This window comes from Mytilus galloprovincialis, chromosome 7 (assembly GCF_965363235.1).
Source record: "Mytilus galloprovincialis chromosome 7, xbMytGall1.hap1.1, whole genome shotgun sequence".
In the NCBI taxonomy this organism is placed as follows: domain Eukaryota; kingdom Metazoa; phylum Mollusca; class Bivalvia; order Mytilida; family Mytilidae; genus Mytilus; species Mytilus galloprovincialis.
In genome coordinates, this window is record NC_134844.1 from 21,823,771 (window position 1) to 21,967,949 (window position 144,179).

General features: G+C 31.6%; 5 protein-coding genes across 7 annotated transcripts; 4 read left to right on the forward strand and 1 right to left on the reverse strand.

The window, feature by feature from the left end:
• Positions 1 to 221: 221 nt before the first annotated feature.
• On the forward strand, positions 222 to 28,196 carry LOC143082544 (FAD synthase-like). The gene is made up of 13 exons (XM_076258262.1): positions 222 to 438; positions 3,282 to 3,376; positions 4,453 to 4,576; positions 4,861 to 4,973; positions 8,463 to 8,603; positions 10,703 to 10,851; positions 12,163 to 12,251; positions 19,520 to 19,664; positions 21,255 to 21,335; positions 21,923 to 22,021; positions 24,257 to 24,378; positions 26,733 to 26,874; positions 28,008 to 28,196. The coding sequence occupies exons 1-13, from the start codon at positions 330 to 332 to the stop codon at positions 28,144 to 28,146; spliced, it is 1,548 nt and encodes a 515-aa protein (XP_076114377.1). The 5' UTR covers positions 222 to 329; the 3' UTR covers positions 28,147 to 28,196.
• Positions 28,197 to 36,550: 8,354 nt separating this feature from the next.
• LOC143082547 (low molecular weight phosphotyrosine protein phosphatase-like) lies at positions 36,551 to 53,401 on the reverse strand. Its single transcript, XM_076258264.1, has 6 exons — positions 53,288 to 53,401; positions 50,298 to 50,371; positions 48,838 to 48,954; positions 44,428 to 44,489; positions 38,644 to 38,743; positions 36,551 to 36,674 (listed from the first exon to the last, which is right to left on the reverse strand). The coding sequence occupies exons 1-6, from the start codon at positions 53,322 to 53,324 to the stop codon at positions 36,588 to 36,590; spliced, it is 477 nt and encodes a 158-aa protein (XP_076114379.1). The 5' UTR covers positions 53,325 to 53,401; the 3' UTR covers positions 36,551 to 36,587.
• On the forward strand, positions 53,394 to 68,732 carry LOC143082545 (transmembrane protein 237A-like). Its single transcript, XM_076258263.1, has 5 exons — positions 53,394 to 53,718; positions 63,603 to 63,873; positions 64,272 to 64,590; positions 65,103 to 65,277; positions 68,168 to 68,732. Exons 1-5 carry the CDS (start codon positions 53,428 to 53,430, stop codon positions 68,342 to 68,344), a joined length of 1,233 nt encoding a protein of 410 aa, XP_076114378.1. The 5' UTR covers positions 53,394 to 53,427; the 3' UTR covers positions 68,345 to 68,732.
• Positions 68,733 to 76,980: 8,248 nt separating this feature from the next.
• LOC143082548 (heat shock 70 kDa protein 12A-like) lies at positions 76,981 to 88,027 on the forward strand. Of its 3 annotated transcripts, none has more exons than XM_076258265.1 (9): positions 76,981 to 77,085; positions 77,961 to 77,992; positions 80,361 to 80,513; positions 80,964 to 81,002; positions 82,398 to 82,472; positions 84,197 to 84,484; positions 84,947 to 85,180; positions 85,653 to 85,812; positions 86,946 to 88,027. In XM_076258265.1, the coding sequence occupies exons 2-9, from the start codon at positions 77,969 to 77,971 to the stop codon at positions 87,998 to 88,000; spliced, it is 2,028 nt and encodes a 675-aa protein (XP_076114380.1). In that variant the 5' UTR covers positions 76,981 to 77,085; positions 77,961 to 77,968; the 3' UTR covers positions 88,001 to 88,027. The 3 variants fall into 3 exon arrangements, with proteins under 3 accessions (XP_076114380.1, XP_076114382.1, XP_076114381.1); XM_076258266.1 differs by lacking the exon at positions 76,981 to 77,085 and adding an exon at positions 77,475 to 77,578; XM_076258267.1 differs by lacking the exon at positions 82,398 to 82,472.
• A 34,821-nt stretch (positions 88,028 to 122,848) lies between these two features.
• On the forward strand, positions 122,849 to 127,743 carry LOC143082549 (uncharacterized). The gene is made up of 2 exons (XM_076258269.1): positions 122,849 to 122,925; positions 123,736 to 127,743. Exons 1-2 carry the CDS (start codon positions 122,910 to 122,912, stop codon positions 125,850 to 125,852), a joined length of 2,133 nt encoding a protein of 710 aa, XP_076114384.1. The 5' UTR covers positions 122,849 to 122,909; the 3' UTR covers positions 125,853 to 127,743.
• Positions 127,744 to 144,179: the final 16,436 nt, after the last annotated feature.

Here is a 144,179-nt window from a genome sequence, read left to right on the forward strand (position 1 = left end):
CCTTTAACCGGGGTTTAGTGGTTATATTCACTGATCAAAGTTGTTTTGGTTATTGGACGATTCACTCAAGATTGTAGTAATTTTGCAAAATGTATTAATATTGATTGAGGGCATGTATATGGACCTTATGTCATTTGAATGATTGAAAAACAAACTTCACCCTTTTGCAATAACAATTTGCAAAGTTGATCAAACAGCCTTATAGTCATTTATAACACATCTTTATCAGTTACAAATTGAAGGGCGATAACTCTAACTTTTCCTCGAAACAAGACTTTGAGAAAGGTTCTGTTCATGTGTTTATATGATGAAACATGAAAATGTGACAGATGAATAGGTTTTCACGAATATCAGCGTGTAAGAGACTGAAAATTACAGTTAACCACATTGTAGGTCGAAGAATGGCAACCAATAATGAATGCTCAGCTGGAATAATAGGTGAGAAAATCTGATATGATAAAAGTTCAACAGTTCAAATACATGACTTATGTAAAAAGAAAAGATGAGAAAACTGTGTGGTATTTGTAAACATGTATATGGTATAAAATTAACAAATGTATACTTTTCAGGGCTAAAAAGTTGTTGTAAAAAAATTCAAGAGAGAAGAAAACAGTAAAAAAAAACCTGGCAAAGATGTGGACACTAATTAAAAAGACTATGACCTAATTAACATGCTAAAGAAAACCGAAAAAATACAAACAGCTGTCACAAAATGCTTTATAAAATATTTAATTGAACTCCAAATATTTGAAAAAAAACCATGCTGAAAATTCAGGAAGAATCACAGTGTCATCTTAGAAGGGTATTTAAAGAACAATTTCTTAAAGATGCTTGATTGGATCGTATCTGATCGATTGTGCTGTCAGATCAGGGCCGTAACTAGCCTCTTTTAATAGTGAGGCAAAATACATTCGCCGAGCTTAGCGAGTCGAAAAAATTTTGGCGAGGGGTTTGGGGGCCCCTCAAGGCCCCCAAAGGCTCTAAGAAAAATAACGCAAAATCGTGCATTCTGAGCGTTTCCTGGACTCTTTCTTACATTGAAACGCAATTCTTTTTCAGCTATTTTTTTTGACAATATTCTGGTCTCAAAGCAAAAACATATATTCATTGTAATATAAGAATTTTAGATTTTAGGGACAACATTAATAGACCGATATGTAGGACAAAGCAAAAATCGTAATTCTCATAATCATTAAAACCGGATCTGTCTGTATGTCTGTCTGTTCTTGTCTTGTATTGTGCTTAGACTTTGGTGATTTTTTTATGACTAGATTTAAATATAGTGACAGTGCAGTTTTATACTTTAAGTACTAGTACTGCTTAAGACGACACTAAGGACCATCTTGACCATGTTTTACGGTATTAATGATTCTTTTATTGTTGAAGACCCTCCAGCAACTATCAAGATGAAGAACAGGAATAAAAACTTTGACCATTGATCATTTGTATATTTCTATGCATTGACTTTGTGTGCGATTATGTCCCGTGCACGTTTACTCCATATTCCTATATTTTCTGTTAAAGGGTCTGAACACGACTTAATGCAAGTTTAACCCTTCAATGTAAAAGGTCATATGACAATACATTGATGTTTTTTTTCAAATGATTTGATAACGATAAATTGGTGGTCTTACTTTAATCTAAACCATGTCCGCTATCTAGTTTTATCTACACAAAAAGGGTCAGTTTTGTATTCTTTGATATCAAGTTCAATTCTCCATGCAAAAACAACAATTTTTTTTCTGTGTCCAGTAGCATCGTATATTCTTAAAATATTTTCTCGCACAATGTCTGGACATCGATGGACATGCAACATTACAAAACCATGGTGAGTATGGTCTCTAGGAAACGATGATAGTCTGTCGGAAGGGGACGATAAATGGCTGACCCGTGTTAAGAGAGAGCCATATCTCTTGTACGTCAAAGACAACCTTGTAGATTTCGAAAAAGAGCAGGCTAATGCCGCTACAAGGCAGCACTCGCACCCGCAAAGTGGAAAGGGATTAATATAAGTTGCAAAACTTGTTTCCCAATCCACTATAAATAAATATGTTTAAACTAACATTGCAAAACCACACGTTTACAAATGAAAATCAACACTCAGACTGTAGTCATAAAGTAGGACAATAAATGAACAAAAAACAAACCCGGGACACAGAAGTACAAACAATAGACCATCTGACAACTCTGAAAACTAAAAGTAAAATAGAAACATGGATCACGAAAAACATGCAGGGGCGACATAAGAGAGTGAAGAGAACTTGCTTCTTGTAAGACACTTTCCGTGAAAACAATTTGATATGAAGAAAATCTTTTGTTTCATTTTTTTTTTTGAAATTTCCAACATGAGGCATTTGCCTCATTTGCCTCAATGTAGTTACGGCCCTGCAGATAGGATGGCTTATAAAATTAAAGAACAAAGTAATTAACTCCCCCTTTTTCATTCATTCACTATCATGACTATGCACTACAAATATATGATGTAAACAGTAAATATATTATATTAAACATATTCTCATTAATTAACAAAAATAAAAAACTTTTTCCTGATATTTGATCTGAAAAGATATAAGAAGATGTGGTATGACTATGAGTGCCAATGAGACAACTCTCGATCCAAGTAACAATTTGTAAAAGTAAACCATTATAGGTCAAAGTACGGTCTTCAACCATGTCAACACGAAGCATTGGCTCACACCCAACAGCAAGTTATAAAGGGCCTAAAAAAATCACTGAAAATTACTAGTGTAAAACCATTCAAACAGGAAAACCAGTGGCCTAATCGATATAGATATAAAAACGAGAAACAAAAAACACTTATTTTTCTTCAATCAGTGTAATAGAATAACTAACATACATGTACATTAAAAAAGGCTAAATTTGTTTTCTTGTTGCTTAATAAGTCTTGTCTCTATAAAACTTTTCTTCTTGTCTCTTCTTCATACTTCTTGTCACTAATTAATAAAATATTTGATCCACTAACATTCATAAAAAAAAAATAGCTCTAGGTAATCTACTTTTTCTGAAGTCTGCTTTACTTCTCAAGACCAATCATTTCACCAAATCACATAATTACATGCAGGTCATTTTTAAATATCTGAGATCTGAACTCTGACCCTAAACTCATTAATCTAATTCAATGAACCATATAAATTAGATCAGAGGGACAAATGAAAATGTGCATTTTGGATGATAAAATTCATTATGTATGAACTATGCACAATTAAGCTGGGTTATTACACATTTATTAATCTATAAACATTAAAGCTTTTTAATTTCAGTTATTGGTGATGAAATTCTCAAAGGACAAACAGAAGACACAAATTCCCACTTTATCTGCAAACATTTGTTCTCTCTTGGTGTCAAAGTGAAAAAGGTATACTTTATATAAAATGTATAGTTTGTTATAACCTCTGATGGAACAGTAAGTTCTCAGTGTTCTCCCTAGTGCCTTAAGGCACCATGGTCATGATGGTACCCTGATTCTATATTGTTTTACCATGGTGCTATCTTGGATGATTTAATAATAGAAAGTATAGGGGCATGGTGCTGTATTTTTGGGAAAAGCAGTGCTTTTATGTAATTGTTAATTTCAATGGTGCTATTAGAAAATTCTTGGGAGAACACAGACACTCTGGTATATTCACTCCTACTGAAAAAATTATCAATACACTCATAAAAAATAAACCAAATAAAAGATTTTGAAAGAAAGGTGAGGAAATAAAGTATTTTTCCTGTGGTTTTGTCACTGGCAATAACAATATGTACAAGTGCTTTTACTGAATTGATTTTTACTTTGTAGCTTTTTTTATTTCATTAATCAAGATATGTAAGTCATGTAAGTGAGAAGGTTAGGCACTCACAAGCTATTTTAACCCTGCAACATATTGATAACTTTGATGGATGATGGGAGATATGTGGTAGTTGCAGTTTTATTTGATTCACGTCTCATCTACACTCGTGCTGAAATAAAACATAACATATACATGAAGAGTTACTTGCCTATGGCTAAATTATTGATGTCACTGTCACATACACCCCGCATTTACTTATTCAATATGCATGTACCGTTAATGTATGTTAAATACACAAATTGGACAATTTTACTTTAATTTCAGGGAGTTTCTTATTTTCTATTTGTATTATAAACATTTGTTTCTATAATAATTTTCATGTATTACAGGGTAGCATTCCTCAATTTGATAATTATACACAATATATGTATAAATTTATGTAGCACATCTTGACTTGTACTTGTGTACTTGCTTATTATGAACTGCTTATATGATAAATGTAGAGAATGCTACTATGTTATAAAAATAAGAAGATTTGGTATGATTGCCAATGATTTTCCCCACCAGAAACCATATGGCATGCATAGAATGTTAAGAATAGAAATACTGTATATGAATGTTATTATTCTCAATTGCTATTGTTTTTTTTCTACTTCAGATATCTGTGATAGGAGATGACTTGGATACCATTGCTCGTGAAGTCTCGTTGTTTTCTAAGTCATTCACACATGTGATAACAACTGGTGGTATAGGACCAACACATGATGACAAAACTTTTGAAGGTGAAAATATTTCTAAAATGAGTTTCATCTGTATATAGTTGTACTTTAATTAACTATGAAGAATCCAAGTTAGGGGATATAATCATCTTGAATTGAATGAAGACATTTTTCATGAAGGAATTCTTTATCATATTTATCTTTAGGGGATATTTTCTTTAAACTATATTCAAGAATTTGATATCACCAAAATTTTTTTTTGTTACCTTGATAATATCCTCCAGTTTGCATATAGCTTTTTTCACTGTTGAAGCAAATATAGTATAGTTTTTCTGTATTTGTTGTAGGTATAGCTAAAGCCTTTGATGATGTTTTAGAACCAAACCCTGTGTTAGTGGAGTTGTGTAAAGAATACTTTGGGCCTGCATCATTGGATTCACCTAAAATGAAACTTGCAATGGTAACTTGGATAATATAATCAACTGCTTTTTTAAGCTGAAAAAATATGGAATATTGTGATTGATTTTTATGTCCTTGTCATCAAACGGAGGAGGCATTAAGTCTTGATGTACGTCAACCAAATGTTATGAAACTTATATACTTTGAATGCTTATTACCACAAAATACAGATCAAGTTCAAATTTTGGTGGCATCATTTTTATACGACTGCAAAATTTTTTTTTGTTGTATATTGGTATCACGTCGTTTTCGTCGTCATCAGCATCATCTGAAGACGGTTGATTTCCAGATAATAACTTAGTATAAGTAAATAGAAATCAATCAAATTTTAACACAAGGTTTATAACCACTAAAGAAAGGTTGGGATTGATTTTGGGGTTTTTGGTCCCAACAGTTAAGAAAAAAAGGGGCACAAATAAGCATTTTTCTTGGTTTTCGCACAATAACTTTAGTATAATTAAATAGAAATCTATGAAATTTAAACACAAGGTTTATGACCACAAAAGGAAGGTTGGTATTCATGTTTGGAGTTTTGGTCCCAACAGTTTAGGAATTAGGGGCCAAAAGGGTCCAAAATTTAACTTTGTTTGATTTCAGCAAAATTTGATATATTTGGGTTCTTTGATATGCCAAATCTAACCGTGTATTTAGAATTTAGATTTTTTTTTTTGGTCCCGTTTTCAAGTTGGTCTACATTAACTGATTAAGGTTCAAAGGGTCCAAAATTAAACTTAGTTTGATTTTAACAAAAAATGAATTCTTGGGGTTCTTTGACCATGTATTTAGATTTTGGATATTGGACCATAATAGGTAAATGTCCGATTTAATTTTTTTAAGTTCTTAGACCACATTCATTCTGTGTCAACTATTTAATCACAATCCAAATTCAGAGCTGTATCAAGCTTGAATGTTGTGTCCATACTTGCCCCAACTGTTCATGGTTCGACCTTTGTGGTCATATCAATCTGTGCCCTGCAGAGCATCTGGTTACCTTTGTAGAGTTATACCCTTTCTAACCTTATATGAAAGAGCAGGCATTATCTGTGTCCCATGGACACATTTTCAATCTAGTTACCAGTAAAAGCACTTTTACTCGACATAGCTAAATATATAAATGTTTTTTTCTGAACATTTTTATACGACCACAAAAATTTTAATTTTTTGGTCGTATATTGCTATCACGTTGGCGTCGTCGTCGTCGTCGTCGTCGTCCGAATACTTTTAGTTTTCGCACTCTAACTTTAGTAAAAGTGAATAGAAATCAATGAAATTTTAACACAAGGTTTATGACCACAAAAGGAAGGTTGGGATTGATTTTGGGAGTTTTGGTCCCAACATTTTAGGAATTAGGGGCCAAAAAGGGCCCAAATAAGCATTTTCTTGGTTTTCGCACTATAACTTTAGTTTAAGTGAATAGAAATCTATGAAATTTTGACACAAGGTTTATGACCACAAAAGGAAGGTTGGGATTGATTTTGGGAGTTTTGGTTCCAACAGTTTAGGAATTAAGGGCCAAAAAAGGGCCCAAATAAGCATTATTTTTGGTTTTCGCACAATAACTTTAGTATAAGTAAATAGAAATCAATGAAATTTTAACACAAGGTTTATGACCACAAAAGGAAGGTTGGGATTGATTTTTGGAGTTGAGGTCACAACAGTTTATGAATTAGGGGCCAAAAAGGGGCCCAAATAAGCATTATTTTTGGTTTTTGCACCATAACTTTAGTATAAGTAAATAGAAATCTATGAAATTTAAACACAAGGTTTATGACCATAAAAGGAAGGTTGGGTTTGATTTTGGGAGTTTTGGTCCTAACAGTTTAGGAATAAGGGGCCCAAAGGGTCCAAAATTGAACTTTGTGTGATTTCATCAAAAATTGAATAATTGGGGTTCTTTGATATGCCGAATCTAACTATGTATGTAGATTCTTAATTTTTGGTCCCGTTTTCAAATTGGTCTACATTAAGGTCCAAAGGGTCAAAAATTAAACTTAGTTTGATTTTAACAAAAATTGAATCCTTGGGGTTCTTTGATATGCTGAATTTAAAAATGTACTTAGATTTTTAATTATTGGCCTAGTTTTCAAGTTGGTCCAAATGGGGGTCCAAAATTAAACTTTGTTTGATTTCATCAAAAATTGAATAAATGGGTTCTTTGATATGCCAAATCTAACTGTGTATGTAGATTCTTAATTTTTGGTCCAGTTTTCAAATTGGTCTACATTAAGGTCCAAAGGGTCCAAAATTAAACTAAGTTTGATTTTAACAAAAATTAAATTCTTGGGCTTATTTGATATGCTTTATCTAAATATGTACTTTGATTTTTGATTATGGGCCCAGTTTTCAAGTTGGTCCAAATCAGGATTCCATATCAAGTATTGTGCAATAGCAAGAAATTTTCAATTGCACAGTATTGCACAATAGCAAGAAATATCTAATTGCACAATATTGTGCAATAGCAATTAATTTTCAATTGGAGTTATCTTTCTTTGTATAGAATAGTAGTTGATAATATATGTTGGAAATTTGCCAGACATGACTATGATGTCATTTTCTATTTTTATTTGCCAATAACTTTATGTAAATAACTTCATTGGAAATTTGCCAATATAAAATGTTGCTGATGAAGCTTTTTTTCCTTATCTTATCTAAAATGTTTTTAGATAATGTATGTTGGACATTTGCCAGACATGACTATGATGTCATTTTCTATTTTTATTTGCCAATAACTTTATGTAAATAACTTCATTGGAAATTTGCCAATATAAAATGTTGCTGATGAAGTTTTTTTTATTGTTTTATACAATAAACAATGTATATTCACTTTTACTACCAACCAATCTTTACCATTCAGTGATAACAAGCACTTTATTTTACATTTTAATATTTTATGATGTATTTAAAAGAGTAGTTATTGTTGCAAACTCCATTAGAAATTTGAATTGATATCAGTTTTGGAAAAAGGGAAACGGGGATGTGAAAAAAAAAGGGGGGGGGGTTTAAATTTTTCTCATTTCAGATTTCATAAATAAAAAGAAAATTTCTTCAAACATTTTTTTGAGAGGATTAATATTCAACAGCATAGTAAATTGCTCAAAGGCAAAAAAAAAACTTTTAAGTTCATTAGACCACATTCATTCTGTGTCAGAAACCTATGCTGTGTCAACTATTTAATTTTAGATTTAAAAAGTTTGAAGAAGAAATCTTTAATTGATTTGTAAAATCTTGACATTTGTTTTGTGTAAAAAAAACCCATGTAATGTCAAAAATTTGATCACAATCCAAATTCAGAGCTGTATCACGCTTGAATGTTTTGTCCATACTTGCCCCAACTGTTCAGGGTTCGACCTCTGCGGTCGTATAAAGCTGCGCCCTGTGGAGCACCGGTTTTAGCATGTTCCATAATCATTTCCATATCCTTGTTTAACGTACATAATATTAATCAAACATAACTGAATTGGAAAGAATTTATGAGAAAAATATATTTTAGGTACCAAAGTCAGCAACTACAGTGTATGGTTATCACCCAGAGACAGGACAGAAAAACAAATTCCCATTAGTTACTATTAAAAATGTTTATATCTTCCCTGGAGTACCACAGTTATTAGAAAGATCATTTATCACATTAGAGGTAGGTAAACAATGTTTTATTTTGTCTTTAAAAAATGTCTTAGTTTTTATACGACTGCAAAATTTGAAAATTTTTTGGTCGTATATTGGTATGACGTTGGAGTCATTGTTGTCGTTGTCTGATAAGTAAATAGAAATCTATGAAATTTAAACACAAGGTTTATGACCATAAAAGGAAGGTTGGGATTGAGTTTGGGAGTTTTGATCCCAACAGTTTAGGAATTAGGGGCTAAAAAGGGCCCAAATAAGCATTTTTCTTGGTTTTCGTACAATAACTTTAGGTGTCAGACCACCAATTACTCCCTCCAATTTAGAACGTATGTAAAAGTAGCTCTACTCTAACACAAAATAGTGCTTTTGATGTCCTTGTTTACTTAAACTAACCAACAAATTTGCTGAAATGAAACTTTTGGTGAAAGAGAAATATATCTAGATCATTTTGAGCCAAAATTTACTTGTCTATGAGTTTGCATTAAAAATTGAGGATTAATGCGCTCCATAGTATACTAATTTTAGATTTCCAGAAAACCAGGTTTTTTTTTGGAGTACCTCTGTTTAAAGGTCATTTATTTTGTTAGAAGGCTTTAAAGGTATGGTGAAAATTGGCATGTAGAAAGCTGATACATGTACAATTAAGGATATACCTGGTTTCTATGAAGTTAAACTTAAGGTAAAATATTTAGAAAGCTGTGAAAATTGCAAAATTTAGTTGAACAGATAGGGATTTTTAATTGGTGGTCTGACACCTTTAGTACATGTAGAAATCTATGAAATTTTAACACAAGGTTTATGACCACAAGAGGAAGGTTGGGATTGATTTTGGGAGTTTTGGTCCCAACAGTTAAGGAATTAGGGGCCAAAAGGGTCCAAAATTAAACTTTGTTTGATTTCATCAAAAAATGAATTATTGGGGTTCTTTGTTATGCTGAATCTAAACGTGTACTTAGATTTTAGATTATGGGCCCAGTTTTCAAGTTGGTCCAAATAGGGGTCCAAAATTAAACTTTGTTTGATTTCAACAAAAAATGAATATATGGAGTTCCTCAATATGCTGAATCTAACCATGTTTTTAGATTTTTAATATTTGGGCCCAGTTATCAAATTGGTCCACATTGAGGTCTTAAGGGTCTTAAATTGGACATTATTTGATTTCATCAAAAATTGAATTCTTGGGGTTCTATGATATGCTGAATCTAACCATGTATTTAGATTTTGGATATTGGACCATAATAGGTAAATGTTCAATTTAAAAATTATAAGTTTTTAAGTTTAAGTTCTTAGACCACATTCATTCTGTGTCAGAAACCTATGTTGCTTCAACTATTTAATCACAATCCAAATTCAGAGCTGTATCAAGCTTGAATGTTGTGTCAATACTTGCCCCAACTGTTCAGGGTTTGACCTCTGCAGTCGTAAAAAGCTGCGCCCTGCGGAGCATCTGGTTACTTTTTGTTCTAAATTTAATGATCCTCTTAACAATGCCTTTTTTATTCTCTATTTCATGAGTGATAATGAATTATTGACCTTGTTGCATAAAGAGCAAATTTGGCTTATAAACAGGCAGAAAAAAGGCAACCTGTTTTATTGTGATAATCTTCTCCTGTATTATCAAGTCAGAACCATTAAGCTATGAAAACATGCAACACATGTACACTAAGTGTAAATATTTGTTTTCCAAAATTTATAGATGGTGAGCCTAAGGTCTTTTTCAGCTGCAATCTCAATAGAGAGTATCTGTTTTTGACAATCATCTCCTGTAATTTTCTACCAAGAGTTTATAAAATATATGTATATAAATTAAGAATGTGCACCTCACTTAGTGTTCTCTTTTGGCCCAATTCTTCACATTTATCAAAGGTTATGAAACTTCTATTCTTCAAAACGTTAAGACAAAGTCATGTGTTGTTATCCAGAAAAGGCTAAATTTTGGTGACTTTTCATTGTTTTTGACTAACATCCTGAAAACTTTTAGAGATAACTCCATAGAGACACAATAAAAACATATTTAAAGCTCTGTCTAGCCGTCTACAATTTTATTGACACTACATATTTTCATCAGCTGTTTCTACTGAAATTATATTTGATTGGTTTCTGTTTCAGTATTTGTTTAAAAACCCTTCAAAAGATTTTTACACTAGAGAGATATATGTTGACAAAGATGAGGTATCAATAGCTGACATCCTGAACACTGTAGACAGTAAACACAATAATACAGTTATCCTAGGGTCTTACCCTGATTTCAATAATAGGTATGTTACTGTTGAGTATATGTCATAGATCAATTGTACTGTTTTAAATTATAAATCTTGGAAATGAAGTTTTGATATAGAGAAGTATATGCATACCCCACACTCCAATAATATGTCTGTCTGTTAGACCCCGTTCACACTAGGACATTTTTATCGATTTAAACTAGACCGGTTCACTTTAGATTGGTTAAAGGGCTAATGTGAACACATTGAATCGATCTTCAATCGGTCTAAACTAAAACACCAAAAGAGGTAGTTTAGTTTGAATCGATCTAAAGTAAACCGATCTTACTTTAGATGTGAACGCAGAGATCGGTTTAAACTAGTACGATTGAAGCGAAAATAATGTATGCGCATGTATAGCGGCAAAACTATCTCAGAGGTTTGTTGTTTAACCCATATTTCTCTGTTAAAAGACCTTTAAAACAAACTGTAAACATGTTGTCTTTGCCATAGCATAGATTTGTGAAATCTGTGTCTTCTTTTTTATGTTGATTTTTTTCTTTGCAGGAACCGCAGTATTTCCGGCATCGTGTTGTAACTTCTTTGCTTCAGTTATTTTTTTCAAAATTAAAGAAAACTGCAATAACACCAGTATCAAAATTTTAAATTGTGATTCAAGAGAAACAATAACTTTATCCAATTTTTTTCCCCAAGTGTGTGTATCAGTGTATCAGCAGATGAATTTGATAAATCAGTTCTATTTATACACAGTGTTTACAGTTTTACGGGCAAAAGGTTACATCGATTGCGTTTTTAATTGTAGTGTGAACGCAGTGGTTCATATTAGACCGATAGAGATCGATATGATTAAAGATAATGTGAACGCTAACTGGTTTTATTTAGATCTATTCAAATTAGATCGATATAAAAAAATGCTAGTGTGAACAGGGTCTTAGGCCAATGAAATTTTCAGCACAATTTTCTCAGAAACTACACAAAAAAGTCATCAAGACTTACTGAAATTTGAAATCAAGCTTCTTGTGAGCATGTCTTACTGTGTCTGATGCATTTTCATTGTAATTCCTCTTTCTGTTGTTTGAACTCTGATATATTCTGACACATATGGCAATATATGAAATTTTTGTCCCAATTTTCTCAGGAACAACATATTATTTTTTCTTAAAATTTGTGCCAAAAATAATCAAAATTTCTGTTATATTTGACATAATAATTAAAGTGTTTTAAGACAGGTTAAATTAATTCAATAAAACAATGAATAATGACAAAGTTTGTGTTAGTTAGGTTCCTTGTTATTGGGTATAAAAACCATAAATACGTAGAACTAAATGTTCTTTTGTTTTGTTATAGTTACTACAAAGTAAAGTTAGTACTTGAGTCTGAGACGAAGAAAGATTTAGATGATGCTTGTCAAACTTTGACTGAGAGTCTTCCTAAAGGTAAGTGTAAATAACTTTGTAGAGATTTATTGTGAGTTCTGTCTTAATCAAGCACTTTCAGAACTGGATAATTCATTGTTATATAGTGGTACTGTAAATTCAGAAATTATGGCGATGTGTTTATAATTGTGACAGGGTTATAATCACAATCATTTAGACTTGAAATTTTGAAATCTTTTATATAAATTAAACAGGATTGTTCTCAATATTGCAAAAATTAAAATCACAGTATATTCATTGTATTGGTTATTACAAGTGTAATGTCTAGTCAGGTTTTCTAGTTAATACAGAGATCTGTTTATATTCCATACATAACTTGACTGTTGATGCTAACTACAGCATTGGCATAAAGTTGACCATCTTATGAAAGAACCAATACTTTCAATATTTTTATGACCTCACATGGTTTAAATTCTCTAAATATTGTTTGCCTCAAGCAAATGTTATGAAAACTATATATACAATGCTTATTTTCACAAAACACAGATTAAGTTTGAATTTTGGTGGCGTCACTTTTACCATTTTAGAATTAAGCCCTTTTACAAATGGAAGAATTCCTTTCTCTTAAATAAATTTGCCTCAACCAGATGTTATGAAACTTGATATACAATGCTTATTACCACAAAACACAGATCAAGTTTGTATTTGGCAATTTTACCAATCTAGAGTTATGCCTCTTTATCAGTTGAAATATTGCTGAATTTTATGTTTTTCGTTCTCTAATTTGAGTTAGCCTCCACCAAATGTTATGAAACTAAAATACAATGCTTATTTATTACCACAAAATACAGATAAAGTTTTAGAGTTATGCCCCCTAATAGTACACCTTATCGCTAATCCCGGCTGACCCGGCCGCTTGAACTTTTGACGCATACAACAATCACTTTTCCATTGTAGCGTCAGATATTTTGTTTTATGACGTCAAAATTTTATTGGAACCTGTGTGATATCCAGTAATGGCGGACATATAGCGATAAGGTGTATGGTGTATGCAAGCAGGGGCATAATCCTTTATCCATGGACACATTCCCCATTAATTTCTTTGTTGATAACCTTTTGGACTAAGAGATACAAGTAATTATTATAGTTACTTAACTAAAAGTTGTTGTATCAGTTATGAGTGCATAAAGAAGTTACTCCATTACAAATTCATGATGTTTATGGTCTACTGTGTTAAACGCTTATGATAGAATCTCTTATTATGAGTTACAGAATAATATTATTTGGTATATATCGGTTCCTTGCAAGATCTACATATATGTCAGGTAAGGTTCACTTGACCTTGAACTCATTTCATGGATCAGTGATAAAGGTAAAAGTTATAGGGTCTAGTCCATATCTGTATGGAATTATTGTTAAATAAATGTACATGCCAGACTGGTAGGTTTTATCTAACGTTGACCCCCAAATTCATAGTTTATTGAACATATGATATGGTCCGGGATTTTTGGCTTATATCTCTGAAATCAAAGCATTTAGAGCAAATCTGACGAATGTGAACTTGTTCATTAGGTCAAGATCTATCTGCCCTGAAATTTCAGACCAATCAGGCAACCTGTTGTTGGGTTGCTATCACTGACTGGTAATTTTAAGAAAATTTCGCTGTTTTTGGTCATTATCTTCAATAATATTATAGATAGAGATAAACTGTAAACAGCAATAATGTACAGCAAAGTAAGATCTACAAATAAGAAACATGATCAAAATGGTCAATTGACCCCTTGAGGTGTTATTGCCCTTTTTAGTCGATTTTAAACAATTTCCATTAAATTTTGTTAATTTTTGTAAATTTTTACAAAATATTTCGTCTGAAACTACTGGGCCAAGTTCATTATAGCTATAGATAATTGTAAACAGCAAGAATGTTCAGTAAAGTAAGATCTTGACAAACACATCATCATCACCAAAAGAAAATTTTGTCATGAATCCATCTGTGTCCTTTGTTTGATATGCACATAGATCAAGGTGAGCGACACAGGCTCTTTACAGCCTTTAGTTTATTACTGTAAACATTACAAAGGTTTCTATTAATGTGGATATTTGTGGGACAGCATGAATATAGAAGATTTGTCTTGCAACATTTTGCATCACTTTCAAAGAAGTAAAAGTTGATACAATTATTTTTAAAGTTAAATAAAAGTCTAAATCACCTATTAAGTTAATGAAAAAAGCTTGTATGTTACTTTCTATTTTCATCAAATAATTGACATAATGAATGCAATTACATATTTTCATCAATCTAAGTGCAGTGATTCCGCATGTTACGATGTATGCTGATATATGTATTAAGTGACTTTAAGTGGGTCAAGGATACCATATATAGTATTACAGAAAAAGTTCCATAAAAATCATATTTGGTTGTCATAAAAAATACCTTTGTACAGAGAAACATAATTTTAAATGTCAACATTAAATGATAAAACTGTTGAAATTAATTCCCATAACCATTGCTTATAGATTTTTTTTATGTTTTTAAGCTTTTTTCTAGTCTTAAATAGAACAGAAAAGTAATTGACAGTTAACAAGTACTTTGTTTGACAAATGACATCTGTATTATTCAATGACATGTAAAAGTTGCATTTGTAATCAAATGTCAGTAGGTGAACGAACAATCAATATGATTTATTTACAGTTGTAGATTTAGTACTAACATGCACTTGTACAACATGCTGGTACTGAGAAAAATAAAAAAAGTATGTGTAAAGATTGGGTAATTAAATCTAACTTTACTGTACATGCTTTGCTGTTATATCAAATAGCTATTGATTTTATTACAGCACTGTAAAGTTGAAAAATGTAATTGATAGTACATCTGAAAATTTACTAAAATGATTTCTGGTTGTATAATTCTTTATGCTAGAGGTTTTCACCAAAATTTAGAATTAGAAGAAGTCCCTTATTTGTTTCTATACCCCAGAATATTTGATCGATTGATTATTAGCTCACCTTGTCCAAAGGGCCAAGTGAGCTTTTCTCGTCGCTTGGCGTCCTGCGTCAGTCAGCGTCGTCGGCGTCCGTCGTCATTGACTTTTACAAAAATCTTTTCCTCTGAAACTCCTGGGCCAAATTACACCAACCTTGGCCACAATCATCATTGGGGTATGTAGTTTAAAAATTGAGTCTGGTGACCCGGCTAACCAGCCAAGATGGTCGCCATGGCTAAAAATAGAACACAGAGATAAAATGTAGATTTTGGCTTATATCTCTGAAACCAAAGAATTTAGAGCAAATCTGACATGGGGGTAAAATTGTTCATCAGGTCAAGATCTATCTGCCCTGAAATTTTCAGATGAACCGGAGAACCCGTTGTGGGGTTGCTGCCCATAAATTGGTAATTTTAAAGAAATCTTGCCGTTTTTGGTTATTATCTTGAATATTATTATTATAGATAGAGATAAACTGTAAACAGCATTAATGTTCAGCAAAGTAAGATCTACAAATAAATCAACATGACCAAAATGTTCAGTTGACCCCTTAAGGAGAAATTGTCCTTTATAGTCAATTTTTAATAATTTTTTGTAAATTTTTGTAATCTTTTACAAAAATCTTCTCCTGAAACTACAAGGACAAATTTAACCAAACTTGTCCACAATCATGATTAGTGTATATGATTTAAAAATGTGTCTGATGACCCCACCCGCGAACCAAGATGGGGGACATGGCTAAAAATAGTACATAGGGTAAAATGCAGTTTTTGGCTCATATCTCTGAAACCAAAGCATTTAGAGCATCATATCCCCTTTCAAATACATTGATCAGTAAAACAAAAGGGGGTCCAACCCCCAGACTCCCCCCCTTTATTTGCATAATTCATTCAAATTTTTCCAACTAACCACATTTTTTTTAGAAATAAAACTGCCCATAAAGTGGTAATTTTAAGGCTCTTTAATTTAGCTAATAATTCCATTATGAAGAAGAAAAGGTGGACAAGGGTAAACAAAAATGGGAATGAGGGGAAGGAACTCTGGAAAGTGGGAAAGTAAATAGGGATATGCTGGACGATTTTCTTCTAGGAGTCAAAGGTAGTGAAGTAGGAGTAGGGGAAGAGAATTAGGAGGTAGGTGGTGGGAGTTGGGGGTAAGGGAGTGAAAATCATATGGCCCCCCTGTCCATCCCTTGACGAAATCAACTTTGTAGCACATATTATTGACAATGAGTAGAAAAGAGAAACTGGAGTCTCTAATGTACTTTTCAAATACTAAAGATTTGATTTAGCATGTTTAGTGTGGCCTTCAAACACAGTTAATGACAGATTGTTGAAATTGATGTAAAAATAATAATGTATTCATTACACATGATATACTTGAATCAAGAGTTGAGCGTTCAGTAGTTCACCTTCTATTTCCAGATTTATTTTATACATGTTTTTGATATAACCCATATATAAAGGGTTTTCTACATTCTAAAGTTATCTTTGTCCTAATTAAGACATCAGTCGGTGATTTAAGTACAGATTAAAGGATTGACTGGTGATAGTGATGTCAGGTAATATTACAGGTAAGATGTCTCACCTGTTCTGTAATTATTGATAATTATTTATCATCCGTATGGTGTATTGATACATTGTAATTATTTACTATCCATCCTTTTTTTTTGCTATATGTATGAATAATATAATGTTTTTAGTCAGTGTCAGGAGGTTATAACATGTATAATCAGTATTTTATTTTATTATGGATAAATTGTGACCATATCATATAAAGTCAATATGACTTATATAATGTTTGGTAATTCTCAAGATGTGTTTGATATTCATATTTAAAATAGAATAATAATGCTCCTGTAGATGTTTTAACTAAATACTTTAATTCATGCTTGAAAACACTTTATAATATACATGCATTCAGTTATTTTCAAAGGATCACTTTACTGTATTCACTTTGTTAGTTTGTTAGATACATTGAATGTAGGACACATAGGATAGGTTTCAGTCTTATTTTATCATTGTCCAAATTAACACATCAGGTTGTATTGAAAGAATAGGTAGATTAAGAAGGTAAACAAAATATATATCAAAGGGAGCATGTGATCTTTTCTTCCCAGTTGGGGTCTGTTGATTCTTCCTCTATTGCTTATAACTAAAATTTCTCCTCTGAAATTAGTCTGCCGGATACTCAATTGGAACCAAACTTGATCACAATTATCTTCGGGGTATTTTGATCCAGTCTTCCTGAACCATCATAGTCATTAAGGCTAAAAATAGAACATAGGTTGGAAATGTGGAATGCAAGTATCCTTATTATTTTGTAAACTTTTAAAAATAGAGAAAACCTGACAATACATAAATGTTCAGCATATCAAGGTCTAATATTGAAAGAAATCAATCTGTTATATTTCAGGTAATAAAAGAGATAAATGCATCGTTTTTATTCCCCACCTATGATAGTAGAGGGGCATTATGTTTTCTGGTCTATGCATCCGTTTGTTCCGCCGTTGTCCGTCTGTACGTTCAGGTTAAACTTTTTGGTCAAAGTAGTTTTTGATGAAATCTGAGACACAGCCCATTTACTGTTCACTGTTCACTTTAAAGGAGTTATCGCCCTTGCATGAAGATTTTGACTCATAGTTGTGTTTTATGCAGAAACTGCGGTAGATAGAAAGAATCTGTGAATATTAAAAGTGATCTGCAGGACAAGACAAGATCTACAAAATCAAATGGCCTAATCATCAGTGGACCCCTTGTACTATATTTGCATTAATTTAAAAAAAAACTTGAACTTGAACTGTGCTATTTAAGGAGCAACTGTAAATAATCAAATAATCATCAAAATTGTGTTTTCAAATAAGTGGACATGACTAAATTCATCAGATAGGAGTAATTGCTCTTGCATGATCATGATGATTGATGATAAGTCAATAAAAGTCACATAATGTTTGGAGGACATTTAAGAAGAAATAAATGTGATTTATTATTAATTTTTTAAAAAGCCTTGAAACTGGAAACTGATTTGTTTCTTGCCAAATAAATAAATATATATAGCACTTCAAGAAAATATTAATTTTGACACAAATTGTTATAACTAAAAATTAGTCCTTAATCTTCAGTGCTTATTACATGTATCTTAAAAATTCCAGAATGAATATGGTAACCTACATTGTTACCTTTATCAAGGCATGTGATCATAGTAAAAGGGTTGAAAATGTTTTTTAATTATTTTATTAAAGTAATATTTTTCATAAAATATTTTCTGCAACAACCCTTCACATAAAACTTAATTGTCATGATATCAGAGATCAGATAAAGCATTTAAGAATTTGGTCCTATTATCATATGTTTATATCAAAAACAGTTTAATACTGGGATTATTGTGAATTTGTGTTTATAAGGTTTGTCCTAAGTTGATTTGTCAGAAAGAAAGTACACAATTCAAGATGATTTTTGTCAGTTTCCTAAAGTTTATTATCATTAAATTACTCATATATACATTACTGTAAATTCAGAAATTATTGTGAAAAATGTGACAGGGTTATAATCGCAATAAGTAAAACTCGCATTTTGAAATTTTATAAATGAATTAAAATCGCATCTTAGTCTAAAATGACAAAATCGCAATAATAAATGCAGGCAATAATTTCTGAATTTTCAGTAAAATAAATGTAGCCAGTGTAAGCTTGAGTGCATACATGTATTGCTTTCATTTGACCAGGATGTTTATTTTACACCTGATGACCCCAGATAGTTAAAGTAGATGTAATAAGTCAATTTACATCCTCAATTATTATCAATGTATTCAAACAAAACATACTTTACATTTCTAAATAATCTGTAAATCAGTGGGTTCATTCAATAGAATGTACAGACTTCTTGGTAAGATACAAATTATAGACATTATAAGGCACATATTTTATCATTTGTCATGTCAGGTATTTTGCATACAAACATTTCTAAATTTACATTTTTTAGACTTTATATGATCAGGATTTCATATCCATGTACAGAAAGAAAGGGAATTTTGATTTTTCTAAGAAACACTAACCTAAATAATTTAGTCCTTCCATATGATCAACTCTCCCCCTCACTTGATGTAGTAGCAGTAGAATATATTCTGGTTGTCAGGAGCCTGGGCCATAATACTGAAGGGTCAATCATTAACAATAAATTTGATATTTTCTGAATTGTTTATCCACAGAAATTTTAAGGTAAAATAATTGATGAAAATGTCTTGAACAAACTAACTATGTACTTCTTTAAATGGCACATGGCTTTGTCTTATATATGATGATTCTGTATGTGAAGCCTAATTCTTGATCTTTAATTCTAATTTCAGATTGTATTGTGGAGTATGATAAATCACCAATTCATCATGCTGTAGACAAAGTGTATGGGATAGTTAACTCATGTGAGAGATGTGAATATACCAAAAATGTGAGAGAGGCTGTGAAAATCTTAGAGGAATGTTTAGACAAATATGGGTAGGTATTATCCAATAGAACAAACAGTTTTGGTGGTATAGTTTTAACTTATATATGTGTCTGAATTCTAATTATACACATAATGTAAGGTTGATCATGTATTTTAACCCTCTCCATATTTATACCCCACGCTACGGGTTGCGGAGGGTATAATGTTTTTGACCCGTCCGTCCATCCGTCAGTCCGTCCGTCCGTCAGTCCGTCCGTCTGTCAGTCCTGTTTCTTGTCATCACAACTCCTCTCAAACCACACAACAGAATTTCACGAAACCTTTTCAGATAATAAGGACATACTATGTAGTTGTGCATATCGACGGGAAATTGCGATTTCATTTTTTTTCTAGGAGTTACGCCCCTTTGAACTTATTTACTTTAATGTACTACTGCAACAGTTTGTCATTGCAACTCCTCTCAAACCACACAACAGAATTTCACGAAACCTTTTCAGATAATAAGGACATACTATGTAGTTGTGCATATCGACAGGAAATTGCGATTCAATTTTTTTTCTAGGAGTTACGCCTCTTTGAACTTATTTGCTTCAATATACCTCTGCAAAACAGTTTGTCATCGCAACTCCTCTGAAACAACACAACAGAATTTCATTAAACTTTGTAGATAATAAGGACATACTATGTAGATGTGCATATCGACAGGAAATTATGATTCAATTATACAATTTTTTTTTTCTTACAGTTATTTTATTTCTCCAGTGACAATGTGGGGTATGTGAGCTCGCTCACTAAGGTTCTTTAATTTAAAAAGCTTAGTGTTTGTTTTTAAATTCAGGGTAAATGTACTTGATACAATGTTATTAAATGTGTCTACATAAACTTCCTACCACAATCAGGTTTAGATCAAATCTGAAACAGTTTGTTTGATATTAAACACATTCACAAACAAATCTAACAGAGTATTAATGTGAAAGATTAAATTTTTGAGAACAATTATGGCAGATAGGAAATAAGGACAACCACTGGGTCCTTTCTCAAATTCTGCAATAAATATAACAAAATCTAACAAAATGGTTTATAATGAATTTTTTTATACGACTGCAAAATTTTTGTTTTGTTCGTATAATGCTATGATGTTGTCGTCAGCTTTGTCTGCGTCAACATGGACATCGGTCAAAGACACATTTGATTTTCTGATAATAACTTGATCTAGTTAAAGTGGATCTCTATGAATTTTAACAAGAAGGTTCAATACCACAAAAGGAAGTTTAGAATTGATTTTGGGGGTTGTGGTACCTACAGTCTAGGAATAAATGACCCAAAAGGGGCCATAAACAAGCGTTTTTGTAGTTTCTGGACAATAACTTGTGTGTAGCGGTAAGTTTATGGATCTCTCTAATATTGTACTACAAGATTACATATCACAAAGAGAAGGTGAGGATTGAGCTTGGGGGTGTTTGCCTCAAACATGCAGGACCACTTGGTCACCGAGGACCCTTTATACTAAAGGCACTAACAAATCAAATTTTTCTTTTATAAAGTGCCCCTTGAAGATTGATTTGCCCACAAAGTATATATAAATTATGATTCATTCCAATTTAGTTGAATACTATTAAGAATTTGTATTTTGATTTCAGGTTAGATGATCTCTGTGTAGGATTTAATGGTGGGAAAGATTGTACTGTTTTACTTCATTTGTTTTATTCTGTTGCCAAAAAGTAAGTATAGTAAGAGCTGCTATACTGAATTTACATGAGCTGCTAACATCATGGTAACTGATTTTGATGATCAAATTAATCATTAACATAGATAGAGAAGTCAAATTTTAAAAGGCATGTAAAACAGATATTTCTACCAAACTTTGGTAAAGTTTACAATGATTCTTAAAATTCCACATGGTCGATGAACCAACTCCCATCAATTTTGACTGCCAAAACCTGTTATAAAAGATAACAAACTACCATCAATTATGGCTGCGGCTTTGAGTTGAAAGAGACATTAAAAAAAGAAAACTGAAAAAAAACATGATAAAAGTTGGCAACATAGATAATCTTTCTATACTTTTCTCTGAATTTGTCATATTTTCATTATATAGACTCATAACAAGTTGAAAGAAAGATCTATATTTTATATCTATATTGAATATTCAGATTAGTGTAAGTATTTATACTTCGCCTTAGAATTTTGGCCAGTTGATACTTAGTTTTCCATCATATTGAGTAGAATAATTGCAATTATTTCAGAACTGGTTTGTATTTTCCATCACTTTAAGATAAAAGTTTTCAAATTTCATTTTTTTTTCCAGAAAATTTCCAGTTCATAAAGATAAATACAAAGCTCTGTACATCAAGAGTAAATCTGTTTTCCCTGAGGTTGAGAAATTTATACAGATATCTAGAGATAAGTATGTCATTTTCACTTTTACAATTATAACCTTTTTTCTTTTGGATATTTGCTAGATATTTCATAGAAAAGAGTTGTGTGCCACGCATCCTGTAAACTAATTTTTACGAGGAAAATATTTTAAACAGTTTTGGTTGGACTGATATTTTACATAAACAGTGCTTCTATACCTTTTTTAAGACTTACTTACATTTTATTTTATTTAAGAAAGTGAAATGAAATAGATTATTTATAAATACATTTTTACTTTGTTTGAAAAGAAAAAAAAATTGTAAACTTTGCATTAAGGATGTCTGCTGGTCATGTTTTTGAATTCTTGTCATATTTTCGATTTTCTCAGGTTTTATCCATACAAATGTATTAAAAAAATTTTTACACGAGACCCCACTTTTGTCTTCATAAATCTGTTCAATAGATCATTTATGACCATTTGAATTTTTTGTCATGAAATCCTTGTTATTTTTTCTTGGTTTAAAGGGTAAAAAACAATTCCAATGTTAACAAATAGTAAAGTCTGAAGAAAACCCCTTTCCCGCCATCTTCTAAATGTCTCGTATTTTGAAAACTACACACGAGACTATCAATTTTATTACTTTATTTTGTTTAAATTTCAAAGTTGTTTTCATTTTAAGCAACCACATGAAATCCTTGTTATTTTAAATTAGAGCAGCAGACATCCTTAATAAGGAGCTAAATTTTATTAATTTGTGCATCAATATTTAGTAACTAGTTTTGTGGATCTTGATTTTCATGTTGGGCATTAAACATGTTAAAGTGTGGGAATTTTGAATATGGTCTGGGATATAATGGCAATATACAAGTTGTGCAGTTTAACAATAAATAATTTAATTTAGAGCACTGTATATACAGTTTTTATACGCCCGTCAAAATTTTGACGGGACGTATTATGGTATACAAATGTCCTGTGTCCGTCCGTCCGTCTGTCCGTCTGTCCGTCTGTCCGTCTGTCTGTCCGGCGTAAACATGTCGCACCGTAACTTGAGAACGACTTATCCAAATTTCATGAAACTTTACATAGTTGTTTCTTATGATGGTCAAATGATCTGTATACTTTTTGGTGAAAATAAGATTTAAACTTTTTAAGTTACGACACTTTGTAACTAAAACAGGGGTGTGTTTTTTTTCACATGTCGCACCGTATCTCAAAAACGATTCTTGATTATGGCTTAAAACTTTAAACACTTCTTAGTTATATTAATCTTAATATCTGTATACTTTTTGGTGATGATTTAAAATTTTATTTTTGAGTTATTAAGTATTTTGTAAAAAAGGGGGAGGTTTTTTTTACATGTCGCACCATATCTCATAAACGATTTATGATTATGTCTTAAAACTTTACACATGTCTTTGTTATATTAATCTAAAGATCTGTATACTTTTTGGTGATGATTCAAAATTTCATTTTTGAGTTATTGAGTATTTTGTAAAAAAAGGGGGAGGTTTTTTTTTACATGTTGTGCCATATCTCAAAAACAATTTATGATTATTGCTTAAAACTTTACACACTTCTTTGTTATATTAATCTAAAGATCTGCATACTTTTTGTTGATGATTCAAAACTTTATTTTGGAGTTATTGAGTATTTTGTTAAACAGGGGAGGGTTTTTTTACGTGTCGCACCGTATCTCAAAAATAATTTATTATTATTGCTTAAAACTTTACACACTTCTTTGTTATATTAATCTAAAGATCTGTATACTTTTTGGTTTTGATTCAAAATTTTATTGTAGTGATATTTAGTTTTTTGTAAAAAAAAATACAGGGTTGGGGGTTTCACATGTCCCGCCGTGTCTCAAAAACAATATATGGTTATTGCTTAAAACTTTCTCAGAAACTATTTATGATTATTGCATTAAACTTCCACACAAGACGTCGGGCGTATCATGCGCTCATGGCGCAGCTGTTTATTATGTGTTGATATGCGACTTTCATAAAATCTGGATGATTCAGAGCCTGTCATAGTATATAGACATTTGTCTTTTGTATAAGAAATGTTGTTCACTAAGTCTTTTAGCAGTTTTTATTGTTTTGTTTCCATCAAACTGATGTATGGCTCATATCTCCATTAATTCAATTAGAGATATCATTTCATGAATATTGTAACATTATACAATTATAGGTTGACAATTTCAATTTTTCCATTGAGTGTATTTTTCATCAGAAGTTAAGATAAGATCTATGCATTTCCTAACATGTGTTTTGTTTTAAATTTTAGTTATAGTTTAGAAATGTTGAATTATCATGGACGAATTAAAGACAGTCTGACAGAATTAAAAAAAGGTCATCCAGGTATAAAAGCTGTTATAATGGGAACAAGAAAAACAGATCCTTATTCTTGTGAGTATTTTCTGTAAATAAACATTGTCTATAAGGAATTGCCTTTTAATGCAGAAATTATTATTTGACATAAGTTAATATTGTGCAGGTACATAAGTCGCAAAACACTAGAAAATAGTTGGCATTGCATTATAATAGCATATTAGCAAGTATAGTTTTATACTTTATTTAAATATGAGGCAGGCATTACCTGTAAATGGTGACGAAGTCAGTATGAATTATTTTTTTGTAACTTAAATATTTGTTAAAAAAAAAGAAACGGAAGTACCGTAATGTTTCCGATTTTGGTTCTATTGTTAGGGATTTTAGTTGTGACGGTACTTAAGTTATGAGTTCATATGCAGTGTAAACTAAGAAGCGCTATCATCAGAAAACGTTTTTTCATATCAAGGAATTATTAAAAATGAAATTGGTATTGCGTTCCTTCCTATTTTATACTAGACTGATAAATATATATATTTTACTCAAAGTTTCATACAAGCAGGCAGAAGCAGAAGCAGAACGAGACCAGAAAAAGGAAGTACATTGTATATATTGCGCAGATGCGGGAATTCAAAACATGACATCAAAAAAATTGAACGATTTTGAGGTCATTAGTACAATGAAAATTTCAGGAAAATTTACCCGATATTTTTAGCTCACCTGGCCCAAAGGGCCAAGTGAGCTTTTCTCATCAATTGGCGTCCGGCGTCAGTCGTCGTCGTCGTCCGTCGTTAGCTTTTACAAAAATCTTCTCCTCTGAAACTACAGTGCCAATTTTTACCAAACTTGGCCACAATCATTATTAGGGTATTTAGTTTAAAAATTGTGTCCGGTGACCCGGCTAACCAACCAAGATGGCCGCCATGGCTAAAAATAGAACATAGGGGTGAAATGCAGTTTTTGGCTTATAACTCAAAAACCAAAGCATTTAGAGCAAATCTGACATGTGGTAAAATAATTTATTAGGGTAAGATCTATCTGCCCTGAAATTTTGAGATGAATCGGACAACCTGTTGATAGGTTGCTGCCCCTGAATTGGTAATTTTAAGGAAATTTTGCTGTTTTTGGTTATTATCTTGAATATTATTATAGATAGAGATAAACTGTAAACAGCAAAAATGTTCAGCAAAGTAAGATCTACAAGTAAGTCAGAATGTCCAAAATGGTCTGTTGACCCCTTTATGAGTTATTGTCCCTTATAGTCAATTGTTAACCATTTTTTCGGAAATCTTAGTTATCTTTTACAAAAATCTTCTCCTCTGAAACTACTGGGTCAAATTAAACCAGACTTGGCCACAATCATCATTGGGGTATATAGTTTAAAAATTGTGTCTGGTGACCCGGCCAACCAACCAAGATGGCCGCCATGGCTAAAAATAGAACATAGGGGTAAAATGCAGTTTTTGGCTTATCACTCAAAAACCAAAGCATTTAGAGAAAATCTGACATGTGGTAAAATGTTTATCAGGTCAAGATCTATCTGCAACAACAAAAGAGAGTTTTTAACGACCTCAGCTGGCTTTACAACCCATGCACAATTAACTGAATTTTGCAGAAATCATTAATAGGATAGATTGCCCTTATATGATAATTTTTTATTACCTTTTTGGTTTTTTTGGCAAAAGGGGGGTGGGGGGGGGGGGGTGTGCGCAACAACAAAACAACTTCACAACTTTCTCATTACTTTGCATTTCTCGTTAGATAAATTTTACAAATATTCTCCCCTGAAACATCTTTCAAATTTAAACAAACTTGGTTTAAATCACCACTAGGATATCCAGGGACCACTGTGTATAATGACCCTGCCTGCCCACATGGCTGAAAAAAAACATAGCTTTCAAACGCACTTTTTATTATTATATCTCTGAAACTAAACGACAGTACAACAGTTGCATTTATCATGCATCAATTGTAAATAAAAATATCAGGTGAGCCACACAGGGTCCTTGGACCCTCTAGTTTTATTTTTTTATTTATTGATTTTTCTACTGTTATTGGGGACTTTGTCCCCATATTATTATAACATTTCATAATTTGAATAAGTTGTACATTTAATGATTGGTCATATTGTGTAAAACAGATATAAATACGTTAACTTCTTCCTCACCATATATACAATAATGACTTTTTGATTATGTTCAAAAACTGAGTATTTTTATAAAGTCTTTATGTTTCACTTTCCATGAAATGATGATTGATTATGTTTTTCTTAGTCCAGTGGCAAATAGTTCATCCATATTCATCCATATTCAGGATGAATACAACTATTCTATTACTTTTAAAGAAAAGCCTGGCATTAAAGAATTGACTTTATTATCAATTCATTGATATTAGTCACTGTTTTTTCAGTTGTCTTTTTATATTTGTTACAGGTCATTTAGAGTCGTTTTCAATGACAGATGCTGATTGGCCACAGTTTATGAGAGTTAATCCTTTACTTAACTGGTCATACAAACATATATGGCAGTTCCTTAGATCTCTAAACATTCCTTATTGTAGTTTATATGATAGAGGGTACGTATAAATTAGAAAAGGTGTTAATATTATATTATGATTACAGAAGAACTAGACAAGGAAGTAAATGCTACATTAATGAATGAGTTAAAGGGAGATAATTTGAAATGTCATCATTGTCATGAACTTGATCTCTTGTAGAGTCTTGTATCTAATTAGCATTACTGCTAATTTCCTGATGCATGTAGAGCAAGACTTTGGTTAGCTTGCATGCTTTGTATATTGTACAATTGTTATTAGGATAACTTCCAATCAAATTTAAATATAATATATTCAACTATGCCTCAATATAGTGTTTGAAGATGTAATCTTAATTATAAAGCTGAAGTGAATGCTTATACAAACAAAGCAGCAAGCCGACCAATGTTTTAGTCTACAAGCATTAAGATATTAGCTCTAAAAGGCTATATCTTATTTCTTTTCATATAAATACTTCTTAAATTTCCTGATCTTATCATTTATATACTTTTAAAAGATATTTTAAGGACAAATTATTATTATCCTGTTGTAAACATATTCTTTGTAAAAGAGAGGCAAAAACTACCAGAGGGACAGTCAAACTCAAATTCCAATTCTTTATTAACTCTATAAACTTATAGATTGAAAATAAACTGACAACGGCATGGCTAAAAATGAAAAAGACGAAACAGACAAATAATAGTACACATGACACAACATACACAAATAAAGACTAAGTAACACGAACCCCACCAAAAACTTGGGGTGATCTCAGGTGCCATAGTAAAAGGGAATTCAGAGAAAATACTGTGGACTTGTTATTTTGAAATTATTGCTCCCAAGGTTGATCGCTGGTACCTAAAGTGAGTTCTAGCTGTTATCAGATATGGTCTTATGTGTCTTTTTGTAGTGGTTTATCCCAATGATCCTGTATGTAAAATACAAATTTAAAATGATTGATTACAAATGTGTGTCTGTGCACCTAGCTGGCAGATTTTATTTTTTGGGCAACTGGTTGGTCTTAGTTTTAAAGTTCATTGCCTTTTAAAATATATCAAATATTCTAGCAAGTGAGACAAATCAGTGTGTCAGTCTTGAGTCAATTTCAATTTTCAAGCCTATGATTTGGTATATCAATAGGAGTATATAATTATTTGTTTGTGTATGTTTTTCAGATATACCTCTTTAGGCAGTATGAATAATACACATCCAAACCCACATCTACAATACATAGACGATAGAGGGATTCTGTCTTATCATCCTGCACATACCTTAGTCAATGAAAATAGCGAACGACATGGAAGAAATACTTGATATATTGTTAATGGATACTCACAGTTTTTAATAAATTATTTATAACCAGATGTTTTTTTGCCTTGAAGCTGTTGACTGCAGCAAAAGGTATATGACATTCTTTAACGCATAATCCTCTGAGAAAATTATCTTTGCCTAAAAGATCATATATTCCAGGATCGTCTAAATTTGCAGGAAGATATTTCTTATGAAAAAATCATCATTTCAACAGAAATAAAATTGAGAATGGAAATAAGGAATTTGTCAAAAAGACAACAACCCAACAACAGAACAGCAAAAGGTCACCAATAGGTCTTCAATGCAGGGAGAGAAACTCCCGCACCCAAAGGTGTTTTTCAGCTGGCCCCTAAACAAATATATATACTAGTTCAGTGATAATGGACGTCATGCTAAACTCCAAATTATACACAAGAAAGTTCATTTGATTTTATATCAAGTTTGAATGACCTGCATTATGTTTTCTGATTTGTTCATCTGTCAATCTGCCTTGTATCAGGTTAGAGTTTCTGGTTGAGATCTATAAAAAAAAAAGATGTGGTATGATTGCCAATGAGACAAGTCTCAACAATGGACCTAATGACACACTGTACAGCCTTCAACACTGAGGAAAGCCCATATGGACCAAATGACACATTGTACAGCCTTGAACACTGAGGAAAGCCCATATCACATAGTCAGCTATAAGTTTATAATGAAGTCAGTGTCTATTGTATGGTACACATCTTTATTATAATGTGAAATCAAAAAATATATATGTCAAATTACAATTTTGACCCAAATGTATGATTCACTGAACAAAGAAATGAGATAGTTTGAAATGTATAATTTATATGGTTAAAATTTATTGGTTAAGGTAGTTTATGATGAATTTGTGGTCCCATCGAAAGATTATATGCAAAATTATGAATTTCACCCTGATTTCATGGTTGTATGATGGAACTGGGCATGGTGATCTATGGACACATTGTTTTGTTACAATTAAAGATGATCTTAGACTGCAGGTGAAAATAAGGTGAGTTCAAAGAGGTATTTTTCCTTTATCTTTAAAAAAAAAAAAAAATAGTATTTCCAATATATGAGTTATAGAAAAGGGAAAATGGCTAAGAAGTTATTGAGACATAAATCAACCCAACAACACATATGAATAAAAGGAGATGTTGAGAATACATCAATGAAACCAAAAAGAATGCGCACATTGAAATGTCCAGCGATGTTTTATTTGTGATTGAACTTTGTTTGAAATTCTGTTGAATGAAGGTTTTACTACAAGTATCACTTAAACTTAACATTATCAATGATCAATAAATGAGTTCAAGGCCAGACAAATATGTATACTTTGCAATCATTCCATACACTAAATACAATGGTCCTATTGCTTAAAGTATTTGATAAACTGACAAAACCATTGAAAATATTACTACACATGTACCTGGAAAACTTACCAAACCACAAAAGCTTAAAATTGACCAATGAACCAAGAAAACGAGGCCATAGTCATATGAAACATGCCAGACAGACATGTGCACCCTATTACTTTCATTCTATACACCAAATATGATTGACTGAAAAAAAAACCTGACAAAATCTTTGAAAATATACAAATATCAGTAAAACATTAAAATGAGGTCAAAGGTCCTATGAAACCTGCCATACATTCATGTACACCCGACAATCTTCCATACACATAATAAATTTCTTATAGCATCTGATAAACTGACAAAAAAATGAACAATGAAAATGTACACTTTATATTTATTCCATACACAAAATATATTTGCCCTGTCCCTCATAGTATTGGAAAATAGAATAAACCACAATAAAAACTAGACATTAACCACTGAACCAAGAAAACCAGGTCAAGGTCATATGAAACTTGCCTTTCGCATATGTACAGCTTAAAATCATTATATACACCATGTATAGTTGACCTATTGCTTAAAGTCTTTAAATTACTGACTGGCCACTTTAATAAAATCATTGATTAAAATGTTGTATGCAAGATGTCAGTTTTACTCTACAAAAGACTCATCAGTTAAGCTGAAATAAGAAAAGTTAAAAAGACCAAATAAAGTTGAAGAGCATTGAGGACCCAAATCCGATAGTTATGCTAAACACAGCTAGTTTTGTTAATAGTTAATTTATTTCAACAGACATGCTTACTTAACTTTGATGACTGATCCATAAAATAAGGATGAGCCAGGTGAAACTTGTCTGACAGACACGTAGAGCTTGTAATGAATATAGTTATCCTATTATTCATCATAAGACAATTTCAAATGAAAAAAAAACTATAAAAAAGTTTTAGCCATGAAAATTAATTTTAAAGGGCAATGCCAATGGACATATGACAAGTGGAAACTTTGTGACATAAGAGATCTGCATACAAGGAATGCAGTATCCAGGTCTTCTACCTTCTGAAATATGCAGCTGTATATTAATAATCATTTAACCACATCAACACCACAACTGGACTGTAATCCCTACGTCTTGCATTATGGTCTTTTGTCACAGACAAGACAAAACCCTAAGAGAAATGTTCACAACAGTATAAATAGTAAAAATAATCATATACCATATCAGAGATGCAAGAATTTGGTCATTTGCATATGTACCTGACAGAGTTAAAACTCAATCACTATTCTCAGCTATCTTGATCAGTGGAACAACATAGAATATAGTTTAAAAACACAACACATCATTTCACAGAATACATGTTCCAAAATATAACTTATTAAAACCAATACCATATAATGCTTTTTTAAGAATCTGAACAGTTCCTAGAAGCAAAGTTGCTAATATATATGTCTGTTTGGATCTGGTGGACAGTTGTCTCATTGGCAATCATACAAAACATTTTGTAGATATCCTAAAATGTGCCAGCTCACATTACTTCTAGTGTTAGTCTCTGTAGAAATATGTGACACAATAATGAAGCACTATAATTTGATCAACACTTACATTAATTTGCTGCATGCTTTGCAGGTAAACAAGCATAGAGGGCATTTCTGTAGATTTTAACATACATGTTTGTTTGTCTAATCTAAAGATGAGAGATATTTGTATGCATGAAGTTCAAAAAGTTCTGACATGACACTCTTGATACCAATTCTTAAAACAAACCTCAGTTTTGACTTCATTATCTACTATGAACCAAAAGGATGGAGCTTGTTGCTTAATAAGCACAATAATAATGTTCAAGACTATCCTATGAATTTCTGTTTCTTAAATACTATTCAATGTTATTTGTTTTGTATCTCCTACCAAACATTGAAAAAGACAAAGTTGTGTGTAATTTTTCTATTTGAACTCAAAAGTAAACAATGCTTATGACAAAGGTTGTATCATACACTTATAGTGTTCTATATTCTCTAATTATATACATAGGAAGCTTACATCAAGGAAAATCAAGAAAATTGTGTGATATTCCAATTTCATACATTTTAGTTCACCAAACAAAGGGGTATAACTCTGACATTACTGGTATTGTTTTTTATACTATAGTTGTTGTGTGATTTGCTAACGATGACCATTAACAAAAAATAAAACAAAATAATGAAAATGAATGGTTAATTTTATTAGAAATAGCAAAAAAAGGAAGTAATGGTATACATATCTATTTGGTAGTACTGATGCAGATAGCTTCGAAAAATACATAAATGAAACCTTCACTATTTATTTTTTTACAAAATTTAAATCAATTTGGACCAAAAAAATAATAATTTGTATTAAATAAGCAATGCAATATTTGCAAGTCATAAACATTTTTTTTGCATTCATTACATAATATTCAACCTGCACCAAAATATGCATAATCCTAAGTCTTATAGACATATTACAATCAAGTGACAAAAAAAAAAGAAGAAATTTACAATATCTTTACTATGTTAAATATATTATTGGTATGGTCTTCATATGAAGCTCGGGGAGGAGGGCTACTTTAATACTTAATTGATAGGGGTGCCTCTTGGGTTCTGTTACCCCACCCTTTTCATATAATTTATATTTTGAAAATGTATACCTTTTCATATATTGCATTGGTAAAAATGTAACCTTTTCCAATATTGTTTAGGTTTAATGTGGCGTGTAATGGTCTGTAATGTAAGAGTGCAATATCAAATGGCCAAAAGAGAAACATTGGTTGATAAAAACGGCCGAGAACACCAAGAAAGATGACAGATGCAGAAGTTATGGGATCTTTATTGACCTAATCATATATTTCTGGTAGTTTTCCTGACCTCTTCACATATTTTCAAGCTTTAAAAGGTGACCTATTCCAGCGGCACGTCCTATCACCTTGTATATAGGAAGTGGACCCCCCCTCTCCCTTGAGATATGAAGACTTAAAGTTAACAACAGTAGCACCAGCTTTAAGTCTGTGTATAAAGTGAACATAAAATATTCCTTTCAAAAAATACAATTCAAAAGAAATTTGACCTTGAATTATTTCAGATCTTTTAATTCTCATCCTCATTCCACGAAGATATGAATCGTAGCTAAAATTGTCCCTAAATTTTGATAATATGTTGATAAATTATTATATTAAAGAAAAAAGTTAATATAAAAGTATATATTATTTTTCAGTCAAACATTTTTATAATGTATTCCATTAGTTATTTTAAAACAACTTTAGATTACTTATTTAATTTATTACAGCTATAGCTCCTTTTAACCTGTAAGAATATGCAACTCATTTTATAACCAGGTGCTCCGCAGGGCGCAGCTTTATACGACCGCAGAGGTCGAACCCTGAACAGTTGGGGCAAGTATGGACAAAACATTCTAGCGTGATACAGCTCTGAATTTGGATTGTGATCAAATTTTTGACATTACATGGTTTTTTTTTACACAAAACAAATGTCAAGATTTTACAAATTTTACAATTAAAGATTTCTTCTTCAAACTTTTTAAATCTAAAATTAAATAGTTGACACAGCATAGGTTTCTGACACAGAATGAATGTGGTCTAATGAACTTAAAAGTTTGTTTTTGCCTTTTAGCAATTCACTATCAGGGATCTCCATGGATGAAAATTGAACGATGGAGGAACTTTCACCATTACAAACCGTGTTTACGCTGTACAGTGTAGCGTGATCGGAAGTATTTTATCCCTTCATACAAGGAATAGTGAACATGCTAAATCATTGCTTATTTAAATAATATTTATTTGAATTTTCATTATAGAATAAGAAGTATCAATATTTTCATTTATTGCCGTTTTTAACCATTCAAATGCCAAGTCTTCATGGTCCCCCCTTAGTCGAGAATGACCAAAAGCTGTCATGAAGGTCCTCATTAAGATTTCTTGTATTTTTGGTAATTGTTATGGGGGTTAATAATCATATGATGTGGAGCTTATTTTTCATGGCCACTGTCAAATTCAGAACCCATTACCGCTATGGCTGATTTGCAGCAACACCAAAACGATTCGTACGGGTTATGTAAAAGGTTAATGAGATTTGTAAAGCAAACATTGACAAATGAAAAGGTTTTTAATGACTTTATCTGGCAAATTGATGCTGTGCAACATGCATCTTTCCATTCGTCTCAACTCGGCCGAGAGTAGCGGATTCTACCGAGGATTGCCGAATGGCATCTTTCGAGTCTGAATAGAAACCGGAAACGCGGATGTATCAATTTGATTGTAATATACGAAATGAATTCGGAATTACGATACGATATTCCTTTACAGGAAATATTTAAGTTTTTACTTTTAAACTTTTAAAGTAATTCTAAATTATCGTTACAGCAGTACTCGAGTTATTTGCAATGAAATAATATTTACTGTTTTGCGTCTTATTTTGTACTTCTTACAAAAGGGGGATGCTGATTGCGTAAGTCAAAATAAAGCACGTGTTTGACTTGTTAAACTGTTTTCTTTGTAACTGGATTATTTATTTATTTATTTAATCTAAATTGTCAAATCATTTGCTGAAACTTAGTTGATTAATTCGACAAATGGATCGTCTATCCTCAGATAGTATTCTCCTGTCTGGTTTGTTGGTCTACCTGTACAAGCTCAGGTACAAGTGATTAGCGATTTTAATCCGGATATCCCTCAGGCGTTTATGCAATTACATGCATTTGATTATAATTGTTAAAATAAAAATGGCGTCGGGCTGCAAAAAACGATGAAGTTTTGAACGATGGCGGAAGACAATTTAACGATGGCGCAAGTCATTTGACGATGGCGCAAGACATTTGAACGATGGCGGGGCGCCATCGTTAAACAGGCCATGGAGATCCCTGCACTATGCTGTTGAATATTAATTCTCTCAAAAAAATGTTTGAAGAAATTTTCTTTTTATTTATGAAATCTGAAATGAGAAAAATTTAACCCCCCCCCCCTTTTTTTCACATCCCCGTTTCCCTTTTTCCAAAACTGATATCAATTCAAATTTCTAATGGAGTTTGCAACAATAACTACTCTTTTAAATACATCATAAAATATTAAAATGTAAAATAAAGTGCTTGTTATCACTGAATGGTAAAGATTGGTTGGTAGTAAAAGTGAATATACATTGTTTATTGTATAAAACAATAAAAAAAACTTCATCAGCAACATTTTATATTGGCAAATTTCCAATGAAGTTATTTACATAAAGTTATTGGCAAATAAAAATAGAAAATGACATCATAGTCATGTCTGGCAAATGTCCAACATACATTATCTAAAAACATTTTAGATAAGATAAGGAAATAAGATGTAAAAAAACTGCTTGTTATCACTGAATGGTAAAGATTATTTTAATTTATCAGTTGGTAGTAAAAAGTGAATATACATTGTATAGTGTATATAACAAAGATTTAAGTTGATTCTGGACAAAGAAAGATAACTCCAATTAAAAAAAAATCTTGCTATTGCACAATATTTTGCAATTAGATATTTCTTGCTTACTATTCTGGACAAAGAAAGATAATTCTAATTAAAAAAAAATTTGCTATTTCACAACATTGTGCAATTAGATATTTCTTGCCATTGCGCAATACTGTGCAATTGAAAAGACTTGCTATTGCACAATACTTAATATAATAATTTTAGATCCTGATTTGGACCAACTTGAAAACTGGGCCCATAATAAAAAATCTAAGTACATTTTTGGATTCAGCATATCAAAGAACCCCAAGATTTCAATTTTTGTTAAAATCAGACTAAGTTTAATTTTGGACCCTTTGGACTTTAGTGTAGACCAATTTGAAAACAGGACCAAAAATGAAGAATCTACATACACAGTTAGATTTGGTATATCAAAGAACCCCATTTATTCAATTTTTGATGAAATCAAACAAAGTTTAATTTTGGACCCCGATTTGGACCAACTTGAAAACTGGGCCCATAATCAAGAATCTAAGTACATTTTTAGATTCAGCATATCAAAGAACCTAACTGATTCATTTTTTGTCAAAATCAAACTAAGTTTAATTTTGGACCCTTTGGACCTTAATGTAGACCAATTTGAAAACGGGACCAAAAGTTAAGAATCTACATACACAGTCATGACAGTTAGATTCGGCATATCAAAGAACCCCAATTATTCAATTTTGATGAAATCAAACAAAGTTTAATTTTGGACCCTTTGGGCCCCTTATTCTGTTGGGACCAAAACTCCCAAAATCAATACCAACCTTCCTTTTATGGTCATAAACCTTGTGTTTAAATTTCATAGATTTCTATTTACTTATACTAAGGTTATGGTGCGAAAACCAAGAAAAATGCTTATTTGGGTCCCTTTTTGGCCCCGTAATTCCTAAACTGTTGGGACCTAAACTCCCAAAATCAATACCAACCTTCCTTTTGTAGTCATTAACATTGTGTTTAAATTTCATTGATTTCTATTTACTTAAACTAAAGTTATTGTGCGAAAACCAAGAATAATGCTTATTTGGGCCCTTTTTTGGCCCCTAATTCCTAAACTGTTGAAACCAAAACTCCCAAAATCAATCCCAACCGTTTTTTTGTGGTCATAAACCTTGTGTCAAAATTTCATAGATTTCTATTAACTTAAACTAAAGTTATAGTGCGAAAACCAAGAAAATGCTTATTTGGGCCCTTTTTGGCCCCTTATTCCTAAAATGTTGGGACCAAAACTCCCAAAATCAATACCAACCTTCCTTTTGTGGTCATAAACCTTGTGTTAAAATTTCATAGATTTCCATTCACTTTTACTAAAGTTAGAGTGCGAAAACTAAAAGTATTCGGACGACGACGACGACGACGCAGACGCCAACGTGATAGCAATATACGACGAAAAATTTTTCAAATTTTGCGGTCGTATAAAAATCTGATGTATTCTGTGATCTTCTGTTTAAAGCATATAATATTTTAAAGCCTTAAAATTCTACTTCAGAAAATACCCAAGCTAGGATAAACATTCCTTCCCATAAATATACATGATCTATTTTTGTCATGTATAAAGTAACTAAGTCTATTGTATGATAGTTTGTTAGGATCCAGTTACAGCATTAAAAAATCCTTCACAGCATCGACAACACTGTTCATAAACTTTATCAAAATCCTTCATATCATTGCCCTGAAAATAGAAATAAACTTTATCAAAATCCTTTATATCATTGCCCTGAAAATAGAAATAAACTTTATCAAAATCCTTCATATCATTGCCCTGAAAATAGAAATATATAAATAAAATTCATTGTTCATAAACTAACAAGACCATGTGTTGTTTTTCTTTTTGTATGTTTGTTTATTTCCCTGAAGAGTCATGTGTTGTTTTTCTTTTTATATGTTTACCCCCCCCCCTAATTTACTAAATTCAAATGTATTCAAAGCAACAGATATACAATGAAAAGTATGTACACATACACATCAAGTCAGGAATATTACAGTTTTGTTATCCACTCCTTTGATGTTTAAGCTTTTTTTTGTCATTTTATTAGGGACTTTCTGATCTGAATTTTCAGAGGAGTTCAGTATTTTTGTTATTTTACTTTTTTTGTATAAATTCAAATTATAATAACCAAAATTGAAAACACTTCGAATGGTCTGCAATTTTATTTGCTATGGTCTACATGTTTCGCCTGCAAGGCAGGCTTCATCAGGACAATTTTTATACAGAAATTAATCCCTGAAGTACTCAAAGTGGTGCATTGAATTTGACGTCGTCATGGTGAGAGAAACAATGAAAAGTGAAAGTAGCAATACAGAGTTATAAATAGATAAGATAAATATAGAAAATTAAAGTTTGTTTACAATGTAACTTGAGTTCGTTTTACTATTATATGATAGAATGAAATTCAAAACAGTGTGGCTGTGGCCATTGATTGACACATTAAATTCATCCATTGACTGGGACAATTTAGGTGAACGTTTGTATGTAACGACCACTGCTCACTATGTACTTTTTAAAGACACTTAAACTATGGGGTCACCAAAGGTTCTCAACACCTTAATAAAGTAATTCGAAAAATTAATCAGAAATAACACGATGTTTTGATTTATATCAATTATATAAATCAAAACATAAAGGTTATTCCTGATTAATTTTTCGAATTATTTTATAATTAAAGGCGTTAAGAAACCTTTGGTGACCCCACAGTTTAAATGTCTATCGTAGGTACGTCGTGAACAGTGGTCGTTACAGACAAACATTCACGTAAATTGTTCCAGTCAATGGATGAATTTAATGTGTCAATCAATGGCCACAGCCACACTGTTTTGAATTTCATTCTACATGAAATTGTTCTAAAGGCTTGGTATCTAATTGGACGAACTTCCCATGGTTCCTACCACTTCGCAAGGCTTCTCTTCCAACCTGGCCATTGTTGGAGGTTACTACTTCCTAGCGCGTCAGCAACAATAGGAAGATTATGGTCGCCGCTATGGATAATAAAATTGTCAAAAAATGCTCCCTTGTTGTAAATTATTTGGTGACTCTATATAATTGTTGGATCGTCTGCAGTAGTTGGTCTGTTTAATGGCATGGTTGTGAATTCCTAGCAAGTTCCTTTAAGATTGGCGCCCATGGTAATTCAAATTATGTTCATACTTTGTAAGCCTTTTTTTTTAATTCTTTCTTCTCAGTTTTTATCTTTCAAATTACTTAGTAGTGTACACAGAATTGTAGCAAAAGTTGTATAACAGCTAAAAACTGTTTTACATTTTATTTTTAGCCATGGCATTGTCAGTTTATTTTCAATCCATGAGTTTGACTGTCCCTCTGGTATCTTTCGCCCCTCTTTTAGTACATATAATAGGACAGATTATTGTCAAAACTCTTCTTCTGATTCTCCTGTTTTTTTGTTGCCTTTTCATCTAATACTGTGGATTCATTTATTTTTGTGAGTATTAATTTTCGTGGATTGGGGAAAACTCACATTTTTGTGGATATTTGCTCTAGTGGTTTTGCCAATCTCGGCATGCAAAACCTATACAAAATTTGTGTTTCGTTAAACATTTGAATTCGTGGTTAACCTGTACTCAAGAAACCCACGAAAATTTTTTATCCAACGAATAATAATGAATCCACAGTACATTGTACTTACAAAATATGGATCAACAATAATAAGTTCTTTCTTTGGATCATATTCACCAAGCAGTACTGTTTTAGCATGACAGTTCTTAGGCTTTATACCATCTAAGTCACTAAAAAACAAATGTTACATATTTAGCCATGTTTAAGATGCATTTATCCTTATTATACTGTTTGAGGAGGTCAAATATATTCTTATTCTGACTTAAAGATAATAAAATGATAGCAACCTAACAACACAAGACACCCTAAAATAGTATTTGGATTCTAATGTATAAATATCACTTGATAATGAAAGCTTCATAAAACTCCATGATGTATTCATAAAATTATATATTTAATTGGTGAAATGTCATGAAATTAAAGCAACGAAAAAATTAAAAAAAATTTTAAACTTTATACTACATGTAACATAATAGTCGTAGGTAAATCTGATTACTGATTTCTAAAACAAATAGCCTAACTATAATAGTGGATTATAATAGCTATTATAATACATAGCTAAATGACCTAAATGACAAACCATGAAAAATGGAATTTTCTCTTCATCACAATGATAATGCCAGACTATAGCCAGAGACATATATTATAATATTATATATCTTTGACCAGTGACATTCTGTATTTATGTTACCTAATTTGTCTTGATGAACACCCCCCTTTTTATTTCATTTAATTACTTATCAGACAGTATCAATTTAAAGAATGATGTATAAAACTCTTTTGGGTAAATATGGCATTTATTTCAGTTATGAAGCCCTTCATTTTAAACAGAGAAAGTAATCAATATATATTTAAAGACATGTCTGTAAAAATTGAAGTTAATCTAATTTTATTTTGTAGAGTTATCTCCCATTTTTATGCCCATTCTAATTTTTATATTTTTTGAATTATTTTTACATTTTTTTTACAAAAAAAATGACTACAATCAATACTTAACACAAATGAATAATAAATTTGGTTTAAAAAGACAAATTCATTAATTTCATTACATCAATATTGCATACCTTTTCAATTTAAAGGACCTTCAGCCTTATAGATAAATAAGACATACATAATTTTTTTAAATCAACATGACAATTTGCCATGGTGTTGTCTAGTCCTTTCGACTATGGACTATTGTTTGTCTTTTTAAAACTATTTGGAAAAATGACCATGTGGACATGGTTCAAAAATATACATAATCAATGTTCCAACCCACCAGATTAATACATTTGTTGTACATAACAGCTAACATAATATATTTGAACAATAGTAAATTAAGAAATTATTGACTGCATTTATTTAAGAATTGAATGCTTCTTTTTGTAAATTTATTGGGATGTAAAAGCGTTGTCCGAAGTATATTTTGTATGAAGCGCGGAAGTCAGCCAATCAGAATAAAGTATTATAATGAAACATACATCTAATGTAATTATGAAAAATTGGACACAAATGCTGTATTTTACAATATCAGTCTCAACATTGATAACCCTTTGTCCAAACCTTCAGACAGGCAAGTGTAAATCTTAATACTCTTCAGTTCTGTTGCAGGGGGGCATCAAAACTTTTCAGAGTTGATACATTTTGGATATTTATAACTTAGCAGGAGCAACCATTGTTTTATAAGTAGTAACAGATGAGCAATGCAAATATTGACAAAACACTTACATAAAAAAATATTTTGAATTTCTAGTATGCACAACAAACACAGGCACTTGTCTCAGAAAAAAAATTTCCTATATACCTTAATATAACACAAGGTACTTAACTAAATTTTTTGAAAAATGACACCCAGTCCCGAATTCCCGTTATTTTTCGATTTCTCGGTTGTCAAACCTACTTAAACTTAATATGCCGTAAATTTAAATTGATTTATCTACACAATGGTATATGACACGACTTTCATTGTTGTCGGGATCATTAGTAGCAGGTCTCAGAAGTCGGTCAACGGGATTTTTTTCGCATTCGTCTCAAACTTTGGCAACACCCAGTCTGCATGTAATTTTATACTGGTTTCTCATTGGTCAATCGTCTGGCTAAAAATAAATGTGGGAAATTTTGGTCAATTTATAACTCTACATTAGTGTCATTGTGTACACGTGTGTTTCATAACAAAATGAATGTCAAACAGCTTATAGCATTGAATGAGGTAAAAAATGGTCATAACCTTTTGCTTCTGGGTCAAAGTGGAACGGGGAAGAGCCAATTGGTCTGTACTATAGAACAAGAACTAAAAAAAAAGGGGGGGAAACGGTCGCAGTCACAGGAACAATGGGAGTGGCTTCCTTGAATATAGGTGGGATTACTGTCCATTCCTGCTCCGGTATAGCAGATGGTCATTTTTCAAATGACAAACTATTACAAAAATTGACTATTGATGAATATTTTCAAAAATACAAGGGGTTCTGCAAGTTTAGGATTTTAAAAATGTCAATTTACCATTCAAATAAGGATTGACATATGTTTTTGTTTTGTTTTCCCTACTCAAAATGATATCAAAATGTTATTGGAAATATACATACCATGAACAAATAGCATTATTAGCTATAGGTTGCACTTTGTAAATACAGCTGTTTCTCAAAACACGCCTCTTTTGGGGAGTAATTGAATATTCATAGAAAATTGATTTTGTTTACATACTGGTTCCCAGTTATGCTCTCTGTGTTCCATATCGCAGAGACAGAACTTGGGAATGTTACCAGTAAATAAACACGTGCATAGTGTTTACATTGAAATCTGTGGTAACCTTTCATTCGAGGTAGGGGTAGTTAAGAAAATTAGTGTAAGTTTAAACTCTGAGAAGTTCAGGGCATATAAACGTTGAAAATATGCCGCACAGCCCTATATTTTGACCTTTGAAAAAAAATGTGGTGCATATGAACTTTCAATTCTAGGATAAGATTTTTTTCAAAACTTCATAGTAAAAGTGGTACAGTTTTAGCCGTAAAAGGAGTTCCTATGGGAAATTGCATTGTCAATATTTACAGAAATGCAACCTATATAGGGTGAAAAAGGGGAACATTCAGAATTTAACCAAATTTGCTTTATTTCACAGATTTTAAAGAAATTAACTCAAATAAGAAGTTTTATAAATATTTAATGAAGATTGATAGAATCCTGGGCCTTAAATATGATGACTCAGCATAAATTCACAGTTTACAGTATGCAAAGTTTACTCAAAGTCCTGGATACAAAATTAAATCATAATATTTGCATATTTGTAAGTTAAATTGTTAAGAAGCGCTTATATTAACTCTTCGCAGTCATTGAAACTCATAGATCCTTCCTGAATATTATTTATGGGGTATTTGTGTCCTTTCGATAACCCAAAAGTAAGCAGCAACACCTAAATCTGCTTTTTTGTCACCACGGCATAATAAATACAAGCTAGAAAAACAAAAATATCTCAAGAAAACTTACAATAGTGTGTTCTATCCTGAATATGTACTAAATATTCCAAATTGCTAGAAACAGCAGAATGATTTAGGAAATTTGAGGCCCCAGGGGCAAAAAACATAGAAAATTGCCTACCCCCTGTGTCATAAAACAAATAATTTAACTTGTAAATGCTATGATTTTATGATTTTAAAGTTCTTGATATAGAAAACAATAACTATGCTTGGAAGTTATGCAAAAATCAGATGTTAGCAGTCATCTCTACAACATTTTAAGTGAATTTATATCTCAGACTGGTATCTGCATACATACAACTATTGCAAATATGGCTTTGTTTGAACACTTCTAGTATATATAGTAGCTAAATTGTGTCAGATATATGGTTACAGATGATACTGTTGTGACAAGAATTCTAAATTGACCATTTGAGGCAGAAAATGTGTCCTTCAATTGACAAATAGGCATACAGTAAGATGTGGACTGGAGATAGAGGCTGGATTGGATACTTTATATAATCTTGAATGTTGTAATGATTGACTGCTAAACATTACATTTATGATATTCTGATATGCTTTCAATATGTTATCAAAACAGTTTTTAACAGGTTCTAGGCATTTTTTATCAGAAAATATACAAATAGGGTAAGCTGGCAATAATTAAAGTTTTGATTTCAAATTCTTTAAAAAATTGAAACAGGGGAGGGGGTATACAATGTATAGTAAAGAAAAATTTAGAGTATACACAGTGATTTCTTTAAGACTTTAATTCTGATAAATGAGTATTAATGTGAGAAAAACTGATTTTAGAGAGTTTTCTATTTGAATAAATGTCTGTATAGGTTGCACTTTGTAAATACAGCTGTTTCTCAAAACACGCCTCTTTTGGGGAGTAATTGAATATTCATAGAAAATTGATTTTGTTTACATACTGGTTCCCAGTTATGCTCTCTGTGTTCCATATCGCAGAGACAGAACTTGGGAATGTTACCAGTAAATAAACACGTGCATAGTGTTTACATTGAAATCTGTGGTAACCTTTCATTCGAGGTAGGGGTAGTTAAGAAAATTAGTGTAAGTTTAAACTCTGAGAAGTTCAGGGCATATAAACGTTGAAAATATGCCGCACAGCCCTATATTTTGACCTTTGAAAAAAAATGTGGTGCATATGAACTTTCAATTCTAGGATAAGATTTTTTTCAAAACTACATAGTAAAAGTGGTACAGTTTTAGCCGTAAAAGGAGTTCCTATGGGAAATTGCATTGTCAATATTTACAGAAATGCAACCTAAATACATCTTTTCATTCAGTTCCATGATACTTCAAAATTTCTCGCTTTTCAAACCTTTTGGAGTTATCTCAATATCTTATGTAAAGTCCAGAGAGAGTCTGAATGATGTCAATAAAATGGGAAAATCTGAGTTCTAAAATTAGAAACTCCTGACACATTCGACAGACCTCAAAAAACACTTACTTGGGTTTGTTTCACATAATCTGTAAAGAATTTACAATAAAGATAATAATTTATAGTCAGAGGGAAGCTGACAGTTTTTATTTTAATAATTTTTATAATAATTCAATCACTGCGGGCTGGGTGTTGCCAAAGTTTGAGACGAATGCAAAACAAATCCCGTTGACCGACTTCTGAGACCTGCTACTAATTATCCTGACAACAATGATAGTCGTGTCATATACCATTGTGTAGATAAATCAATTTAGATTTACGGCATATTAAGTTTAAGTAGGTTTGACAACCGAGAAATCGAAAAATAACGGGAATTCGGGACTGGGTGTCATTTTTCAAAAATTTAGTTAAGTACCTTGTGTTATATTAAGGTATGTAGGAAATTTTTTTTCTGAGACAAGTGCCTGTGACAACAAAGGTAGACTATTATTGTAAAATAGTGATGGCCCTGAAAAGGACCCTTAATGAACTACATGTATACATTTCATGGGCCTTGCCATTTTGAAATTCAGAAGAATGATTCAATGTTGTGAGATAATGTGTTATTCAATTGAATTATTTATCATGTATAATAATATATATGTCAGGTATAATAATAATTATAGCTCTTTCAGGAAATACTGCATACAAATAATCTTTTGGAAAATTCAAATACAAGTTTTAATTTTAGCAAAACATATCCCTTTGAAATATCCCCCCTAATCAAAACAGTAATATCCCATGTGTTGCTGTATGCCATTTAAACTCCCTAAGAATAAAATTGAGAATTGAAATTGGGAATATGTCAAAGAGACAATGCCTGTTTTCTATCATGGGAAATTCAAGATGCAGGCAAACTTTGATGCTTATCAAAGAAAGTGTGATCCAACACTAAACAGTAACTTTTTGTCTACTGATTTTTTTTCTGTTGACTTTTAGTCCTGTACATTTCTATCCTACATGCTACGAAATTAATTACCTCATATTCTGGTGGTCCATACCAAATATATAATCAAATATTTCAAAATCTTCTTGCTTTATCTACAAATAGATAATAAAATATATGATACTCCTGCAAAAAATAGAAAATTATGATTGGACTATTTAAAGAGTTAAACAATTTTTTGGTTAAAATAAATCAATGGATCGTTTCAGTTGTATAAGCAGTTCTGTAGCATGTGTGTTGTTTATTACTATTCTATATTTTATCTTTCATGAACCGGTTTGTTTAAAAAATATAAGCAAAAATGACCGTTGGTTTTCCCGTTTGAATGTGTTGAATGGTTTTACACTAGTAATTTTTGGGCCCTTTATAGCTTGTTGTTCGGTGATAGCCAAGGCTCCGTGTTGAAGGCCGTACATTGACCTATAATGGTTTACTTTTTTTTAAATTGTTATTTGGATGGAGAGTTGTCTTATTGGCACTCACACCACATCTTCCTATATCTATTAACTTTTTTTCATTGTACCTAGTGTATGTATGGGTGTATCAATAAAGTGATCAATTGGTTCAATCAACCTTAGTGTTTTCCCTATATATATATATATATATATGTATACAAGTCTAAATTGAAAACTACTTTCAAACCTATGATTGCGTTGGATAAAAACCGCAATTTTTATATGTGTGCATGTAAAACAAATTTCTTTGTAGAAGGGTCTAAATACAGCACAAAGAACATTTTCCAAAAGACCAAAAAAGTGAAGAAATATATTTTAACAAAACGCATTTGACTAACAGGTTGAACAACTGATGTTCTTTAACCCTGCTGACTACCATTGGCGATTGCCAAATAAAGTTGATCACAAGATGTAACAAAATGGATCTTAATATATAAATTTAATACTAAACAGAAAACAATTAATTTGTGGCCACGATGTTATGCCACAAACATAAGGCCAAATAAAAAAGTATGTGTGGTTCCAGTTACATGTAAAAAAAAGTTAGGGTAGGTAGGTAGGGATTTTTTTTATTTAATGTTTTTTTTTTACATTGAGTCTATGGGAGCAACATTCTGACTTTACAACAACAACAACAACAATACTTTATTTTAAGAGGGTTACACAGTTAGCTATATAGCTAATCTTCCCTGAGGCCCTCGACATGAGAAATCAAACAAAATGCAAACATATACATTGCATACATTAGTATAAAAAGTCAAGTATGATAATAATGTTCAATACAACTTGATAAAATGTGATGAAAAAAATAAACATGATGACATGATCAGTTTTTTTATATTATTGATACAGCTAGGTTGATTTCAATAAATGATCTGTTATTTTGTGTTTGAAAGAATTAACATTTGTAATATTTCTTAACGGTATTGGCAAATTATTCCACAAGAATGGTCCAGAATACATAAAAGATTTTTTGAACAATTCTGTTTTTGGTTTAGGGAGTATGAGGTTTCCTTGAACAGCATTTCTCAAGGGGCATGGATTTCCGTCTGAAACATAATGAAACTTGTTAGTAAGATATGATGGGGCATCACATTTAATGCACTTAAATGTCATCACTAACTTATGATATTTTATTCTCTGTTCAACTGTCATCCAGTTTAAGTGTTTGAATAAGGGTGCAGAAGGAGCGAATGGGTCTGTTTCTAGTTTTAATCTAGCAGCCCTCTTTTGTAATTTTAATATCCTTTTTAAACCCTCACTGCTACAACTACTCCACACTATACAACAATAATCAATTAGTGGCAAGATATAACCATTATAGAATAATTTTCTGCAGTCTAGATTTAGAAATTTTTTAATCTTTAATAGTAGATATAGTCTAGATGATATTTTTGAGCAGATCACATCAATTTGGTTTGTCCATGTGAGGCAGGGGTCAATTTTAATGCCTAAAAGACTTTCGCATGTGGAAGATTGTATCACTTGATTGTTAATAGTTAAACAACTCTCATTGTAATGTGGCATTGCTCTTTGTTTCATTCCAATAATCATATATTTTGTTTTATTTTTATTGATGAACATATTGTTATCATTGCACCATTCCTCTACACCATGTAAATCTTCTTGTACCTTTGACTGTAGAGTTTGATAACAATTACCAGAAAGATGTAAAGTTGAATCATCGGCATATAAATCAGTGCAACAATTTTTCATATAAATAGGAAGGTCGTTTATGTATAATATAAACAGAAGGGGGCCTAATATGGAGCCTTGGGGGACACCATACTTGATATAAAGTTTTTCAGAATGAGCATTACCAATTTGTACTTGTTGAGATCTTTCATTCAAATATGATTTAAAAAACGAAACAGCAGTATTATCAAATCCATAAATTTCAAGTTTTTTACAGAGAATATCATGATCTACTACATCAAAAGCTTTCTTAAAATCCAACAGGACTGCTAAGTTGATATCACCATCATTCATATCCTGTATCCATTTATCTATGATATTGATAAGGGCAGTTTGGCAAGAGTGTTCTTGTCGAAACACAGACTGTGCTGGGTGTAAAAGATCTAATCTTTTTAGGTAGTCATACAAATGTTTTGAAACATGCTTTTCTAAAAGTTTTGATAACACGGGAAGTACAGAAATTGGTCTATAATTTGTTGCCATGAATTTTTCACCAGCTTTAAAAACAGGGGTTACTCTTGCATTCTTTAGAACACTGGGTAATGTACTTGTATCTATTATTCTGTTAAAAATGTAAGTTAAAGATGACGTTATGAAAGGAGCACTCAATTTTAAAATTTTTGGTCCTATGTTATCAGATCCGGTGGATTTATTAATGTCAAGTTTGATCATCTCATTAAATAGACCATTTATTGTGACTGCTGGAATTGAAAATTTTACTTGTTCTGACTTAGTAAATTTCTTTTGTACAAATTGATTTAATTTTGCATAATCATGAGTTTTGCTCATACATCTGTCAGTTCTCAGGTTTTCAACACAAGATGTAAAAAACTTATTAAAAACATTACAAATGTCACTGACATTATTAGTTTTAACACCATCTTCATTTAAAAGTTTATATGGCTTTTCTTGTTGGGATGGGTTAAGACTGTGAATACATTTCCACAAATCTTTAGAAGCTTTTGAATCTTTTACCATCTTTGAATAAAAATTTCTTTTTGATTCATCGATTATGTGTTTTGTCCTGTTTCGCCAAAATTTGAACTCAGACCACATTCCTAATTTATGGTATTTCTCTCTCATTTTTCTGGCATATGCAATTTCATTATTGAACCATTCAGGTTGTCTGTCTCTTTTTACTCTTTTAGTAACAATTGGTGCATGTTTATCTAAAACTGCATTAAATATGTCATACCACATCTGAATACATGTATTTGGGTGACTTTCATGTTCAATTCTATCAAAAGGTGCAATAGCTAAGTCACTTTGAAAATTTGTCTCATTGAATTTTTTAAAATTTCTGTAAGAAATGGTAGTATGAATATCTTTTTTGATATAAGTGGAATGTTTTTCTTTTCTAGTTAAACAAACTGGATAATGATCACTTATTGAAAATTTAGCAACATGTGATTCTAGTATCAAATCTTTATTGGTGACATAAACATGATCAATTAGTGTACTAGAATCAGGTGTAACTCTTGTTGCCTCATATATTATCTGGTTGAGATTGTAGGTTTCTAATAAACTTAGCCATTTTTGTGGTTGTTTATTAGGTTTTAAAAAATCTATATTAAAATCACCAACTAAAATAATATCTGAATTATGATTGATGGCAGTTGTAATTTCTTTTTCAAATTCATCAATCCAATAAATTAGTGGACTAGGAGGTCAGTATACTGAACATAATAAAAATGTTTTTTTGTGAACTGGTTTAATTTCAAACCACATTGTTTCAATGTTACTTATTTCAAATTCAGTTTTTCTATTAAATGTTACTTTTTCTGAAAAATAAGCAACCAAACCACCTCCACCTCGTGATAGTCTATCTTTTCTGTTTAAAATAAACCCAGGAATTTGTATAAAATTATCCTGGGTGTTACTGTCGAAAAATGTTTCACAACAACAGTATATATCTGGAGGATTTTCAGAGAACATTAAATTGTATTTGATTTCATCCAGCTTGTGTTCAAGTCTGTTTACATTACTTTAACAGTGCTTATATAAAATGACAATAAAATCTTTAGGGTAGGCTATTTTTAAGCCGAAAAAGTAGGGACGGTAGAGTTACTGGAACCACACATATATTTTTATTTGGCCTAAGGTGTTAATACTTTTTTTTTTTATATATATATATATATATATATATATATATATATATATATATATATATATATATATATATATATATATATATATCATCATCAGACTTCAAAAGTTGAATTACCAGTATTAATTGCTTATATCCCTTATCTACCACAAAAAAAGTACTCAAGTGTTTTATTTTAATTTATACCTGTCGAACTATATGATTGTAATCTGTTATTCCAAATTTCTTCAATGTGACAACTGTACGTTCATTTGGTCCCAGTCCAAGATGCCAGTCTCCCATAGCGGCACTATCAACATCCCACTAAAATAATACATAGATAATTATTATCATTTCTGCTTTTCTCACCATTCTAGCCTGACGCTTATTCTCTGTAATTCATACTAAATTTTCAGATAAGCAATTATATGTTGGTTAGGATTTTTACCAATGCCTCCGATAGTTGAATTATCAACTACCCACTACAAATACACCAAAGCAAGAAAATGTGTACATATGACACCATGCTTTAATCACACTATCACTTTTATATGAGCTGTGTCAGATAGAAATCGACCTTAGGCAAATGAATATCAATAAAATTGAGAATGGAAATGGGGAATGTGCCAAAGAGACAACAACCCGACCATTGAAAAAAACAAATACATGTTATATATTAACTTATTTCAGGTTGGCAATTGATATAATCTCTATGCAAAGTCTGTGACTATTTGAAAATTAAGTTGTTATGAAAACCCTGCAAAATAAGCCAAAGTTCATCTTTTATTTCACACCTGAATGTGCCAAAATCAACCAAAGGCTTTATACATGTACATGTGTACATGAACTTGCATAAGGTCAATTTCTATCCGACGCAGCTCATATATTTGTTGAACTGTGAAATTTGGGTCAAAACCATCTCAAGATTCTTCTCACACTGAAAAAGTTTTTTGGAATATTCTTCCTGTTTTTCTTTTTACATGGTTAATGAATAATTTATTCACATTCACTGAAATATACTGAGCTTTTAAGAATAACTTGAAACAACAATTACATAAGGTACTATAAATGATGGTGTCATAATATATATGTTAAATGTGATGGACGATTAGAACTGGAAATAAATTTTAGCTAAAATTAATTCAAAGCACTAGTCTCCTTATTTCCATGAAAAACAGAGACAATATTTTTTTCAAAATTTAAGTGGAATATAAATTTGCTAAAAATGTGAACAAAAACACCCATTATTAGCCCTCTTAAAAGTCCATTTGCCAATTACTGATTTGATTCTGTTATTACACACTTTTTAAACAAATTACTTCCCTTTGTCAATCATTGACTGGTTCCATACTGGACAAAATTGGCTTTTGCCAATGCAAAGTATGACGAATTGAAAGTGATGTATCATTGGTTTAACTAATTTTTCATGAAAAATAATTTCTGATGTCAAAAGTATTTAGATTACCAACAAATTAATGTAATTAAAAGATTTGAAAACCTTAAAGATTACTCACATTACTCTCAGGTAAATTTGCTCGTTCTGATAGCTCTCCATTATAAATAAAAATTAATGTCCCTCATAAGGGAGACAACTAATAAAGGGATCTCTTATTACAGGGTCAATTACGGGAATTGGAAAATAGCCTATTACATGTATTATACATTACATTCTGCTCCTGTTTTTTTTCTTGAAGTAACCTCAGAAAAACAGCCTCTGCTATTGGTGATCTACATATATTTCCTGTAAAAGATGAAATATAGGGATACATTAAAAATCCTTTTACTCATCATTTTTCATACTTTTGAACATTAATCCAAAATTGTTTCTGTGTAATCTATAAATCTCAGGGTAGGTTAAAGCTGGACATATGATAGGGCACCTGTCATATGTTGAAGACTGTATGATGCCCCTAGATACCCTATTTATTCTCTTGACCCAAGAAAATGTAACTCTTATGGAAAAACTGGGTTGTTTTATTTGTGACTGTTTTGAATTAAGGAGATCAGGTATGAACACTGACACTAAGTCAAGTAAATAATTTGAGAACAAATGCATATAATGTAATTTTATTATTCTTTTATTCTCAATATATATGTGGTCTTTTGCTTGATTCTGACCAATGCTTATATTCCAAATATATATGTATATGCCAGTATTATTGTTGTTGTTACCAATTATCATGATTATGTAAATCAATTAAATCTGATTTTATGCCCTTTATGGGCCCTGTAATTTCAATGGGAAATAAAAATATTCTATTCTATTCTTTATTCTAGGGAAGCGTAATTAGGGACGTCACATAGAAAAAATGAAATTGGCAGTAAACTTTTTTTTCAAAGTCGAAATTTTGACATTTCAAATCTCAAAATTTTGACTTTAACTTGAAATTTTGACTTAAACTTGAACATGTTGAAATTTTGACTTTTTAAAATCTTAAATTTCGACTTTAATAAAACTCGGAATTTCAACTTTATAAAAAGTCAAAATTTCCACTTTGAACTCAAAACTTCGACTTTTTTAAACTCGAAATTTCAACTTATTTCAAACTCGAAATTTCAACTTATTTTGAACTAAAAATTTCAACCATTTTTATACTCAAAATTTCGACCATTTTTAAACTCAAAATTTAGACTTTTTTTAAACTCTAAATTTCGACTTTGAACTCAAAATTTCATGTTTTAAAATCTCGAAATTTTTTGACTTTTTCTAAGTACTTTTAAAACTTTAATGTTAGTATCCAAACACAGTTATTACAATTTTAGAAGGAGTAGACATGGACGCAAATTATTAAAGCATCATCCACACATTTTGGCAATTTATATTCAGAAATTGTTTTTTTTCTTAAATTAAGATATGGAGTAGCATTTTATATTGAATAGTTTCATTTAGAAAGAACATGCATGTTGACAGAAAAAAAATGTTTTCCCATATTCCATGTTTTAGTTTCCATGACACTGTCATAGGATCGTCAGATCTGAGGACATTTAGCATCACAGTTACAATTTAGGCCTGTTTGGTTTCCCAATAGCAAGTCACTGACTTTGCCTTTGTTTAAACAATGGTAAATCAAGTAGCCAAAAATGCCATGCATATTCAGGACGACCAATGAGCTGCTCAGTTTTCTGGTTTTGGAATTTTGAAATGTTGGTTCTTTTTTTCTGGAACATTGATAAAACTCTACAAGTCGGCATTCTTATAACAATACTATTAACCCTTGTCTTTATATATTAGACTGTTGAATAAAAGTATGTCGTAATATAGGTGTGTCGGAATAACGGGGTTGTCTTGATACACATATCTGAAGTCCAGACTTGAAATATGTATTTGAACGTGAAACATATTTTATTTATTCTTCAGCAAAAAACAAGATTTTCTATTTAAAATAACCTCTTTAAAATGGTTTAGTTTATAAAAAATATGCTAAATTTTTAATAAGGGGCCAGCTGAAGGACGCCTCCGGGTGAGAGAATTTCTCGTTGCATTGAAGACCTGTTGGTGACCTTCTGCTGTTGTCTGCTCTATGGTCTGGTTGTTGTCTCTTTGGCACATTCCCCATTTCCATTCTCAATTTTAATCAAGTTTATGATGTATATGGCTCTCTGTTGCTGATATAAATGACTGTGAATGTGATAAACACAAACATATATATACTAAGGAAAAGTCCAAATTTTGACTTTTTATAACCAAAATATATGGTCACTGAACGAGGGTCCTGACAGTTTATTATGTAGGTTGGTAACTTAAGGTAATTGGGAAGCAGGACAAATCGCCCCACTGGCAAAACGCCTCACACCAAATCGCCCCACTTTTTCACCAACTCACCCTACTTTAAAAAAAAGTTCGCCCCTAACAGGTTTACCAGCTCGCCCCACTTTTTAAAAAATCGCATCACTTGTGAAAAGGGTTAAATCCCGTTAATTTCCCCCTGTGAACTCGCCCCACTTATTGAAAAAAGGTAAAATCTACTTCAATGTCAATTTTCAGGTCTACCAACTAGCCCCACTTAAATGATCTTAAATGAAAACTTGTCTACACAGAATACAAAAAAAAAAAAAAAAATATATTTTACCATTTTTTTTTATAAAATTAAATGATGTTTCACATTCTTAAAATATAATTGCAAAAACGTTTTTGACAATCGTATTATTATTGGAGAATAACTTTATACTTGTAAGCTTAGTTATTTGTATAACACTTCGAAAGGAAACCTGTTCATACAATTGAAGTAGTCCAAATAATTGAAGCAGTTACTCAAAGCAGTAACAGCTTTATACCACTTCACTATGGTTTTCATCTAGGGGACAGGGACATAGATATACAACGGGATTGTATCTTTTTTTCATAAGTGGGGCGAGTTGGCACTAATAAATTCATCATGGTTTATCTATTTGTCTTGAGTGGGGCGAGTTGGCAGACCTTAATTCAGCAGGATTTTACCCTTTTTCATAAGTGGGATGAGTTGGCACTAATAAATTCATCATGGTTTATCTATTTGTCTTGAGTGGGGCGAGTTGGCAAACCTTAATTCAGAGTCGGGCGATTTGTCATAGTTGTTTCATTAATCGCGAAAGCTTTTTATCCTGTAAAAAGATGGAAATAAGTTATAACATTCTTACAAATTGTCAAAGTAAGAAGAAGTTTATAATAATAAATTACCAAGGCAAATAAACAAAACTGAATGCTTTTTTGACATTATCCTGCAACTTTTATGCTTTGTAGGAAGACTGCTGGTGGATTCCGAAACGAAAAGAGTTATCGAAAGTTACCGGAAGTTGTTTTGTTTATTGGATACAAAAATGGCCGACAATGAAAATCCTCCAAAGAAAAAGAAATTACCACCAGTTACACAGGCATCAGAAGAGTCTGATGTCCAGAAAAGACCAGTAAGAAAAAAGAAAAAGAAACCAACCGAAGCTACAGAAAATGGCGAGACCGGATCAACAGTCACTACTCCTAAAAAGAAGAAAGCACCTGTTGCAACAGAAGATGGAGACAAACCAACTCCAAGGAAAAGAAAGAAACGCAAACCACCAGAACAGACTGAAGATGGACAACCTACATCAGCAAGAAGTGCTGCTAGTCAAGAGGTTAGTGTCATAAATATCTGCTTATATTGCACTACACACTCCTCAGAGTCTGAATTGACCAGTTTTTGTGCTCGACCAGTAAAATCGAGCACACATTTTACTCGACTAGTCTCGACATTGTCTCGACTGTACTTAACTGTACTTAAGTGTACTCGACTAGGTCTCGACTTTACTTAATTAGTCTGATTCAGTACTTGATGATCTTTGTGTAGTCTGAAATGGTCTTGACCAAGGCTCGACCTGTCTCGACCTGTCTTGACTAGTCTCGACCTGTCTCGACTAGTCTCGACTCAGTCTCAACCAGTCTCGACCTGTCTCGACTAGTCTTGACCTTCAAATTTAGTTTTGACTGGTGTAAATCAGCCCATCTAACTAAATTAAATATTGATCTTACAAAATTCAAGCTTATTAGGTAGTTTGATTTATTGCTGTGAAATGAAAGAATTTAATTTTACAATATGTAAAAAAAAAATTATTGTAGAAAAATTCAGATAGGCATATTTAATTTTTTTTATAACTTTTTCAAATCAACTTGGATTTTCATCAAACTATGCAGACATCTTACATTTATATCAAGCTTACTGAATCCCATCTCATTTAGTTTTTTGTTGTATTGCTGTAAAATTTAAGAATTAAAGTAATTTTGGTAAAAAAAGCTAGGATTTGCAATTCGAACAAAATAGAGATAGTACACTTTAATTTTTTTAATAACTTTTTCAAATCAACTTGAATTTTCATCAAACTATGCAGCTATCTTACATATATATCAAGCTTACTGAATCCCATTTCATTTAGTTTTTTGTTGTATTGCTGTAAAATTTAAGAAATAAAGTAATCTTGGTATAAAAAGCTAGGATTTGCAATTCGGACAAAATAGAGATAGTACACTTTAATTTTTTTAATAACTTTTTCAAATCAACTTGGATTTGCATCAAACTATGCAGCTATCTTAAATGTATACTAAGCTTACTAAATCCCAGGTAATTTTGTTTTTTGTTGTATTGCTGTCAAATTTAATAATTAAATTAATCTAGGTCAAAAAAGCTAGAATTTGCCGTCTGAACAAAATAGAGATAGTACACTTTAATTTTTTTTATAACTTTTTAAATTCAACTTGGATTTTATTGAAACTATATAGCTACCTTGGTGATGTATTCTTCTTACTGAATCCCAGGTTGTTATAAAGTTTGTTGTATTGCTGTCAAATTTAAGAATTAATTTAATCTAGGTAAAAAAAAGCTAGGATTTGCAGTTTTGACAAAATAGAGATGGTACACTTTAATTTTTTTCATAACTTTTTCAAATCAACTTAGATTTTCATCAAACTCTACAAATATCTTTGCAATATATTGATCTTACTGAATCATAGGTTGTTATTTTGTTTGGTGTATTTCTGTCAAATTTAAGAATTTAATTAACCTAGGTCAAAAAGCTACGATATTAGAAATATATCTTTTCTCATAATTTGGGAAAAAGTATATATAAAATATTAATATAATTCCTTTAATGTTTTATTCCTTTTGATATATATATACACTATATAAATATATCAAAAAGGGTTGAACAATAAAAATTATTAAAATAGTTCTTCTGATTTGTGGTGATTTATAAAGCAATACCTTCTGCTTGGGGCAAACTTATTAAAAAGATCACATCTACCAGAGAGTTTTAAATTCTAAATAACATTTATTCAAAGTTGCAACATCCTGTTAAATCTAAATCGCAGGGCTTTTAATTCACTAGATAAGTAATACACGAGTTTAAGAAAAGTTAGGGCTTTCTTTTTACCTGTAAAACTCACGTGTACTGATGTAATTAAATCATGTATAGTGTCATGTCATTAAATTTGACAAAAAAATAATTTAAAACTTCATAACAACCTGGGATTTAGTAAGATCACCAAGGTAGCTTTACAGTTTTAATAAAATCCAAGTTGATTTGAAAAAGTTATAAAAAAAATTAAAGTGTACTATCTCTATTTTGTTCGAACTGCAAATTCTAGCTTTTTTGACTTAGATTAATTTAATTCTTAAATTTGACAGCAATACAACAAAAAACAAAATGACCTGGGATTTAGTAAGCTTAGTATACATTTAAGATAGCTGCATAGTTTGATGAAAATCCAAGTTGATTTGAAAAAGTTATTAAAAAAATTAAAGTGTACTATCTCTATTTTGTCCGAATTGCAAATCCTAGCTTTTTTTACCAAGATTACTTTAATTCTTAAATTTTACAGCAATACAACAAAAAACTAAATTAAATGGGATTCAGTAAGCTTGATATATATGTAAGATAGCTGCATAGTTTGATGCAAATCCAAGTTGATTTGAAAAAGTTATTAAAAAAATTAAAGTGTACTATCTCTATTTTGTCCGAATTGCAAATCTTAGCTTTTTTTACCAAGATTACTTTAATTCTTAAATTTTACAGCAATACAACAAAAAACTAAATGAAATGGGATTCAATAAGCTTGATATATATGTAAGATAGCTGCATAGTTTGATGCAAATCCAAGTTGATTTGAAAAAGTTATTAAAAAAATTAAAGTGTACTATCTCTATTTTGTCCGAATTGCAAATCCTAGCTTTTTTTTACCAAGATTACTTTAATTCTTAAATTTTACAGCAATACAACAAAAAACTAAATGAAATGGGTATTAGTAAGCTTGATATATATGTAAGATAGCTGCATAGTTTGATGCAAATCCAAGTTAATTTGAAAAAGTTATTAAAAAAATTAAAGTGTACTATCTCTATTTTGTCCGAATTTCAAATCCTAGCTTTTTATACCAAGATTATTTAAATTTTTAAATTTTACAACAATACAACAAAAAACTAAATGAAATGGGATTCAGTAAGCTTGATATAAATGTAAGATAGCTGCATAGTTTGATGAAAATCCAAGTTGATTTGAAAAAGTTATTAAAAAAATTAAAGTGTACTATCTCTATTTTGTCCGAATTGCAAATTCTAGCTTTTTATACCAAGATTATTTTAATTCTTAAATTTTACAGCAATACAACAAAAAACTAAATGAAATGGGATTCAGTAAGCTTGATATATATCTAAGATATCTGCATAGTTTGATGAAAATCCAAGTTGATTTGAAAAAGTTATAAAAAAAATTAAAGATGCCTATCTGAATTTTTCTATAATAATTTTTTTTTTACATATTGTAAAATTAAATTCTTTCATTTCACAGCAATAAATCAAACTACCTAATAAGCTTGAATTTTGTAAGATCAATATTTAATTTAGTTAGATGGGCTGATTTACACCAGTCAAAACTAAATTTGAAGGTCAAGACTAGTCGAGACTGGTTGAGACTGAGTCGAGACTAGTCGAGACAGGTCGAGACTAGTCAAGACAGGTTGAGACAGGTCGAGCCTTGGTCAAGACCATTTCAGACTACACAAAGATCATCAAGTACTGAATCAGACTAATTAAGTAAAGTCGAGACCTAGTCGAGTACACTTAAGTACAGTTAAGTACAGTCGAGACAATGTCGAGACTAGTCGAGTAAAATGTGTGCTCGATTTTACTGGTCGAGCACAAAAACTGGTCAATTCAGACTCTGAGGAGTTTGTAGTGTTGTAAAACAAAACATACAAGATACATGGAGACATTGTTAAAAAATGATGTGTTTGGACTTGACCATCGACATGGGTATCAGGTCCGTTCGCGCCCAATACACTTTCGCACCCTACATGTTCGCACCTCGCACTTTCGCACCCAAGGTCCGTTCGCACCCAATTTAAAATCAAGTTCTAGTTGAATAATTAGAAAATCCTAATCATGATTGTTGTTTTAAATTGCCTTGATGTAAATACTGCATGTATTTAGCTTCGTATGAGTAAAACCAGAGACATATGTATGTCTCTGGTAAAACATTGAAAATTTTAAATGAAAAACACAAAAGATAATTGTTTTTTGACAGATTGGCTCCTTTGATCTGAAACAATTAAATTAAAAATTATAGCAATACACTAAACAAAATTGATTAATATTTAATATTTATTCCACCCAAAAATCTCGGTTGTCAGAATCTCACTTTATTTAGAAACAATGATTAAAAATATTTTAACATTACACTATCCAAAACATGATTAAGATTTATTCAACACAAAAAAACATGTTGTCTCACTTTATTTTGAGAGAATGACAACAAATATACTAATAGGAATACAATTGCCAAAACTTGGTTATAAAGTTATCAAACACAAAACCAATAAAAATTGGGCGCGAACGTGTAGGGTGCGAAAGTGAAAGGGCGCGAACGTGATCGGGTGCGAACGTGAATGGGCGCGAACGGACCCGGATTCATCAACATGATCAAATAAGGAATATTTTAGGATAAATCATTTTTTCCATTTATTTCTAATCATCTGTTTCTGAATTCAATAATTATATTTTCAAGAAATCATAAGTAAATTCTATGAACACCATTACATTATAAACTGATATATATAGATACCATAAACTTATACATCAGTATTATTCTAAATTATCATAAATTTACTTAAAGCACACAATCACCTATATGAGATATACAAATGTATGTGTACATGCACGAGCTACTGTAAAAGATTATTATCTACTGTAGAAGATATTTGTTTTGGTAGTACATGTATGACCCAAACAACTTGCATAGTTTTGAATCTCATCTGTATCAGGGTTGTTATATTAGCATCCAAAACACTTTTGCACCCTGCACCTCGCATGTTTGCCCCTAACGTCTATTCACACCCTATACATTCAGGCCAAACTTTTATTCAAATTCAAGTTGAATTATTAGATATTTTCTTATACGTAATTGTACACATGTATATACCAAAAGAGAGCCGTGGTTAGTGCATCGGACTACTAACACAAAGGTTCTTGGTTCGATTCCTGTTTGGGATGAAAATTTCAGGAACTCAATTTTCGGCTCTCCCTTGACACCATCTGCGAGTATGGTCTTGAGGAAACGATGATAGTCCGTCGGAAGGAGACGATAAATGGCTGACCCATGTTAAGAGAGAGCCATATCTTTTGCACATTAAAGACACCCTTGTAGATTTCGAAAAAGAGTAGGATAATGCCGCTACAAGGCAGCACTCCCACCCGCAAAGTGGAAAGGGATTAATTAAGTTGCAAAACTTGTTTCCCAATCCACTATAAATAAATATGACTAAACCAAATAACTTATATTTTCCTACACAGGGCTCGACATTAACGTTTGTCCGATTGTCCGGGACAAGTGGACACAGGTGTCGGGCAAGTAGATTGACCATACTACTTGTCCGATGGGACAAGTGAAAAATCAAGGTCAGATAAAAATATATCAAATTCAAGACTTATACATTCCCAAAAATATGAATGATTGTTTTATTGATCATACTAAATGAAATAATTATTCATTGATTGAGCCAGAGACATATAAAACTTGTATAATATGTCTCTGATGTGGAGTATTTGAACATGCTGGCAGCCATTGACCAGGGGATATAAGTAAGGGGAAAAAAACCAATGTTAATGTATCTTCTTAGTATAAGCTTCCTTGAATTAGGAGCACCTCCATATGGAGTTTTACCTAAACTTTAAAATATTAAATTAAAGTATGTTTCATTTGATTTTGCTTTTATGCATAACAATACATTAAAAGAGGTTTTATTTGATAAGATCTATGATATAAAAATTTAAGATGAAAAAAAAAAAATAAAATCTAAAAAGGCAGATTTTTTACAATGTTTTAGTGAAATGTGTATGTACTTCATGATCATATATCAATGTATATACAAATCAAAATAAATTGTAAAAGCTTGTTTTGACATCATCAATAAATTAAAAAGGTTTACTCATATACATGTTCAAGGTGGCCAGGTGTATATACATCCTTGGTTTAACCCATACCACTACTAAAGAATGAATAGGTCCATAGGGGAACGTAGTGGTTTGGGAAGAAATGATGATTTAATGATTGACAAATGATAGTGACATTGAGTCAGAGAACACAGTCTTGCAAAAAAACTTTCATTCTGAAATAATGAAATGTATTTTGATGTGGTATTCATATAACATTACAAAATGCTCTTTTTATTAGGTACAATCAAAGCCCAAGTGTTATTATTGCATAAATCATCAATATGTTAGATTTTCAATTATGAATTCGGACAAGTGATTTAAGAGTTCGGACAAGTTGATTTTCTTGCCACTTGTCCGAAGGGACAAGTTAGAAAAAATGTTAATGTAGAGGCCTGCTACATCATGTACATTGAAAATATTTTTTTTTTTATTAATTTCAAATGATAATTTAATTATTAATGTTAATTATGCAGAGCTCAAGATAAGCTGCGTATTTGCGTGATCACGCAATACAAATGATAAAAAACCCAATGCAATTGCCCATTGCAGGGTTGAAGAACCCAATTAGTTCAAAGGAAAACCCAATTATATGGCAAAACCATGAGTGCTCAACCCTTTTATTGGCTACCATTTTTGTTATTTACCCTTATCTGTTTAGTCGTCGCGTAAATCTATTTGTCTAATATTTATAATTGGAAATGTCCTTTTGTTCTAAAAATAGATCCCTGCATCAAGTAGCTGAAATGGGTCCCTGCTGGAATTTTCCGTTTGCCCAAAGGTACACATGTTTTTGAAAACATTTCAATCTTCTTGGCGTTTATCCAATTAGCGTGTGTCATTTTGACATATTTTTTTCGAATTGCTCGGGATTTATCATAACATACATTGAATTAAAACGAAAGTGAATGTCCAGTAAAAATATTGAATAGAAGCATGTTTTCAGCTTCTTTTGAATAGCTGAGGGAAAGTTATGATGATAACAAGACTCAGTCAGTGATTTTAGGAAGCGTCCATCTAACGCACGGGCGTGTTTGCGTAACTTAACGAGAACATTGCTAATTAACACTGGGTTTCGTCAAAAACAAACTCAGTTGGAAAAAGTGAAAGGCCAAATCATGATATGTAGTTGGAAAGCATCGGAAAAGTTCTAATAAGGGATCACTTAACCCAGATTTATGTAAATTGAATAAAACAAAAACATTCAAGTATAGTTAGAGTTTATATACTATTTTTTTTCATTTTACAGTTTATAAATGAGTGATAAAAAATTCTGAGATGAGTGCCTGTGAAAACACATATCCATTTTTTACAGTTTATATAAGTTGTGAGAAAATACAAAACTAGCAGAAGGTTTGAAACTGGACACAAATTAAACCTACAATTGCTCTTCAGTGAATAAACCAAATAAAATAGCTAGCACGTATACAAAGAAAGAAACATATTTAAGATGGAAAAAACATCTGGGGTTGATATTGCCTAAATATTCAATATTGTGTTGATGTAAAAACCCAATACATTAAGGAGCTTGGTGGTGAAAAACCCAATTTGATATTAACTTAAGGGGTGAATTTGAATTGATAATGCAATAAAAAACTTAATCACCCAATTACATAAGAAAATGGTGGGTAAAAACCCCAATTTGTGAATTCTTATCTGGAGCTCTGATTATGTATGAAATTACTGCTAATAGGTATTTATACACAGCTAAATTTTGTATTATTGTTTTGTGTTTGAAAATCATGACTGTTGTTTTAACTTACATGTATATCATGTATATTACTTTGATATAAATACCGCATATACATGTACTTAGCTTGGTATGTGTAATATCAATGCACCAACCAAAATATGATTAAGATTTATTAAATACAAAAACGTTGTCAGAATTAATATGATAAAGATTTATTTAACAAAACATAAAAAGACAGAATCTTACTTTATTTTGAAACAAATAAAAATTATACATGTAGTAATATGAACGTTCATTAACCAATACATGATTAAGATTTATTTAAAACTTGATTATAAAATTATTAAACACAAAACGTCTTATATTTACTATACAAATCCTTGACAAAACCAATAAAAAGGGTGCAGATGAACTTTGGGAGCGAACATCAGTCAGGGGACTTACTGAAATAAGTGATTTTAAATCACTTATTTAAGTAGCAAATTCGAAATTTTGTCATAAATTGTGATTTTGTAGTTTTACTAAAATTTTAAACACATAGGTTTAGATAATATATATCTTTTCATTAGTAAAATTGAAAAAAATGAACTTTTTGCTTCTATTAAGGGTGGTGTTGAAATTAGTGGGGGTTAATAGAATAATGATACATAAAGAAGTGATTTTTTTTGGAAGGAAATTGAGGTATGTCATCACCTGACATGACCTGGTCATCCTAGATAACACAGATGTTGGTTCTGATAAGTTTAGAAACATAATTAGTCCCTGGATCATTAGTATTCTATATTTAAAACTACAATAAAATTAAATCACTTAGTCTAGTGATAAATTTGTACTACTTAAATAGGTGATTATTAAAGAAAGACAAATCTTACTTTCAACCTTTATCAGTCAGAGCTCAGACATAAATAGGTCTGAATCTGCTTTTGACTCATAGAGGTCTAAATTTGTAAGTTTTAGGATTTGTCTCCCTTTAATGCAAGACAAAATACGACTTTAATAAGTCAAATATTGTTAAGCAAGAAATAATTGACCAGAATCAAAAAGTTGCAAATATCGACTCCTACAAGTCGATAAGTTACCAAAATTGGTAAACTTCAAGACCCACGCATATTTATAAAAAGGTCACGCATCTAAATCAAATAATGACAACATTGAAAAACAATGCTTTGTCTTCTAGAGAAAAATATGAATGAGAGTCTAAAAAATCGGAGATAATGTAAATTAACCTTACAATGCAACCACCTGGAGCCACAGTTAATGAGATAAAACCTCTGTGTTTAGTAAGGATGTTCAATTAGGTAATTAAATATAGATAGCTCAAGTCCTTGTGAACTCTCAGATAGGTTTTTGCTGTCATAGGAGGTGCACTTTGGCCACCAAGTCAAATTAAGTTTTTTCATCAACATAAATAGACCTAAACAAGTCTGTCATTTTCTGACTTAAATAAGTCTAAAATTGAAAACACATTTTTATAATAAATACATGTTTTGACTTCTGTAAGTCAAAAACAAAAATCAACTTGTTTATGTCTGAGCTCTGACTGTTTATGATCAACATAATGTTACTTAAATCAGTGATTTAGAAATCACTCATTTAAGTAAGTCCCCTGACTGAACATATAGGGAGCAAAAGTAAAAAGAGTTGATAAGAATAGGCGGGAACGGACCTGGATTCGATCTCAACTACATGGCAATCCCAGTACTGGATAAGGCAGTACATGTAGTTACACAAGTCATGCAAGAAATACATTGTAGGTCTAACTCAATATAATTTTATAAAACTAAGTTATCAGATATGAACAAATTTGGGAGAAATGGTACACATTACAACACCGCAGCCTCAAACAACATTGTAAATGCGCTTGTAGAATAATAATAAAAATGCTGAAAAAAAAACATTAAATAAAAATTTGGGATTCACTTGTATTTTGATTGCAGTATGGAAGGTTGGATGGCTATTTAATGTTCACTAACAAATAAACATGCATATATTCATAATTCATGATGAGAAAATTATATGATAAAGTGATATGAACATAGTCTATGATAGACCCTGCCTTGTACTTTGACAGGCTTAAAGCTGGATTTCTAATATGCTAGTTGTAGTATACAAGGTAACAGTCTGCAAGAAGACATATTACCTTACCAGGTACCCAACACATAATTCTGACTTTGAGCAGACCCATTTTGCTTCCTTCATGTAAAGGCTGCATAATCAGAAAAGCAGCAAATAACAATTTTCAAGATAACATTACTGTTATGAAATTTAATTTGAACTTAATTCTTAAGTGAAATTTTTTTTCAGACTGAAAATTTAATTTGTACTTAAAATAATATTGCATTTATTTCCAGGAAGTAGGTGGTAGTAAAACAAGCCTAATATCTAAAGATGATAAAAAGACAACACCAAAGAAAAAAGTGAAGAAAAAGGTGAAGAAAGCATCACCTAGAGTTGGAGATGAGTTTATGGATGCAGCATTTGCTGCAGACTTGTCAACCATACAAGAAGATATTGTAACACCAGACGGCAAGAAAGATGAAGATGTTATACCTCACCCCTACTCTACAGAATCTATTGTACTCAAAAGTCAGCCATTAGATAATCTATTTATAGAAACTAATTGTAAGTACATATATACATGTACAATGCACCTGCTAAAAGGAAGGTGTTACTTTTCTCGTTCACATCATTGAAATCTGTTAAACAGGTATGACTAAAAGTCTATCATTCATCATAAGATGATTGTAAATCCGAATAAAACATATATATGGCAAGAAAACAATGTGACATAAACCCAACAATACACTTGACTAAATTTAATTTACATACAAAATTAAATGTACATGTATATGTATGTCAAACCATTACAAATTAAAATTGCTTAACTAGTCTAATTCTTCTATAGGCGATTATAACTTAAATTAAACAGAGACTACACGTACATTTTGTACATACAATGTATAATGATAAATGACTGAAGACTGACCATTCAAAGAACTAAAGAATTTATTTCATTTCAGCTGGATTTAAAAGAGAAAATAAAACAAAATTAGCAAGGAAATGGGCTGAAGAAGAAAGATTTAAACAGGAAGACCAACCAGAAGGACCTGTTAGCTCTACCATTGAGTTTGCCATCAGCACACATAATGTTTTTAAAACTTTTTGTTTATTTATCCATGGACTAACTGCAGGAATTGCCATGTGGCATATAACTACTGTTTATGTACTTTTATATCACAGTGACCTTGACTTCCTGTCACACTACCGCCCTCTAGCACTTCCTGTACAGTGTATGTTCTACATATTGTTAGTGCTCTGTACCATTTCTTCCTGTGATAGGTAAGTAACATTTATAGGTGATATATATATCTGTATACCATGTACATGTACATGGATACTGCATCATTAACACTTTACATATCTTAATTAAAAAAACAACAACAAGAAAGTATGTCCTAGAAGAAAGAACAATATGTACCTTACAGCATCAATCTGTGAATGGTAAAACAAGATTTATTAGCTATATAGTGGTTCACAAACTTTAATATATATATAAAAGTGATGCATTGAAACCGTTATTATCTTTTAATAATTTTCTTATATATATGAAATAGTGCAGTCAAGTGTGTTCTTTTCTAGCCATAAAGTATGATAAGTTTACTGTGAGCTACATACATCTATAAAATTTAAGGCTGGTGCTAAATAAATCAAGAATGGTGCTATTGAAATTCAAGGGTGAAGGAGCATGACCATATAATTGCTTGAATCAAACACTTTTTTACAGGTACAAATGTATAACTAACAAAATAAATAATGAAAAAAAAATAATCATGTGCTCTGTTTCTTTTCAGATTTGATATTGCCAACCCCACAAGACGATTTCTACTACGATCTTTCACTTTACAGACAGGAACAGTTTCTATTGTTATATACTTTGCAGCATTGATATTGAGTCTAAGTATAGCAAATATTGAAGACAGAATGAATCTCTATAACAGATATCCAGATCTGTGGTTAGATCCAGGGGTAGGTCTTATTATTCTGGATTTAAATGGGCTGAAGAAGAAAGATTTAAACAGGAGAGTCCAACGCAAGCGCGTCGCTATATTTTTTTTGTAATTTTTTCAAATTTCCCCGCTTATTTTTCACTTTGAATCACATGATTGACTGGTTTACTATTTCTGAATGAATTATTTCTGTTGTATTAAATAACTCCACAAGACCAGTCTTATAAATTTTACAAAATGGTGACTTTGAAAGATCAAAATAAACAAAGATTTCAACATTGACATCTATTTTTTTAATTAAAAGAATATATAGAGGCATATATGAATTGAAGGAACTGAAATAAATTGACCACATTTCCCGACGACACTCACAAACTTGTTTTATGAACTTTGAACAAATGATGATTTAAAAAACGATCCAACACAGGGATTTGTTACAATCCATAGGAACCCCGAAAATGATCAAGTCTTTGAAGTATTAATTATCACTTATTTGAACTAATATTTATATTATAATTATTATTATAATTGTTTAGTCAGCAATTCTACAGTAATGAATTTACCATTTGAAAACAATTGAGAGGATATGATTAGAAAAACAAACCCAAAGCTGATACGACTTGAAAAATACACTTTCTAGATATCCAGCTTGGATAAGCCATTTGAATATTATAAAACTTTAAGGTCAGAAAAATGAGAAATCATTATGCTAAAAAATGTCAATTCCTGTCAAACATCGTAAGGTTAACAGTACACTGCTACAGTGGGTTACAAAACCAAACACAGAAGCTGACAATGACTTTATTGTTGGTCCTACTTGTTCTGCAACATCACCTGTTAGTGCTAGTAACTGTACGATTTGACAACACATAGGCAGTCTGGTTTAGAACTATCATGGAAAAAGAATTCTCCTTGGGTTTTATACACAGATAATATTAGGATGATATGAATTTACAATGGAGAAAAAAATACTCTTCTTCTATATCCAGACAATAACATTAACAAACAAAGGGGTAACTTCCATGAGCATGATGAGGACATCATTACAAGGAAAACATCCATAGCATAATATAAGAAAAACACATAACAAATCAATTACAAACAAACTGCGCGACGCGACAAAGTTACTAAGAATTGTCGAAAATTACTAGCTTACCACAGTGCTATCCAAAAATCCTGGGGAGAACTCTGAATATATATATATTTTTTTTAAATGAATGAAAACTAGTTTGAAAGATACTAGTACATTGTATGTCACTTTAATTTAGTGTTGTCAAATCGTACAGTTACTCGTATAATCGTTCGACCGATTAACCGGTTAACCGGTAGTTTAAGTTAATGTTTGAAGGCCTTATCAAAAGTACCCTACACATCGATGTAAGAAGATGTGGTATGAGTGTCAATGTGACTACATTCCATCCAAGTCATACATTTACGTTTTTATAATACGATGAATGGAAATTTGGCCTTTGGTTTTATAAGGCTTGTCTGTGAAGATTCCTGTCGAAGTTTGACTTTTAATAATCAAATACACAGTATCAATTATGGCGTTTGTACTAACTTCAAATTGAAAAATAAAAAAAACCGTCTTGATCTCGTAGAATTGAATATGTCTGAAACTGATGATTCTTCCATTTTGTCTTGTCTCCAAAAATAATGTGAGGTGTTTCAATTAAAATTGATTAATCTTGATATTCATACCATCAAGTATACATTGATTACATTCACGTTGGTTTGCTTTTTACAGTTTTTGATTTAGCATTTAGTTATGACAAAGACTTGCACATCGAACATTCAGATGTAGGTCTACACAATATAAGATCAAAAGTGAAATAATGAAGTAAATCGTAAAATTTAATCGTATTACTGATTAAAAATTACTGTTAAAAAAACATGAAGCTAATTATGTTTCCTTAAGATCTTGTCTCGAGCTGAGAGACAAGTTTTAATTAATTTTATATTTTTGGATTAACAATACCAATCAGTATACTGGACAATTGATCCGTCAAATTAATTACCACAACAACATTTTTTAAAGAAAACACAACTATTTAATGATTTCAATACAAATTTATATGAAATCTATTTAAATTGAAAAAAAGTCTGGTTAAGCGGTTAGCTTTTTTGGTATTCGGTATTCGATTGTTCGAACGGTTAACCGGTTAACTGTTGACAACACTACTTTAATTATATATTATATATTTATAAGTTGCTTTTATAGTTTAGTTAAGGTTACTGTAAATTCAAAAATTATTGTGTGCATTTATTATTGCGATTTGTCATTTTAGACTAAAATGCAATTTTAATATATTTGACATGGAGAAAAAAATCCTGTTTAATTCATATAATAAATTTCAAAATGCAAATTTTAATTTATTGTGATTATAACCCTGTCGCATTTTAGAAATAATTAAAACATTGCAATAATTTCTGAATTTACAGTAGGTCTTCATAGTGATATGTAAGTCATTTGTTTAGACTAGATGTGTCAGGGTGACATGAATGCTCTCCCCTTAAATAAAACATTAAATTGATCTTAAATTTAAACTTAACTTATAAACTTAAAGCTTACTAAATATCTTCAGGCATTATGAAAAACATATGTACAACTGTTGTATTATTGAAGAATGGAATGATATACATATATCAAGGGTACCACACAGTGTAAAGGCATGCACATTTTCTCTCCTGAATCTACTATGTCTTTAATACTCTTTGGATGAAGTAAATGCTTTATTTTTTGTTAGTGCTCACAATAGCTCAACTGCGGTTATGGATACCATACAGGAAAGAGGGAATTTTTCTGTAGATGTTCATAATAAATATTGGGTACCCAGAAAAAAGTTATCATTTTTGCTTTCAAACATATATTATAAGCACAAAAGTAATTTATTTTTAATATTTTGTAGGAAACCTCATCAAAAATAGAATTATGGACAAATATAAATACTGCAAGAGGATGTTTAATAATTTTGGCATGGATTGTTTTATCTATTACCTCAACTACAGACAGATTGGGACAAATGCTTAAAGAAGGAGATGATTTTATTATTGGAGACACTGTTGAATTAGCAAATCCTGCATGAACTATAAAATGATAGTACTTAGGGGAGATAACTGTGATATATTGTAGTTATTAATAATCTATTGAAAAGGCATTTTATATTTTATATATTTAATATTTGAGTTGACCTGTCAACTTTATTCGTTATAGTAATTTCTATAAGCAAGGAACTATTGACAATGTATTAATTGTAAAATTGATTACTCAGTAATTAGCTTGTAAAACATCTTTGCATTAACTAGAAGATGATTTTTTATAATTTTTTAAATGAGGTATTTAGCCAACATTTAAGAATGGTTTGTGAGGTGTATTAGTCTGTTAGTAAGATAATCATGTAATGAATAAATAAATATTTAAACAAATACACTGATAGATTTGAAATTAGGGAAATTAAAGAACTTTACTGTAAATTCAGAAATTTTTGGGTGCATTTATTATTGCTATTTTGTCATTTTAGACTTAAATGCATTTTTAATTTTTGCGATATTCCGAAAATATATCCTGTTTGATTCATATAAAAAATTTGAAAATGCAAGTTTTAATTATTGCGATGATAACCCTGTAGCATTTTTCGCATTATTAAAAACATTGCAATAATTAAAATTTACAGTATATAGAAATGTTTTCTTCAGTAAACATTTTAAGTTGACAGAAGTAGAAAATAATATACAGCTTTTATATGTCTATCTGTGCAGCCAATCTAATTGATGAATTGAGTAGAAAAAAATGCTTTAAAAAAAAAATCATCCACCAGTGTTGTCTTTTTTGGACAGTCACAAAAAAGCATAAATATGAAAATTGATTGTTTGTAAGGATTAAATTACATATCAAAGGGACCATTATAAGTTTAGAAATTATTTGATATAATTGACCTGAAAGTCAAGTGAGCTTTTCTCATCACTTGGCGTCCGTTGTACAGCGTCCGTAAACTTTTACAAAAATCTTCTCCTCTGAAACTACTGGGCCAAATTTAACCAAACTTGGCCACAATCATCCTTGGGGTATCTAGTTTAAAAAATGCATCCGATGACCTGGCCATCAAACCAAGATGGCCACCATGGCTAAAAATAGAACGCAGGGGTAAAATGTATATTTGGCTTATATCTTTAAAACCAAAGCATTTAGAGCAAATCTGACATGGGGATAAAATTGTTGATCAGGCCAAGATCTTTCTGCCTTGAAATTTTCAGACGCATTGGACAACCTGTTGTTGGGTTGCTGCCCCTGAATTGGTAATTTTAAGGAAATTTTGCAGTTTTTGGTTATTATATTTTGAATACTATTATAGATAGAGATAAACTGTAAACAGCAATAATGTTCAGCAAAATAAAACCTATAAATAAGTCAAATGACCAAAATTGTCAGTCAACCCCTTAAGGAGTTATTGCCCTTTATAGTCAATTTTAACAACTTTTTCGTCATTTTTTGTAACTTGTACAAAAATCTTCTTCTCTGAAACTACTGGGCCAAATTTAAACTAACTTGGCGACAATCATAATTGTGGTATATAGTTTAAAAAATGTGTCCGATGACCCCACCTACAAACAAAATGGCCGACATGGCTAAAATTAGAACATAGTGGTAAAATGCAGTTTTTGCTTTATATCTTTGAAACTAAGACATTTAGAGCAAATCTTTCAAGATTTTAATGTCCATCAGAATAAGATCTATCCCCTCACAAATTTTCAGATGAATTCTACAACCCGTTGTTGGGTTGCTGCCCTAAAATTGGTAATTTTAAGGAAATTTTGCAGTTTTTTGGTTATTATCTTGAATACAATTATAGATAGAGATAAACTGTAAACAGCAATAATGTTTAGCAAAGTAAGATCTACAAATAAGTCAACATGACCAAAATTGTCAGAGAACCCCTTAAGGAGTTATTGTCCTTTATAGTCAATATTGAACAACTTTTTATCATTTTTGTAACTTGTACAAAAATCTTCTTTTCTAAAACTATGAGCCAAATTTAACCAAACTTGGTCACAATCATTACTAGGGTATCTATTTTAAAAAAAAGTGTCTAATGACCCTGCCTACCAACCAAGATGGCCGACATCAGTAAATACAGTAACAGGTGAGCGACACAGGCTCTTGAGAGCCTCTAGTTACATTATTTTATAGTTACTGTACATAAAATAAACATAGCTGTGTTAATCTTAGTTCCATTGAAAATCTTCTTAAAATGATAAATTTTATTTTCCTATATAAAACAAGCTACAGTTAATGGAGGACTGTCTTAGACAAAATGTTTTGTTTAGTCTTTAGTTTTCTATGTTGTGTCTTGTGTACTATTATTTGTCTGTTTGTCTTGTTCATTTTTAGCCATGGCGTTGTCAGTTTATTTTGGATTTATGAGTTTGACTGTCCCTCTGGTATCTTTCGCCCCTCTTTTAATGGTTGTGAAGGCATTGATTTACTCAGGATGGTGGACATCAAAAGAATGCCTCTAGATAGGATTATCTGTTAATTTGTTTTGAAGTGTGATCAGACAAAGTGATCAGACAAAGTTTTGTCGTTGACACCTAATGTTGTATTTCCTGAACACCTAATGTTTCCTGAGCAGGGCCAGTTTAAAATTTGTCTTAACTCCAACCATTATATACCAACGAGGCCTGGGGCTTTTTCATAGTATGCTGATTTAAAAATTTTGCTATAGAAAGATAATAAATAGAAAGAAATAATATAAATCTAGGGTTAAGAATGTACTCACAAAGGGATTACCTTGCACTGCCAATAATTGCACTGATTAAATCAATTTTAATTAAATTGTTTGACTAGGATAATACTCCTTTAGTTTATGCACATCCTCATGTGATGTTCTTTATCTAAGTAATATACGTAAATACATTGTATAAGTCTTCCTATGTAGAAAAAGTTCTGCTTATAATTGTTTATAACCACATATTACAACAGTGAAAAAAGAGTGTTAAGGAGTTGTGCTTATGAGATACTATTACCACAAATTGACAGATAGCAACATTGAATAAAGTAGCTTCAATTATCTCTTCTTATGATATATGTAGGATTAAATTTTTTATGAACTTGATGAAGTGCTCTACAAATGTGTACAGGTTCATAAAATTCAGTCTTAAGGATGTACACATCTGAGGAGCCAAAAATTTCTAGAATTAACCTTTTTTTCTTAACCTGATTTTTGGGTTTATAAGACTGTAACAAAACAATTGGTAAAAATTCATATGGTGGTGCACTACGGTCCTTTGAATATGCCCAATTTTGATGATTTTCCCATTTTTCATTGATTTTTACCTATTTTTTGGCTATTATCGTGAAAAAAATTAAATTTTCCTACTTTCTATAAAGATGAAGTGGACTAATCTGAATAAATTTTACTTTTAAAAACTATAGGTAGGTGTTAATATAAGAAAGTTTTATCATATTTTGACGCTGTTTGTGTAAAATTGACCATGCTGTCAATTTTGTAAATTTGTGAGTTTTATATAGAAATCTATGAAATTTAAGCACAAGGTTTATGACCATAAAAGGAAAGTTGGGATTGATTTTGGGTGTTTTAGTCGGAATAGTTTAGGAATTAGGGGCCAAAAAGGGCCCAAAATAAGCATTTTTCTTGGTTTTCGCACAATAACTTTAGTATAAGTAAACAGAAATCTATGAAATTTTAGCATAAGGTCTATGACCACAAAAGGAAGGTTGGGATTGATTTTGGGAGTTTTAGTCCCAAAAGTTTAGGAATAAGGGGCCAAAAACAGGTCCCAAATAAGCATTTTTCTTGGTTTTTGCACAATAACTTTAGTATAAGTAAATAGAAATCTATTAAATTTTAACACAAGGTTTATGACCACAAAAGGAAGGTTGGGATTGATTTTGGGAGTTATGGTCCCAATGAATTAGGGGCTAAAAGGGTCCAAAATTAAACTTTGTTTGATTTCATCAACAAATGAATTACATGTATTTGGGTTCTTTGTAATGCCAAATCTAACAGTGTATTCAGATTCGGTATTTTTGGTCCTGTTTTCAAATTGGTCTACATTAAGGTCCAAAGAGTCCAAAATTGGGGTTCTTTGATATGCTGAATCTAAATATGTACTTAGATTTTTGATTATGGGCCCAGTTTTCAAGTTGGTCCAAATCAGGGTCCAAAATTATTATATTAAGTATTTTGCAATAGCAAGCAATTTTCAATTGCACAGTATTCCGCAATAGCAAGAAATCTTCAATTGCACAGTATTGTGCAATTATAGCAAGAAATCTTCAATTGCACAGTATTGTGCAATTATAACAAGAAATCTTCAATTGCACAGTATTGCGCAATAGCAAGAAATGTCTAATTGCACAATATTGTGCAATAGCAAGAAATTTTCAATTGCACAGTTTTGCACAATAGCAAGAAATATTCAATTGCACAGTATTGTCCCGTTTTCAAATTGGTTTACATTAAGGTCCAAAGGGTCAAAAATTAAATTTTGTTTGATTTCAACAAAAATTAAATGTATGGGTTCTTCAATATGCTGAATCTAACCATGTATTCAGATTTTATACGTTTGATATTTTGGCTCGGTTATCAAATTGGTCCACATTGAGGTCTAAAGGGTCTAAAATTGAACATTATTTAATTTCATCAAAAATTGAATTCTTTGGGTTCTATGATATGCTGAATCTAACCATGTATTTAGATTTTGATATTGGACCATAATAGGTAAATGTCCAATTTAAGATTTTTAAGTTTTTTTTTAAGTTTAAGTTCTAAGACCACATTCATTCTGTGTCAGAAACCTATGTTGTGTCAACTATTTAATCACAATCCAAATTCAGAGCTGTATCAGTTTGAATGTTGTGTCCATACTTTCCCCAACTGTTCAGGGTTCAACCTCTACGGTCTTATAAAGCTGCGCCCTGCAGAGCATCTAGTTCTCAGTTTTAAGAACACAATGCATTTTATTTCAACTTTTTTGTTATAAATGATAAAATACATATCTAAGAAATTTGATTGAAAAAATACATATCTAAGAAATTTGAAAAGACCAAAATGATATGGGATGTACATGATTCTTGTAAAATAATTTTTTGTATCCCTCACCCATTTTCTCGAAATTTTGGCTGAAAAGACTGACTTGATTGGTTGTAAAATTTGAAAACTGGATTACTCAAAAACTATTCATTGTAAATACACAATTTTTTCACAGAGTTATGTTTGACTATAATATTTTTTAGATTCATTCATATTTTCCACTTGTATCACATGTTATGGAAATAATTCAAGAACGAGATTTCAACGCGACTGAAACATCAGAAGAATACATCCTTAAAGACAGACTGATTCCTATATATATCCTATGCACCAAACCCTCAAACTAAATTAAAACAACCCAGGTAGCCTGAGACTTGATAAACAATTTGTGCTTACCAAAAAAAAAAAAAAGTTTACTTGGGTTGCAATTGCTGTATGTTAGAGACTACCATTCAAGAAAAAATAAATTAGAAACAGTTACAAGCAAAAAAAGGACAATTCCACCTGAGTTCTGCATGATAGTATTGGTCTGTAGTTTGTCATTTCAAGTAATACCAGAATTTAGTGATAATCTTATGGTAATATATCAATAATGTTTGACTTATACAGTCATCGTGCATGAAACACATTTGTACACCCTCATCTGCACATCTGTTAAATGTCTTGTTAAAGGAGAAGGTCTGGTAAGGGCCGAATTTGGCCTCAGATTTTAGATTCATCTGATGAAAGATTTTTGACACTTTTAAAGACTTGAGAGACTACTTCAGTCGATTCAATCAGTGTATGTGAAAGTTTTGATTTGATTTAGTCTTTAAAGACGCTTGAATTCAACTTTAATATGCCCCAACTTTCAGATGTTTTTTGTCAAACATGACAGTGGCCGCTTCCATGTTCACTCTCAACCTTTATATATTTAGTTTAAATATATTTTTTTTATAGTGGATCGGGAAACAAGTTTTGCAACTTATATTAATCCCTTTCCATTTTTCAGATGCGAGTGCTGCCTAGTAGAAGCATTAGCCTACTCTTTTTCGAAATCTACAAGGGTGTCTTTAACGTGCAAGTGATATGGCTCTCTCTTAACACGGGTCAGCCATTTATCGTCCCCTTCCGACGGACTATCATCGTTTCCTCATGACCATACTCGCAAATGGTGTCAAGGAGAGCCGAAACTTCAGTCCCTGCAATTTTCATCCCTGAACGGGAATCGAACCAGGAACCTTTGTGTTAGTAGTCCGATGCACTAACCACTACACCACGGCTCTCACAAAGTAGACGGATTTTTCATATTAAAGGTTGAATTCAAGTATATGTTATGTATTATCATCAAATACAACTTATATTTAAATATTAAGAATACAAATGCGGCCACTTCCATTAAAGAAGGAAACCGTCTAAAATTTAACTCAAATGCTGATATTGTGAAGATTTCAGTTATTTAGCATGACTTTATGATGCTTGTACTCGATATTTGTCCATTACATTGTCAAAAAGCAGACCATATTTATGTAAAAGAAGTATTCTACTTTCCAATAAATAGGTTAAAGTTTACATTTTAACAATTTTGTAAAACTGCTATTTTTGGGGGCTAAAAAGGGGTCTTACTGGACCTACTCCTTTTGTTGACTTGTAGTTCAATCAAACACACTAATTCTCTCATAACATGCATAAAGAAATGATGAGCAGCAATTTGCTACAGGATATAACAAAACAAAATACTATCTATTAAAGACCAAAGGTCAACGATGTTTACAATCTTAATGTAATGTTCAGGAATTAACTACTTTGGTTATCTTTTTTATTCAGGTTTATTTCTAAGGAGCATATGTACAACACTCATGTTTATCCAACCCCTAAATCCTTAGATTACAAGTACAGGTGATGACTGGACCTTATATGCAAATTAAATATTCATTTACTACTTCAATTAATACAAGATTGTCATGAGCTGTCAATTATAGGTGAAGTTGTGTATCGTTTTATCTACTTTACAGTTTTCTCCTTATTTGACTTGTCGTGTCTCTCTATTGGTGCATCCAACTGTGGGGTATTTGGCTTTTGTTTTGGGCGAGTATTAAAGCTGTTATGTCGTTGATACAAATAAGAATTAAGAAACTTATTAGGTCTATCAATGGCCGTGCTAAATCAATGTTTTTAAAAAATATATGTTACAAAACACATGTCCATGACGAATATGTTGTCCCCACAGATATATCTCAAAACAACATCGTTATTTCTGGTGTAAACATCACATTACATAAACTGCTTGATAAATGAATAAGGTATGAATACAAATAATTCACTTAGAAACTCATCACATACCCTCACGACATTTACTAAAGAGGAAATCTTCGATAATCATAGTTTGGAATTTCAAAATGAAGAACTGGATTTTCCATCACTGAACTGGATACCTAAAATCACAAACAACAGCATATTGCTGGGTCTTCCATGAAACATTTCAAACTGTTTACTTCAATTTGTATCAGCAATCAAAGCCGGGCTTCAAAGTTATTGCAAAACTGCCTATATTCTAGAGGTCTAATCAGATGACGATACTTAAACATTTCAAAGACCTTTTAAGTTTAAGAGTACATATTATTACAATCTAAGACTATTTCTTCTTGTGATAACATTTGAATTTTCTACACTTTACACAAGTATACCCCATTCCAAGCTAAAATATAAATTGAAAGAGTTGGTTACGCTTTGTTTCATAAAAAAATGACCAACGTAGATACAAGTATCTTGCTCCTTTTCTTGACGACTTGTTCCTTTATCCTTATGAGGCTGACTTCATACAGGAACTTACAAGGAAGAAAAAAAAAGAAATAAACAGTATCTAATTTTACTTTCCGCTCTAAAGATGATGTTCTCTCTAAAAAAAAATCTAATTTTGGTGACTATGTTGAACACATCTATCCCATTGACGATACAACAGATACAGTTTAGGCTCATAGTTTGACTTACATCTAGAATTTGAAAATGAGAGTCGGTTGAAAACAAAAGACAACTAGAAAAAAGATGATTTCAGCTTTCTTATTGTGAACCTACTATTTCTATGTAGCAACATTCCAGAAGCGCCTGCATGCGGAGTTTATATCTCCAAATATTGAAACGATTTTCCAGGGCTTGGATTTCCTATCACAATTTCCTTGATATAGGTTGCTGCTCACAAGGAAACCATGAAACCAAGTCAGGAATTTGCAATTGTTTTCCCCGTTGTTCCGTTTGTTGATCTAGTCTAACGTTTCAAAATGTTGTCAGTTTTTTATGGACTTGCCCCATTTCTTTAAATTTAATTTGAAGTTCGTTTTTTTTGTTGATAATTTTTATATGTGAGAATTGGTTTAATGTTACGTCTATCTCTTTGAAAGATTTTATGATATCCAAATAGACCACTGTGCAATTTGAGAGATGGTAAACATTAAAATAAATGACATTGTTAAATCATATTCACACCAAATTATGGGCTCCGAATTTTTTTTTTTTTTTTTTTTTTTTAGATTTTTCTTTTGAAATTTCTTAAATATATATACTAGTAGATAATGTATTTTAATTGATACATCTATGGTCAGTTACTTGTTATAGTATCGTTTTGTATACGTTCCAAATAAAGAGGTAAAAACAGTTTATCATTTTTGTCAAGGCGAACTCTACGTTATATGTCAACAGGGTAAAGAGGTCGGATATTAATTGTACAGATAGTCATCGATCGTTAACTTATTGATATATTGGAGAACGCGGAAGAAATTTATCGACAGAAACTATAAGTAAGCTAATATTCACATTTTTATATACAAAAACACCAATCGTCTTCTTTTTTCTTTTTAAAAATATATACTGATTAATCGTTGATATTTTATACAAATGTACTTATTAACAGCAGTTAGGTAAACATGAAATTACTTAATAACTGATATTTTGCATCAAGTATGGTTCCGATTTTGCCTTGAGTAAAAAAAAAATCAGTCGCGGTCGTGGTGATCATCACAAAAACTGATTTTAGTATCGTATATATATCAAGTAGCTGCTTCACCTTAAACCCGTTCTAGTTATACAGCTTCAGTTGTACACTTTGCTAGTTAAGGACATAATAAATAATCGTCACGTTTAATACTGTGCCAAGTGAACCGTAATCAGTTAAGGAGATCGTTACAAAAAAAGAAACTTTAAATGTATGGGTAGTATTTTTATCTATTTGTTAATCACATATGATTTAGAATGCGGAAGATGTTTTATTTTTAGAAGTATATCGACAGATAGGTAAGTTGTGCACCAATTGTTTAATGTCAACTTAAAATGAATTAAATTCTTATCAGAAACACAAAGCTGTCAGAAGTATCATTATTAACGTAAGAGGCAGTAAGAGAAAAGGCAATTGTTAAAAAACAATTCTCATATAATGGCATTGTAATTTCAAACTTTGTCACGTATGAAACAACATACCTGTGTAACCAAGAAAGACACTTTCAAATAAGCTCGGGAGTAATGTTATTATTATATAAACCGAAAGTTTTACATAATTTAATTTATTAACACTCACTTGGGTATTTTTCCAGTTGTTCATCTTTCCTTATAATAAGGCAAAGAACTCATACGTTTCGAAATCTTGCATGCATGAATAATTGTAATTTATTCTTCGTAGGTAAAATAATGGGGAACATATTGAGTAGAAAGGTATGTATCTTTAATCTTAACCACCAAACACCTATTGTTTGTATTCATCTGAAATTCAGTCCAGCAATGTTAGAACACAACATTGTTTTTGTTGTTCCCTTGAACTGTGACATCGTTGAAACGCTACCTGCGCTATCTAATCCCCTTCTGCAAACTAGCAAGGCCATTTGAAAATATAGTTTTCATTGGTCCATTTATTGTTTTCCTTGTCTTCTTTCTTTAGGGTTGTTACACGGTATATGGTGCAGAAAAAATGCATGTACTAAGTCAGGAACATGAGTTGTTTTCCGTTCGTTTGATGTTTTTGAGCTTTTAATTATGCCATTTGATAAAAGACTTTCAAATTTGAATTTTCCTTCGAGTTCGGTATTTTTTTTATATCAGTTTTTATACATAGTAGCAAGTACAAAACAGATACAACCGATCTCAAGAAGACCATTCGGTTTTAGTTTGACATGGATCTTACGTAGATTTATCTTTCTTAATTATTTATGCAGGGACAAATCTTACTAACAATAACGCAGATTATAGGGAAAAATTGTCTGAAATTTTTATTAGAGTTTTTACGTCAACATATTCATTACGTTTCTAGGACATGATATTCAACAGCAAGACTGTCGATGCTTAACTTTTTTGTTACCGTATATTCGCTATATGCATTCATAGGCTTCTATGACGAAACAAAAATAAATGCTAACAAGATACGTTACTTTCCTGATTTGATATAAACAGTTATCAAAGGTACCAGTCTCATAACTTAATACGCCAGACGCGCGTTTCGTCTTGATAAGACTCATCAATGACGCACAGATCAAAATAATTACAAAGCCAAATAAGTACAAAGTTAAGGAGCATTGATGACCAAAATTCCAATATAAACACGATGCTCCATGATTGTGTGACTATGCTGATGATTCTTTATCATTATATCGAAAAATTAACATTCACTAGCATGTTTATCTAAAGTCATAACAATTCATAATATCTAATAAAATTAGTAGATCTAGCTAACAAAGTTCTTATATTTGAATAAAGTAACATAAGTGAAAAATTGTTTAACGTTAATTAAGCTATAATTAAAAATTGTTTGCTCTTTATGATTAATGTAAGATAGTTTTCATTGGTCCATTTATTGTTTTCCTTGTCTTCTTTCTTTAGGGTTGTTACACAGTATATGGTGCAGAAAAAATGCATGTACTAAGTCAACAATCTTTCATTATGGGGAGATAATATATAATTCAGGTTTCAATTTATAATCTTTAAAAAAAAAAAGTTTTATGTAGGTTCAAATTATAATTTTTCACTAAAACATTTGGCATAAGTTGAAAGCTTCTGGAATAAAGTGATGGCTATGGCATTCTGTTTTTGTGGTTGTGCGTATGTGTGTTTTTGTTAGGGGGTGTTACACTTCTTTCATGTATTTGTCTTTAGGGGTCGAGTAATTGAAATGAACTAAGACAGCATGTTTGCTTTAATCGAGTCCTGACATAATTTTATACACCATATTAAAGCAGCACATTATCCTTTACAAGTAACATGATCAATGTTGTTGGAGATAATATGATGCATACATCAATTTGAAACATCGATTCTTGACAGCAGAATGAAACATGTGTTATCCTCCTGCTCATTGTACCTCATATTAAAATTAGACAAACAAACTTTTTTCAATTATAACCAGAATAGGGCTTTGAAAAAACCCGATTTCATGATTAAGGTGGTACCTAACACTACAGGGAGATAACTCTGTAAAATCAGCTAAACGTTGTGATGAAAAGGGAATATTAAGCTTCTCAATGATCAAAATAAGTGTTTGTCAAACTGCTATATAACCAGTATAATTTTTTCTGATAAAACGGTTGGTTCAAATTTTTTGAAATTTTTATATTTTTGTCAAAGGGTCAAAGTAAATACTGTGTCAAAATTTTATGAAAATTAAACGAGCCAAATTAATTTTCGTTAAAGTGTTGGGTACCACCTTAATTGGAAGAAGATTATCTACCTGTGATTCTAGAGATATTTGTCTTATCACATTAAGAAACCTAATGATGACGAGGTTAGTTCTAAACGTTCTTGCACACCTATGACTGTCTTATATGTCGGAATATCTAGATGTAACAAAATAATATTAATTAGATAAGGAAATAATTCTTTATGTTGGTATCTATTAATTTAAAACACTACAAAAGAAACAGATGAAATTAAAGATATATATTACATATATGTCTTTGATAAATCAATAAAAAATAATAAGATCTAGTTTATTTATAGATTTTGTCACGATTTAAAACTCAATAAAATAACTAGATGTAAAGAGAAATCTTTGAAATATTATATAAAACCTTCTTTGTATGGCAATAAATTGTAGAAGAAGCAGAAAAAGAAAAAGACTGTAAGAAAAAATAATGCAGACGAAATTGACAAAAAGGAGCAAACTGAAGAGGATAAGATGCCGCACAATGTTCATGTTCAATTTGGTGATGGTCAAACTGGTACCTTAACGGATATAGTTAGACCACAGGTATTAAATGTAACTATATGGCAAGTGCAGAAGTGGCTAGTTTTACTTTTATTGCCGTGGTCACTCCAGATTATCTATTAGTGTTCTTAATATCGAATATTGTATGACTCAAAAGAGCCATACCGAAATCAGGATGTGCCTAAGTGTTTCGTGAAACTCAATCTGATTGATATAATTTATGTTTATTTACTAGTACATATATTATATTAAACCGTTGATCGTCTTTGACTTTGTTTTGTGTAAATATTTACTCAATCATAGTTTTAAATTCTCTAAATTTTAAATTATGCAGCACCCTGCTTACCCAGTTTTATACAAAATCTTTTATTTTTATAAATCCGTTATCAAAATCTGTTATTCTAAAAATTATTTAAATAATAAAAAAGTGATACATAAATATCAAAATCAGAGTCAATCGTAATGCTTTGTAATAGAATTTATTATTTCCAGGAAATAACAGTCGAAGTTAACGTAGAGAGAAAACCAATAGTAAGTACCACTGTATCATTGTTTAAAATAATTTACTTTCAAATCGACCAATTGATAATGCCCATAAGTATGTTAAATTCAATGACCGACAAATGCGGCGTCAATAGAATCGAGTTCTTGATCATCTAACACGATACTTCGAGTTTGAAAAGATAGCATTCCTCAATACTCCAAGTTAATTAAACGTATAACCCACTCATCCTTTCATTTTCAGATACCTGTGTTTTTTCTCTCCATCGAATTAATGATTTCACACGTATACATTGAATATTTCTTATATAATGCATGCAACTAGTATATAGACATACATATTTTTTTTTTATAAACATAAGAAAGATGGTTGACTGACGTGACGTAGATGATATAACCCGACAATGTAACCTTATGAATTTGTTGTCGCTGCTTGCTCAAAATCATACACTTCTTGTCAATTCATTTTCAATTGGATCATGTGGATGAAATAATGTTTGAGTAAGATCAGTTTCTTTCACAGACTAATTTGAGATAAGTGAATCCCAGTAGTAATAACTATCCGTCTGTCAGATCTTCTTTGACGCATGAGTCAAAATTTGATCACACGATTTCAATATATTCGTTGAGATTTATTTCGATTTTTGTTTAAAAAAACCCACAAATAATGTTTTGGAAGCATCGTCATTGTGTTATTGTACTATTGCGTTTTTTATTTATATATTTGTTTGTTAAATGGTAATTAAGATTATAACACAATGTTGACTGCTCCACTAATTTTTACATTTTTACCTATTATGTCTGTCGGAATTTCATACGAGTGTCATACAAGTGAGAAGTTTAGCTAGATATAAAACCAGGTTTTATTTGCCATTTTCTACTTAAAAAAATGCCTGTACCAAATCAGGAATATGTACGGCCTAAAATGTCAGTTTCCTTGTTTCGTTGATTTGTATTTGGTGGACACGTTTTTTTGTGTTTTTTTTTATTTATCTATTAAAAAGCTAAGTGATATGTAGAAAATGACATTACAGTATCAAAATTTTATCTTTAAGCATACCATAAAGGCATATTGCATTTGTTTGTTGTTTGTGTAATTGTGTTGTATAATCAAATCTACTAGTATTGATCAAGTTTTTTTTTTTAAATTCAAAGTTCTGATATCCGTTTTAAAACTGAATATCAACAAATTAATAAGGACAATTGCGAGTAAGACATTTTTATACGAATTCTAAAACATGACATCACTAATTCTTATTATTTAACGTAAACTAAACGTATTGTAGTTTGTTGCTAATAGTGAATTAAATTATATTTAACTTTTGTATCAAAACACATATAACATTATCCTTTTGAAACTATTTTAACAAATCCGGTTGTACTTGATATCTGCATCAGTTATTTTCTCATACCGATTTGTAATAGGTTAGCGATTCAATGCCATCGACATCAGCCGTAAATACTACGCAGGATGAAAAAGATGACAAGACAACGATAAAGGTATACATGAAGATTCTTTAAATCCATGGAAATATCATCTTTATTGGTTAAAATAACAATGGTTTGATTAGGGACCTTCCATTTTAAATTTTCCTTGGAGTTCCATATTTTTGTGATTTTACTTTTATCCATACTTGATGCAAAAAGCCGAAAGGGACTCTTTGTTTTTCTTTAATAAAACTGTATGCACATCTCGAATTCATTTGAAAGACCCGGCATGCATATTCGCTATGAAAAGGGAGGCAAAACTAATACAGATTCATATCCTTAGCATGTATATCATATAAAGAACCCAAGTTTCAATGAAACAATAAAAGATACACAACGAAGTTAACAATTTCTCAGGTCTTTAAACCAGTATGAAAAAGTTACTTACCACAATTTCCTGTAAGTTAAGTGCTCGTCGATTTTGCGCAAGTCTTCTTTTTGCCAAATATATGCAATGTGAATCGAAACCTCAACAATTGAATATCTGATTTTTAAAAGATATTATAGTTGTCTAATATTCATCATCTGTTGTTTTCTTAAGCATTGTCCGAAATATATTGCAAAGGAGAATATTTACATCAAACAAGTAATTAAAAACAGAACAGTAGAACTATCTATGACTATAGAAACCTTTATGTAGAACGAACCTTCTATAGGGTTTCGAAAGTACGCTTAGTGCAAGTCTGTTGCTATGTTTATTTTGATTCAATGAACTATTACAGTGTCAATAGTTATCAAAAGTACCAGGATTATAATTTAGAACGCCAGACGCGCGTTTCGTCTACATACGACTCATCAGTGACGCTCAAATCGAAATATTGATAAAGCCAAACATGTACAAAGTTGAAGAGCATTGAGGATCCAAAATTCCAAAAAGTTGTGCCAAATACGGCTAGGGTAATCTATACCTGGAATAAGAAAATCCTTAGTTTTTCGAAAAATTCAAAGTTTTGTAAACAGGAAATTTATAAAAATGACCACATTATTGATATTCATGTCATCACCGAAATGTTGACTACTGGGCTGGTGATACCCTCTGGGACGAAACGTCCACCAGCAGTGGCATCGACCCAGTGGTTTAAATAGTTATTAAAAGTACCAGGATTATAATTTAGAACGTATGAACTATTCGTCTCTAAACGTATCATCAACTCAGTGATAATTTGTTTTCATATATTGAACATGATTAAATATGTGCATATTTAGATAACGTATCATGCCAACAAATTAAGCTGACATTTCTACAAAAGCTAAGGCAGTTGGTCTATTAGGCAAACAAGGTAAAAAACGCATACACATTCATTCATAATAAGGAAAACGACAAAAGATTGAAAAAAAAAAACCAACAACAACGAAGTATCGTACGCAGTAAAGTTCTTATATACTGTATACTAGTAGTAGATGTTTCTCGTTTCACATTTAAAATTATTTACCTTCAAATGACAAAAACATATACATCTTAAAGGTTCTGTTTTATTTAAAGTCGGACCTGAAAACATATCTTATAAGAACACCCCTTTTGCATGATAAATCAAACACAGCAGTAATGCCTGATCTTCAGAGAATTATTGAAACAATATGCTAGTAGCATCTAGGCGCTGCCACAGCAGTATATACATTAATATCAAAACTAGTCTTGTGTTTAGTTGACTTTTTGATATCACATTTTTAAATATAAGCTCTGAAAAATGCAAACATGAAAAATTCGAATGAATGTAAAGTATGGGTATTTTCAGAGCACAAAACACTTAAAGCTAATGGTTGCAGCTATAGACTTTGGAACCACATTCTCAGGGTTTGCACACTGTATGCGAGATAATATGACAAAAATATATTGCCATGATTGGCACATGACATATGGGATTACAAATAAGGCACCAACGTCTGTTCTTTTCAAACCAGACATGACGTTCGACAGTTTTGGTTATGAAGCAGAAGAGCATTATCATAATCCAGAAGATGATGAAGATCTTAGTAAATGGTACTTTTTTCGAAACTTCAAGATGATTCTTTACGAATACAAGGTACACTTATTGCAAAAAGATGGTATTGACGTTAACTTTATAATCTCATAGGTTGAATATTATGGAACGTCACACATTTGCTAGTTTGCTAGTGGAAATGTAGATCTATAATTTTTTGATGAAGGCATTAATTTCAATCATTATTCTAGTATAATGCAATATTGTATCTCTTATTGTTCCTGTAAAGGTTCAGAATGACAGAAAGGTAGATTTTAAACATTTGAATATTTTTTAGGGTAACATTGACTCTACAGTAAGCCATTTATTTATCAAAATACCTGTATCCTATATATTATCATGTATTAGTCTAACGAAAAGGACCGGAAATAGAAATGAAAAGAAAGAAGAAAAAGAAAAAGAAAGTCCATAATGTATTTAGTTGAAACACGTTTCCTCTATAGTGTAAGTGTGTTTTCGAAGTAAAAGTGGTATATTAAGCGAGGTTTCTTGCTTTTATTTCAGAAACAATTTAATGTTGAAACAGAGATTGAGGATATGGTCCCTGGACCCCAAAAGGCGAAAATGAAGGCAATAGATGTATTTTCAGCTATCATTAAATACTTCAAAAAATTACTCCTTGATAAAGCACAGAAAAGTTATATAAATCTATCAGAAAATGATATACTCTGGGTTATAACAGTACCAGGAATATGGGATCTAAAGGCAAAACAATTCATGAGAGAATCTGCTATTCAGGTGATTTTTAATTTGTCAACTATAGATTCTGTATATTGAATTGCAACTCCCTCAAGGCGAAGTTAAATACGGTTGTGGCAAGTCCTTTATAATGCTGTAAAATATATCACTACATAATTTCAAACGTTTGATCCGTAGCAACTATATTCGCAACAAGGTGAAATCCCGAAATGTGCATTGCAGCTTTTTCGTTATATTTCATATTCATCAGGTTATACAGTTGTTTTTACTTCTTTGGAAATTGTAACTTTTATAAAAAGTTTCTTCGAATAATGTACGCATTTTGCAAAGCATTATTCTATAAGTCGGCCACAACTGTATAGCGAAACGAGCGTCTGCCGTACTAAATTAAACGCCAGGTATCTTAAATAAATGAGATTTACTTTAATATGAAACTTCTTTTTATACATAATTACGCCATGATTTTTGTTCTTCTGAAATGTTCACCTTAATAAATATTGTAAATTTATAGGCAGGAATTCCTTCTGACCAGTTAATATTAGCACTAGAACCGGAAGCAGCATCCTTATATTGCAGAAAAATGCCAATATTTGTAGAAGAAAAACAGGATGGTGATAAGACGATTTCTCAACTACCTATTGGATCGAAATATATTGTTCTTGACCAAGGAGGTAATATTGACAAGTTCTTTTATACAGAATTAATCATATTAAAGTCACAAATGACAAAAAAAGATATATCAGAATATGTTTCCTCATCCTCTGGTTAAAGCTAGATAAAAAAAATTAATATGACAGCTTGCATCAGTTTATTAAAATTACCATCTATAATATCGGTTTAAGACCGTTATGGAATAACCATTTCACAAATGATATCGGATATGTTCCTCACGTCGTAACTACAATCCCCTTCCCTTTCATGAATTTGACCTACCGAATTAGACTATTTACCGGATTTGTAATCACATAACCAACACGACGGGTGCCGCATGTGGAGCAGGATCTGCTTACCCTTCCGGAGCACCTGAGATCACCCCTAGTTTTTGGTGGGGTTCGTGTTGTTTATTCTTTAGTTTTCTATGTTGTGTCATGTGTACTATTGTTTTTCTGTTTGTCTTTTTCATTTTTAGCCATGGCGTTGTCAGTTTGTTTTAGATTTATGAGTTTGACTGTCCCTTTGGTATCTTTCGTCCCTCTTTTAAGAGGAAAGCATTATAATGCTGTGCGAAGATGTGTTAATTGTTACACTGCAGTTAACATTTCACACCCAGAATTATATCAATACGAATATAAATTAGGAGCTTTACATATATAAAGGACACGAAAACTATCAGTATCATAGTCTTATTGTTTACTGTCAAGTAACTGTTTTTGTTTTGCACAAATGTTTCAATTTCAATATCTTGATCAACATATACTTTACTTTATATGTCATAATCTTCAGGCGTCTGATCATTATATTTGCGTACAAAACAATCAGGTAACATATGCAATCTATCTATGAAAGCCTCTTTAGTCGTGACGTTTCAAGCGTTTATAATTTCACCGAAGAGCTGTCCTACATTAACAGCGTAAATTCTACCTTCCAAAATACAATATCGTGTCTACCTTCGTCTACCATACACTAGTCTGTTTCAACATTTATCGATTTATGTCAAAATGAAGAAACTTCATTATGAAAAGCTTTAATACAAGAGGTAGATATTCCCTCTTCACTCAAAGTATTCGCTTGATTCTTAATCTGAAAATTACTGATGTAATGGTAATTGGACACGATTTAAATGAAATATTGTATATATTTCTAGGTGGAACAATTGATATAACAGTTCATGAAGTCATGCCAGAAGGCAATCTGAAGGAAATACACCAAGCTTGTGGAGGAGTTTGGGGTTCTAACAGTATAAATAAAGAATTTCATCACTTCTTGTGTCAGGTATTTGGAGATGATGTAATGTCGACTTTTCAAAGAAACCATCCATCAGATTTTTTTGAAATAATGAATGAATTCGAACGTAAGAAAATAAGTTATACTGGAGAAAGAGGAAGGGAACGTATGAAATTCTCGTATTTAGTTGCCTATTACAAACAAGTTAAAGAGGTAGACATTACAGAAACTTTAAAAGCAACACAGTTTAAAGACACAGTTCAATTTGATAGAGATAAGGCTTCTCTAAAAAAAGAATTGTTTAAGTCATTTTATGACAAACCAGTGGCGTTTATTGTCGATTATTTAAGAGATCTTCTTGACAAGACGTCAATAAATACTGAAGATAACCCAATCAAAACTATTTTAGCAGTGGGAGGGTTTTCAAAATCAAAAGTTCTAATAGACAAAATTAAGTCATCATTTCCTGATCTTGCAATCGTGGTACCTGCAGATGCCGATTTGGCCGTGCTTAAAGGAGCAATAATATATGCCTTTGAACCAGAATCTGTTACATGTCGTGTTTCCCAATATACATATGGGGTTCCAAACTTTACACCTTACGATGCAAGAGTTCATAAGGATAGACGAATATCTAGAATAGGTCTTCAAAGAAAACCAATGGTTGACGATTCATTTGATAAACATATTGAAATAGGACAGATTTTAGAAATCGGACAATTTCAACAAGAGCATGAATATTATCCTACTACCGAAGAACATAAATCAATCGTTCTGGATTTTTATGCATCAGAAGAAAAGAATCCTAAATTTACTGACGAAGAAAATTGCTATTGTTTGGGAATGCTTCATTTTGATATAACACGTCAAGCAAGAATATTTGTAAAACTTAATGCAAGTGGTACCGAACTAGTGGCTGTGGCAAGAGTAGACGGTGAAAATCAAGAAATTCAAGGCTATTTTAGTCTTATATAAATAAAGGATTTGTTAATTTCTATAAAATGTTTTTTATGAAAATACTTCACACATTATTAATTTATCAAGCCTTTTATTGTACTTGGAATCACAACTATCTCTCCAAAACCCGTAATCTTGCTCTATTGCAATATTTAGATACTTCAGTTTAAGGTGTTCTCTTATATCTCATATTTTCAATCCTGATAGTGATTGGTGAATTATATTTAAGAAACAATGCGTGTGCGTACATTAAATCATACGTCCTCTTTACTACTTCTTGTTGGTAACTTTGTTGTAAGTTTGTTAGAATAATATTTTCTATTTAAAAACAAAAAACACACGGAAATATCGACGATGCTTACGATTTTAACATACATTTTAATGACCTCTACCATATACTAGTAGAGAATTTCATTCATACCATGTACTGTCTGAATATTGAATAATCTAATTCGAACAATAAGAAACGCACCAAGAATCACACAATCAGAACGAAAAATAAAGGGTGAACTATTTAGACCCCAAAAATATTATGGTGAAGGTCTAGAAAATTTCATATACTACATACAAGACTGAGGCGGCAGTGTAGTTCATTAAATGCAAACTTGAATTAGATAAATTTAGTGAATGATTCTAAATGCTGCAGTTCTCTTGTTGAATATGTCAGCCATTACTTTCTAGAATGCCAATTATATTTTAACCTAAGAATATCTGGTTATCTGATCTTATATTATGAACACACACATTGATATTGAGACGTTATTGTTTGGAAAATATGCATATGATTACGAAACTTACTTAGAAAAAACGAAGTTCGTTATTACATTTTAAAAACAGTCATACAGATATTAAAGTTCTTTTTTAGCAGCCGTCGTTTTTTCTTTCTGTCCTATTTGCTTTTTTTGTTGCCATTCCAATATGTAACTTTTCCCTTTATTTTCGATAACTGACGCTATATAACGTTTATGGTTGCTGTCATCACATATATGTGTATTGTATATGTAAGGAGATTATTAATATAAGTTGTAATAACTTGTATCCAATTCTAAGGTTTGATTTATGCCATAAAATAATATTAAACCGTAATGCGTGTTCGCGTGATTATGGAGACCGTTTTTGTTTACTCCGAAAAGGATTGCATCAAACCTCAAAATTATTCAATCGCGTAGTGGAATGAACTATTTGTGGATTCTTATAAATTCTATATAATTGTTTGACTATTTTAAATCTCGGTCTATTTCTGAAATTAATTATTACATACTTTTGATTTTTAACCCTAAATGCTAACATTGCCCATGTGAAATTTTAAAATTGTTTGTATATACATTGAACGACAAATATATGTGATGTATAACATTTTTTGACGTCAGACACCCGAATCAATGAATGTGTTTGTAGATAGATGTTTTTGTGTTCTGTTAAATTATTCCTTTTAAAATTTTTACACGATGATGACTGCTGTACCCATATTTTGACTATTTTATTTATTGTGTCTGTTTAGTTCACGCATCATTGTAAATATAACGGAATTTGATGAGACTGTCATCAAAATGAGAGGTTTAGTGCTATAAAACCAGGTTTAATCCCCCATTTTCTACATTTGAAAATGCCTGTACCAAGTCAGGAATATGACAGTTCTTGTCCATTCATTTTTGATGTGTTTTGTCATTTGATTTTGCCATGTGAATATGGACTTTCCGATTAGATTTTCCTCTGAGTTCAGTATTTTTGAGTTTTACTTTTTAAGTACTTTGGATTAAACACATTTTTTTAGAGGTGTTAACCGGGGAGATTAAGTCACAAACTGAATAAAAGTCCGAAGGAGAACTATTATGTTAAATTTGTGAGAAAGAGCCCCGGTTTAAATTTCGACAATCACTAGAAAAAATGTGTTTAATCCTTATAATTTTTAAGCAAAATATTCGCATTTTCAATTAAAATTTTGGTCTAATGGCTTCTATAATTACATTCAAATGCACTATTGACAGTTCGCAATTAAGAAGTTAGCCGCAATATTGAATTTCTAAATTCCACAAATGCATCAGAATCTAAAATGAAAAAGCACCTACCCCAAAAACTTCATTTTATTGAGATAATATCCGAATTTGAAGCGTACAAGTAACGAAATAATCTTTCGCTTGGAAGTTTTCCTTCGTATGGCGTCGTGTTTTGCCATTACGTAAATTCACTTGATCATTCATGAAATTTCGTGGAATTTCATTTTAATTTATTTGTTTTACATTTCCGAAGCTTTAATGCATTATTTCTTTTTTTGATATGTATGCATTAGAATAGAAACATTTGTTATGACTATGTATTTGTTTTTCAATCTCAATCTCAATCCCGCAAATAAAGCCCCAAACAATATCGTTTTTGTGTGTAAATACCATTAAATAAACTGCTTGAATTCGGTATCGACAGACAATTCACTTGGAAACTCAGCATATACCCTCACGACATTTACCAAAGAGGCAATCCTGGATAATCATAGGTCTGTTATATGTTCCTTTGGAATTTCAACCAAAGATTAAGAACTGGATCTTCCATTACTGTATTGGATACCTAAACTACATAAGTGTCCTTACAAACAACGGTATATTGCTGGGAGTTCCAAATGCTTCACGAAACCTCTTTCTAAATTATTAACATATATTTGATCAGCAATCAAAGACGGGCTCAAAAGTTATTGTGAAACTGCTTATTCTAGAGGTGGCGTGAATCAGATGTGGAAACTAAAAAGATACAAAGATCGTTTAGAGTACATACAATCTAAGACTCTCTCATCTTGCAATAGTATTGAAACATTTGACTTTTCTACACCTTACACAGGTATTCCCCATTCCAAACTAAAAGACAAATTGAAAGAGTTGGTATTACTTTGTTTCATTAAAAAAAATGGCGAACGAAGATACAAATATCTTGTCTTGTAGAGGTATAAATCCTACTTTGTAAAGAATTTAATCACTCTGATTCAAACAAAAAATATTTCTGAAACTGATATTATCAAAATGCTTGATATCTTGATTGACAACATATTTGTTACGTTTGGAGGACGCGTTTTAAATTTACGTTCCGCTATAAAGATGATGTTCTCTCACTAAAAAATACAAAAATTGGTGACTATGTTGAACGAATCTATCCCTTCGAACTAGAGATACAGGATACTACAGGATACTACAGATACAAGTCTGCCTCATATCTTGACTTACATCTAGAATTGACAATGAGGGTCGGTTGAAAACAAAACTTTACGACAAAAGAGATGATTTCAGCTTTCCAATTGTAAACTTTCCATTTCTATGTAGCAACATTCCAGAAGCGCCTGCATACGGAGTATATATCTCTCAATTGATACGATATTCCCGGGCTTGTATTTCCTATCATAATTTCCTCGATAGAGGATTGCTGCACACAAAGAAGCTATTTAACCAAGAGTTCCAACTGGTGAGGTTGAAATCATCCCTTCGTAAATTTAACGGACGCTATCACGAGTTGGTTGACCGTTATGGAATAACCATTTCACAGATGATATCGGATATGTTCCTTATGTCGTAACTACAATACTCTTTCCCTTTTCACGAATGTGACCTACCGAATTAGACTATATACCTGATTTGTGATAACATAAAGAACACGATGGATGTCACATGTGGAGCAGGATCTGCTTACCCTTCCGGAGCACCTGAAATCACCCCCAGTTTTTGGTGGGGTTCGTGTTGATTAATCTTTGTTTAAGTTTTGTTTCATGTTGTGTCTGCTGTGCTGTTATTTGTCTGTTTGTCTTTTTATTTTTAGCCTTGGCGTTGTCGGTTTATTTTCAATCTATGAGTTTGACTATCCCTCTGGTGTCTTTCGTCCATCTTTTGCTGCCAATCCAGGGATCCGGGCATGCATGTGTACTGCGCATGAATAGATCGCATTGAATGTTACGAAAGTAGTTTAAAATATGATTTATCGAAGTGTAAACCAAGGAAAATAATTCTAATTGACATTCCAATTCAAGTTCTTACAGATATGCAAATAATTAAGAAATAATTCATGGGGCTTGAATATATCGTGATTTTACCACGGGTTGGCCCTTTATGACAAATATTTTACCCCTGAGCGATAGCGAGGGGTAAAATATCGGCATAAAGGGACAACCCGTGGTAAAATCTAGATATATTCAAGCCCCCATGAATTATTTCGATTCTGATAGGACACATACGGCAATTCTTTTGGATCGAAGCGCTCTAGGTGTAGGCAAATATTTGCCGTTCCCATAAATAAACGCACTAATAAACTAGCGTAAAAGAACGGAGCAAACTGCATTAGTGACATGCTTAAACTATTTAAAATAATGTATTTAGACAGTTTTGGATGAATTTGAATGATAATTTATTTATATGTCTTATATGATGTACAATAAAGGGCTTTTGCCACATTTTAGCATCATTTGTGTATGTTTCCTTGTGATGATTTTCGGATTCACAAGCGTGTATTTTCCCGTAAAATGCTTACATTCTAACGTCATTGTTCTATGACGTCGGGTATCTCATTCATAAAAAAGCATATGACGTGGGAGTACAATCGGAACAGCACTGGCAATATATTCATATTTTACCACGGGTGTGTACTCAAAGCGTTTGAAGGACGTCATGTTAGAATATAAGAATAATGAAATGGTAAAATGAGCAAAAAAAAAAGTCACAATTTGTAAAAGTAAACCATTATAGGTAAACAGTTATCAAAGGTACCAGGATTATAATTTAGTACGCCAGATGCGCGTTTCGTCTACATAAGACTCATCAGTGACACTCAGATCAAAATAGTTATAAAACCAAAGTTGAAGAGCATTGAGGACCCGAAATTCCAAAATGTTGTACCCAATACGGCTAAGGTATTCTATTCCTGGGATAAGAAAATCCTTTTTTTTCAAAAAAATGACCATATAATTGATATTCATGTCAACACCGAAGTGCTGACTACTGGACTGGTGATACCCTCAGGGATGAAACGTCCACCAGCAGAAACGGGCTTAAACGGGTTTTAACACGGAGCCTTGACTCACGGCACATTTCGCTGCGTTTCCTTTTAATATGCGTCACTTAGCGTCATATTTCATTCAGCATCTAAAACAATTGATATTGTGGGTCTCTGTATCCCAGGACCACCACTCAAACATTTACAAATCTCTGTTTCCCAGGATTTGTAGGGTTTATCCGTATAAATGCATCCAAATAAACTCATCATAGATAAAAGGATTGAAATTTAGTATCTACGCCAGACGCGCGTTTTGTCTACACACGACTAATCAGTGACGCTCTCAGAAAAAAGGTTTAAAAGCCTAAATAAGGTACGAAGTTTAAAAGCATTGAGGACCAAAAGATCTCCGGGGACATGCGAGATACAAAATATATATTTTGAAACAATGTTACAGATTATGTTTTTGAAATTGTATCTAAAGATCAGGTGATGATATTTAATAAAAATTTTGTACGTGTGCTCACAGCAAGATTCAAAATAGGCAACACAGTGTACTATGGTTTACCTATGGTATGAATAAACAAAAGTGTTTGGTGACACGTCAATATGGAAAGCAGCAGTGAAAGCCTAGATTATTTTGTACTTTTCCATAAGAAATGCATCAACAAAAAAAAATAATCGGCGGCCTTAAAATTCCCGCCAGGAAATTATTATTATTATTCCCGTTCGTCATTTTTTTTATTATTCCAGCCCGCAAATTATTATTGTTCCCGCATGCAAATAATTATTATTCCCGCCCGCTGTCGAAACTACAAACCCATCCTCTTTCACTGAACTGAGACTCCACCTAATAACAATGAACAAAACGATGGTTTCAACATATTTGGCAGAAACTAGTACTGTTTACCACTCTGGGGAACTTGATGTTACCACCGTTTTTTGATTGGGTTCGTTTTTATCAATCTTAGATATACTATTTTATAGTATTTTGTGATCTTTTCGTCTTTTCGTCTTTTCGCCGTTTTTCGTTTTTATGCCATGCCATTTTTTTCTTCTTATGAGTTTCGATTGGTCCCTTGGTATCTTCCGCCTCTTTGCTAATCTGAACGCATACTATAAATATATATAATACAGTGTCAAAAATTAAATAACAAATAGCAGCAAAGAAAATTCAAAACAGAAAGTCCCTTTTCGAATGGCTAAATCAAAAGCTCAACCACATCAAACGAATGGATAACAACTGTCATATTCCTGACTTGGTACAGGCATTTTTTCTCATTAACCTTGTTTTATAGCTAGCTAGTATGACAGTTGCTTAAAATTCCATTATATTCACAACGATGTGTGATCAAAAGAAACAAACATTATAGGTAAAAATGTTAAACATAGGAGTACATCAACAAACAAATATGTCAGCAAAGAAAAACAAAAAGGCATATAGACAAAACACATTAGCAAAAACGAAAGACAAGAATACAAAAATTAGCCACAGCACAATATCACAATGACGGGATGTATTAATACCGAGCCACGTCAAATGGATATTACCACACATAGACTAAACAGTAATTGTAATAATTCATAGACAAATAAAAGAATACTATAACACGTTATTAAGATGACAAACAACGTCAGTACCTAAAGTCTATACTTCAAGACCATCGTGTATTATTTGTGAAGTTGATTTACCAACAAGGTCTTTGTATCTTCCGATGGTTTTTTTTTTAAATAGGACGATACGTTCTTTAACATATCCCGGGTTCATCAACTTTCTACTCAGACACTGGTGACGTTTTACAAAGTCTGTATAGCAGTTGCAAGCTCTTGAATATCGAATGAGTTGGAAAATGTATTTCCCATACGCAGGTGAAGTTGATATATTGCTACTAAGGTGAGGGAAATTGATAATTTCAAAATAAAGATCGTCTCGTTTGTCAAGTATTCTAGTACTGAGATGACCGCTTATGTCAAATTCGAGGTATAAGTATTTTAGATTGTCAATGGAAAGAACATCATCAATATATCTGAATATGAAATTAATGATCTGGTTTCTTCGAACTTCTAATTTTTGACAATTGTATGAATTAACTCCGACTTATATATGAAAATAAGAAGAGGTCGGTAAGGACAGGCACACAGTTTGTTTACATAGCAATGTCGACAATTTGTTGAAAAAGTCTACCTCCGAATTCAAGAAATATGTTGTCAATAAGAAACTACAGCACACTGATCCCTTTTTCCTCTGTGTTGAATATTTTACTTTTTTTTCTCTCACTATTAACAAAATTTGCCGTATGGTTTTATCACAAAGTAATAAGTTTATAGCGTATGCTACCAATTTTATGTTGAAAAACATTGTGGATTATTTTTTTCAGACGATTTTTTAATTTCAGATGGGAAAAGTTGGTCATGGTATACAGGGCTAAAAATAATAAGTTTTGATAGAAATAATTTCAGAGAAAGATCGAGGTTTAAAATTATACAGAAGGTTTTTAGAATCCACATACGCGAGTAAACAGTTTCACAGTATTTCTGAAGAACACCATTTTCGCAAATGTTGAGTTATAAAACAAGTCCAGATCCGGTGACAGTTCCTTCTTAACTAAATGAAAAAAAAAATTGTCAAATAGACAGACACCCATGAATCAAGCAGAGTACAAAAAGAAAAGTGGAATAAACTTAACAGCAAAATATTTCAACGTACGATCCGAGAAACGCGGAAATCTTCTTATAGATTCCGCAATTTTTTTTCTCAGTTTGTCGGCAGAACGACAAATTGAGAAAACAATCGATAATATACAATTACTGTCTTTTGTTTCGGTAAATATGTGGTTGTTATTGACTTTTTTTTTACTAAGGCCAACAGCCGAAGTGAATATCAGTTTTTCAAAAGTCAATTAAACCACATATTTACCGAAACAAAAGACAGTAATTGTTTTATTCAATATTCCGAGAAAAATGTATGTGATGGAAATTATTGTACATCCAACGTTCTTTACAAAAATTATAAAACATAAAATCACGCGACATTTTGCGCGGTGAATATACTTTTTCCGCAGGTGAATATGCTTATTTATTCAAAATCCCATTCATATAGAAAAACCTACTAAAGTTTTATCAATATGGAATAATACTTAAATATTTCCGGGCAACAGAGAGCCTTAAACTAAAATAATAATCTTAGCTCAGCTAAAATGCATATCAATCAAATATCACTGAAATGTAAAAGATCTTAATAACATGTGAGCTTTCACTACCGCTGTAATAGTAGCCTAAGCCCTGTCCATGTAGCTCTAGTGGAACAGAAATTGCATACATTTCCATAAGGATCTATTTCCCCTCTTCTCTGTTTTTGTTGATCAGTTATTTGTTTGTTTTTAACAATTTATGAATTGTTAGTTGCGTTTCACTGTTTTCTCATGATAAGTTTTGAAGCCTAAATACTGGTTGAATGTTGCACTCGATAATTTGTTTTTGTATGTTTTTATAATCACGATATGATACTATCTAATCGATTTCTCGTTAATGTCAATATACACGGCTATGAATCAAGATAGCAGCTTGATCTTGGAAAAATAATAACCGAAAACTGATTTGTCTCTAGTCTACGACGAAACGAATGTTTTAGCTTTGTGCTGTCATAAAAATGTTCAGTTTTTCAGTAGAACAGTAATGGCAATTTATTATGTTCGCATTATTGAAAACCAATATCCCTTAAATACCCTCCTTTTTAAAAACAAATCTGGATATTTTCCATGGACTGTCTCGTCCATTTGGAATTCAAACGATTTACTCATTTGTTTGTAACTTTAATTTGTCTGTTTTAATCGATTTAAGAGATCATCGGTATACTGTCGCTTTAATCTTAAAATCCATAATTTCAAACCTTAAAAAAATATAGAATATCTACTTTTCCTGTTCGACAAGACAACATTTACACAAAACAATCTGTATACCATGACAATGTACAAGTATAGCTGTATTTATCGTTTACTTCCCTAAATAAAAAATACCGTAAAATGACAACTGTTATACAAAATTTCAAACACGGGAGAAAAGTTTCTTTATTTTTTTTGTGTATTTAAATGCATCATAAAACAATTTGAGGAAATATTTAAAGGGAAGATAATACTCTGTGACAAGGAACTACTACAACTGGAAAGACGAAGAAAAATTACGATTTTGTTTGTAATATGTATCGATATAGTCATGTTGTTACACAACAGTGAGATGCAAAAGATACCAAAGAGATATTAAAACTCATAAGTCAAAATCATACTGGCAATGCCATGACAAAAAATAAACAAAACGAAAAACGACAAAAAGATGGAATCATCAGTAAACAAAACACAAGTTCCATAAATAAAACAACAAATTCGTAGATGTAACAAACGTACATTATAAATTTGGTATGAGTGGCAATATGACAACTGTCTATCCAAGTCACAATGAATAAAAAGTTAACAATTACAGGTCAAAGTACGGCCTTCAACACGGAGCCTTGGCTCACACCGAACAGCAATCTATAAAGAGCCCCAAAAAGACTAGTGTAAAAGAATTCAAACAGGAAAACCAACGGTCGAATCTATATAAAAAACGAGAAACGAGAAACACCTATGTACCACATCAACAAACGACAACCACTCAACAACAGGCTGTTGACTCAGGACAGGTGCATACCAGTAAGAGAACATGTTATTAATGTTTTTAAAATATGAACTGCTTTGTATCTTGTATTATACAAACACGCTGAGCCGGATATCACGTTTATCGTACAACTTCACAAGGTAACTATTCACAGAATGACTTGTAACCCTATCTAGACACATTGTCTGACTTAGAGCCGACAAGTCGTTGAAGTAATAGGTAAAAAGGATAAGCATCAAATAATAATTTTCAGGTATTTAGTTTCACCATGCTTTGGATCGAACTTACGACTATCTGCAGCCGAGGGAGTTACGTGGAAAAAATGATTGATATTAAGTTATTTAATTCATTGTGATGCTGTCGATATTGCGGAAGAATTCCGGTTTTAAATGCTCACATTAAACTAAAATATAATCTGTTGAACATTTCCTTGTGAATTGTATAATTAATTCAACACAATCGATGCTAATTAAAGGAACATAGTATGTTAATTATATGGACCACTCTATGTCATGTTTGCTTCCTTTACTCTTTTTGAAAATAATGGTCTTATTAAAAGATAACAATAATAAGTAAACATCACATGCCAGATATTCTATTAAAATAGGTCAACAATGAAAAATGTCATTTGGGAATGTTATGAAAAACGAGGAAGGTACTTGGGTATATAAATGAAAAATCTTTATTTTTAAACAGTCAGGAAATGAAAAGTTACATGCATACCGAATTAAAGTAAGTGACAGTTTCATTGTATATATATTTTATTTGTTATATGCATATCATTTCATACTACCCCTGACTTGAACTATGAATAGACCTTCAATAAAAATACGAATTAGAAGTAATAAAAACAAACAAAAACTAATACACAGAAACGAGTGTCTAAAAAATTATATAATATATACGACACATCATTCGTCTAGCGATACTAATTTTAAATGATTAGTTACTATAAAATGTCGATGCCTTTAATATCAAATGAATAACAAAACTGTTTTTTTTTAGGAATTATGTAAAACTTGTTAATTTAAGCCGAATTGATACAAAAAAAAAAATCACTTTTTGTTATTGATATATATAAATATTTTTTCACTCCAATTATATGGTTTTAGCACATGCTTACCATCCAAAAGGGGTTTTATAGCAACATTTAACTGTACCACTTTACTAGTATATAAAAAGTAAAATTACAAAAATACTGATCTCGGAGGAAAATTCAAAACGGAAAGTCCGTAATCAAACGGCAAAATCAAAAGCTCAAACACATCAAACGAATGGATAACAACTGTCATTTTCGTGAATTGGTACAGGCATTTTTTTTATTTAGGTAGCTAAACCTCTCACTTGTATGACAGTCGGATAACATTCCATTATATTGACAACGATGTGTGAACAAACTGACATAATTGGTAAACATTCTAACTGATAAAGGGGGACGAGCGCGGACCGCTGTCTTAACCGTTGCTTGGACTGCCCCAGCCTTGCTGCGGCTCTTGTGGTCGTTAATTTCCTTTATTTCAAGCCCATTTAAAGTGGTCGTTCTACGGTAGAATTTACGCTGTATCTATTATGATTAAGTTATCATGCTATGCCTTATTTTGTAGAAATGGAGTCGAATTTTTCACTTAAGCTATTTGATTTTCTTTGCAAACTCGTTGGCTCTGAACAAGACATCCGAGCACGAAGAATATTCTTTAAAGTGCTAGATCATGCCATACAGTACAGTCCTGAGTGGAGAGTAGTGACTAGTGGAAGTAAATCAGAAGGATTAGACTTACCAGGGAGCGACTTGGATATCATGTATATCAACCAGGTAGACACAGTATACAACACACAATTTGAAATACCGAATGACTTGCCATATGCACTTTATTTTGATTTCGAAAATACACCACCAGGGTATGTTCATATCAAGCTACATCTGAATAATAGAAGTGGAATGCACATTCAACATATGTACTCTGACAACAACATATTGTTAATAAATGGATACTACAAACGGTTGATACAAAGCATGTATATTGAGGAAGATATTCACTCCGAATCCATGTTTTTTACAGAGATACATGGTCCATGTTCCTCTTCCATTTGTGGATCGTATGATTTCTTAGCTACTTATAAATGTCATTTCTGGCCGAGAAATGCGACAGAGTGGATAACAAGACCTCGCAGTTATCAATGGCCTCAAACGGAATTAATTGAAGATATAGTTCGAGATGACGTCTTACTGGCACCTATTGGGAGTAAATCTAACAACAAGGATGAGGATCCTTACGAATGGAGAATGGCTTTCTCTATTGCAGAAAAGATGCTTGTTCATTCATTTAATCATACACAAATTCTGTGTTATGCGTTACTAAAATATACATTAAAGGAAGTAATCCACCGAAAAATAAAAGGAACTATGTGTTCATACTTTATGAAAACGGTATTATTCTGGATGATTGAAGAATCTCAGATTTCCAAATGGCAACCTTGCAGATTGTTTAAATGTTTTCAAGCATGCATAAAACGACTGATGTTTTTTGTTCAGAACAATGTCCTTCCTAACTACTTTATACCACATAACAATTTGATAGAAGGAAAAATTGATGTACAGAAAAAAACACTATTACTTTCAATCTTGAAAACGTTCTTCACCAATGGAAAATACTCCTTCAGACAAGTACAGACTTTTTCATCATTTGTTTACTACAGTGACGCCCCTTTTTCTTCTGAATTATCTAGTTTAAAATATTCTGATGTGGACTTAACCATTTATCCGCTTTTACATTATTTGCATGGGATAGGATTTGGAGGAAGTAATACCATAGTTCAGCCGATTTATTGTATAATGTCTCACGGAAAATGTAAGCTCTTAAAGCACATATGCTTCATTTGGTTTTCAAAACTTTGCGGATCTTTGCTAAAACATTATTCATTTATAGATAAAACACAATTGCAAGATAAAAAATATAATAAAATGTTTTTTTCGGATTACAAGAAATGCCTTTGGTATAGCTTACTAGGTTCGTTTTCTGATTCTTATACTGGTTGGCTCCTACTAGCCGAATTCTTTTTGCAATGCAAACAGCATGAAAAAGCTTTAAAGATAATTCGTTTATGTCAAATAAAAAGTTCGACCGATCATCAAATAATTACCCCTGATTTAAAGCCTTCCCTTAGAACTAAAATGTTAGAAAAAATTGGGATAACTTTTGTGCAGCGATATAAACATTCATGTACGGATTTATTTTATCTCACTCCAAAGACAAAGCCACATTTAATGTTTTATCATGAAGATTTTAACTTTCCAAGTCATGACAAAGACAAGATTATTGTTAATCCACAGATACGAATGTATTATTTACTTTTTCTATGTCATCATTATGTCGGGAACAATATCGAAAAGTGGAAGGCTCTTCGATTGCTGAATGACTTTGCTCTACAATGTACAACATCTGAGGAATACATAAATTCGTTAACGCATTTAATGCAAGCAAGTTTAGTTGCTAACACAATACCAAGTTTTGCGTTAACCCACTATTTTCATCACCAATGTAAAATTCCTTTTATGTATATAGATGGTTATATGAAAAACCTTAAGCCAACTATACGTGCTACGATAAATGAGACAAAAGATATTATGCCGCCTGTTGCGAAAACAGTTTTTAGTTTTGTATCTGATTTCTTAGATATTTAAATGATGTAATTTAAGTATCAAATCTTTCGCAACGTTTTATATTTTCATAGCATTCAAAATGCATGTGATGTTCTCCCACAAAAAACTGGACTTTTCAGTTTTAATTTAACTTATGTGAATCACATATATTGTAATATTACGGCTCACATTAGTGCGTTACTTTTATTTTTTTTATCATGTTTTTTGTGCATTTTCATATGGTAATATCATACAATATGCATGTTAAAATCTTAAAGTAGAAAAAATAAAACTTTATTCTCTCTAAATGTTTTATTGTATATAATTGTTGAACTATTCGAAACACTAAGGGTAATCTACCACCAAGTATATATTGCATTATCCATATTTGTCAGAACTTTTCTGAACTTTCAGTTTGTAAAGCTCTATAACTTCGTATTTGATTTAGCTTTCTTGCTATCTTATTTCTAACACCACTGATAAATCCTACGTAGACGAAACGTGCGTCTGGCGCACAAAAGTATAAGCCTTGTACCTTTGATGAGTTTTACAACCGTTGGGTCGAAACCAATGCTGGTGGATGTCCCCGAAGGCATCACAAGCCCTCATTGAAATGTTTCCTTTCTGTAAAAAAACTGAGTATATAAACTGTGGAACAATTCTAAGCACAAAGGTTTGTCTACGCCAAGGTATAGATTTCCGTAACAGTATTCTGAATGTTCGGCTTTAAAGCTCTACAACTTTGTATTTGATTTGGTCTTCCAACTATTTAAAATACATTTTTTTTATAAATAATCTCTGATTTCTCTTTCAGTGTAAGACCTACCTCGTTGATTTAAATATTTGTTCCTTTACGGCTTGATTCGAACCCCTGCTTCGATGACATCTAGGCTACACCGCTAGCACTAGTACTGTGTCAAGCAGTCAAGACCTCCTGTCCAGCTAGGCTATAAAATATAACTTTCGTAAGTCTAGTATAAATAAAAATTGTCTTTATCAAAAACTAAAATAGCCACTCATTTCAAGATTATTATTCGAAAAAAGTGAAATCACAAAAATACTGAACTCTGAGGAAAATTCAAAACGGAAAGTTTCTAATCAAATTGCAAAATCAAAAGCTCAAAAACATCAAATGAATGGATAACAAATGTCATATTCCTGACTTGGTACAGGCATTTTCTTATGTAGAAAATGGTGGATTATACTTGGTTTTATAGCTAGCTAAACCTCTGACTTGTATGTCCATTCCATAAAATTCCATTACATTGACAATAATGTGTGAACAAAATAAACAGAAATAATAGTAATATAGTAAAATAGATAAAAATGTCAGACATTGGGGTACAGCAGTCAATACTGTGTTATAATCTTAATCACTATGAAACAAACAAATATGTCTACAAAGATAAAATTGAGAATGGAAATGGGGAATATGTCAAAGAGACAACCACCTGACCAAAGAGCAGAAAACAGCCGAAGTCCACCAATGGGCCTTTAACGCAGCGAGAAAATCCCGCACCCGGAGGTCGGCCTCTGCTGGTCCCTAAATAAAAACGTATACTAGTTCAGTGAAAATGGACATCTTACTAAACTCCAAAACATATGACTGAACTAAAATTCAAAAAGATACAAGACTAACAAAGGCCAGAGGCAACTGACTTGGGACAGGCGCAAAAATGTCGGGGTTAAACATGTTTTGTGAGATCTCAACCCTCCCCTATACCTCTAGCCAATGTAGAATAAAGAAATACATAGTAATACGCACAGTAAAACTCAGTTTAAAAGAAGTCCGAGTCCGATGTAAGAATAGGTAACAAAAGAAACTAAACAAAATGACAATGCTACATAAATTAATAAAGGACTACTAGCAGTTACTGACATTCCAGCTCCAGACCTCAATTAAACTGATTGAAAGATTATGTCTTCATCATATGAATATCAAGCACAATCCCTCCCGTTAGGGGTTTAGTATCATACCATCATAAAATTTATGAGAAGAGCATAACCTGTATCATGTCAACAGTTGGTTTTAGAATAAAAGTGTTTATTTCCGATGCAAAAACCCTAGGAGTGAATCAATATTAACACCAAAATACGCAATCCTAAATGACCTGACAACAGTATCGTAACTATATCCCTTTTGAATAAGTCTGTTTAAAAGTTTGGTTAGCTTTTGAGGTAAATGCCGACATTTTTGTGCTTTGTAAAGAATAATACCATACAAGATTGGATGTGAAATACCTGAACGTATAAGATGTCTGCATGTTGATTAATATTTACGAATGATGTTCTTGCACCGATGATAAAATTTAGTAAATGTTTTGACTAGTTTGTGATATCGAAAACCCTGGTGTAATAATTGTCAATAATACAGAGATTTCTTTCGTTAAAAATAAATACGTTGTTACATACACGAGCGAATCGAACAAGTTGAGATATATAAACACCATAATATGGTGACAAGGGAACGTCACCATCTAAAAATGGATAATTCACAATAGGAAATGAAAAATCATCTGTTTTATAATAAATGTTGGTATTAAGATTCCCGTTAAAGATATAAATATCAAGATCTAGGAAAGGGCAGTGTTCATTGTAAGTAATATAAAGTCAGTTCGGCAGGATAAATTTCTTTAGTGTACATACTTAAGTCGTCATTATTGAGAGCCAATATATCATCCAAATATCTAAATATGTTTTTAAATTTTTTAATCAGGTGTTGTTTCGATAGGTCTTTGCTGATTTTAGTCATACATTGTAACTCATAACAATACAGAAACAGGTCCGCAATTAGTGGTGCACAGTTAGTCCGCATGGTAATTCCGATAACTTGACGATATACGGAATAAAAATATAAAAAATATCTAAAGCGAACAAAAATGTTATCTAGTAAAAATTCAAGGGCAGTTATAGTATCAAAGCAGGTTCAATTAACATAGTTATTTTGTTTGTTGTTACTTTAAATTGACATAAAAGAGTTTGAACATATAAATTCACATTCTGACTTTTTAAATGCCCATTTAATCAGGTGTGTGAAGACTATGAGGCAAAGTGGTATATAGGGTAGAAAAATCAAAACTTAATTCCTCTATTTCAAAAGGCCTTTTTTTAACAATTTATTACCATGTGTACTAGTAAGTAGAATAGATAGTTTGATAGTTTAGTAGTGGAACAATGGCTTGAAGACGAAATAAATCTATATTTGTAAGGAGTTTTGTGCAGCTTTAAAAGCTAGTACATAGTTAGAACTTTCATGGAATTTGGTTCCGCTTGTAAAGAGGTAGCTAAAAGAGGGACGAAAGATACCAAAGGGACAGTCAAACTCATAAATCCAAAACAAACTGACAACGCCATGGCTAAAAATGAAAAAGACAAACAGAAAAACAATAGTACACACGACACAACATAGAAAACTAAAGAATAAACAACACGAACCCAACCAAAAACTAGGGGTGATCTCAGGTGCTCCGGAAGGGTAAGCAGATCCTGCTCCACATGTGGCACCCGTCGTGTTGCTTATGTGATTACAAATCCGGTAAATAGTCTAATTCGGTAGGTCATATTCATGAAAGGGAAGGGGATTGTAGTTACGACGTAAGGAACATATCCGATATCATTTGTGAAACGGTTATTCCATAACGGTCAACCAACTCGTGATGGCGTCCGTAAAATTTACGAAGGGATGATTTCAACTTCACCATTTGGAACTCTTGGTTTAATAGCTTTCTTGTGAGCAGCAAACCTCTATCAAGAAAATCATGATAGGAAATGCAAGCACGGGAATATCATATCAATTGGGAGATATATACCCCGTATGCAGGTGCTGCTGGAATGTTGCTACTTAGAAATGGAAAGTTCACAATTGGAAAGCTGAAATCATCTCTTTTGTCGTAAAGTTTGGTTTTCAACCGACCCTCATTGTCAATTTCTAGATGTAAGTCAAGATATGAAGCCGACTTAACTGTATCTGTAGTATCCTTTATCTCTAGTTCGATTGGATAGATGCGTTCAAGTTTATGTTTGTTACAGATGTCATTTTCCGAAAATGGAGTCAGTTGAAATGTTGATGAATTCGCGATATTCTTTTTCAGAACCTCAATGTAAAATTTACGTCAAACAATAATGATGTTATTGGCAGCCTTATCATCCAGGACAAAAACAAATTCCTTGGCGATTTCTTTTATCTTATGTTTGATTCGAGAAATAGGGCTATAATGGTTGTTGTTAGGAATAAAATGTTCTTTAAAATGTTGAATAAGTATATCAACTATGTTTATTACTGAATTAAAAAAAGAATCTAATGCTTTTTCTCGTTTTATCCATTTAGAGCAGTAAGTACGGAGTGAGTCGTGGATGATGTTACGACACTCATTCCACTCTCGGTCATGACGATGTTAAGGTCTCCTGTTATAACATGGGAACTTGGGCCATAAATGTATTCGGAATAACTACAATTTCATGACGTGAGTGTATTGTCACTGATATTTACATCTTTACACACTTCGCTGTAGTTAAACACATATTTCCGGGTAGATTTTTAGTTAAAATAACAAATAAGAGGGAGTTCAGTATTATCAAAATAGCCCAGAATTTATTCTTTAACAGAATGATCATTAAAAATACCGGCAATATTTACAAAATCGAAACCTTTATTGACATATTTCATTTTAATAGAATGTTTTTTTGTGCTCTTCAGGGCGATCAATTTTGGGAAACAATTTAGAATAACAGTATGCAATTATAATTTCGACGATTTCATACTTAGGACTACAATATGGAATTATGTTGCATTCCTCTAAAATTTATTAACAGGCAAAGAACAGAGCTTGGTTAGTAGATAATGTCTACCGTTGTTTTTGAAATAGAAGTTAGGTCCAAAATATTTGTATTGTTGGTATTCTAAGCCTATGAGAACGGTTTTTACGAACTGTTTTAGAAACTATATCCAAATATTAACAGAATCTGTTCTCGATATATTACCAATTCCCATGATATTGTTATTAAGACCGAGAGGAAAGACTGTCTTTAATTTTTTAATCCAATTTAATTCAATTATTTTCCGTGATCGTACACATTTTGAATGAGATTCCCCAGTCTGCTTATTAACTACTTCTAAAGGTTGAACTGTTAAATATTTGATAGGATGATTGTGCTTCTTAGGTGTTGATAAATGATACTTTTGAATTTATGGGCTCTTTTAAAACGATAAAGGTGTTCTTGCGTGCGTTTAGACACGGCTTCCTCTGCCTCAAATTTAGACTTATACCTCGAATTTGACATAAACGGTCATCTCAGTACCAGAATCTATGACAAACGAGACGATTGTAATTTTGAAATTATCAATTTTCCCCACCTTAGTAGCAATATATCAACTTCACCTGCATATGGGATATACATTTCCCAACTTATTCGGTATTAAAGAGCTTGCAGCTCCTTCTCAGGCTTTGTAAAACGTCACCAGTGTCTGAGTAGAAAGTTTTTTTTTAAATTTATCATATTTTATTGAAATCTGTACATTTGTTAGTTTAAAACATGAAGTGCCGGTACCTTATCCCGGCCTCGTTAATATTAGTAAATAAACATATTTATACAGTTGTTAGTTTTTGTTAGTATTATACCTACAATAATAATCAAGTATAACAAATGCACAGGTTTTGAAAAAATATGTATATATAGTTTTTTCATATTTTTTCTTATTTGCACATGAACATAATGAGCTATACACACTTGTATGCATAATAGTTATATACACTAAACAGAAAATATATAATATATTTGATAGACACAGCTGTTTGATACATTGCAGAAAATGAGTTTAAGACATAGGATGTTTGGATATGAAATATATATATATATACATTATATGTGGAGTCTATTTGTTTTTCTTTTTTGTTTTTATGAGAGTAAAGAAGTCCAGGGGCTCCAGCAGTTTTCTGCCCTACTGAGTAATTTATTTTTATAGAATATTTTTTTTCTATTAATAAGTTTTCTTTTAAATAATTTTTTAGTGCTATTATATTGGTTTGTTCCATAGATAGTTTGCTTCTATAAATGTAGAATTTTGTTAACAGAAGTATTAAGTTTCTTATATCATTTTTATCTGTTTTTGTTAGAATACCAAATAAAACCAATCAATATTTAAAGTTAGTTCTATTTCTGTCTTCTCAAATATCCAGGAGTTAAGGTCTTCCCATAGTTTAAATATATATGGACACGTCCAGAATATATGTTCTATTGTTTCTACCCCGCCGCACCCAAAACTACAAATATTTGTATCTTTAATTTTTATTTTAAGGAGAAGTTCATTCGTGCCTAAGATTCGATGTATTATTCTGTATTGAAACCACTGCAATTTTGATTTTTTTGTTATATAAAAGAGCAATACATGGATATTTTTCTAATTGAAATTTGCACTGAGAATTAATGACCATTTTTGTTCACAATTTTGTTTAGGATTTGACTTTTTACCATTCAAAATATTATACATATCTTTTCAACCTTTCTGAGATTTAAAAAAAAACTTTAACACTGAGGGCAAAACTGGTCCATTTTCTCTCTTTAAATCATTTGGACATACTTGATATTCTTTGAAATACTTTTTTATTGCCGAAATTAGACCTCGATATGTGAGAAAATTAGTTTTAATATTGTATACATTATTAAAGTGATCAAAAGTCATAAAATTTCCACCTTCCTGTAACAAGTCATTGATCAGCCAAACCCCTTTTTTTAGTCCAATCTTTATATAAAATTGAATGGTTACCAATCTTTATTCCATCATTCTTCTACAAAGGGCATGTATTGATTTGAGAGTTATTTTGTACATTTTTAAGATCTTGCCAAGCATCAAATACTTCTTTCCAAAATGGATTTTTTAAACTTTTTATAAGGACCAAGAAACTGCATTTCCAAAAAATTCAAATTTTCTGAAAAGAGGAAAAGTTTCACTAGTTTTGAATTATTTCTATTAATTCTTCTTATCCAGGTTAACTTAAGACCTTTTATGTAGTTTTATCATTTTTAGTCCTCCTAAACAGTGCGGTTTGGTTAAGGTGTCTCTATTGACTTTATCTGGTTTGTTATCCCAGATAAAGGAAAATATTTTTTTCAGTAAAATTTTTAAGCTTTGTGCTATTTGGACTAGGTATGGACAGAAATAGATGGTTTAATTTTGATATTATAAGTGTTTTTATCACTGTTATTTTTCCAATTGGTGTGAGTATTTGATTAGTCCAAGTTTTTACAATGTTTTCGATTTCTTTCAACCTGGGGTTATAGTTTAAATTTTCAATTTCACTAATATCCACTGAGAAATTTATCCCAAGAAGTGTAAATCTGCTGGAACCCCACTCCAATCCCCACTTAACACACATAGTTTCTTGGCTAAACTTTTTCTTCCCAATCCAAACAACCTTGGTCTTGTCTAAGTTTATATTAAGACCTGATAAATCTGCATATGTATCTAGAGTACGAAGAGATGCATCCAAAGATTCAAGTGATCCATCAAGTATAAGAGAGGTATCATCTGCATATTGTGAGATGAGATACTCTGAGTCATCTATAGTGATTCCTTTCATTTTGTCATTATTTTGTTTAAGTATACCGAGTATTTCTGCACATAGTAAAAATATATAAGGTGACAGGGGATCCCCTTGTCGGCAGCCCCTTTGAATCTCAAAAAAATCTGAGAGATGGCAATTTTGAGTTACTGCAGATCGAATTTTGGTATAAAAAGTAGTGATCCAATGGTTAATAGAAGGTCCAAAATTAAAAAAGTCTAATACACTTTCAATAAAACTCCAAGAAATTGAATCAAACGCCTTTTCAAAATCAATAAGGAGGAGAATACCAGGTATATCATTTTCTTCTGTATACAATAAAATATCATAAATTAGTCTGGTATTTTCACCAATATATCTTCCAGGAATGAACCCTGTTTGATCATTACCTATTAAAAGTGATAAAATAGACTTCAAACGCTCTGCGATACAGCTAGACCCAAGTTTATATATTGTGTTTAAAAGACTTATTGGTCGCCAGTTTTTCATATATTGTCTTGGTTTATCTCTCTTTGGTATACAAGTAATTATCCCTCATTTTTGGGATACTGACATTTCACCCATATTATACCCATAGTTGATTGATCTAAGAACAAATTTACCTTAATCTATCCAAAAGAATTTAAAAAACTCACTGGTGTATCCATCAGATCCTGGGCTTTTATTTCTTTTCATTCTTTTAATAGCAGCTGTTAATTCTGAATAGGAGATGTTTCCCTCAAGGGTATCCCTTATTTCATTTGTTAACTTGGGAACTTCTAAAAATGGAATTTCCTTATTTAGATCAACACTATTTATTGTATCTTTCTTTGAATATAAATCCTTATAGAAGTTTTTAGCTTCCAATAAAATATGTTCTTGTTTGTTTATTAAACAGCCTTCATTATTGACTAGTCTTGGAATTGTTTTATTAACAAAGTTCTTAGTTTCTAAGTTGAGAAAATATTTTGAGGATCTTTCTCCTTCTTCTACCCATTGCATTTTTGAGCGTACATAATGACCACGAATTTTCTCTTGTCTGAGAATTTGTAATTCAGATTTCTTTTGGTTGAGATCTTCAAGAGCTTCTGTGGTTTGTATATTTTCTTCTAATTTTTGAATTTCATTTACTAAAGCATTTTCCATTTTTTTTTATATGATGCAAAGGAAATTTCTGTCATTAATGTTTCTAAGAACAGCTGATCATTTATTGTAAATTGAATATTTGAGCAATCAATCTGGTCTAGTGAGTCTCTATTGTATACAAAAGTTGCATATTGATCTTTTAATTGTTTTATTTTTTCTTTAACAGATTTAACATATTCTATATCATACAATAAACTATTATTAAATTTCCACAAACCCTTCCCAATATTGAAATCACTTATTTTAAAGTGTAGAACTATTGGTGAATGATCAGATCTGTAGCTGTTTTGAATTTCTTCTTCTTTTACATTTTGATAGAAACTCCGAGATATTACAAAAAAATCAAACCTAGCTTGCTTCAGAGGATTAACTTTTTTCCATGTAAATCGTTTCTTGTCTGGGTAGTATTCTCGAAAGGGATCAATTATATCACAAGTTTCAATAAGTTCACAGATTTTTTGTCTTGCTCGTGGATTATTTATATTTAGGTAGTTGTATGTATCTAATGCCTGATTTTGAACTAAGTTAAAATCTCCTGTCAGAATAACTTGTTGGTAATTAAAGTTTTCTTTTATTTCATTTACTTTATTATAAAAAGATGGTGAGTCATTATTTGGTCCATATAAATTAACAAGTGTTATATTTTTACCTTCAATTGTAATATCTACACCAAGGAAATTTCCATTATAATCTTTCTTTATCTTATTTATTTTATACTCAAGATTATTTGCAAATAAAATGGCAACTACTTTGATTTGAAGCAAAAGAATTAAAAATGCATTCTCCTCCCCATTGGTTTCTATAAATGATTCATCTTTTTCAGTAAAATGTGTGTCTTGCAGACAGTAAATATGACAGAGTTTTGATTTCAAGTATTCGAACATATCTCTCCGTTTCTCTCTAGAATTTAAACCTTGACAGTTGTATGAGAAATTTTTTAATGCATACTTAGTCATTTAAATAGCTTAGATATAGCATAAACTTTCCATTTATGATTTTCATTCCTTTAATTATACTTTGACTCATACAACTGTCTATGAAAATACAAAGCTGTAATATCATATCTGAATAAACAAGTTGATATATAAATCTACCTTCATGCATAAATAAATCTTTATAAAACATTGTGCAAACATCATACGAATTGAAATAAATAAAAAAGCAAGAGTAACAACAATCATGATTGTCATATTATGATATGTTTTCTGATTTTTATAAATAAAAAAAAAAAATTGGATTACCTGTTTCCAAAGAAAGGGGTTAATGGAGAAAATACTTAACAAATATATACCCACTCAGACTTAATTTCAACAATCATAGAGAGACAATCCAAAATATTATCTCCCCTTAATTGTAAGATTGCAAACCATATGTTTTTGTCAAGGTTTTAGTCAGTATATTATGGTTATTTTCAAAGTCTTATTTTGATTTCATTTTTTTCCTTTTGTCCAAACATTGGTCTCATAACCTGAAAACGGACACATATTTTAACACTTTAAAATGTTTTTCTTATATATGTAGGTTAATTATAAGGAGGATGCAAACTACATGTACAAAATGTACTATAATAACAACAAAAAAATAACCAGCCAATTGAACAAAGCAACACAAAAAATCAATTTAGCATAAAGAAGCATGCACTTTCATATAAATGAACACAAGCAATTGCAAACATGTTTCAGCAGTTACAATGTAAGCATTCTAAGCCTAAAGCAAATAAAATAAAATAGCTGTAGCCAATAATTACAACTTGGGTTCAACCCTAAACTATAACTAATCTCTCAGAAGTAATTTATCAATTAAGACATTAAAACATTTCAGCCGGTGGTTAAATATCCAAATGAAAAACAAATATATAAATGCATATTTAGAAAATTGTCTGAAAAAGAGAAACTGATTCCCTTTTCTTTTTTTCTTTCTTTGAAATTATTTTTCATTGATTCATTAATATTTGATTATTTATTTAAAAGTAATATGAGAGAGATATACTGTATTTTTGATTATCTAAATGAGAGTTACATGTAAGTAGATAGTTTTAGGATTGTATCCATTGTTCAATTGCAATATTATTAACAAATGCCAGCTCATAAACAAAAGCACATAGAAGCACATGTAAGAACAATTCAACACACAAATACTTACACTCATTGTAGTATTCTAAAATGTATCAAAGAAATAATAAATACATCAGAAATTCTAGATATGTACAAATATGCATGCATAGTATATGTATTTTACTGGAGACAAAAAGAAGATATCTGAAGCAAAGTCAGTAAACTTATCAATAGTGATAACAGAATGTGACGGAGTATTTGAAGGTTCTATGCAAGTTAGCAACAACGGAATTGCTTGCGAATACGCCAGTGGTCTCTTGAGCTAGTGCGTGTTTCAAGGATTACAGTGATTCCTAAGTGACGAATGCGCGTTTTTAGTTTTTCATCTGACCTTATTTTTGAAAGTTCATTACGGGCTTCCTTCATGCATGGAGGCAGATCATCTACAGTGCGGATATTCTTTCCGGCTAAATGTGACCCATGTGATAAGAATAGCTCTTTATCAGCATAATGTATGAATCTAATTATTATGGGATATGGTCGTTTTCTCTCTCCTGAATTCTGCCTAGCTGGTATTCTATGAGCATTTGCAAATGAGAAGCTCTCTGCTTTAGGTTTTTTATTTTTAAATAATTTATCATCAGGTCATCAATTACTTTCCAGATGTTTTCATCACTCTTTTCCGGCATGCCATACACTAAAGCGTTATATTTGCGATCATGTTTTTCAAGAAGTAACTGCTTTTCTTTAAAAATTTTCATGTCAGTCTCAAAACTCTGTCTCATTGACTCTAACTTCTCTACCTCTAGAGATTGCACATTGAGTTCCATAGCCTCAACCCCTCTGTGTAACTCATCGTGATCTTGTCTTAATTCTTTTAATGCTTGACCTGTTTTACTTGTGATACATCCTGTTTTACTTTCTGCACTAGATTTGAAAATTTATTTTCAATTGTATCTAATTTTTCATTAAATTTATTTACTTTTGAGTCTACTGCCAAAATGAGAGTTTTCAGATCTTCCATAGCTGTTTTTGAAGGGCTTGCCATGATGATATCAGTATATTGTGTGTCAATTTCAATATAACCTTTATGATTGACATGTACATGTATGACGTAACAGGTAAACAAATTATCAACGATGAAGCGATGAAACTATGTCATAATATCACGATTGAAAATGCGTAATAAATGTCTTTGAACTATGTAAAACCTCTAGACTATTCTTTGTTTTTGATTTTTGCAATCTTTTAAGTATTTCTATTACATATTCATTGAGTATTTTGTTGTTTTCCCCGGACTTCAAAAAATTACATGGGGGCTGCCATTACAGGGGAGGCAATTCTTAAAAGTCTGAGTAGAAAGTTGATGAAATAGGGGTATGTCAAAGGACGTCTCGTCCTTTTTCTTAAAAAGTTCATCGAAAGGTACCAAGACCTTGTTGATAAATATTCTGTATCAACTTCACAAATAATACACGATGGTCTTGAAGTATAGATTCTGGGTACTGACGTTGTTTATCATCTTAATAACGTATTATAGTATTCTTTTATTTGTCTTTATGAATATTACTTCTACTGTTTAGTCTGTTTTTGATGATATCCATTAGGCGTGGCTCTGTACTTATACACCCCGTCATTGTGTTATTGTTCTATGATACTTTTTGTATTCTTGTCTTTCATTTTTGTTAATGTGCTTTGTCTATATGCCTTTTTGTGTTTCTTTTAAACATATGACGTGGCTCTCTACTTATACATCCCGTCATTGTGTTATTGTTTTATGATAATTTTTGCATTCTTGTCTTTCATTTTTGCTAATGTGCTTTGTCTATATGCCTTTTTGTGCTTCTTTGTTACATATTTGTTGGTTTTGCAAGTGATTAAGAACACAATGTTGACTGCTGTACCCCGATTTGTGACATTTTTACCTATTATGTCTGTTTGTTTTGTTCACACATCGTTGTCAATATAATGGAATTTGATGAGACTATCATACAGGTGAGAGGTTTAGCTAGCTATAAAACCAGGTTTAATCCACCATTTTCTACATAAGAAAATACCTGTACCAAGTCAGGAATATGACAGTTGTTATCCATTCGTTTGATGTGTTTGAGCTTTTGATTTTACCATTTGATTGGGGATTTTCCGTTTTGAATTTTCCTCGGAGTTCAGTATTTTGTGATTTTACTTTTTAGATAAATATCGTCCAGTTTCACCTACGTACTGAATACCGCATCCCGGTTTGTTTCATGTGAGTAAATATATAATATTGTTAGTTTTTCAATTGATATCAGTTTCAAAATTTAAGGAAAATTTAAAAGAAAATTTAAAGAAAAACAAAAACAAAAAGTCATAAAGACAAAGCACAAAAGCAAAAACGAAACACAAGAGTACAAAAAAAATATACCAAAACACAATGACGGGATGTGTTAGTACTGAAATTATAGATTAACTGTTTACAACAATTACTTTTTTTCGAAACACTAAGGATTTCTACCCCCAGGATTAAATAACTTTAGCTGTAGTTGGCAAAACCTTACGGAATTTTGGGTCTTCAAAGCTTTTACATTCGTACTTTGTTTTGCCTTTTTATTTATTTTTTATTCGAGCGTCACTGAGTCGTATGAAGACGAAAACCGCGAATGACGTACACATTTTTAATCACGGCATCTTCGAAGAGTTTATTTCTACGTTTGCCTTTCTTGTTTCGTTCGTGGTTCATTAAACTTCGATTTCTAGATTTTGGTTTTCCCCTTTTATCTAAAGTAATAAAAAAAAATGTGACAAAAACAAAATTATTAAAAAATAAAAACCAACATTTGAATATTATATCAACCGATTCAGCAGCACTCATTGGATGATAAGTCATTGACTCTTTTTTAACCCTTAGAAATCACGAATTTGGAACACCATCTCTTTTGTAAATGTTCTGTTGTCAGCAGCACTTTTTGTTAATTTCATGATGTACGTTAGACTACGAGGCAGACTTAACTGTATTGGTTGTATGAATAAAGGCAACAGTAGTATACCGCTGTTCAAACTCATAAATCCATGGACAAAAAACAAAATCGGGGTAACAAACTAAAACTGACGGAAACGCATAAATATAAGAGGAGAACAACGACACAACACTACAATGTAACTAACACACACAGAAACGGACCAAGCATCAGACAAAATCCCACGAGAATAACAAATATAACATCAAAACCAAATACATGAATTTGGGATAGACAAGTACCGTGACACGTCTTATCGCAATGTCAATTTACACTCAAAAATAAGAGAAAACAAACGATGTATCCTTTATTTCACGTTTGGTTAATTGATTTGTACACATGTATCACCAGTAATGCGTTTAAACACGGATAATACTAAGTGTCGCAGTCGAAGCACGAATAAAACGGAAATTATCCGATCGGTAGATGGACGATATATTGTTAACTTGTTTAGTCGAAGAGAGAGTAAAACTAGGTATGAGCGTTCGTGATATAGTGCAGGGAAGTTTTTCGGACAGACCAAATTTATAAAGTTTTTAACTCGAATACGCTTACGATCCAATAATTCTTATTGGCTTTTTCGCAGGGCTTTCTTCCCATGACTTTTGTTGGAGATGATTCAAAGTAGCTACTACATCGCTATTTGTAAATCGGTTGTCCTGTTTTTTTTTCATTTATTGTTACCGGACTGTTTTCTTCGCATAAGCACATAAGCAATACGACGGATCCTACTTATAGAATAACTAATGCCCATCTTTTTCCACCAGATGACAAAAAAATACAAAAGTTTGGAAAATAAAACATAAAATTATAGGAAGCGAAAAATCAGAAACAGCCTACAACAGAACTAAATTGTACGTTACTAAAGAATTTTTCAATTTTTGCCTTAGAACATTTACATAAGTTGGAAACTGACAGACCAAATATATTTTATTTGAGTGATACCAATAGTGAATGATTAATAACGGTAATGTCTCGGGCAAATATTGTAGACATTATAGAACAAAATCTATGTAAATGCTAAATGCAGGATTTCAGTGATCCATGTTTTCAATTTGTTTAAAAAAAAACCCCAAAAACGCTATACAAAATGGGTAGTGATATTACTTCATATAGAAGTATATCTGGAATAAATTCTGAAAGAGAGGCTCACATAACTCATAAGTCGAAAGAAAACTAATAAAGATATGAAATTATTATAGCACCTACATATGTGTCATGAACTCATTCGTCATAAATTTTAGTTTTCAGCCGCCAATAATTTCCAGTCTTTAGATGTTATTCAAGGAACCGCATTTACTGTATAAGTCGTATCCTGTATACCAAATTCAAAGAGCTAGATGCGATCAAAAACGATTTTTGTTTTAACTTTGAATTATTTAGTTAATGACTTTATCTGTATATCAGATTGTTAAGTTAAACGATATTGTTAGCTCCTCTTCATTTTTCGTTTGAATCTACTGTATGAAGTTTGTCATAAATGAGTTCGTACAACCATAGATATAATAGCCATAGATAAAGTACTCAGAATATGTCACACTGAGCCCCATGTTTTTTCCTTTGAAATATCAAAATCACGGCACGGCGCGTAGTGGCCTGTGATGTAGATAACATTTGCCGACATCCTCCCAATAGACTAATTACTTATCATAATTATTTTTAAATTATTGGGCACTCGTCTCATCAGCCGATAATTAATATACGTTACCTGTCTCAAGTAAAAATATGCCGTGAGGCGGAAGCAATAAAAGTTGTCTGGTTATAAAAGTTGTTCGGATTGTAATTTATTTGGAGAAAATCGGTCAACAAATGAAAATGTTATGCTGTTGTTGAAATAATAAAATAGAGAAAACATGGAAAATTGACTTAACAGGTATGTACAATTAAATTGTCATAGCACTTGCATCGGTTGCATTCAAGAAATAAGACCTGTATGATTGACAAGAGGAGATATATATCATTTACTGATGGTATACGTGGTTAAAAGGTCGAACCTGGTCGATTTTTTTTATGGCGAGTTAAAGATTTTTTTTATCGAGATTCAAAATAGTGTAATCATATTTTAGGCCAGAAAGAAGAAATCATAATTTTTTAGATTTTTACAAGTGTTGAACGTTTCTGTCGTTACGGAAACACGAAGTTTTTGAAAATAAAGAGAGAAAAAAGGAATACATTAAACTTATTAAACGCCGTTTGGTGATGAAAACGTATGTGGTGGACATACTGAATACATTAAAAAATTTGGAGATAGCACAATCATGTCTCTGATTTTTTTCTTCTATATACCTTTCCGCTTATCATTTTTGTGCTTGTTTTGCAATTTTAAAAATAACTGTTTGTATAATCTATGGCTATGCCGAAAATATAGGATTGTGTCATTCATGCTTTTTTTCCCTTCCTTCATACAATTGTGTTAGAGGTGTGATTCGTACTATAAATACAGCTAAATAGCCATCCTTAATGTCTGCCCGTTCAGTTGTCAACGTACATTTTGTGTACTTTATTTATATAACTATTTTGGGTTGGTATGAAACCAGTTGTGTGTATTTTCTATTACAGTGATTGATTACATGATCGTTGATTTCACAACGTGCAATGGCAAATATTTGATGCATATGCAGGACTAATAATTAAGCACGTTTATAAACATTCCAAACAAAATGCCAAGGAATTGACCTTGTTTAATGAAAGGGATATACAAAATAAAACTGTATTAAATAACATTTTTTTAACAAAATAATTTTACTCGCATATCGAGTAGTCTTGAAAAAATACAAATAAATAATGTGTTAAGTGGCCTTTGTACGTATATCTCTCCTTCTTTTTTCTTTCTGGCATTGCTTTATACAAACTTTCAACTTTCAGGAACTATCATTCATGAGAGTCTTCTACGTTGTGTCTGTCGTTTATGCGGAGAAAATAAAGCTATTTCTCACAGAAAGGAAAGCCAGCCCCAAAGGGAAAATTTGAGAGAGACGTAAAAATATCGCTCAAAATTGACTTTGCAAATGATCAACAATTTCTTGTTCCGTAAAATCAGTCGCATCAGTGTCGGACATGTTTGTCAATGTAAATGATGTACCGGAAGATAACTATAACTACCGAAGAATGACATATTACTCTCCCGATTCACAATTTATTAGGTATCGATCGTCGACTCTCCCGATTCACAATTTATTAGATATCGATCGACGGCAATTGCCAATGAAAGCTAATTAACACCAAGCGTGACATGCATATAATAAGAGGGTGATCAAATTTCGGCAAATATCATCTGCTTTTGATGTGGGTCCAGTCCTTTATCTATGGCTATTATATCTATGGTACAACTAACAACTGTATTTTGCACTACACGCTGTTAATTATTTTGTTTTGCAGAACGATATACCTCTATCGTTATAGTAATGATACAGTATGTGTTAAAAGTCTTGATGTTCATAGTACAAAATAAATTAATAAAACCAGGTTTAATCCACCATTTTCTACATTTGAAAATGCCTGTACCAAGTCAGGAATATGACAGTTCTTGTCCATTCGTTTTTGATGCGTTTTGTTATTTGATTTTGCCATGTGATTATTGACTTTCCGAATTGATTTTCCTCTAAGTTCAATATTTTTGATTTTACTTTTTAATAGTTTCGCTGTGTATCATGCCAGTACGTGATTGTTGTGTTCAATATAATTAATTTCATGTGATCCCAAAAATTTGCTCTAAGGAGCTCAGATAAAGCGATTCCGGTAAACGTTATAAAAGAGTAACATATATATAATGTCTACATTATATGTAGTATCCCTAATACATTGATAATCAAACTATGTTTACGTATTTTATGCCAAGGTCGACCTTATGTAATCACAAAAACAAACCGGAATCTTTTGTAAAATGAAAGATAACTCAAATGCCTTCTTACTCGTGCATATATGTTAAAACCATTTTATTTGATGATTTTATTATGGTATATTTTTGGCGTATTAAAAATTATAATCCTGGTACCTTTGATAACTATTTTTTTTGGAGCAGTATGCACTAGGTGAGTATAAGAATTGTGTATGAACAAATTAAAACTGTTTTAATCACTAAGTCTATCTAGAAATACTACAGCTAACAGTAAAGTCAGTATATTGTGTTAATACGATATTTATCGTATATTCGATGTTGTGTAAGAATATCCATGCCAGCTACTCTTTGATACCCAGATATGAATATCAAACAGGCTGAGTCGGTAAATATTTCCCATCAATTCCAATATCATAGTGTGCTAGTCTAATCGTAAAGCAGTAATTATTCCAGATAAACGAGAGTTGACTATTACTGTCTCGGATATAATGAGCACCTAAGATATTGTAAAAATCAACAAGCTCGTGACCAGTATTAAAAATAACTCGTACCAGAAAGATACTTATGACTAGTTTCAAAGACAAATTCGACCAGTTTTAGACAACTGTTGAGTCAATTTAAGGACGCATATACTTATCAGCTTCACAGACGACTCTAACAAAATGGAATATGAAAATGATCATGCTTATTTCTATTGAGTTGAACGTGTCTACTCTTTCTGAAACCTTCTACATTTGCCACACTGATTATCCTTTCCTATAAGGCAACTAGGAGGCTTCGGTAAACATTTGAATGACCAAACATACATCACATGTTTAGAAAGCTTCGGGCATAAACTGATATTTAAATTTGCACTCTTAAATGACCATTAAACTAAATTGTTGATATCGAATTCACACTTTAATATTTGGCTTTTTCAGGTTAGGTTTAGATTTAGCAAACATTGTTAATTTATAATGGTGATTTGTTGAAATCGTAATTTAGTTTTTATTTTCAAAAATATGTGTTCTATCAAACATTCCAGTCATTTTCTCAGCTTTTTTCTCGTATCTCGAGAAAGTATTTAGCTCGTGTTCTAGGTTCCAAAAGATCACTATTATCAGAACTTTTTAGTTCTATAGCTCTTGAACTGTTTAGGTTCTTATACATCATTGGCTTTCAAATGTTCGGCTTTGAGCGTTCCTGATGAAGGTAAAACAAGAAAAGCGCTACGGACCAATGCAATTTATAACTTGTTGTTTTCATTTTCTATGTGGACAACGTCTTATTCAAGTAAGATCTGGGTTACGACTTTGATCACTTAAAATTAAAGCGAAGTATACCTAGTTTGACAGTATATCGAATTTGTATGAAATTCAGAACGCTTTTCGAACTTGTTGGATTGCATCTGATTGTCTTAAAAGTGAAATTTGTACAGTTTATAATTTCCAGAGATACAACAAAATTACATTGAAATATCTACAATGTATATATAAATGCAAAGAATGTACGTGAAAAGCATCGATGATATACTTTATATTATAAAACAAGTCCTGATTAGACGACAGATCTTACTTAACATGGTGAATAGAAATAATCAAATGCATGGATAAATACACGTGAATTAAGGGGAGTATTGATCAAAGTTTAACAATATATACTGCCAAAATGTTTCAATATGCAATCCGAGAAACGCTGAAATATTCAACTATATTTTTAAAAATTTACCAAATTGTTAACAGAACGACAAGATGAGAATGTATTGGATAATAATTAAGTGTTTCAATGCAAGAGAAAGCCTAAAACTTTAGAAAAAATACTTACATCAGTTAACATCGATCCGTCTTGACCAAATATCCCTGTGTTAAAGAAATGTGGAGGATCTTAATAAAGTGTGAGCCCACACTACCTTCTTAATTGTAGCCACAGCCCCGCCCATGCAGCATTAGCGGAACAAAAATTTTATACTTTCGAAACATGTATGATGTATTCTTCTTATATCTGAGTGTCGCCATGATGCACGAAGATATTAGACGATTACATCTGATTAACAAAGAAATATAGGTAAGTGTTTTCTTTTCGTTTCTCTTGTTCTAAAAAGTTCAATTAGTTTTGATTAAACAGGAATAGTGTCATTATCTAAAAATTTCCAGTTTTACTAACACTTTCAGAAGTTATGGATTATGAATGGAATCTTCAAGTGAATGTCCTCTTTTTTTTTCTGTCGTCTAATTGATACCTTATCACTGCCTTTGTATGGCAATATGAATCGCTGTACTATTTTGTCTTTTTCTGGTTAAACTGCCAAAACTTGAACTTTTTACTGATAAATGATAAAACTTTTTAGGGAAAAATGAGTTATATCTCCGCTTTTGACGTTGTTTATGTTGATCAATCATTTGTTTGGTGTGTACTATTTTATGAACTGTTATTTGTCTTTCCGTTGTTTTTTTATCTTTTGTAAATGTTATCTGTCCTTGTTTCTGATTATTTTCTATTGCCCCTTTGATCTCGTTTAAAACAAAGTTGGTAACCTTTTAATAAGCAAAGTGCTGAATACTGGATGACAGTGTGTTTAAAACCACGACATGACACAATCTAATTGAGTCCTCGTCAATTTTGATATTGGTGGCCACGAGCCCAATAACAACTTATTCTAAGCAACTAATTACTAACAAAGATTTTTTTTCCATTTGAACTGTCTGTAATGAAAAGAATAATTTCACCCTGTGGTTTTAAAAACATACAGTAGTTCAGTGGAATAAGTGTTACAATGAACTATTTCGCATTATTTCAATTAATGTGTTATCGGTGAAAATTATTGATAGACTTGTTTAGGCACATAGATGTTTTTGCATGTGGACTGTCTCACTCCTTTTTGAGTTTATGCTTTATTTGTTACCTTGACAAACTACTGTCGTAAATCCCATAATTTATTACTTATTTATATTATAATATATTATTGTTCCTGTTCGATAAGACAACATTGAGACAACCTGCCAATGGACAAATTTCATTTCATTTATCGTTTACTTCTGTAAATAAAAAGTCCAATAAAATGACAACTGTTATGACTGTTACACAAAGGTCAAAGACGGAAGTAAGTTTCTTCTTTTCTTCTAGTTTTACGTATATTGATGCATATTAAAACAATTAGATGAGATATAAAAAAGGAATGTATAACCGCGTGACAGGAAACTATTTTAACGGGTAAAAAGAAAAGAAAATACAAATAGAAATGACGTCAATTCAATTACTTTTAACAATAGAACCGATTGCAAGTAATACTACAAGTGCAACATGGAATGAATAGCTGTTATCATGTCTTCACTACTCTCCCAAGTCGTCATTATTTTTAAATTGATCAATATTACCACTTAAATTACTAATCTATCTTGATTAATAAGACAAACAATTTCGGAATATGTGACATGCATATGAGAACAGGAACATATGATATGAACTCGACTGGTTTTGTATTAGACAATCAAGCTGAGCCGGATTTGAAGTTTAACGTACTAGTTCAAAAGGTAACAGTCAATAGGATTACAAGTCAAACTATAAAACACGACTCTAGTGCAGTAAGTCATTGGTGCGGTCCGCAGACTGGTAAAACCAAAGACTTGAAAATTAGTATTTGTCGTTGATCCGTTTTGCTTATTGCAAAGACTTGTGTTTTATACTATAAAACACAAGTCTTTGCAATAAGCAAAACGGATCAACGACAAATACTAATTTTCAAGTCTTTGGTTTTACCAGTCTGCGGACCGCACCAATGACTTACTGCACTAGAGTCGTGCTCGCTATAAGGAGAGCACCGAAACGGTTACGGGGAACTAAGTTATCGATATTACGGAATTCAATTTATTGTGGGGCTGTCAATATTGCGGAAGAATTCCGGTATTAAATGCTCACATAAAATAGAAACCAATTTGTATAAAATGTCCTTATCAACTGAATAATACTTTATTCAGTACAGTTGATGTGAACAAAAGGCACATATTAAGTTAATTATTCAACAACAGTCATATTTTCTTCCTTAACATTTTGTAAATGGTATTTTTCACATGATAGATATTCTATCAAAATAGGCCAACAATGAAAAAATCAGATTTGGAAATGTTATGAAAAACACGGAAGGTACGTAGATATATAAATACAAAAACATGTAATATACCAAATTGAACATAACAGGATATGAAATTTGTATACATACAGGATTTGATGTAAGTTACAGTTTCATTATATATTTTGTTTTTGTTTTATGCATAGCATTTCATTTTACCCATGGGCCTCAGTGGCCGAGTGGTCTAAGTGGTCAAACTACTGTATCACTAGCCTGTCAATACTTACAGAGAAGATATTGGAACATCAAATTATTTGTACAGTTTGATATTCTTCTTTAATAATAGTAATTTACGATGGTTTGATTCCTTCCAAAGACATCAAAACGTAAGAAAATGTACATGTTATGAAAACCAAATTTTTAAAATCAATTAGCAAAAACGAATAACAAAAATAATACAAACCAACAATTATTTAGTCGATCTAATTAACGTGTCAATCTGTATCTAATATTTCAACAATAAACCAAATTTAACTTAAGAAAAATAACAAAATATATAAAACTTTAAAGCATAGACAAAAGAAACAAAAACAAAAATAGTATGAACTCATCAAAGATACCATAATTTTGTATGTTAGACGTGGGTTTCGTCCACTTAAGACTCATCATCGGCTAAAATGAAAAAAAGTTGTAATTCAATGATCAAATTAAATCATGATCATTACAATCCCAACTAGTTCTACAGCACTGTGCTTAGTCTGGCTAAGGCCATTTATCCCTGGTGGTAGCGAAACATTAGTAGTTCGAATGATTTTAAAGTTATATAAATAGCAAACATACGCCAGAAAAGATGTGTATATGTTAAGTGCAATTACTTTTTGTAGAAATGGAGTTGTCATCTGAGACGTTAGAGCCGAATTTTTCGCTTGAACTATTTGATTTTCTTAGTAAAATTGTTGGCTCTGAAAAAGACGTCCGAGCACGAAGGATATTCTTTAAAGTGTTAGATCATGCTTTACAGTACAGTCCTCAGTGGCGAGTAGTGACTAGTGGAAGCAAAGCAGAAGGCTTAGACTTACCAGGAAGCGACTTGGATATTATGTATATCAACCAGGTGGACACAGTATACAATGCAAAATCTGAAGTACCAAGTGATTTGCCATATGCACTTTATTTTGATTTCGAAAATACACCACCAGGGTATGTTCATATCAAGCTACATCAGAACAATAAAAGTGGGATACAAACTCAACATATGTACTCTGACAATATGTTGTTAGCAAATGGACACTACAAACGGTTGATACAAAGCATGTATATTGATAAAGATATTTACGATGAATCCATGTTTTTTACAGAGATACATGGTCCTTGCTCCTCTTCCGTTTGTGGTTCGTATGATTTCTTATCTACTTATGAATGTCATTCCTGGCCGAGAAATGCGGCAGAGTGGATAACAAGACCTCGCAGTTATCAATGGCCTCAAACGGAATTAATTGAAGATATAGTCCGAGATAACGTCTTACTTGCACCTATTGGGAGTAAGTCTAATAACAAGAAAGAGGATCCTTACGAATGGAGAATGTCTTTCTCAATTGCAGAAAAAATGCTTATTCATTCATTTAATCATACACAAATTCTGTGTTATGCGCTACTAAAATATACATTAAAGGAAGTAATCCACCGAAAAATAAAAGGAACCATGTGTTCATACTTTATGAAAACGTTATTATTCTGGATGATTGAAGAATCTCATATTTATCAATGGCAACCTAATAGACTGTTTGAATGCTTTCAAGCATGCATAAAAAGACTAGTGTTTTTTGTACAGAACAATGTCCTTCCTAACTACTTTATACCACATAACAATTTGATAGAAGGAAAAATTGATGTACAGAATAAAACATCATTAATTTTAATCTTGCAAACGTTCGTCACCAATGGAACACACTCCTTAAGACAAATGCAAACTTTTTCATCATTGTTTGATAACAGTGAAGCCCCTTTATCTTCTGAATTATTTAGCTCAAAATATTCTAATGTGGATTCAACCATTTATCCGATTTTACATTATATGCACGGGATAGGATTTGGGGGTAGTAACACTATATATCAGCCGATTTATTGTATAATGGCTCACAGAAAATGTAAGCTCTTAAAGCACATATGCTTCATTTGGTTTTCAAAACTTTGCGGATCTTTGCTTAAGCATTATTCATTTATGATATGTCAGGATAATAAAGAAACATTACAAAATCAAAAATATAATAAAATGTTTTTTTCAGACTACAAGAAATGCCTTTGGTATAGTGTACTCGGTTCGTTTTCTGATTCTTACACTGGTTGGCTCCTACTAGCCGAATTCTTTTTTCAATTCAAACAGCATGAGAAAGCTTTACAGATACTTCAACTATGCTCAATAAAAAGTTCGAACAATCATCAGATAATAAACCCCAATTTAAAGCCTTCCCAAAGAAATAAAATATTACAAAAAATTGGAAAAACTTTTGTGCAGCGATATAAACATTCATGTTCTGATTTATTTTATCTGACCCCAAAGGCAAAGCCACATTTAATGTTTTATCATGAAGATGTTCCCTTTCCAGGTCCTGATAGGGATATCATTATTGTCAATCCGCAGATACGAATGTATTATTTACATTTTCTATGCCATAATTATCTCGGGAACAATACTGAAAAGTGGAAGGCGCTGCGATTACTGAATGAGTTTACTCTACAATGTACATCCTCAAAGGAATACACAAATTCGCTGATGCATTTATTGCATGCAAGTTTAGTTGCTAACACAATACAAAGTTTTGCGTTAACGGATGTTTTTCATCACAACTGTAAATTACAGTTTATGTATAAAGATTTTTGTTTCAAGCATCTTAAGCCATGTATACGTGCTGCGACAAATATGACAAGAGAGGAGCGTGATTCGTTGCCTCCTCTTCTGAAAAAAAGTTTAAGTTTTGTATCTGATTTATTAAATATTTGAATGCAAAAACATTCAACCAACGCTTCTAATGTTACATTTTTATATATCTATCTTTTCGGGACGTATTATGGTAAACCGTTGTCAGTCCGTCCGTCCGGTACTGTCTATTTGTCCGTCTGTCTGTCCATCCGTCTGTCCACCCGTTCGTTCATCCGTCCGTTCTTCCCGCTTCAGGTTAAAGTTTGTGGTCGAGGTAGTTTTTGATATAATTGAAGTCAAATCAACTTGAAACTTAGTATACATGTTCTTTATGATATGATCCTTCTAATTTATTGACAAATTAAAGAATTTCGCCCATTTTTATGGTTCACTGAACATAGAAAATTATAGTGCGGATGGGGCATCCGTGTACTGAGGACACATTTATGTTTATATTATTATATTTTGAACTAATCGTATCAGAAAAATCTAAATTGCCATTAGTTGAAAAGAAATTTAAACCGTTCAATATCAAATTTAAAGATTTATAATAAATGTTAGAAAACGAATATAATTAACGATTTTTAAGATTTTATTATAATAAAATAACTAAACAGATGTGTTTTAGGAAATCTATAAGTACTGTCAGATACATATAGTACAATATTGTATTATATGTCTCAGGTAATGTGAATGTTATTGATGCAGTGGCGTTCGAATGAGAATAATAATGCATAATAACTAATCACGACTTAGGTACATGCATGTATATGTAAATAACAAAATAAATTCTTGTGACCGAGTTGTTCTTTTTTTTTTTTTTTTAGTTCATATCCAAAAACAAAAGTTAAAATGTTATTTGTGGATTATTTTTGGATGATAAACGCAGATACATGGTTTATTTTCGGAGAATGCTTAATAAGAAAAATAAAGAAATGAAAGATAAAGAAAGATACAAATTCAAGGTGTATACTTAATGTAATTTGAAGAAACACATTCGTTTTTAATACGATAATGCAAATATTTAGAGTAATGAATAAATATATTATTATGTTAAAGAGATGCGAAAGATTCCAAAGGGACATTCAAACTCATAAATCTTATATAATTACAATAGAAAAAAGTAAAATATCAGTTATAAAAGAAAACGAACTCCAAGGAAAATTCAATTCCAATCTTATCTCAATCGATTTATGAATTTCGAACAGCGGTATACTACTGATGTTTGTGTATTACTACAACACCTTCTGCTATTCTGTCACATAGTTTGTGTATACGTATGTATTATTGATGCTGATGTAATTTAAATGTACATGTATACCTATAGTTTATATAGACTTTGGTAATAAAGATATCCTGTTGCCTTTATTTATCGCCCAGGATTGTCAGTTTTTCTACCGAAAATTCTACCGAAGGTTCTAGAAAGAACGGGTGGTTCTTTCCCAACACTCCGGTTTCCTCCACCAATACACGCTTAACGACACGAAATAAAACAAACGTGCTCAAAGTGACATTAAGGTAGATCATAAGTCTATACTTTTTGAGACAGAATGTTCTTATAATTTGCCAAAATGAGGATTTTACTATGCTTTTTTCAAATATATAATAGAAAGTATGGGTCACCGTGCTATTTTTCAAACTATGAGTCGTTGAAAATAGCCTAAATTTGGTTAGATTGTTCATGAAAAAACACATTTGTGTGCATTAAAAAAAATCTTTGAGATAGAATTTTGAAATAAATTGTGAGAAGATAGGTTTTATTACATGTTTTAAGAAAATAAAAAGAAACACGGGGGTCACCGAACTTGTTTTCTTGCTGCAATTAAAGATAAAAAAAATCCTTATTAGTCCAGTATATTGTTTTTACTAAAAGAGTTATCTCCCCTTAAATAGCTCATTTGATAAAATGATTTTTAAAACAAAACAAAATGATATTTGTGTGAATATTTTTGATAATACAATAAATCATCAAGTTTTCCTTATATAAATGATCAGTCTAATCATTAAATAACAAATCTGTCTCAAAATTTGCAGACTTGGGCAAAGAACTATACCGATTTTGTACTGTACAATCCAAGATGGTGGTATACCATGTATCTACCTTAAACACAATTTAATCAATCAGTCAATAAAAACATCATAGATAGAGGCGTTAGGCATCCAATGCATTGGATGGACATACGTTATTCAAATATATTAGGTGCACCAAATTGTAGTTCTTGTGCTTTAATGCAATTAATCTCAATTTTGCAATGGCTAAGAATTACGTGATACATTTGTTGTTAGGCAGCTATAAAATTATGGGTAAACTTTATTTTTATTTTCCTTAAATTGCGGATTATCTCGTAAGTAGTGTACGATAACATTGAACTAAATAAACTCATCATAGATACCTTATCGCAATTTGGGAATCTGCTTGAATTGAACTATTGACGTCATGCTTCACTTACTTTTCCTTTGTGGCGTCGGGCATTTTTTGATGAGTTTCACCTCTGATGCTAAAAGGTCACTAAAAATAATAACAACCACTTTAACCGACTTAAATAAAATTCAATTTCAATGAATTGATACATTAACATATTTTTTTATATTCAACTCTTAATTTAGGCTATCAAAGCAACCGTCCAGTTTAGCCATTTATGAAGTTACCCATAAATAATAAACCTCACTTCATTACTTTAAAAAAGAATAAATAAATCAATGGACGTAATAAATAACGTTTTAATCTAGAAGTCTTTGATATTTTAAAATGACTGTTGTGGGCGAACTACATTGGTATAAATAAATTTTACATTTGCGCGAAATCAACCTACTGCTTTTTTTAATTCGAACATAAACTTTACGTATTTAGTCTCTTATGGACAGTTGTCTCATTGGCAATTATGCCACATCTTCTTTGTTATATTTACGAAAAGTTTGTGTTAAAATTTAATTATATTGATAAACAAAAAAGACGTCTTTATTCTTGTATTAAAACATTAAATATATATATGTTTAAGCAAAATCAAATATATATATATATATATATATATATATATATATATATATATATATATATATATATATGTATAAACCAAATCTTGAACAGTATAGAACAAAACACATTATGTATGTTCTCAACAGAAACAATCTATACATCTGTCCGTGTATGAGAACCCAGCGATTCAAGATAACATGGACGTGAAATGTCTCTGCTGGCAAACAAGATTTACGCGCACACGTGATAAGTTTCGTCGTACACTGATCGACAAATCACCACAAACTTAACGCTGGTCCACTTTTATGAATGTAGCAAAATATTTAAAGAAAACACAAAAAAATAAAAATATAACAAATACCCCAGGCGCAAACCTAACCCTCTTATCCAAGGACAGACGGAAACATATGCCCATATTAACTTATTAAAAAATGGAAAGTGTTTAAGAAAGTAAAATTTAACCATGTTAATAGAATACTTTTGTTTACAAACATCGGCAAATGAAGCGAAATATACCGAAGGGATATATAAACTCATAAGACTTTAACAAACTGAAACTACCAAAGACAAACATTACAACGTAGAAAACATAAAACTGAGCAACATGAAACCCATACGAAAACGAAATCATATTAACCACGTTTTATACACTTGAAAGTTGTTCCTCTATCTTGAAATATGTAATACTATTGTAATGTGCTTAAATTTCAAATTTGCGATCGCAATATGTCCGTTAAGGCTATTTCGGTTTTTTTCCTATCAAATTTCTTGATAAATGTAATATAAAATGTTCGACATAAGGTTTTTCGTAACGTTTTTAGGATGTTACAGTAATTTGGAATGGTTATGAATAACCAGTTTAATTTTTAACTTCAGCCTGCGTCTAATATCATCATTTTTTCGATATAGGATTGCTGCTTACAAAAGAAAAGATTGAACAAATGGTCCCTATTTGCAGCTATGTGGCAGTTGTTCTGTCACCATTTTTAGCTAGTTATACTTTTACTTGTCATGGTAACGTCAAATTCTATATTAATAATCTGAATATCGAATCATGAATTACTCAAAAGAGTCATGCCAAATTCAGAGAGTGTTGACACTATTTCAATATAATACATAAACTTTAGTGTTTCGTGATCTGTTGTGTGTATTTTGTGTTCATTTGTTTATTTTTTGTCGGATCGTTGCTTGTCGTAGTCTTTTTGTCTTGTTTGAACATTCATCATATTTTAGAATCATCTAAATTTTATTGTATTCAGTTCCCTCTTAACCCTGTTTCAACCAAACCTTTTACATTTGCAAATCAGTTATTAGAATTAGCAAATCAAATTATTTCAATAATACAAATTTCTTATAATATCGTTTACAAATTCAGTCGTAATGCTTTGTAATCTATCTTATATTTTCAAGGATATCACAGTCGAAGTAAATGTAGAAAGACAACCTAACGTAAGCATCCAAAATTGTTACTAGTTAAAATAATCTGCTTTGAATTGATAAATTGTTTCCGATTATTAAACGTTTAACCCACATAGATACATGTACCTGTGTTTGTTCTCCATCGAATTAATGATTTTACACTTTTACATTGTATATTTCTTATATTTATATAGACAGTTTTGTTTTATCAACATAAGAAAGTTGATACACTGACATGACATTATTATAGAAACCTGACAATGTCACCTTATGAATTTAAATGGTGTGGTCAATGCTTGCTCTAAATCCTACACTTCTTTGTTTCACGCAATTTGTCAATTCATTTTCAATTGGATGAAATGATTTCGGTTTAAGATAATTTTCTTTCACATATAAATTAATGTGTGGAATACAAAATGGCTACCGATAGTGGTGGAGGTGTAATTACTCAGAGAGACACAAATGGTGATTTATGTGAATTAAACATGGATTCAGCTCCTGTTCTCCAGCACGATCATTGTATTATTGGTAATGGATCCCTAAATGAGACATTTGGAGAGTATTCACCCCAAAACTCAGACTTTGTTCGTGTTTTTACCGAAGTCGGAACCCCAAGTCAACAAAAGGTAAACAATGTCACAAACAATGGTCACGAAGACGATGAGTTCTCGTATTCCCAGCCCTCACAAGAGTCCGTCTATGTTCCCCAACAAGAATTTATAGCAAAACTAGACTACGATCTTGCTGATCTACCAAAAGAAACATATATTTCAAAACTTATTGAAAAGACAAATAACTCTGACGATTGCCTAACATGGTACCGAAGTACTCTAGCTGGTAGAGCAAAATCTATACAGGGGTGTCCCACAGGGAAACTTTACAACAGAAAATCTACGACAAAAAGCACTTCTACGTCTAAATATGCTAGGGATTGCTATATCATATATATGTTCCTGCAAGGTGATAAAACGCAAATCGACGAAGTCTTCAGAAAAGATGACAATAAATTAAGTGTTGTTGAGCATAACAACGAAGTGGTTTCTAATGAAATTATCGAGATGCGCGCAAATATCCATATTTTATTAGAGAGAGTTTCGGAACTAGAAAAATCAGACCAGAAACATGAAAAAGTGATTAAAATCTTACAAACTGAAAACAATAAACTTCGTTCGCAATATTTAGATTTAAATGAACAACTAGCTACTCATTTAAGAGACTACGAGAGAAAATCAACACAAAACGATTCCAAATTTAAAGTGCTGTCCCAGTCGACAAAAACATTGGACGATTTTGATCTGAATAACTTTCAGCAAGATATTAAGAATATGAATATCGAACTAGATAGACTTAACAAATTACAATCGGTTATGCAAAAGTCATTAAATGAACTAAAATTAATTGTTAAACCGTCTTACGCATCGATAACTTCCCCCAGTAGAGCCTCTGGTGAGTTAAATGTCAGCACGTCGTTACACTCTACGGACACGAAAAAGTCACAGATCAATGAACATTTAAATGTACAGACTACCCCAGGAAATAGTAACGGTACGAATGTAACCTTGAAAGAAAGTGATCATTTGTCATCGCAAGTAGACCATTCAAAACATTTTGTGTCGAATCCCGAATTAGATCATTTAAAGGAAACAGCGAAAGTTCCAAATAAGGATCATTTAAATTTTAAAATTCCGGTACGTGTACAAGGTGTACAAGGTAATACCGAAGAAATGAAACCATTAAATGAGAATATTTTTGTTGGTGTAACACCAAAGAAACGATCCGCTAGATTCTATTTATCCGGAATAGATAACAAATCAACACGATCTGGAATTTTACAATTTCTCGAAGTGAAAGGTGTTAACAGTACGTTTCTACAACTATTTCACGGCAAATACAATTATTCATGAATATCAGCTAAATTAAACGTCACAGAAGAATCCGCAAGCATTATCGAGACCGAATCATTCTGGCCTACTGGTGTACGCTGTAGGAGATGGCTGAACAATCACGACTGGCAAGACAGATGTAATGAGCATTCATAGAAAGATACAAGTCGAACACTACAAGATTATCAAACACTTAAAATGTTGTACATGTATATAATATTTATATTTAACATATGTTTTATCATTAATGCTTTAATGAGTCTTAATATTTTATCATGGAATGTCAGAGGGATTATGTCCTCTACCTTATGTCTTGCAAACTTACTAGAATCTACAAACTGTGATATTGCTATAATAAGTGAACATAAGCTAAAACCAAATTTATTGCCTTATATGAATAGTATAGATATGAGATACAAGAGTATTTCAAAAACTGACAAGTTAAATGATTTATGTAATTGTACACATGGTAAAGGTGGTATTTCTATTTTATACAAAGCATCTTTACAATTTTCAATAGAAGAAATTACAGAAACAAATGCAGATAAAATTGTTGGTGTTGAGCTGAAAAACAAAAGTTTTGGGTCTATTTTTATTTTCGGTGTATACTTACCTGCTGACGGCTCGATCGATAATTATAGACAAGAGTTTAACGCCCTTGATGATTTATACACATATTACATTAACTACGGGAAAGTCGTTGTTGCAGGTGACTTCAATGCTAGTTGTATAAACAAAAATCTACAGTTTACAAACACGACAAAATCAAAAGAACTGCAAAATTTTGTACATAGACATAATATTTGTCATCCATTTATTGACACATGCAAAATACTACCAAAAGTTCCAGAGTTCACATTTACATTAAAAAACACAATGTTAGATTATATATTGATGGACGAGACGTTAGTCAGACAATTAAGACGGTATGAAATCCTAGAAGAAGGAATGTTTAGCTCGACATCGGATCACCTACCAGTTATCGCCTGTGTGGAACTAGACGAAAATCCGCATGTTGACTTAAACAATTTTTCCAAACTCCCATCTTGGCATAAGATAAATGAACATAGTATTAAAGAATATCAAGTTAAACCATTGTGGTGACGTCAGCCTATTCATTTACCGTGGATTCTTTTTCTAGAAGTCTCGGTTATTGTATAGAAAGGTATATACTATGAAAATTAGAGCGAGGGGCTTTGCCCCAAGCTCTTATTTTCATAGTATATACCTTTCTATACAATATCCAATTTAGCACATATTTACAACTTGAGTAATCCTGTAATTAGTCTATTGATATGTTTTGGCTAACTGGATGTAGCTCATTTACGTAGTGTTGTAAATCTACTCACTAAAATATCATTGTAAAAATGGGATTTCAAAGGCCCTTGACTATTTAGAATGTAAAGAAAGTAGCTGCTGGTGTTAGTATGTTTATTGATATGAACGAAGCGTTGTTTTACTATACATGTACTTATTTACATGGTAAGATGACAAAATGAATTGACCAAGAGCAGACAATTCTTAAATTGCAGTGAAAGCTTTACGTTCTTGAAAACATTTTTTTAATTTCACATAAAACTTAAAACTATCTAAATACAAACAGTTGGATCCACCTCCCACATCTTTGGTTGAAACACCTTTTAAAAATGTCTGGATCTGCCCCTGGTATGTACCCATAGGTAGTCTAGTGGATAGTTTATATGCATGAAATATTTGCCACTGGACATTAGGCAACCAATTAATGACTAAATTTATCAAATTGCTTTATTAATAATTTCCCTTCAAAAGATTCATGGTTGACTCTTTTGTGTACAAAGTAATTGCATGGAAGATAAAGGATTACAAATTTTAAATTGAGTTGTACTTTAATCAAGGTATAAAGCACCATTATAATATAGAAACTTTTTTAATTGTCAAAACAAAATTTAGATCAAAAGATTGATTAGTAGGATGTTAAAAATCTTTTTGAAAACTAATTACAAACTATTTAGTTAAATTTGGAACACATAATTTATTTCAAAATAGCCAGTAGCAATTTTTGTTCTAATATCTTGATTACAATACAATGAAATCTTACCCTTGTGGTCATTCATGCGTAGTTACTTAGTACACGGAAAAAGTATGTACTATGAAAATTAGAAGGCAAACTCAAGCAATTTGATTGGACGAGAAGTTGTAAGTATGTGCTAATTAACGCTTCGTAAATCCGTCGCTGAAATGGACTCACCAGATTATATTCTATTGTTTCCTTTGTGTGTCTAATTTCATTAAGGTTGAATTGACTAATTTACTGATTTCTGTTCACTAATGAAATTATTTTAAAAACTTAACTTTAATTTTTGTAATTTCTATATGCCTTCACTGGGAATCAAACCCGTCTATAAATTCTGTTAAATGTTACTGACTTCAACATATCGATGAAACCTCTGGGCTACCAATTGGTTACGATTTAAATGTTTATTTTATATATATAAATGAATATATGATATACATCGGTTCAACGTACCCACAGGGATTGTACCTTTATATATTAATAATAGGCATACGTACTATATGAGTTGGTAGCCACGAGGTTTCATGGTTAAGATTAATGAGTTTAAGTTTAGTTCTTGTCTGTTTAGGTTCGAATCCCAGATTTCTCTTTTTTGTCCATAATCTCTGGTTTTCCAGTTTTTGTTCTTGTTTTGTATGATATTGTGGATATTTTGTGTAATAAAAGCGAGTTTGGTCGTTTATAATAGGATTAATGTGGGCTATTCCATGTCCACTTGTATTTATGTCCATCTGATGAGTTAAGCCTTTGTCAACTGTTTTTTATAGTTCGTTCTTATGTTGTACTGTTATACCACTGTCCCAGGCTAGAGGGGTTGGGATCCCGCTAACATTTTTAACCCCGTCCCATTCTGTATGTATGTGCCTGTCCCAAGTCTGGAGCCTAGCTGTAATTCAGTGGGTTTTTTGTGTTAAATTTTTACATAAATAAGCCGTTAGTTTTCTCGTTTGAATTGTTTTACATTGTCATTTCTGGGCCTTTTATAACTGACTATGCGGTATGGGCTTTGCTCATTGTTACGGTGACCTATATTTGTTAATTTCTGTGTTATTTTGGTTTCATGTGAAGAGTTGTCTCATTGACAATCATACCACATCTTTTTTTTTTATATTCGACATGTTTGAAAATAAAAATGATTACATTCTTTTTGTCCATTATTATTTTATAAATTAATATAATATGATTTCATCTGTTTTACTACATAATTTTTACAAATGTTAATTCGCAAATTCCTATGCTAGAAAATCGTTATGTGCCTAGAATTAGGCTTCGTGTTAAAAATTTCGGAAACACATTTATTATATGAACTATATGTATCTTCTTTGTCGGGTTGTTTTCCATTTGACACATTCTCTATTTCCATTTTCAATTTCAATAGAAATGAGTCCGAATAGAACTTATTTTGTATAAACAGATAATATTCAGATGCCTGATAATATGAAGATCTTAAAGGGCAGACGTGTTGTGTAATAATGTATTTGTATTTTTAAACATTTATTTGTGATATTTAATGTATTGTAATGGATCGTTTGACACGATAACATGGTTATTTAAACTCACTTACAATACCTTCTAATTAAGAATGGGCGTTAATTTTGACAAGACATTTAACACAACAGTTTAAGTGATAGATACAATGGATAAGCGTTGATTCATGAAAAACAAACCATTCGCCCTCCGGGCTCATGGTTTCTTTTTCAAGAATCAACGCTTATCCATTGTATCTATATCACATAAATTGTGTGCTCCTTTAGATATACTTATACAAGAAGCGCAAAATAATGACATTGACATAAACCTTTTTTTTTATCATAATCTTGTGAATACGCTTATAAATACTGTGAAAGAGACAATTCGGTGCAATATGTATAATCCGCACACAAAACCCAACTGGAATGCCGACGTGAAGCAAGCACACACGAAAGAACGAAATATGCGAAGAGTGTGGATGCAAGAAGGAAGACCCAGAGGTATGCAACACGAGTCGTATTTTAATTACAAACGAGCCAAAAGAGATTTTAGAAACATTCAGAAACTTGCTAATGAACAATATATCGAAGAAACGTATGATGACATTAACAACGCTGCCGAATGTGATATACGACTATTCTGGAAACTTATTAAGCGCCAAAAACCAAAACATTCAAAACTTTGTCAGCAAATTAAACATAATAACATTGTTCATACATCCCCTGAGTCAATTTGTAATGCATTTGCAAATTATTTCGAAGATCTGTATACACCAGCAGATTCTCCAACGTTCGATGATCCGACCCTTAATGAAATGAATAAAGCTTACCGCGAAATTGAACGTGTATGCAAAGCTGATGAAGACCTATACTTACCTGGTGGAATGATTTCTTGTAACGATGTAAGCTCTGTTATTAAACAACTAAAACGTAGAAAAGCGTGTGGCAATGACATGATCCAAAACGAACTCTTGATATATGGTGGACCAAAAGTTTCAGAATGTCTTTCCATTTTCCTTAATATTGTTGTAGAGAAACAGCAAGTTCCTAGTGACTGGCAGAAAGGACTGGTTGTTCCCTTGTTTAAAGGAGGCGATAAGTCTAAATTGAGTCCGGACAGCTATCGACCCGTGTGTTTACTATCTAGTATATTAAAGCTTTTTGAAAAGATAGTACTTATCCGTCTACAAACATTTGTCGTATTACCAGAGACGTTTCCTAATCCTCTCCAACATGGATTTCAAAAAGGTCTTGGTTGTCTAACTGCGTCCTTTTGTCTCCTTGAAACAATTTACCATAACATAGAACAAAATTTTTTGTAGCGTTTTTAGACAGTAGAAAGGCCTTTGATACAGAATGGCGCAAAGCACTTATGTTTAAATTATTCAATTTGGGTGTCAAAGGGAAAGCATGGTCCCTGATTAATGATATGTATAGTAAAACACAAGGTTCAGTTGTTGTAAATAAATGTAAGTCAAATAGCTTTGTAGTCAAAGAAGGTGTTAGACAAGGAGGGGTGTGGTTTTTTATACTTAGTGTTTATTAATGAACTAATTAATGAATTAGAAAGATGTAATAGAGTCACTGGTGTTAATAATATAAAATATTGCGCACCATCACTTGCTGACGATATTACATGTATTGCTACAACACCACAGCGTTTACAACACATGCTGGATATATGTACAAACTATTCAAATAAATGGAGGTTTCAGTTCAACGGAAAGAAATCATGAGTTATTCAATTTTCAAAATCCTCTATAAAAACAAACTATGACTGGAAAATTAACCAAGAATCTGTACCTGTTGAAGACAGTCATATTCATCTAGGCATTGAACTAAAAGGAAAATTAAACGCACTTGCACGAACGACAAAAGCTTGTAGGACGGGTAGAGACACTTATTTTGCAATTGCCAACTTAAGAGGTGATAATACGAATCCTTTAGTTCTCGTCAAACTGTACAAGTCAGTAGTAATTCCTACTTTTTTATATGGCTGTGAAGTTTGGTGTGACCTGAAGAACCAAGATATCACATTACTGAATAGACTTCAGCATTTTGTTGTAAAACACGTACAAAAGTTTAAGACGTCAACAAGATCAGATATGTGTGAAAGTATGGTTGGACTACGTAATATAACCTGTGACATTGAAAAACGTAAACTATATTTCTTTGGAAAACTTTGTAAAACGAAAAACTCTTGTCTTGCAAAACAAATCTTTCTACAAAGACTTTTTTCGTGCCTTTTAGATGGAAGAAACCATATTGGATTTATTCCGGACATATTAAACATTCTATGTAAATACAATCTATATGAATTGCTTATAACCTATATTAGTGATGGCAACTTTCCTGATAAGCTGCAATGGAAACGTATTGTTGTAAATGCAGTTGAATCAAAACATGATAATGACTGGCTGATTCGCATTAATTCGGACAATGACTTTAATAGGTTCAAATATATTCATAACTCCGTATCTGCAGCTCATGTGTGGAAATTCCCCTCGAACAGCTCTGAAATTCGCACTGCATTGTTTATCGGAAAACCATGTTTTCAAATTTTGTGAAATTTGCGACCGTCCGTTCACTGACGTTTTCGTGCATGCATGCTTTGGCTGTACGTGTACATCAAATATGCACAGCACTTGGATGGACTTAATCATAGAAAACTTTTGTCTCGACCTCTATGTTGAACTAAGTGAGTGTGATGATGAATCTTTATATACAATCTGTCTAGGAAAAAACCCTTCAACTATGCTCAGTGATTCCGACTTAGAGTCATTCAAGCGACTTTGCTACATCCATGTTACAAAATCTGCATCCGAATACAATCGTCAATTGAGCAATATAGTATAATGCTAGCACATGTAATATCGGCAGCACGCGATATACACTCTTTTTCTTTTGAACTGATCATTTTCATTATATGTAAATATTGCGTATTGCACACAACTTTATTATTTATATGTTCTGTATTAATGTTTTAATGTATTGTTCATGATTATATAATTCATGTAATCTCTGTAAAGAGGAAATAAAGATATGAATGAATGAATGAATGAGTAGTAATCACTATCAGTCTGTTAGTCTGTCCATCTGGCAGTACTTCTGTGACCCATGATTCACAATTTGCTCAAACGATTTCGGTAATATTGTTTAGAGTGTTAGTATCTATAAAAGGAAGGTTCAATTCGATTTTTTTTTTAATTAAAAAAAAATCGCTTACAAAAAAGTACAAATAATGTTTTGGAAGCAATTTTTTGTTTCAAAGGAAATTGATCAGGGCCGTAACTAGCTTCTTTTAATATTGAGGCAAAATATATTCGCCGAGCGTAGCGATGCGACATTTTTTTGGCGAGGGGTCTGGGGCCGCTCAAGGCCCCCATAAGCTCTGAGAAAAATAACGCAAAATCGTGCATTCTGAGCGTTTCCCGGACTCTTTCTTACATTGAAACGAAATTAATTTTTAGCTATTTCTTTCGACAATATTCTTGTTTCAAAGCAAAAACATAAATTCATTGTAATTCAAGACTTTTAGGTTTTTACGGGGACAACATTAAAAGTAGACCGATATGTAGGATAAAGCAAAAACCGAAATTCTCATAATCATTATGTCTGTCTGTTCTTGTCTTGTACTCAGTGCATAATTCAGACTTTGGTGATTTTTTTATGACTAGATTTAAATATAGTGACAGTGCAGTATTATACTTTAAGTACTAGTACTGCTTAAGTCGACACTAAGGACCATCTTGACCTTGTTTTACGGTATTAATGATTCGTTTATTGTTGAAGACCCTCCATCAACTATCAAGATGAAGAAAGTAAAAAAAATTTGGGCCATTGATCATTTGTATTTTTTCTATGCATTGACTTTGTGTGAGATAAGGTCCTGTGCACGTTTACTCCATATTCTTTTATTTTCTTTTTAAGAGTCTGAACACGACTTCATGCAAGTTTAATTCTCTAATGTAAAAGGTCATATGGCAATACATTGCCGTTTTTTTTAAAGATGATTTGATACCGGAAAATTGGTGGTCTTACTTTAATTTAAACCATGTCAGCTATCTAGTTTTATCTACAAAAAAAGAGCCAGGTTTGTATTCTTTGATATCAAGTTCAATTCTCCATGCAGAAACGACAATTTTTTTCTATGTCCAGTAGCATCGTATATTCTTAAAATAGTTTCTCATACAATGTCTGGACATCGGTGGACATGCAACATTGCAAAACCACACTTTACAAATGAAAATCAACACTCTGCAGACTACAGTGATAAAGTAGGACATACAAAAGACAAACCCGGGACACAGAAGTACAAACAATAGACCATCAACTCTGAAAACTAAAAGTAAAATAGAAACATGGATCACGAAAAACATGCAGGGGCGACATCATCATCGAGTGAAGAGAACTTGCTTCTTGCAAGAAACTTTCCGTGAAAACAATTCAGGTTGATATGAAGACAATCTTGTTTCAGTTTTTTTTTTTTTTTTGAAATTTCCAACATGAGGCATTTGCCTCATTTGCCTCAATGTAGTTACGGCCCTGTTGATATTTTTGAATAGTTTCCTGTAGTGTTTTTATTCTTGTAGTCAAAACTAATGTTTTTGTGTGAACAATCGGGTGAAATTGTCGTAAACAACGTAGCTTTTGTTGTATAGGTTAATTGCTATTTCAAAACCTAGAAATGATCAGAAACATCTTTTAGTGCTAGAATTAAAATATTTTCAATTGCGATATATGTATACTGTGTTATTGCAAATAGAATTGGAGAGAAAATTTCGAGAAATGTTATATACACATATTTTTTTGTGGAAAGAAATCATGCATTTTGAGAACAAGCTTGTTGTGGTGTGAATAATATGTTAATCCTAATCCATCAGCAACCATTTTCAAAAACTACTTCCAAAATACACACAACATTCATGAAGATGGGATTTCAACGAAACTAAATATATATATAAAACATATCCTGATTAATGTTTTTTAATGTCAAAACTTCCCAATGGACATGTTTCGATTTGTGTGAATATGTATTTAGAATTTGTTTATGTGTCTCTCACAAAAAAGAATGTGCAAATGGTGTCCTTCCTGAAATGTCAGTTTCCTACTTTGTTTGATTTGTGTTGGTAGACTTGTTTTATTTTATTTTATTTTTATTAAATAGCTAGTTTGCCTGTTTTACAATCGAATCTAAAATTTGATAGTGATTATCAACAAATTAACTTAATTTAGGAAAATCGCAAGAAATTATTCGAATTCTAAAACATGGATTTTTATGATTTGAAAAAAATACACTGGTTATAGTGAATTAAATTATATATAACTGTCGAATTCGATGCCTCCACCAATAATTTTTATACTTATGCTTTGGTATAGGAAGATAGTGATTCCCTGTTATCGACTTCGGCTGTAAAAAATGTGGAGGATGAAACAGATGAAAAAACAACGATAGAGGTAATCATTCACATTCGTAAAAACATATTTTCAATTATCATAATTCAATGCTTGAAGCAAAAAAACCCTGCTAAGTGACTTCACTTAATTTTCCACATAAAATAATTACAGAATTTCAAGCATAAGCCATCAGTATTCATATTTGAGATACAAAAAAAATATTTCAGGCAAGAATAAAACAAATTATACATATTATTTGCACATAGCCGTGTATCGAATTTATAATTACAAACTAATATATGCATGATTTTTTTTAAAGATTTATTGCCATCTTATTCATTGTGAAAATAGTTTAATTGATAATTATAATTATAGTATGCCATCTTCCGTATATTATACAACATGACCCTCTTTAGAACGATCTTAGATCAGTAATGCCTTAATAGACCTTTTCAACAACTCTCGACGCCGACTAATGACACCCACAGTTTACAGGTAAAATGATGGGGTCGTCCCAAAGACAAAAAACGTCTGATTATCATTACGATACATAAATTCGGTTTAGCGGTTATATATAGCTACAGAAGATATAAAATATATGAAAAGTAAATAAAAATATTTCTCTATCATAAAATATTCTTATCACATGTATTTACACGACATTTCACGTTGAATTGATTGAAAAATTACTGCAATCATTCCGCATCCTGATCAGCTTTCTCTTCAAATTTATGATTATGCTGCATGCCAATAAGAATAAATGTGTATCTGTAAAAGTATTTATGAAAATTTCTGAGAATTTCTGAAAAATTATTACTGGACTGTCTGTCCGTCTGTTATCACACTTGTAAACACGATCAAGACTTTTTAAAACGATCTAAACCTTACCCGATGTACATATTCAATTGTGGGAGGGGTAAACACATATTGATTTCAAAGGTCGAAGGAAAAGATCAAGATACCTTGTTAAAGTTGGTGTATTTCCTTCTTGAATAAGGGGAGATGTACTATCAACATTTAAGCAGTACATACCTGCGTACGGAATTTATAACTCAACATACTAGTTACTATAGAGCTTTGTCATTGTAAATTATTTTTGGATAGTGCTACGCAGGTTTGGGAGTCCAATGACTTATTTTTTTCCCCATCATTTAATTATATGGTCGTCCTCACGAACTGATTGTCCAATACAATTGCCCGTGTTCCGAAAAACAACAGACGTTGTCCTTTTTATCGCAGAGCCATTTCACAGTTCTCGAAAATGACCGCTGAGTTTCTTGCAAGAAGCGGGAATTGCTTAGCAATAGAGTTTAATGGGGTCCGTGTTGATCATGAAGTATCGTTGGAAATATATGTTACACTGTCATTGCTATATTTTATTTTGTTGTCAACGGGTCAGAAACTGTTTCGCTGTTTCTTTTTTCCTGTACAAATCTTTGCCGGTTTTATAATCTTTTCATTTTTTTTCGTACTGATGATTCTTTTAAAATATCGTCTATTACCATGCATAAGGGAGTTTTTTTTTCTAATGTATTTTCAATTTTTATTTTTATCGCATGTTTTGTGCACCTGAACCATGTCCTGAAAATGTTGATACTGTGTATGGCCTTCACACGGTGGAAATTATGCTTCGCCTTCGTATTTAGTTGATGAGAGATCGCTGTTTTTTTTTAGTTTTTTTTTATCTGTTTCTTTTTTTCTGTTTTTTTTCTTCACCGTACAGTTGCTGTAAAATGCTGCCCATATAGGAGACAGTATTTCATGGCAGTGGACATTATTTATTTTCTATTGCCTTCTTCTCTGACATAATAAATATAGTTAAGTTCTTCAGATTTGATTTTACACTTCCTTCTTATAGTTATTCTTTCATTAATTGTCATTAACATTTGCTGGGAATTTCTAAGAACTTAAATTTCTCTATATCCACTTCCATCCATTATTTGTTTGTTTACATTTGTATATTAATCAATTTCTCATCAATCCTTTATATTTTAATTAGAATTCAAGTATAATAAAACTTGTTAATGACCTTTGTATTACTTCCCTTGGAGGACACAATCTAATAGCAACTTCTATGAAAATTTGTCCTGTGGGTGGACACTATTTCATATCTTTTACAGTAAAAATATGTCCATTTGAGGGACACTATTCCATGGCAATGGACATTATTAAATACCAAAATTCTATGAAAAACTGTCCATGTGAACACTTTTTCACAGGACACTATTATGTCATACACAGAAATGAGTTGATCAATGTTTTTTCCTTCTAAATTTTAAAATCCATGCCAGTTTACTCTGTTGGAAAGTTATATTATTGACAATCAAATAAATTTCAAAAAATTAAATCTCTTAGTGATGTATAGTATTATTTTCAATTTTTATTTTTGAGACGACCCCTCACATCTTACCTGTCGTAGTCGTGCTCAATTGTAGGTGTAGACAATTGTTGAAAAGGTCTAATATAATCAACATTTATCATAAAAACTACGACATAGGACTGCAGTACAATAAAAATATATCGATGAACAGTTCGTTTAACGAAATTTGAGCAACGAGGGAAAATTCTTTTGCAATGCATGAGTCATCAGTAGTAATATCCGTGATCAAATATTTTGGAGCCAGATCTTCAAAAGGTGATCCAAAATAATCAATGATTATTCCTGAAGTATTTAGAACTTCTCTTGAAGTACTTCGTCCCTTACCACTCTAATAGTTGGTAAGAAAATTGCTGTCAATAATTAACCTTGACATTAGCATGAACAGAATCAGTTAATGAAATAGCTCCCGGTCTATTATAAAACTTTTTAACTCCAAATGTGTTGCTCCTTACTGAATTGAAAAATTATGAAACAAATAAAGATGAAACAAGCTAAAGGGCAGGAAAAAAAACACTGTGAAAATGGTATATCATTATTGATTTTCGATTGGATGAAAAAATGTAGTTATTTTCAGAGCAAGAAACACTTAAAGTTGATGGTTGCTGCTATTGAATTTGGAACCACTTTCTCGGGATTTGTATGCGAGCTGATATGACAAAAATATATTGCCGCGATTGGAAATCGACTTATGGAATTACAAATAAGGCACCAACGTCAGTATTATTCAAACCAGACATGGCTTTTGACAGTTTTGAATATGAGACAGAACAAAAATATCATGAACCAGAAGAGTATAGAGATCTTAGAAAATGGTATTTTTTTAAAAACTT

What these genes read in the sequence shown, in the direction of transcription:
- LOC143082544 (XM_076258262.1), top strand. Translation starts at nt 330, where the DNA reads ATGAATAGGTTTTCACGAATATCAGCGTGTAAGAGACTGAAAATTACA. An exon ending in ATGCTCAGCTGGAATAATAG is followed by an intron (nt 439 to 3,281) that starts GTGAGAAAATCT and finishes TTTTAATTTCAG; the next exon opens with TTATTGGTGATGAAATTCTC. An exon ending in TACCCTGATTTCAATAATAG is followed by an intron (nt 10,852 to 12,162) that starts GTATGTTACTGT and finishes GTTTTGTTATAG; the next exon opens with TTACTACAAAGTAAAGTTAG.
- LOC143082547 (XM_076258264.1), bottom strand. Translation starts at nt 53,324, where the DNA reads ATGTCAAAAAAGCATTCAGTTTTGTTTATTTGCCTTG. An exon ending in AGTTTTGTTTATTTGCCTTG is followed by an intron (nt 50,372 to 53,287) that starts GTAATTTATTAT and finishes CATCTTTTACAG; the next exon opens with GAAATATATGTAGATCACCA. An exon ending in ACAATCATATAGTTCGACAG is followed by an intron (nt 44,490 to 48,837) that starts GTATAAATTAAA and finishes ATCTATTTGTAG; the next exon opens with ATAAAGCAAGAAGATTTTGA.
- LOC143082545 (XM_076258263.1), top strand. Translation starts at nt 53,428, where the DNA reads ATGGCCGACAATGAAAATCCTCCAAAGAAAAAGAAATTACCACCAGTT. An exon ending in ACCATTTCTTCCTGTGATAG is followed by an intron (nt 64,591 to 65,102) that starts GTAAGTAACATT and finishes GTTTCTTTTCAG; the next exon opens with ATTTGATATTGCCAACCCCA. An exon ending in ATCTGTGGTTAGATCCAGGG is followed by an intron (nt 65,278 to 68,167) that starts GTAGGTCTTATT and finishes AATATTTTGTAG; the next exon opens with GAAACCTCATCAAAAATAGA.
- LOC143082548 (XM_076258265.1), top strand. Translation starts at nt 77,969, where the DNA reads ATGGGGAACATATTGAGTAGAAAG. An exon ending in TGATTCTTTACGAATACAAG is followed by an intron (nt 84,485 to 84,946) that starts GTACACTTATTG and finishes CTTTTATTTCAG; the next exon opens with AAACAATTTAATGTTGAAAC. An exon ending in TGAGAGAATCTGCTATTCAG is followed by an intron (nt 85,181 to 85,652) that starts GTGATTTTTAAT and finishes GTAAATTTATAG; the next exon opens with GCAGGAATTCCTTCTGACCA.